Source organism: Pelodiscus sinensis, chromosome 1, assembly GCF_049634645.1.
Source record: "Pelodiscus sinensis isolate JC-2024 chromosome 1, ASM4963464v1, whole genome shotgun sequence".
NCBI lineage: Eukaryota > Metazoa > Chordata > Testudines > Trionychidae > Pelodiscus > Pelodiscus sinensis.
This window is the reverse complement of record NC_134711.1, coordinates 290,810,827-290,936,124: the sequence shown is the minus strand read 5'-3', so window position 1 is coordinate 290,936,124 and position 125,298 is coordinate 290,810,827. Positions and strand designations below refer to the sequence as shown.

Here is a 125,298-nt window from a genome sequence, read left to right as displayed (position 1 = left end):
CCTCTAGCAGCTTGTACATACAGTGAAAACATTGCTATTACTCTATGGGAGTTTATTCCATTAGCTCAAATAATAGAGACTATGGATCATGGGCTCTAGCCCCACTTCATAACAACATGGTAAATTCATCACAAAGTGGCAGTCTCCAATTCAAGAGGGGCTTAGATGTTTTTTGATGTAACGTAAGAGGAAACGGGGACAGAAAGGTGAAATGATTCACCTACGGTCACACAGTGAATGAGTGAGTGGGACAGCTGGGTCTTCGAGCAGCGTGTGCCTTCAGTGTCAGAAGTGAGTAACAGTTAAGTTCTATGTACTATGGCCCATCTGAAAGGAGTTGGCAGTCTCATTCCAGGTCCCAATAGCACTACCAGAGCATCCAAACATTTGATCGGCACAAACTGAACTACCTTTTCACGCTTAGAGCAGAGGTCCCCCAAAGGGCCTGGACCAATCTCCACAAGGAGTGGGGAGGTAGCACCACCCAATCCTCCCCCAACTCTGATCCAGCAGTGGTCCTGGACCCAGCCCCAACCCCAACCCCATCACCAACCTTGGCCCCTCCACTGCGCCTCAGGCATGGCTTCTACTCCCAGCTTCAGCCCCTGACCCCAGCTCACTTCTTGGTTCTGCTCACAGCCCCTAGCCTGTCCCTAGCAGTGGCCCCAGCTTCAACCCCTTACTTCTGTCCATACTCCTTACACCCTTAGCTGTGGCCCCAATGCCAGCCCAGCTCTGGGGGGGGGGGGGGATATGTGGATAGGGTAAGGGGAGGCTTGACTGTGAAAAATATGGGAAACCACTGCCCTATAGGAGGGAGTTGATTGTTTATACTTAACATCCTAAGGAATGATGTCAAATGATCAGAAGTTGTCTTGCAAAATATTGCTTCTGCCACATGTAAAAAGCTGAGACTAAAGCTGCACTGTAAAGAATCCCTTTTCTTATCAAATCCTCTAAGCCAATGAGCATACTAAACCCACTGAATTCAGTCATCAAAGCCCTTTTGTGAGTAGTCAAGGACCTTTCAAATCCCATTTCTAAGCAGTCATCCTTAGGCTTCCCCTTATCTGGGGGTCACGAGGGATGAGCTCCCTCCTCCCAAGTCAGTTAAGACCTCTCACATTTTTAATCAGAGGGAAATGACACAAATTAAATAAATTTCTCTTCATGGGAAATGAATGATCTTCCTCTAGGCTTGGGAATGAACATGTTTCTAAATATTTTATCAGAGAGGTGTCTCAAATGTAATTCAGGAGGAAGAGTGAAGATGAACATCACATATCTAAACAACTGGCACTTGAAGAGCCAATGCAACAACAACTTTTCTACCTATATTCACAGAGTACTTCATTCTTTCATTTATATGGGGTAGTCCACATACCAAGCCATATAATACATAGGCGGGAATGTGAACACATCTGGGTTTTCGTTTAATAGTCTCGTGGCACAGACTTGCTTTTAGTTTGCTGCTTTTGAAGATATATTTCATGTTGTGCTCAGCAGTTATCCTTTTACACTTTATGTAGACACATCAACAACCACACAGTAAACAGGGTTCTAAAGCTTGATACTATATTGTGTGTAACAAAGCCAGTTTTTTACATATGTTATATATTCACCTTTCCTCTGACATCTGCATTGCACTTGGGAAAACACTCACACGCAAAGGGATGAGCTCCAGGGAATGTAGAAACATTATCTAGCACGGGAATACTCAATTTTCGCTTGTATAATACATAACATACACTTAACATAATACACTTCTGGTCTCTTGCCAGAGATTCTAAATGATTAGACTGTATCAATTTACTCTTCAAACACTGATTAAAATCTCAAATCTTTCATAGCAAATGATGCATGAACCAGAGTCAGAAACGTGATGACTGAAATATTGCAATGTCACAGATTCATCACACAGCTTTTCCAAATGCACACACATTGTATTTCAGCTGGCTCCTTAAACGCTCTACTCACACATCCTGCTGATCTGCTCCCCCCTCTTGTGCTTGGAAAGATAATAGCCCAGCCTTAATTGAAGCAAACAGGTCATTAAAACGGCAATTTTTTGTAGACATTCACATGACTGACATTCACTGACTGTCAAAGACAGGCACAGAATGAAGGGGGTGGATATTCAAGCACATTTAGCATTAGCGTCTACATAAAACCAAATCTAAGGTAAACATTCAAGCAGCGAGGGGGTCTTAGTATCTCCCTTCATGTTCCAAATAATCCTCATTTGGTGCAGACTAAACAACTACCCAACTTTTGCCATCTGGATGAAGCTCGATCATAGATGAAGTCTTTGACCTACCTTCCTTCTGAGAGTAAAAGGACTCTCTTCTTCTTACTATATCTAACATCCATACAGCATGTAGAACTTATCCAGCCTTACTTCAGGAGAGCTCTCATCCCAGCTCCCAAAGGTGTGTTAAGTTCCCACTGGAATCCAGAAATTCTAGGTCTTCATCCCTGTCAAGCAAAGCACATTGTCCAAAGCAGCTGTGCAAGTAAGTTACCATCTTACCAGAGATGGATATGTGACGAGCAAAGCATTACTGTAAATACAGAATTTTGTCTTCCTCCACCCCCTTTACAGAAATGGACACCATAACCAAGATAATATGGATGCATACATTTATTCACTTCATTATAAACTGTCTGATTTTCAAGACCTGCTGAGCAGCCTCAAATCTCACCACCATCAATGGGAGCAAATATCCAGCATCTCTGAAATCAGGCTAATTTTATTGAAGTTATTATTGGTATGACAGTAAGAGTGTGAAGAACATATGGTCTAAATAAACAAGATTGAGAAAGGTGGGAGAATGAAATCATTATTATTTCTAGGTGAGGAGTTGAGGCTGATAGGTGTTTGGTGGCTTGCCCACATGAACACAGGGGCTGCGTCTAGACTGGCATGATTTTCCGCAAATGCTTTTAACGGAAAAGTTTTTCCGTTAAAAGCATTTGCGGAAAAGAGCGTCTAGATTGGCACAGACACTTTTTGCGGAAAAGCGTCCGTGCCAATCTAGACATGGTTTTGCACAAGAAAGCCCCGATCGCCATTTTCGCCATTGGGGCTTTTTTGCGCAAAACAGTTTTTAGCTATCTACACTGGCCCTCTTGCGCAAATACATTTGCGCAAGAGGGCTTTTTCCCCGAATGGGAGCAGCATAGTATTTGCGCAAGAACACTGAGAATCTTACATTAGATCGTCTGTGTTCTTGCGCAAATTCAAGCAGCCAGTGTAGACAGCTGGCAAGCGGCTGCTTTTGCGGAAAAACTTGCCAGTCTAGATGCAGCCAGAATGTGTGTAGAGGTTAGCCATTGAACTCAGACTACCTGAATGTCAGGCAAGGCTGCAATTACAAGACCAACATTCTTTGCATCTATGGATTTAGAAGCTGAACTTTTGGTAGCTAGTTTTGAAAAACACTGGCTTCTTCTTCAACACAAATTTCCTCAATATCTTCCACTCTGAATATAGGTTTCTAAATGCTCTGGTCTCCCCAAGGTATGGCCCACAGTGTGTGGCCTTAAGCACAAAGTTGGCTTAACACTTTCAGGAATATCACAACAGTTTTCTCTACTGTCACTACTTTTATGTTATCCTTTCTGAATGTTCAAAAGCCTGATGTTGAGCTCTCCTGGCCCTTTCCACAGAGTTATAAATATCGTCTAACACATCATTGTTCAGGTACGACTTCTGTATTACTTTCAAGCTGCCTCCTTCGCTTCAGCTTAAGCTACATGTAGGCAAAAAACAAAAATAAAAAAAACCAAACAATCCCTCCTCCCCACCCCCAAACCAGCTGAATGATCTCATTTTTTCCCTCTCATTTCAGACATTCAGCCTGTTAGGCAGAGTTACTGGAATAAAGCAGGGAAGCTCTTTTTCCACAGCAAGCCATCTGGCTGACATAGACTCATACTGATGCTAATCTGTTGGTTTCTTTCTTTTTATTATTTTTTTTCCTGAGGAACACTTCATCTGCAGCTGTAAATTCAGACCTGCTCCCTCTGTGCACAGAGCATTCATTTTGCACACATATTTATTACCACATTATGCCCCATTGTAGGTGTCAGGAAATCATTGTTATCTTTGGTGCGTCTACGTTGTTCTAATGTCAGGGATGTACTTTCAAATGGAAATTAAGCAATTATGTTTCACATGGGGAAACCTGACAGATGCATAGATTTTTACACCACTGGCAATGTCGCTGTCACAAAAGCAGTCATTGCTCCCGGCGGACTGTCAAAGAAATATAATGTACTTCAAGAATAGGGCAAAAATACAGGAATAATTAAGTGTGCGATGAGAGTTCATAGATCATGTAGCTGTTTAACTTCAAAATGTGCTAATGACATGACGAGATCGCTTAACGCATCCATGTAAAGGAGGCTTAAAGGAAATTATTAAAATGCAGACAATTGCTTTCCACCTCATCTTCACCCAACTCCCATTTAAGTGAACATGATCAACTATGTTAAATATTTTTTCTCCTGTTAGGAATTTCTTTAAATAGGCTACAGTGAAAATACAGACGTTGTAAGCAATGCTGCACATCAGACTTATTAAATAACTCCTTTTCCTTTGGCTTTGTAAATTGTTTATAAAGGGCCATGCTTACTCTCAGTATATGTTGGCTGAAATTCATTTCTAATCTTTATGCTGTACAGTCTTCCTCCTTGGTTATTTTTTTGTTTGTTACAGGACTTTATTCAGCAATCTTTTGTGAAGCTCTTGGTCAGTAGCCTCCTTGCTGCTCCCAGTTTGTAACAGACCAACAGCAGAATGATTCTGGCAGTCAGTGAATGCAGGCAGGCAGGCAGGCAGGCAATTATTTTCACTCCCCTCTTGAAATCAATAGGAATTTTGGGCCCAAGAAATAGAATAAGTTAAAAAAGATCTGCTTCTAAAAAAATATTTAAACCAACACAGACCAGTCAATGTGTGTGTATTAAACCAGGTTTCTGTGTATAATGATCAGTTTAAATGGAAAATTATAAGCATTCTATAAAATGGATCTATTTACTAGATTTAGAGACACTCACATCCTACAGTACTATCCATGAGAGATGCACTCACTTAATGGGCATTTTATACAGTCAATCCTGCAGTCTTAACTCAGGCAAAAAAATCTAATTATTTGTATTATAGTTGAACAGAGAGATACAAGAACACATACGTTCCTGCTCCCAAAGCTTTTAGAATGTATAAGATAAGGCAGGCAAAGAGTGGAAGAAAGGAAAGATTACAATTGCTGTTTTACAGTTGCAGCATAGAGTAAGTGACATGCCCAAGGTCTCACTGAGTCTCTGTAGCAGAGCCAGGAATTGAACCCAGATCTCCCCAAGCCAGATCCAGTGGCCTAGCCAGCCTCACCCTCTCTGAGTTTTGCTGGTACAAGGACTGAGTAAGAACTACAGACTCTGAAAGTAAATAGGATCAGCCCCCAGTGTAGTTTGGATACTCAGTACCAGGTACTTAAGAATTGGCTTTTGTAGATAGAATTTTGCTATTATGAATTGTTTAATAGTAAAAGAAACACTTTATGAAGTTCTAATTTATTCTAAAACATTTCAGCAGCATAATGAACTTTATTATATTCAGGGCCTGTGGCAATCCGTAGTTCTATGGCTGTATAATCATTTCTGGTTTCACTGTATTTAGGATGCCCATGTTTCTGACTGTGTTACCTTTTTACCCTTAAGGGTAAAAAACAAGGGTCTGTCCTTGGACCAATCCTATTCAACTTATTTATAAATGATCTAGAGAAAGGGATAAACAGTAAAATTTGCAGATGATACCAAACTGCTCAAGATAGTTAAGACCAAAGCAGACTGTGAAGAACTTCAAAAAGATCTCACCAAACTGAGTGGGCAACAAAATGGTAAATGAAATTTAATGTTGATAAATGTAAAGTAATGTACACTGGAAAAAATCCCAACTACAGTAATTCCTCATTTAACACGTGCCCGCTTAAAATGTTTTTGTGATAGTATGATTTTTTTTAGGGAACATTTTTTGAATTACACGACCGTCGCTGGAATAGCACGATTTCCCCAGCCGGCCCATTGCCAGCGGCAGCCCGGGGCTTCCCCCACCTCTCTGCAAAGCGGTGGAGGGTTTGCCGCTCGCTGCTCCGTTCCCTGCTGACTCCCCCTCACCGGACGCCTTGTCCCCTCTCTTCGGCCCCCACTTGCAGGCTGGTGGCTGGGTTTCCCCAGCCAGCCTGTCACCGGCGGCTGCGTGGGGCTTCCCCCATCTCACTGCAAAGCGGCGAAGGGTTTGCTGTTCGCCGCACCGTTCCCCGGCAACCCCCACCGTTCACCGGACGCAGTGCGGGTCCTGGCAGACCTGTCACACGGGCACACTCCAAATCCAATCCCCCTCTCCTCTCCTCCCCTTCCCTTCCCTTCCCAAGAGCCAAACACCTCCCCTCCCTGCTGTAACCCAGTCCCCTTTCTCCCCCAACCTTATGTCCCGGTCCCAACAGACACCACCACTTGAAATGCAACCCCCACCGTTTCCATTATTTTCAGTGGGAAAACTGACCCCACACAACATGTTTTCACTTAACACAATCATTTTCTGAAACATATCTATAGTGTTAAATGAGGAATTACTGTATATGTACAATATGATGGGGAATAATTTAGCTACAACTACTCAAGAGAGATCTTGGAGTCATTGTGGAGAGTTCTCTGAAAACATGCCCTCAATGTGCAACGGCAGTCAAAAAAGCAAACAGAATGTTAGGAATTATTAAAGAAAGGAATAGAGAATAAGACAGAAAATATTTTATTACCTCTATATAAAACTATGGTACGACCACATCTTGAATATTACGTATAGATGTGGTCGCCTCATCTCAAAAAAGATATATTGGCATTGGAAAAGGTTCAGAAAAGGGCAACAGAAACTATTAGAGGTTTGGAACGGATCCCATCTGAAGAGAGATTAAAAGACTTAGACTTCTTAACTTAGAAAAGAGGAGACTAAGAGGGGATATGATAGAGGTATATAAAATCATGACTGGTGTGGAAAAAGTGAATAATGAAAAGCAATTTACTTACTCCCACAATATAAGAACTTGGGGTCCCCAAATGAAATGAATAGGCAGCAGGTTCAAAACAAAAGGAAGTTTTTCTTCACTCAGCACACAGTCAACCTGTGGAACTCCTTGCCAGAGGACGTGGTGAAGACTAGGACTTTAACAGGGTTCAAAAAAGAGGTAGATAGATTCATGGAGGTTAGGTCCATCAATGGCTATATTAGCTAGGATGGATAGGAATAGTGCCCCTAACCTCTATTTATCTCTAAATGGGTGACAGGAAAGGGATCAATGAGGATTACCTATTGTGTTCCCTCCCTCTGGGGTATCTGGTATTGGCCACTGTCTGCAGACAGAGATTGATGGATGTGAGGGGGTCCACTCACCACCGTAGCGGGGGTCTGCCGTCTGCCTCCGGAATCAGCTCCTTTTGCTGGCAGAGTACCTTCCCTCTGGTGGGGCTTCCCCTCTTTCCTCCAGGCCGCGTCGTCCTCTTCACCACACTGCCCTCTGGCAGTGCCCAAGTCCGTCTCTGAGCCCCTCTTTCAGGGGTTGTTGTTTCTCCACCGGGCTGTTATGCAGGCCCTGCAGTCTGGGGGTTTGTTTGGCTAGAGCTCCCCTAGCCCTGCCTTGCCTCCCCAGCCCTGCTCTAGCTCCAGGGAGCCTCCTGCTTCCCCAGCAGCCAGGCCCTCACTGACCTTCCTCCTGGGAGCCGCCACAGCCCAGGTTCTTATATAGCCCCTAGCTGGGCCCTCATCCCCTGATGCAGCCCCAGCTGGGGCTAAACTCCCCAGCCCTGCTTCAGGCTGGGGTTTGCCCTTAAAGGGCCAGTGCAGGACGAACGCCCTGTCACACACCCTCCCCCTTAAGTATTTCTCACGGGGGGGGGGGGTGCCTTTAGCCACCGGTTGCACCTGCACTGTCAGTCTTTATAGGAGTTCTCCGAGGCGGAGGGGGACCTGGACCCACCCTCTCTCCAGGTCCCAGCCCAGGACCCTAAGGGTAGGCGTCTGCGATGCGCTGCCCGACCGGGGGGGCCATAGCCGCAACTCACCGGTCCCCGGGTCTCCCTGACCCTGTCCTGGGCTCCTTCCTCCGCCTTGGTCCATCTATGTCCGCCGCTTCCCTGCCAGGGGGGCTCACCTCCTCCCGCCGCTCTGGTCTGCCGCGGGTGCCTGCGTGGCTCTACCGGCGTGGGTCCGAGTCCGGGTTCGGTGCCCTGCTGGTTCCGTCCACTGGGGTGGGATGGGGCCCTCCCTCCTCTTTCCAGGCAGGGAGTCCTCTTTTAAAGCCGGCGCCCTTTCGAGGGACGCTGGCGCCTGCACCTTGGGCCACTCGCGGCCCCGCCCTCGGGCGGCTGACTCCGGAGCCGGCAGCGCCTGCGCGGGTGGTCGCCGCCGAACAGGCACGGCAGAGCTGTCCCGATCCTCCGGCGGCTACGCCCCCCGGCGCTTGAGTGCGGGGCGCGGGGTTAGTGTCCGCTGCCCCAGCCACCCCGTCACAATGGACCTTTGGTCTGACCCACTGTGGCTGTTCTTATGTTCTTAAGTACTCCCTCCCTCCTCCTCACCTTCCCATTTTATTCCTTCTCCTACTTTCACCTTCATGTCTTCTTCCTTGCTATCCCATATACCTGGAAGACCCATATTCACAAAGCCAACATTCTCTTCCTTCTTATGTTTTCTCTTAGCATTTCACAGTAAACATGGGTTTATGGAAAATTATGTCAAATTAATCTGATTTTTAAAATAGTGATTACGAATTTGGTTAATAAAAGTAACAGTACTGATGAAACAGACGTCTGTATTAAGACCACTGGTTTGGTACTGCACAACCAGGTACAGATTAGCTATTCTGAAGGCCAGGAGTGAACAGATTTTGTGGGGGCCTCTTAGGTTCCAAGATGGGGCCAAAATGAGTGGTTCAGTGATGGGGCAAAAAAGAGGAGGTTACTGGGGTGTTGGATGGGGTGCAGAGTCTGGGTGGAAAGTAGAGTGGAGAAGTGGGCTGGGATGGAGGTAGAGTGGTGCAGGAGGAGGCTGGGGATTCGGGTGCTTACCTGGCACAGTTCCCGGGGGAGTAACATGTGGCTCCACAGGGAGTAATAAACAATGAAGATGACAGGTCACTGATACAGAACGATCTAGATTGCTCGGTAAACTGGGTGCAACTATAAAGTTATACAAATAGTAGCAAAGAAAGAAAACCATGTCACACTGTAATCACACCTTATACACTACTGTAATAATTTTAGCACAAAAGATGCCTTGCGAGGTATAATTTGAAAATAAATAACTCACTGATCATTAATATTCTTGTGTGATATATGTATGTAAGGTTATGAATATATGGTGGAATTATAACTAAAGTATGTTTAAACCAGCTATGTCAGGAGAATTGTGAAACAAGTCTACCTAAACAAAGGAATGTGTTTATCTCTATTTACATATAAACAGTGAACAGACATGAAGCTAACAGGAGGAGGGAGGCAAATTTAAAACTAACAAATGAGGGAGAAGACAGCATAGGATCTAAACCCAGCAAGAGAAAGAAGCTTAGTCTGGGTTTTACTTTACAGAAGAACCCATTTCAACGGTTTACTGGTATATAAAGATAGGGGGCTGAAGCTCAAATGATAAGCTACTGAATAAACTAATGTATAATACAGTAATATTGTATACTAAGTAAATAGATGAGGTCTTTTCTGAAAGCTAATGACACATAGGTGATTAATATTGTTTAGAAACATATGTATTACCCCTAAAGGAGGATTGTGATCGATTTTGTAACCAAGGCGGGTGGAAGTCAGAATGCGATCAGCATATTGCTGACAGGCTGTTGGGGTCAGAGCTGCTGGACCAGGGCTGCAGCTTTACACAGACACTCAAGGTGTGACCTGCATGCTGGCAGGCTGGTTGTGAGCAGCCCAGGCTGGAGCTCCAACAGCAAAGCATTGTGAAGCACCCAGAGTTACAGGACAGACAGCAGCACAACCCCTCACCAATCTGGATGATCTACCCTTCCCCACAAACCCTGACCAGACCATGACACCAGAGGCAAGAAACTCTGAAAAGGACTGGGGGTGGGGAGGAAGTCAGGGTGAATAATCAACATAATATGAGCACCCACTGTGATACTGTGGCCCAAAGGGAAGATGTGACCATTGGAGGTATAATAAGCAGAGGTGAAAGCAAGCGGGCGCGCCCTGGTGCGCAGCTCTGGCAAGAGTTGGCTGAGCTGCGGCAAAAGCCAAAAGAGAGCTCAAGAGCGGGCAGGGACCCAGGTTGCAATAGGACAGTACCTGTAAGAAATTTTAAGTTACTTTCATTGCTGATAATAAGGAACATAAGAACGGCCATACTGGGTCAGACAGACCAAAGGTCTATCTAGCTCAGTATCATGTCTTTCAACAGTGGCCAGCACCAGATGCCCCAGAGAGAATGAACAGAACAGGTAATCATCAAGTGATGCCTCCCTTGCCACCCATTTCCAACTTCTGACAAACAGATGCTAGGGACACCATTCCTACCCATCCTGGCTAATAGCCACTGATGGACCTAACCTCCATGAATCTATCTAGTTCTCTTTTGAGCTCTGTTAAAGTACCGGTCTTCATACGATCACAAGCAAGGAGGTTATTTGATCTGTTTGGGGTTTTTTGACACTGATGCAAACACTGCTCGAATATTGTGTCCTGTTCTGGGACCCACAATCCAAGGATGTTGGCAAACAAGAGAGGATTCACAGAAGAGCCACCAGAATAAATAAAACATTGGGAAAACCTTCCTTCCAGCCAAAGGTTCAATCTGCTTAAGCTAACAAAGAGGCAGTTAAGGGGTGACTTGATTACAATCTATAACACTCTGCCTGAGGAAAAGAAATTTTATAATAGACGACTCTTCAATCTAGCAAAGACATAACAAGGTCCAATAGCAGGAAGTTGAAGTGAAACAAACACAGACTAAAAATAAGGTATGAATTTTTAACAGAGAGAAATTAGCCCTTGGAACATTTATGAAGAATTGTGGTGATTTCCCATTACTGGAAATATTTAATGCCTGTGACAGCTATGTGGTCAATTCAGCCTTGAAAATTTCAATCAATACCCACACACATTTAGCAGAATGCGTGCACCAGCTTATCCCAGATTGCCCATATTTTAATCCACACTTTTGCATCCCTTTTTGTTTTGTTTGTTTGCTATCCTTGTGCATTATACTATGTCTAAAATTAGACTGCAAGTTCTCTGGGTTGAGGATCATACCTTCTAACTGTTCTTTAAATGGCCAAGCATGACAGGCAACTGTAAAAATAAACAGTGCCATAGAGTCAGTCAAAAAGCTACATAAAAAGGGCCAAGAAAGACCTTACTAGTATAGTGGCCCCAATTATAGTAAAGAATCACTGGCAAACTCGTTTATTTTGATTGGCTTATTGATTTAAACTAGAGCCCAACCATCTGTTCTAAGAACATATTAAGTTAAAGCACAGGATAGTACAACTATTGTAATGAGTTATAGCTTTTTAAAAAATAGTTCTTACCTACTACCAAATGCTTTTCACATATTCTAGACACGAGATTGGAGGAATTGCCTGTTGTGGTTAGATTGTTTCCTGATATAGTAAAATACATGGAAAAATTGAGGGATGGAAGCATGTTGGACCACGAAGAATTCTATGGGGAGAATTGGATCTTGGATCACATTCTACGCAACCATCCCCAACCCTGCCTAGGATACCTCTCATCTTCTCACTCCTTCTACTTAATTTCTCCTCTCATTTTTCTACTTTCCTTGCTGCATAAATGCTCCTGTCCCTGGATCACAGCTTTTGGCAAGTGCTTCTGGTCACTGAATAGTGGCACCGAAAGAGAAACTTAAGATTTAGTCTTAAAAAACAAGCACCTTTGAAATAAAAATCACATTAGACAATTATCCTACAGTTTGCCTCTTGGTCTAAGCTGCACTTTCCAACCACTTGGCTAGTAAAAAAGACGGATGTTAACAGGCTATGTCAGCAGTTCTTTATTGTAACAAATCCATTACAGACTTCTCTACTGCACTCTCTTTCTTCCCCAATTCCTTACAACTCAGTCATTGCCACCTAGTGACTTAGTATGGAAATGTAGGTTGGGATTTATTGATGCCTATGTTGGAACAGATAAGATAAGGGTATGTTTACACTACATCTTATGCTGGCATAATTTGTCACTCGGGAGGGTGAATAAATCGTGCCAGAGTGACAAATTACTAGGACCCAAGTGCTAGTGTGGACAGTGCTATGTTGGCAGAAGAACTTCTCCCATTGACATAACTACTTCAGCACCCGTGAGTGGCAGAAGCTAACCTGCTCCCAATGGCTTAGAGCAGCTACTTTCGAGAGCTTACAACGGCACAGCTGAGCCTCTGTAAATTTTCTAGTGTAGTCGTGCTGTAAGATTTTGCCTGGTGTTATGCAGATGTGTTAAATGGGTGAGGGGACTGCAGTCACAGAGAACTACTATATCTACTGGAATTCTTGCAAGATTCCAGAGGCTGTGATAGCACCTACCAAACTCTGATCCTAGGATGTCTGGCTAGCACGGCAGTGCAGCCAGGCCCTTTGCCCCTTATGGGTACCATACACTGCAACTGGCAGAACACATTATGACATGAGAGATAACAGCAACTATACCTAGTGTTTGCTAAAATCAAAATTATACAGTAGTATCTTCAATTGTAAAGAACTGTGGCAACTTTTGGTTGTGGAAACAAACTGGGCTATTAATCTTGCAATAATTGTATTCTAGATACAAGCCCAACCTGCAAACTTTGACTCTGGCTCTAGTCCTAACCTTTCCAACACTAAGGGTGCATCTACACTGCACCGTTATTTTGAGATAACTAGAATTATTTCAAAATAACAATGTGAACGTCTACACAGCAATTCTATTATTTTGAAATAAATTCGAAATAACGGATGATTTTTTCCAATTTCTGACAAAACCTCATTCCATGAGGAATAACACCTATTTCAAAATAGCTATTTTGAAATAAGGCATGTGTAGACATTCCGCTGCTGCTATTTCAAAATAGCTCCTAAGCAGGCTGATTCTAAATTATTCCTCCACTGTGCCTCCTGGGTTCTAAATCGAGATAGCATGTTTATATTAGGAAAGTCTGCCTCGGACCAATTTTGAGGCTTCCCTGCAGTTTAGAAGTGCTATTTCGAAATAAGCTATTTTGGAGTAACTATTCCGGAATCACTTATTTCGAAATAGCTGTGCAGTGTAGACATACTCAAGATTTATTCATATCTGGGATATTGGGTAAGCCTCATTCTACTGCGTGCAAGATTCTATCCCTCCCCATCCTACCCATGATTTATAATAGCAGAAAGGAGACTTTATATTTCCTCATCTTTTTAAAAAGAACAAGATGTGGTCTCCCATCATCTCCAGTGGGGTTTGCATGTTCTGCAGTCGACATTTGTTAAAGTTCAGGCTGAATTAATTCATTTTTAAGAACTATTTTTAATTTCATTGGTAACACTGAATTAGTGCTACGCAGACCAATCACACAGCAATGTAATGCTTGTCTTATTGCTTAGTAATAAATCAAACTGGGGTAATTTTGGGCTTAGTATAGAGACCTATATATTGTCTTTTATAAATAAATCAGACCTAATACAATTTCTGTAATGAACACTCTCTTCATCATTGTCTACACCTCCAATGATGTTTCAGTTACCAAAACTCTGAAATAATTATCAGTAGCGACCAGCTGTTTTGACAATAAAATGAAAAATATTTAAAGCTAAAACATTGGCTATTTTTGAGATCATTCAAATATTGCTAAATCAGGTTGGAAATGTATTTAAAGTCTCATACTGGACCCTCACACACCAAAAATGCCATCATTTTTTATCAAATGGGTTGTTTCCAGTACTAAGCACCAAAATCCTAACTATAACTAATACATTTATGGTGAGAAGAATGTTTGAGAGTTCCATTCCTGATCCTAAGTCACCGTGGAGTCAGGGGAAGATTGGGCCAAATTTGTACAAATCAGCCTTTGATTTTGAATATTGTAACTCACTATTTGGGTGACTAACCTGAGATATCTTGCTCACAATGGTCATAAGTGTTGAGGATCTGCAACTCAAGTTGCAGTCCCTGGGAGCTGGGCATGATCGACACCTTTGCAAAGAGGATTACAAGCTACATAATAAGCACCTGAAAACCAAGTAATCCAAAATTAGAGGGCAATTTTGAAAATGTGACCGTTCCCTTTTCTATCCATTTACCACATGTATAAAATAGAAGTAGTAGTTGCTTACCTTCATAGGTGTATTATTTTAACTAGAATACAATCTCTATTTTCCAAACGTGTTAGAGGACACTAAGTAAATTCAGGTAACTGAGGTTGTAGATAATTAAGGCAATTTTCAATATAACGGGTGTTAGGAGACATGACCCCATTTAGAATAAAAGTGTTTCAGAAAATTGAGCTTTGGATAAATGAAATTGTATTATAGGCCTTCATTACAGTTCTTTGAACATGTAGAACAATGTAAGCAATTTTTTTTTTGGGGGGGGGGGGGGAGGAGAAGATCCTGCTGGGCTAAGCACAATGTGAGTGTTGATTTCCTTTAAGTTTAGTGATAACATTGATTTCCTGCTTCATCCTTCATGAGAAGGAAAGCACATATTTTAAGAAAAACATACACAGCTGAAAGATACGTAGGTATAGCGATCAGAACCTTGTTTACTTTCTTCTTTGGTTCTTGTTAACACTAATACATAGATTTGACCACCAATAAACAATGACACCTTTGCTTTGCACCTTGTTCTCTGGTGTCTACGAATGAAAATGGAGTAAATTAAGTCTCCTGACAATTCCAATAACTTCTTGTCAGTATTTAGTGCATATTCAGAGAGACACCAAAATAAATAGTTTGGCAAACATACTGCTCATCCCCTATGTCTGATTAACAGTTCTTTGTTAAAGTCAGAGAAAAGTAACTGGGTACTACTTCAGTATAGTTCTATATGTTCATATACATACATTTTACTATGTAAGTGGTGGTGATAAATTATGTGAATATAACATGATCTCTTCCCATCCAACCAACTCAGAGGCACTCATTCTGCATTCCAAATCCTTGAGTAAATTCATACACATACAGACATACACAATATGCAGACATCAGTACAGAAAAGTATTTAAGCATGGGCCTAAGTGTATTACTGAATTGTTACCCACTTACATAATGATTTTTCCCTTTATACGTTAGTCAGCTATTTTTACCCCACTCAGTTTAAGAATTGAACATTTGATAACCTAGCACAGACTAATACATTAGTTGATAGGGTTACCAGGAGTCCGGTATTTTCTGATTTTTTTCCCTGCCAGGAGGCGAAAATACCAGACACCTGGCAACCCTACGACACACTCAGCAACCGGGCCCAGCCCATGGACACCTCGCCAGGCGCCCCTGGATGCCCCCCCACATCCTTGCTTACCTGGTTCCGTAGGGTCTTGTGTTGTCGCTGGAAGAAGAAAAACAAAATGGCCACTGGAAAAAAAGCTCTTCTTAAAGGGGCCATACTGAGTTTAAAATTTTTTTGTTTTGCTCAACAACTTTGGTCCTCCTCCCTCCCCCAACAGAATTTTTTTTTGGAGGGGTTGGGTGGGATGTGTTTGGTATTTTTGGTTAAACCATCTGACAACCCTATTAGTTGACAGTAGTTTATTTTCCATGTGAAACTACTGTAAAGGCTATTCCATAAATGTCCATGGGTAAGGGATATTTCTTTATCCTTCTTAAATTTAAAATACAATGCAATACACAAACTCAACCATACTTTTTAATAAATTATACTATATTATTTATATATCTCATATTTTGAATATGCATTAGCAAAAATAGAAAATGCAGTGTAGATTAATAGAATTGACACAACAATCAATACCTTTTGAAATCTTTATTAAAATACACATTAACTAGCTATGAAAAGTAATCAGTGCTAACTAGTCCAGTGCAAAGCCAGTGAGAGAGACAATCTTAGTGTAGATTTCTAAAATGAGTGTTTATAAAATAACTAATTTCATAACTGCAGAACTGTGCCAAAATATTTCTTCTTTCAACCTGAAATGTTATACATATATTTATTTGAAGTGTTGCAGCTCTGTTGGTCCCAGTAAATTAGATGAACAAAGTGGGTAACTTTCCAGTAATTTTTACTGGATCAACTTCTGTTAGTGACAGACAGGCTTTCAAGCTTACAAAGGGCTCTTCTTCAGGTCTGGGAAAGGTACACAATGTGTCACAGCTATATACAACATTCCACGATCAAAAGTATGTCTTTTTCATCAACACAAGTTTGTCCAATAAAAGATATTACCTCACCACCTTGCAACTCCCATACATATTTAGGCTTTATGTACACATACAGGCCACCTGCAAAATGCTTTGGTCAATTGGATTCATAGGTAAGATTCATAGAAATATATCGACTGTCATTTAAAATCACTGTTAATTACTAGAGTTTACAACATTTTACAAAATTATATGTTAACAGCAGTTAGATAAAGGCAATCATTTTTGAAGACACATACCATATGCTTGATAGAACACAGTGCATGTTACTAAGCAGTGTTTTTTGCACCACTTAGGGAATTTATGTCCTTTCATATAATCCCATTGCCATTCTTGCTCATAGAAATAACTCCTCTAAAATTTATCATGCATGCACCGAAACTAAGGCCTTGTCTATATCTACACGGAGATTGATTTTCTGGAGTTTGATTTAGTGGGTCTAGAAAGCTACTCCATGAGGTCACGAGGAGTATGGGAAGTTGACAGAATATCTCCTGTCAACCTCCCGCAGTGGTACAACCTCAGAAATTTGGTTTAAGGTATGTCGACTCCAGCTACACAATTTTCATAGCTGGAGCTGTGTATCATAAACTGAATTTCTCGCCCAGTGCAGACCTGGCCTAAGATTCTCTCATTATTTTTTGGCTTCTAACTGCTGATATAATCCAACAAATGGATTAATTTGTATAAATATAAAACCATCTCTTCAGTTCTAATATAAAATGCACATTTTCAGTACCATTATCCATTAAAAAATACTAGCTCTCAGCCTTGTTATGATCATACTTTTGTACTCCTGCATTTGTAATGAAAACAATGATTCAAGACTAAACATTAGAGAGTTATGCAAATCAAACTTCTATAATTTCAGGGAGTACAGGTGAGGCACACTCACATAATAGATTTTTAATTTATTCCCAAATTCAGAATTTAGCAGCAGGGGTATTTTCTGCCCAATTTTTAATGCTTTCCTATCTATAATGAATAGTCTGCTTCCCAGCAGAGTTTGGAGCCCTCAGCGTGAGAGAGGCTCCTCAACAGTGTGTGTAGATATGTAACCAAATCTTCTTAAAATTATCACCACTTAATCAGAAACTTTATAAAACCAATGAAAATCATTTAAAATCCTAGGGCCACATGACATCTTTTAGGAGTTGATTTTCAAACCTCTGGCTTTGATCCACGAAAGTATATAAGCATATGCTTAATTTTACCCGTGAGGTGGATTTTATGGATATCACAAATGGAAGGTTAAATGGGACTGCTCATGTATTTCAAGTTAAGCATGTGGGTGTGCGCTTTACTGGATCAGTATCAAAGTACTGAGCACCTTACAGGCTTGGGCCTTTAGACCCTCCCACAGCAAAGTAGTTAACCATGTGAGCAAACACATTGGACTACTCCATTACATTTACACATGTGCTTAAAGTACCTTCTTGAAAAGGTCTTGTAGAGCAATGTTATATTAGCTATAAAATTTGAAGCCACATAAGATTAACAAACAGCTTGTTCAACAGTGTTATTTGTTGACATTAGCTGTTTCTTAAAGCTTAGGGATGCCTTGTTCTAAGAATTCACTTTTAGAGAGCACATAAGAAAAAGTCTTTAAAAGCTGAATATGAAAGGTGATATAACCAAGCCACATTATGTTCCTCATTTCTTCCTCTGACATCTTTTTACTGACATCTAGAAAGAACAGAAAAAACAGATAAACAAGCATCAATCTATTCAAATAAGAATCAATGCATTTTATTTTCTCTTTAAAATCATTCTATCCTGAACAACAGCAATAAAAACATGGGAAAACATCAGATACTTGAATCCAAGTTTAGCAAAGGCAGGTTAATCCAGCAGGAGGGGAAAAAAAGTAAAACCACATTTCTGTAACAGTGGTGCCATATTGTTCAGCTAACAAAGCAAGAAATGTCACAGCAACACTTCATAATGACCATTCTGCTACTGCTGGCCTTTCACTGTTACTATATTTAAAGCCTCATTTTGGTAAGGAACATTATTTTATATATCTGGCACAATATGCTTTTTATAATTTCCTACAGATTCATGTTAAGGAAGTTTCAAATATGCTAAATGTATTTTATTGTTTCCTAAAGGGAAAGGATATTTTTAAAAATTGTGGGTTTTTTTAAACTTGAAAGCTCTAATGCTTTTGGAAACAGCTTGGGCTTTTGTAACATATGAATTTCTGCTGGACCAAAGACAATCACTAATAAAATCACTATTGTTATAAGTTACTGCATGGCTGACAGCTGACATTGAGATGTGACACAGTAATGCAGAATGCATCTGTGCTCACAGGAAAAACTCCAGACTTGCCCTGGCAAGCAGGGATGAATGTAGAATTCATGTACAGAAAATTGGTGCACTAGATAAGAAGTCAAGATAGATACTTTCCATCTGTACCAGATGTTCTGTCTGTGACCTATCCCCCACCTATTCAGGAGTTAAATTGACCAGCCTTTTTAAGAGCAAAGTTCACAACTCATTTAACTCACGTAAGGCTTTGCTTTTAAAACTGTATTTCATTGGCATTCTGACTTTTAAAACTTCGTACTGTGAAACCCAGAGTCAGTGCTTGCTTTAGAAATCCATTCTCATGCTTCTGCCCTTTCCTGCATCTCTATCCTCAGATTCTTCAATAACCCTTCCAATCTTGGTGCTCTATTCAAGCTTTCCTCCTGACTATTTCTTTTCATTCACTCGCAACTCTGGGTTTTCTTCCTCACAGCCTTTTCAATGCTTGATGCAGACCTTCAAGTAACATAAATTAAACTCTGTCATTGTCTTCTAAAACATTTCTAAACCACCACAGACTGTGTGAAGCCTTTCAGTTATAACAGTCATAAAAGTTTGTTCCCTTCCCATAATACATTGTGCCAATTGGAACTCAAGGGTGGGATTTTCCTCAGGTACTCATAAGAACGGTCATACTGGGTCAGACCAAAGGTCCATATAGCCCAGTGTCTTCCACCAGGCTCTTATTACGTATAAAATGCAGCATCCCAGACCAGCGCTAGCAAGGACCCAGCAGCCAGGACCTGGCTTCTGCTGAGTCTAGCAGCCCCTGTTTGCTAAACACATGGCCCTGTCTGCCACGAACAGAAGCTGCTCTGGCATAAGCCTGGACCGCCGCAAACAGGGTCTGCTTGGCAGCTGTAGCCTCCCGTACCCCGCTGTTGCCTCTGATAGAGGCAGTAGGGGGAACCAACTTTTAAACTGGCTCTCCACAGCACTGGCTCCTGTTTCCCCCCATTGCTGAAGCAGCAAGAGGAGGGGAGGGGGGAAGCGAGAGCAAGAAGTCAATATTCCACTCAACTACCCAATAAGCTTATGCTTATCAGATAGTCGACTAGTCATCTATGCACTAACATCCCTAATTAGGATAATGCAAAGTGGTTTTGAAAACATCATTCTTAAGACCATAGGACACAATTATTTATGTTTAAAACTCTTAACAATTCACAAGAACATTTCCTACCAGCTGCTCTTCAGTATTCCATATAGTGCTACAATGCTAGAAATCACTTACATTCCCAGGACAGAAAATCAGTACAACAAAAAGTGACAAGAGAAGTCTCAAAAGAAGCTTATATAGGAAGAACACAGATATGATGATATCTAGTCTTAATGGGTAAGAGCTGTTTAGCTGATAGATATTCACTTCTGAATGGTACATGAACTTCAGCCCTTTTTCACCGAACCCATCAGTAGAAGACAAGTTATAGACTGATAGCTACCCTTACTAAGTGATCAGAATTTCATGGCTCTGCATGATTTACTTTCTTTCAAACCAACCACGTTCTGATATTCATCTTTCCCTTGTTTCCTGCAGCTTATTTTTACAGTAGTAACAAATATGAATTATGACAGATAAAGGTGGATTCATATTGTAACTTGTCTGTGAATTATTTCTTTATTTTATTGCCAAAATGACAGCTCTTCCATCCCAGCTCCCTTACACAACAAAAGTTTAGACACCCAAGAGTGGAATTTTGATTCTATGTGACTGATGAGCACAATTTCAATTAAAATTGGAGTAGGACTGGGGGATGCTTATTTATCAAAAACATTCAGCTATGGGTCTACTAAAATGATTCACGAATTTGTGTTAACTTTACACTTTTGACTGAACTGAAAAAAATCAAAACATTTTGATAACAAACTAACATGTTTCATTTCTACTAGACTTGCATTTCAGAAAAGATCTAGATTCACAACATGGCTGGAGTGGGTGAGGGGAAAAGATGGTGCTGCCATACTTAGAAGATTTAGCCAAATGGCTCACATGGGATGAGACACATTGGTTCAATTTTCCTTTGTGCCTAATTCTGTGACTTTGAGTCACCTCCATCCAGGAAAGAACTCTAGCCAGCAGTCTACAAGATATTCTGGTGTGCAGCTTTCTCAATCTCTCCTGTTGAAGCTATTCTACTGTTTATAAAATACTTGAGTGCAGAGAGAGACACACACACTATTGGCTGCAGTTAGGAAACCCGCCTTTTTCTCTTTTGCTTATTTGGATTTATTGAGATTAGGTCATTAGGAGTTTTTGAAAAATCACAGTCTTGTTCCTTAAATAAATATTTGGTTATTTATTTTGATAAGAAGCTAGGATTCTTGGAATCAAACACAGTGAAAGATACACAGATTTTTAGTAGATGTATCAATTGCAGTGATGTTATAATTTTTCAAGATGTAGAAATGTATACACAGGGAAGAACTATGAAGATACATCCACAGAGGGGAAAAAGTCCCCAGACCAGGTGCAGCTGGCCTGTGTCAGCTGACTCAGGTGCACAGACTAAATATCACTGTGTTAGCTATCCAAGCGTAGGCTGGAGCCTGAGTTCTGGGATTCTCCAAGGGAAAAAGTTCCAAGAGGCCAGGCTCCAGTCTGAGCCCAAATGTCTTCACAGCAATATTTTAGCTTTGGTGCTTAAGTCTGAACCAGCTGACTTGACCAGCCACAGGTTTTTTATTCCTGTACCCTAACTGCCACAGCTTACCTAAAACACAGCATACTTCTATGTATACAGAAAACACAACAAACAGTTGTTTCATATATCAATTTATGATCTATTAATTTGGTTATTTATTGCAATTTCTCTTGCGCATTATAACATCATCAACTAGGAATTCTGGTTGCAAAGATAATCTCCCTAAGCAGCTCTCACATCACGTGATTTGACCTGAGCTAATAAGGAAACCTTAAGAAGTTGCTCTAGTCTGATTTTATGCAACATGTAAATCTCAGAAATGTAAAACACTTGCTGGACCCAGAAATCATGATTCAATATTCTCTTTAACTGATGGACTAAATAAACGTCAAACAAAAACCTGTAGGGGAAAAGGGATAGTTTTAGAACAATAATAACTACAAAAATAACTACTATACCAAACTATGTTAGTTTTAGTTTCAAATTTTTATTTTTTTGCTTTAGGCTTTGCACTAAAGAATGCAGACATGGTTTTCATTCCAGTCTTGTCAACTTTGGCTAGAGCTTTCTGAGCGGAAGACATCTTGCTTGTTGTCTGTTGATGAAATGCATTAAAAAAAGGAAAAAAATATTAGTGAGCAAATCTAGAGGAGGAAATGCTAATCTACAAACTCATACATACTGAAATCAAGTAAAGGTTTCCTCAATTTCTCGGTATACAGCAGGGAAAGAAGATGTTGGAGAAAACAATGAAAAAACTTTACAACATGAATTTCAGATTTTTCAATAAAAAATAATTGTCATGAATTGTTTGACCTCAGAGACAGAATCTGTTAAAAGGTCAAGGAAACAATATCTCTCTTCCTCTTGTAGAATGAGGTATCCGAACTAAAATGCTTACTTTGGAATAATACTAGAGAGTGCATTAACAGGAATAATGCATGCAATATAACAGATGCATACTGCAACCTGTGATTTAATCTTATGATTATGTTGTCAATAGGCTGAATTACAACCACGCATTATAAATGATGAATAATTCACACTGATTTACTATCAAAGTCTTTCAGAGAGTGAAATAAAGGGAAAAAAGAGGAAAGGACACCAACAGTGAAAGAGGTAACCAAGATTTGAAGCTTGTTGATTCCACTAGAAAAGCTTCCTAGAGACTGTTACACCAAAATCACATTCTGTGTGTCACATATTATAGAGCTGATCTTTTTCCTGTCTTACATTTTAAAATGTTGTGCTTCACATCTCTAGCCATTTCCCCTATTTGCACTGACCTTTCTTTATGATCATCCTTCTACCGTAGGACTTCACAATTTCCCTAAATTTGGGCTCAGTTATGATGTTATAAACAGGATAACGATATGCAACCAACAGTAAGATTATCTGTATTACTTGTAGTGCAAACAAAAACACTGCCAAAGGATTTTAAAAGTGCAATACACTGAACAGAACCCATGAGCCAAATTCATCTTTCCCAGATGGTCTTAACTACATATTTTGTTATTTCAGAAATAAATCAAATGCAATATTAAAGCTTTCTTCAGTCTTTTTTGTATATTTGTTCCAAGATTCAAAAACATTGTATGGGAGTGAGAAAAATGGAGCTTCAGAGTCATTTATCATGTGAATTTAGGGGTTCTCCTGTACCTTCCTTTATGGCTGTGAAATGCCCCAGGGAATGACAAAATGGCAGACTTCATTGGACTTCCCAGAAAACTGATACTGAAGCTGGTAAATTAGGCGGCTTGGTATTGATTTATTTTATTAACCCATACAAACAAGTTCATCATGCTATACTTGTGGGCAAATTAAGACCTGTTTGAAAATGTCTGGTAATTTAAGCCAATGTTGCCTCCCATGCCCCCATTTTAAAATAATATCATAGCAAACTAATTGTGCTACCATTTTCCCTAATAGCAATAATCTTCTTCCTCCTCCTTTACATTGCTATAGTAGCTTTCATCCAAGGGTCTCACTAAGTCGCAAAACGTTAATAAAGTTGCTGTCTAATCCCACCACTAAAACAGTCACCTTTGCAGTTATTTAGCATTGCACTGGAATACTACACAATAGGATGGGAAATTAAGACTATCATGTTAAATGGGAACTGTAGGTAGAGTTTAAAGAGGCAGAATGCAATTTCTTTCACTAAAATTTTTCCAGGACTCTATCAATCCTTCTATGAAAAATGCCATGAAAAATGGTGATAATAAATGGTCACAACCTTCACTTTAAGACTGTTAATTAATTCAAACAATTTTTATCAATCTTATTCACAAACAATTATGTGTATCAAAAGAATATTGACTGCTTTAGAAGACTTGGCACCATGAATATAGCAAGGGGATAGAATACCAGGAAGAGTAAAAGGAGAGCATTAACATGAGAGCAAATGAATATAAACTGACCAAGTATAAATTAGCAGGTGGTTTCTAACCATCAGAGAAGTAAGGTTGAGAACAGCCTTCCAATAGGAGTTTGGAAACAAGGAACCTATCTAGTTTCAAGATAGAGGAAAGTTTATGAACAGGACAGAGTTGTCTAAGGGTACATCTACAGCGCATAGCTATTTTGGGATATCAGAGGTATCCCTAAATAGCTACTCCATGTCTACACAAACTGCCTGTTATTTCAAAATATTTTTTGAAATAACAGGCGTGCCATTTCCCCATCCCGGGAAACCTCGTTGCACAAGGGATGGCTTGAAATAGTGCGTTATTTCAAAATCTGGCACTGTGTAGACACACTTCAAAATAAGCTATTTTGAAATAGTATTGAAATAAGATACGCAAATTGCATATCTTATTTTGAGTTTAGGGTGCTGTGTAGAGGCATCCTTAGATAGTAGGAAACTAGACTTAATGACCCAGGAAGTCATTTTCAGTCTTGGTTCCTATCAAGGTAAATCTACCTACAATACAGTGAACTAATTTTTATTTAAAACATGTTGAATGTACTTGCCAAAAACATCCATTTTATATTTGCTTTTCTGATTAAGAGGAACACTGCAAAAGGGGGCATCCTGTATATCTGTTTGAGCAGTATTAAAACCTGCTTTAACAAAATGTGTACATGCATACATATCAAGCACATAATGTACCTTTTTGTTCTTGAGATCACCACTGTTAAACTTAGTATAGTCTTCTTCCGCTTCTACAGGTGCATCTGAGAATTTCCTTTTCTGAAATGTTAGAGCGATGAAGTTGCTCTGTCAACCACTACTGTGATGTACACACATTGAATGTTAAAGCTCAAAAGGCCCTTGGGCCGTCTGGTGAAAGCTCAGCACAGAAATGGCACAGGTAACCAAACAAAGAATATGCAGTAGTACTGGTATGTCTCTTTTTATAAACACTGTCCTCAAGAAACAGGAGGATAAATAAGATCTCTTCAATATACAGAAGTTTGGTTAGTTTTGTATGAAACATGTTTTCTTCTCTTTTTGCCCACAGAGGACTGATTTATAGAATCACTTATATATACATTTCAATTTCTATCATTTGCATTTAGTTTTTAATTCAGAGATTGTTTGATGCATCTTTATGGATTCATGCTGGAAAGCATTATCTACTGGCTAATGGACAGGACAAAATTCAGGTCCTCAGTTTCTTGGGGCAGAAAAGCACCAAACAATCCGCTGCTAGAAACATTTGTTTGTTGCATAGAACCTCTCTTGGGATCACTACTTTCCACAATCTGGTAACATTTATATGTTGACTTGTTTGATATACATTGACTTGGTTTTGCTCAATGCTCTCTAATTTTAGTTCAATGACAATCTAAGAGACTAGCTGTGCAAGTTACTGCCCTGGAGGAATTACTTATAATGCAGCAATTGCAGAATTCCCCCTGGATTAAAGTTGCTAGCTATCCTTAACTACTCCTGAAGTCATTGGCACTCCAAGGAGATCAGCACTTCGCATGATCAGACCTCAGGAGTGCATGTTTCATTCCTTAAACATGATATTTCACAAAATGCAGAGAGCTTTTTTTTTTAATTTTAAGAGACAACTACCATTGTCTTAATATCTTATGAAATCTGAGCTGTGGCCTTTCTAGTTTCTGTTCCAGAGCGAGTGACATTACAAGTAACTTGAATGGGAATCATTCCATTTTAAAGCCCTATTTTTCAGTGTATTTTTGGCACTTGTGATGCTCTCAATCTGGCACAAAAACCAGGTTTGCATTGTAGATTTCTTGGGCCCTTTGAACCAGTCTTTTTTAGTTCAATCCAAGTTGGAGCAGGCCCTTTGGGAGGTAGTATGCTTAAATATTGCACTATAAGAACATTTTAAAATGACAGCCTAACAAAAAATGATGATGTCCCTCTTCTGGAATCACCATGTTTTTGACTTTCAGTCAAATATTTGCAGTTCAGCTTTAGTATTTCGTGTGGTTTTGTATTATGAACTGTCAGCAGCACCAACTTCCTATCCTGAGGGGATATAGTAATTAAAATTCAAAACTGGTGGTTACAATTAGCGGGAGGGTTGGATATGTCACACTTCTCACTAAAACATGAAGAGTTCAGACTTCCCCAATAAGTCTTGTAATAGAAAAATAAGCTTTGTAATATCCCTCAGATAGTAGACATTTGCAGCTAATCTCTAAGGCTATGTCTAGACTGCAGGCTTCTTTCGAAAGAGCCTCTTTCGAAAGATCGCGTCTAGACTGCAGGCGGATCTTTCGAAAGAGAAATCCGCTTTTTCGAAAGAGAGCACCCAGCGAGTCTGGATGCTCTCTTTCGAAGACGGCCTCTTTACATTGAAGAACGCCTTCTTTCGAAAGAGGAACTTTCGAAAGAAGGCGTTCTTCCTCGTAAATTGAGGTTTACCGCAATCGAAAGAAAAGCCGCGTTCTTTCGAAATAATTTCGAAAGAACGCGGCTTGAGTCTGGACGCAGGGGAAGTTTTTTCGGGAAAAGGCTACTTTTCCCGAAAAAACCCCTGAGTCTGGACACAGCCTTAGGCTCCTGTTTCCCTCTCCATTCAGAAATTTATTTTAGATTATTTAAACAGCAATTACTTTGAACTAAGAAGAGATATACATCAGACCTGTCTTGATTTGTAGGAACCACACATTTTGTCCTTAAAACACCTTGCTTTCACATAACAGAAAATTTAAAATAAGCTAAAACAAAACATTTAAAGCATGTCAGATTTTATCTAATTTATGCTTTGGTCCTCTGAAGCAGTGAGATAATACATATCTTTTTAGGGTCTGAACCCTATATTTTAGGGCATTTTAGATCTGAACTTACAAAGATTCTTCACATAGGTGTTCAACACATTGTGAGCAGCCATATGGTGGAAATCAATGGGACTGTAGATATTTCATAATCATACTATTGAAAAAAATTCTAAAAATGGCTTGAAATTCACATTGCTAATAACTTTTAGAAGTCACCTTTTAAAAAAACAGAGTCTCAGAACTATCCAAACTGCATAATAGACATTTATACACGCTGTACAATCCACATCACAAGAGTGATCAATACAGTTGGTGTAACACCTAATGAATACTGTATCATTTGGCTCAAGACAGAATCAAAGGAACAAATTGTGGCCACAATTACTTCCACATAGTTACAGAGGTATAACTAAAAATAGAAAAATATTTGGCAACATTTTTGTGATCTGCCTTCCATTTCTGAACAGTGCTACTAAAATGGAGGTTTGCACCTTGCTATTTTTAATGCTTTGTCCAGTCTAATTTTAACTGCCTTAAACATTTGAAAGAGACTAATGTACAACATACCAGATGTCTATCAAGAAGTTTTATTGGTACTCTATCTTAAAATGTTTCCTACGTTAATATTTTCCTACCTTTAGAGGGGGGTCTGCTTCTGGACTTGTAACTTCTGGAAGCCTTCAAAATAAAAGTTGTTAAGTTACAGTTTTTACATAGAAACAAATTAATATATTGGATTAAAACTTTTGACTATGTTAACTTCAAACTATGTTCTTCTCCCACAAAGGCGGCACCAATGCTAATCACATCAGTCATTCTCAAAATATTTTCCACTTAATTTGATATTACTTTTATGACACACTAGTGATGTGGGCCAAGTTTTTGAAAGAAGTAGCTAGTGGGGTGCCTGTTAGGTTTAATCATCTTAGGTGACAAAATAGTGCTTGAGTTTCTGAAAGTGCTGAGCAAACACACTGAAAATCGGGTCCCTGTCAAGTGTGTCTCAAGTTGGACACCCAAAACGAAGGAAAATCCAAATCAATAGTTACTTCTGAAAAGCTTTGCACTGATCTATGAAAGGATATTTTATGGACAATTTACATTTCTGAAGGGTAAATTCCTACACAGGACCATCCTTAGGTTTTATGAGGCTCTAAGAAGAATTATTAAACTGGTACCCCTATGCATGGTGTCAGGCTGGGGGAAAAGGGAAAGATGAGTTTTTAGAGACGTGATTTTATAAACTTCAGCAACACACTAATGAAATATTTTAAAAGAAATTGTAAAGTAAGTTCCTGTTGACTAACACAGTAAATTCAGAAAATGCTTGTTAAATGCCTTCATTACCACTTGAATGGCTCTTTCACAGGTTCATTGTTCTCTTAACAGGTCTGGCAGGCTTTTTTTCTTTTAACTAGGTCCTCTCTGGAGGAAGCAGAGCCACAGAACAGGCATAGAAGGAGGTGGGTAGATGGACATAAATACCCCAAATTTTGGGGTGCCATACGTAGCTGCATATTCTGGAGATGGGTAAGGACAGTCCTTTTCCTACAGGATGAACATCCCTGGTCTGGCACCCTCGGGACTAGGGAATTTGTCAGACCAGGGGAAGTCAATGATGGTCCCTCTACTGCTGCTGTCTGTGGGCCTCTGCTCTGACAGCAGAAGAGGGGCCGGCATTGATGCAGCAGGAGCAGGGAGGTGGGGTGCGTTCAGAGGATGAGGCAGGGCAGCCGTGAAGTCCTGTGGGTGGGTCCAGGAGAGCAGCCCCGCAGCTGGTGGTGGAGCTACCTGGCCATCAGGCTGTGCTCCTGCCCCTGCAGCACTGTGCTCCTGGCCAGGGAGCTATACAGCTACCCTGCACCTTTTCCCTTGAGTGTCCCCCTCCCCCAATCCTTGCTCCTCTCCCTCCATGAGTTTGAACACTGCAAATCAGAATCTTTGGGAGGGTGGGTAGAACTACTCAGGCGGGGGAGGGCTTCTTCCTGTGAGTGCTCCAGACCTGGAGCACCCATAGATGCTGGCCCATCGTTGTTGCCAGATGAGGGAAGTTCCAGATTATAGAAGTCCAACCTGTGGTATATTTGTAGGCCCTGATCCCACAAAATACTGCCTGTAAACTGCAGATACACAAACACAGTGAAGCACCAGGGTATACTACAGTCTTCTTGCAAACAATGAAGCCCAAGATCAAGGTCCTAATCCAGGATTAATTTTTTAATTCATATGACACAATATAGGTTAGATTTTAAATTAACCTCCAGGAAGACTGGTGAGAAATCTGATGAGGTTCAACAAGGACGAGTGCAGAGTCCTGCACATGGGATGGAAGAATTCCAAACATTGTTACACGCTGGGGACCGACTGGCTAAGTAGCAGTTCAGCAGAAAAGGACTTGGGGATTACAGTGGATGAGAATCTGGATATGAGTCAGTGTGCACTGGTAGCCAAGAAGATGAAGGGAATATTAGGAGGAGCATTGCCAGCAGATCTAAAGGGAAGTGATTATTCCCCTTTATTCGGCACTGATGAGGCTACATCTGGAGTATTGCATTCAGTTCTGGACACCCCCCGCCCCTCCACTATAGAAAGGATGCATTGGAGAGGGTCCAGCGGAGGGCAACCAAAATGATTAGGGGGCTGGAGCACATGATCTACGAGGAGAGGCTGAGGGATTTGGGCTTATTTAGCCTGCGGAAGAGAGGAGTGAGGGGGGATTTGATAGCAGTCTTCAACTTCCTGAAGGGAGGTTCCAACCAAAAGGATGGAGAGAGGCTGTTCTCAGTAGTGACGGATGGCAGTACAAGGAGCAATGGTCTCAAGTTACAGTGGGAGAGGTCTAGGTTGGATATTAGGAAAAACTATTTCACTAAAAGGGTGGTAAAGCACTGGAATGGGTTACCTAGGGAGGTGTTGGAATCTTCATCCCTAGAGGTTTTTAAATCACGACTTGACAAAGCACTGGCTGGGATGATTTAGTTAGGGCTGGTCCCTCTTGGGTAAGGAGCTGGACTCAATGACCTCCTGAGGTATCCAGCCCTATGATGCTATGACTCTATGATTAATAGAGCACTGCAGTGGAACCCAGGAGTTCTGGGTCCTATTCCTGGCATTGCAACTAGCTTGCTGGATGACTTAATCTCTCTGTGTCTTCTCTATAAAATGAGGATAATGACATCAACCTTTGTAAAGGATTTTGAGATGTCTGGATGAAAAGTGCTAAAAAAGAGACAGGTATTATTTATACTCGCAAAACATGCTGTTTACATTAACAATTACAATCTAGGCTTAATAAAGTGAGCTCCACTCCTCCTCCTAAGAATGGCCACACTACACTAATGGTCAGACCAATGGTCCATCTAGCACAGAATTCTGTTTTTCAACAGTGGCCAGTGACAGAATAGGGCAATTATTGAGTGATCCATCTCCTGTCATCCAGTACTTACATCTGTTAGAGGTTATGGGGCACCCAGAGCATAGGGAGGTATCCTTGACCATCTTGATGAATAACTATTGATGAATCTATCCCCCATGAACTTACCTAATTCTTTTATGAACTTGGTTGTAAGCTTCTGCATTCACAAAATCACATGGCAAACAATCCTGAAGACTGGCCTTGCATTGTGTGAAGAAGTATTTCCTTTTGTTTGTTTTATACCTGCAGCCTATTCGTTTAATTGGATGATCCTGGGTTCTTATATAATGTGAAGGGGCAAATAACACTTCTTCACTCTCTTCACACCGTTCATGATTAAACAGATTTTTATCATATCTCCCTTGGTCCGCTTATCTTCTCTTCTAAGCTGAACAGCCCCAGCCTTTTTTAAAATCTCTTCTATATGCCTCATCAGTTTTATTACCCTTCCCTGTACTTTTTTTTTCCAATTCTGATACTTTACCTGAGATAGAACGACCAGAACTGAATACAGTATAAATCCATGGTACACCCATACCTTGAATATAGTGGCATTATATTTTCTGTCTGATTTTCTGTCCCTTTCATAACACTGTTAGCTTTCTGAACTATCCATGATGACTCCCAAAATCTCTTTCTTGAGTAGTGACAGCTAATTTAGAGCCTATAATTTTGTATCTATAGTTGGGATTGTTTTCCAACATGTATTATTTTGCACTTATCACTGAATTTCATTTGCTATTTTGTTGCCCAAGCATCCAGTTTTGTGGGATCCCTTTGTAACTTTTCTCAGACAGCTTTGAACTTAATATCTTGCAGACAATACAAAATTACTTAAATTTTGCCATATACTGTTTACCATTTTCCTGATCACTTATGAATATGCTGAACTGCTCTGATGCAAGCACAGATTCATCTCACCATTGACCTACTCTTTGTTTCTTATCTTTTCACCATTACTGATCAATGGAAGAACTTTCCTCTTATCACATGACTGAAAAACCTTTGGTGAGGGATCTTGTCATAGGCTTTCTGAAAGCCCAAGTACATTATATTCAACTGTGTCCACATCTGTTGATATCTTCAAAGAATTCTAATAAACATGACTTCTCTTTGCAAAAGTTGTTTTGATTCTTTCCTAATATATTATGTTCTTCACTATAGTTGGCACTGAAGTTGGCAATTACAGGCAAATAAGCCTAATATAGCTTCTGGGGCTTTAAAACAAAATCAGTATTACATTAGCTGTCCTCCAGGCTTCTGGTACAGGGCCTGAGTTAAGTGATAGGTTATATACCATCTTTGGTTCATTCAGAGCTCTTGCATGAATACCATTTGGTCTTGTGACTTATTACTGTTTAATTTATCAATTTGTTCCAGAACTTCCTCTACTGACACCTCAATGTGGAACAATTCCTAGGATCTGTCACCTGAAAAGAATGGCTTAGGTGAGCACATCTACAGCAATAAAGACTGATGCTTCTTTGTTATCACTTCTCTGCTCTGTTATCACCATGATAATTCAATGGCTCCCCAGTTGTTTGGAAAGCTTCCTGCTTCAGATGTATTTTAAAAAAATGTTGCTGTTAGTTTTTGTGTCTTTTGTGAATTGCTTTTCAAAATAGTTATTGGCTTCTATGCTTTTACATTTGATTTGCCAGAGTTCATGTTCCTTTCTATTTTCTTGGTAGGATTTGACTTCCTCCTCCAATCCAATAAGAGACAAATAAAATATATCATTTACTGTAACTTGATGGTCAAAGTTACAGTATTCAATAGACAAGGTTGTTTGCAGAAAAATGTGTCTCCTATAAAGCTAAGAAATAATTAAAACAATACTTACTGTAAGTACTTGGATAATGCTGCACTCAGACCTTCAGGAATATATTCTGATATTAAGCCATGGGCATATCGTACATAGTCCTCTGAAAGTTTAAAAAAAGTGATTTGGTGGGATAAGAAAGAGTGCATGCATCCATGTTATTCAGTCACAGGACTGCTTTCCAATCCATGCCCTTGTATGTCAGAATCATTCACGATGATGAGCTAATGCTAGAAACTACTAACAGACATGTCATGAAGTTTCTCTTTGTTGAGCAGCTTATGTTATATGACACTTATAAGTTTAATTAAAAAGCAAGGATTTTCTATGCTTACTTTGTCAGCAGAGACGTTATTAATCTCTGTGGCATGTACTTTACAAAACCTGTTTGCTTTCTGAGAGCACTAAATATAATGTATTTTTTCTGAACAATTAATTTAAAAAAACGCTGCAGAAGTAAAAAGCTGACTCAACAAAATGTATAATCATTAATTTTAAAGCATCTGGATCCTACAAGTATTTGGCAAGAGTTTCAGTACTAAAATATATTTTTGGCCTCAACTGAAAACAATTACATGAGACAATGAGTCTATTTCAAAGCCTTGTACTTTACGTCAGTATTTTATGAAAAATGGCAAGGCATATCTAAACATCACTGGCAAGACAGGATAATTATCTGTGGAAATATGAACTACTAGAAGCTGGTTTTGGGACAGGGAACTCTTGCTGTAAAAGTTTTTTTGGAAATCAAACCTTTGGCAGCATGAAGTCCTAAAACAAATCTTTTTCCTTTCCCTTCCCCACAAATGCCTGGAAAACAAGACTTAGATATTGCAAACTCTATGTGAATAATTTGGTGTTAATGAGGCTATTAGAGAGTAACTTTACTCATAAGCATAAATGTTTGAACAAGCAGATCCTAAGCAAATACCTTGCCACTTAATTAGCTTAAAAACACTTCTCACCCCACCACATGCTATATGGAAAAATACGGTAAAACAGCCCCCAGAATAGCAAAGATGTATTTCTCCTGTGTCGGAGATAGTTTGCCAAATATGAAGTTTTGTAAAAGCCCAAAGCAAACTAGCACTAAAACAGGTAAAATTAATAAACTGGCTGCAGCATGCACATTTTAGCTGAACAGGCACAAATTTCCTGTGTCCTTTACAACAACAACAAAAAATGAATTTATTTCTCAAGCATTTCTTCCTCCTTTAGCCCCATTTGCAATCGAACACCATAAAGTAGTAGTCGAGATCCAATATGATGATTCTGAACTTCACCCTTAAAACCAATCTATATCTAAATAAAAGTGTTTTTGTCATTTTGCTGTTCTTTCATGGCACTGAATTATAATGTCAAGTCAGTTACTACAGCAATACTCTTTTGTCAGACTCGGATATGAGCCTGCTTAACCCCTGCTCTCCAGAAATCTTTATTGAATACCTTATCTATTTAAAAATCCAGTACATTGTTTTTCAAGAAGTGCCTGCTGCCTTTCTAACCCATAGTCTGACACAGGGGTGGTCAATAATTTTTGCAGGGGGGCCACTTCACAAATTTTGGCAGTGGTCGCAGGCCGCCTCTGAAGGGGCAGGGCCTTGGGCGGAGAGAGGCGGAGCCTCAGGCAGAAAGGGGTGGGGCAGAAAGGGGCCTCAGGCAGAAAGGGGCTGTTCCCACTAGGCACAGCCAGTCCCGGATGGGGGGGAAATCAGGGCCTAGAGATGGGGAAGCATACAAAGTCTCTCGCCTCCCTCCCCTGCCTTGCCGGGGTGTGCGGCACCTAGAGGGAACCACCAGCCATTTTAAACAGCTGGCGGTTCCCTCAGGGGCCATGTAATCCTGGCGAAGGGGGAGGAGAGTGGAAACCTCGCACTCTCCCCTTGCCCCGTTCCCAGATCTCAATTGGCCTGGGGCGAGGGCAGCGGCTAGTCCAGCTATGATAAAATATTTAGATCCTAAACACGAATCCTTCCTTGTTTCCTGTGTACACATTTTCCCATTGTATGCCCTACAACATTTGTGTCTTTCCACACCTACAGATGCCACTTGGGCTACGTCTAGACTACAAGCCTCTTTCGAAAGAGAGTGTCTAGACAGCAACCAGTATTTTCGAAAAAGAGAGCTGCTTTTTTGAAAGAGAGCACCCAGGCACTCTGGATGCTCTCTTTCGAAAAAGTGCTGTTTGCGTCCAATAACACCTTTTTTCGAAAGAGCCATGCAAATGGTCTCACCCAGTGGCCTCTATCAGGCATCTCTTTTAGTGTGCTTCTCCTCCCCCCCTCCCGCCCCCAGTCATCAGCCTCTGCAACCCATTTTATCCTGCTGCAAGAGTTATTGCTGTGGGCAGTGGAGTAGAGGGATTCGGGCCTGCCCACTTCCCCGAGTCCCAGCCTAGGGCCCTACGGCAGGGAGATCTCTCCCTGACAGCGGATGGGGGAGTAACCCCAAAACTCACCCGCTCTCAGGTTCCACAGCCCAGCCCTGACCCACTTCCTACCCTGGTCCACCATTTCTCTACTCCCTAAGGTGCCACGCGCCCCAGCTCTGGCACACCCTCCAGCACTCCCCAGTCCCAGGCGCTTACCAGTCCGCCCGTTTCCCCCCTCTCCCAGCCGCCACGGAGGCTTGTCTCTGACCCTCCTGTGGTCCTGTCAGCTTTTTAGACGTCCTGCCGCTTTGGCAGGTGACGTCACCAGCCGGCACCTCCTCCTCAATGCGCCCGGCGCTTACGGAGCTGGCGCCGGTGTCTATCGCGGCCCTGACTGCCCCTCTGTGTGGGTTTGGCGCATCTTCCCCTGGCGCTTCTTGGCTAGGGGACCCTCCAGCCCAGGGTCTCTCTCGCCTCCCTCCAGTGTGGGGTTGCCCCACACCGGCGCAGAGCACTTTTGAAAAAAGACGTTATTCCTCGTAAAATGTGGTTTTCTGTGGTTGAAAAAACTGTTGCGTTCTTTCTATTTAATGTCGAAAGAACGCGGCAGCAGTCTAGACGCAGGTGAAGTTTTTTCAAAAAAAGGCCACCCACTAGTCTGGACATACCCTTGGAGTTTTACTATAATCTACACATCTGCATTTAGAGGCAGACTGTGAAGATGACTGCCATACACTTGAACCAGCAACTGTATGAAAAAATTAATTTCACTACCTTATCACTGAATGAATAAAACAAGATCAGGATGATTAAAAACAACTATAGTAAAGATAGACTTGATCTGACAGTGGCAATTTCCTTTTATTTATTTAATGTTTTTGGAAGTAATAAAGTTAAAGGCACTTGATTCTCTCAGCACCACCTCTTTTTGAAACGATATATTATAATGCACCTCTATAAAACTGTCTTAGCTGTCTCTTAAATATCAATTTATGTTTTTTCTTTTGATGTCATTACTTGGTAAATCATTTCCCACATACTAATTACTCAGAGTTCAAGATGCCTGCTACAATTACCTGCTCATTGTTTTCTTATTTTTAGATTGCATGCAGGCTTCTGAACCTATTATTAAAGTGAATCATTAACTTTGTTTAATGTACTCTAATTACTTCCTGAATTTGAATATCTTGTCTTAAAATTTTTATCTTTTTTTTGTCATATTGCATATTTTGAAGAGTGCATGTAGGATATTTCATAATCCAAACTCTCTGTTATATTGTCCTCAGGAAAAATGATATTCAAAATATGGTGAAACTTTACAAGAGATTTATTTAATGACTAGCTGGAGTTACCTGGCGTTGCTCGGTCCCGCTCCCTACCAGCCGATTTGCTCCACCCCTCGCCCCAGCCCTGCTTCCTGCCTGCTGGTTCTCCTCCTCCCGATCTCCCCCGGCCAGCCCTGCTGCCCCCGACCAGCTCTGCTTCCCGCCAGCTGTCCCTCCCCGGATCTTCCCCAGCCAGCCCCGCTATCTCCGACCCTCCCTCCACCAGCTCTGCTTCCCGCCAGCCGCGCACCCTCCCCAATATCCCCCGGCCAGCCCCGCTGCCCCGACCAGCTCTGCTTCCCACCAGCTGCCTCTCTCCCGATCTCCCCTGGCCAGCCCCGCTGTCCCTGATTCTCCCACTTCCCCCGACCAGCTCTGCTTCCTGGCCCCCCCCCCCCCTTCCTCCAAGCGAGTCCTGCTCCCCTCCCTACCGGTTTCTCCCTGCCCCATCAAGTGTGGCCATTTTTTTTTTTTAGACTACGTGGTAACCGTAGTCATGGGGGGCAGGGCGGATGCCCAAGCAGTTGTGTGCGTGGGTGTGGGGTAAGTCCTGGATGGCACTTTGGGGCTGCAGGTGGTGGGCACCGTGACCTAGGATGGGTGGGGCTGCCCCTGCAGCGCAGCGTGGCGGGTTATTTTTGATTTTTACAGGTTGAGATCGGGCCCGATCAGGACCAAAAGTATCTTAAAACCTTCTCCTGGAGGCAAGGTTATCTCATGGAAAGTTTGGTTGCTGTAGGTCTTATAGTGTCCAAGTTATTAGAGCACAAACATACAAACATTCTCCTTTACATATTAGATCAGCGTTTCCCAAACTATGGGCTGCGGCCCGGTACCAGGCCACAGGAAAAAAATACCGGGCCTCAGCATGGTTGCCGGGGTGTTCCGGGCTCCCGGAGTGCCTGTGCGGCACTGGGTCCCCCAAGCCCTCGGCCCGCCTGGGCCGAGTCTGCAGACGGATGTTCCAGCTCCCAGCAGAGGCGTAGCTAGGGGAGGTGAGGATGGGGGGGGTGGGGGGAGGGAAAAGGAGGAGGGGAGAGCCAGCTACCAAAAGCAGCACTAGACGGTGGAATCGGGGCAGGCCGGGGAGATTCGGGGGGGGGGAGGGGGGGAGGGACAGCCAGCAGAAGCAGAGCTGGCTGGGGGCAGGGGGCTGGCCAGAGGAGAGTGGGAGGCAGGCAGAAGCAGGGCTGCCGGGCACAAGGTTGAAAGGCAGGGAGCTGGCTAGGGAAGATGTGTGTGTGTGGGGGGGAGGGCTGGACGCGGGCAGTGGGGATGGCCAAGGTAGACTGGGAGAAGAAGCGGGGGAGAACTGGCTGTTCGGCAGGGCGTTGGGGGAAGTGGGGCTGGCTGGAGGCACAGCAGGAGGAGTGAATTGGCCGGCGGGGAGCAGGACTGACCCGGCCATATGCAGATCTCGGGGCGCTGCCCCCCCAAAAGCACAAGTGAGTCCAGCCTGGGGATTCTATTGTGCCCCGCCTCCACCCCCTCGAGTAGTTGCGAACTGTCTGGCTGGTAGACAAACTCATGCAGCCTGAGCACATTTACTAGCCAGGCAGTTCGAAACTACAAACTGATACATCTAGTAATAATAAAACTTACCTAATGAGAAAATACCAGACATGTTATATATGTCTGGTATTTTCTCAGTTTGTTTTTTATGTGTTTATATTTTTGGGCTGCGAAAAACAGTACTGAAAAAAAAAGGGTTCCAACTAAAGTAAAAAGTTTGGGAAACCCTGGTCTAACGAGCTTTGTCTGTCTGTCTTACACTCCATTTATCCAATCCATATTCCTTAACTTGCTGGCAAGAATATTGTGGGTGACCATATCAAAAGTTTTGCTAAAGCTAGCACTGGGGGCTTTGGGAGGACCAGAAACAACTTATTTGAATATTCATCATTTGATTAATGAATATGCAAATATACAAATGAATGTTACCAGTCCTCCAAATGATTGTGAATGGATTTACTGGTCCCCGTGTCAAAAAGTTTGGGAACCCCTGTATTAGATTATAGCAATAATACTAACACTTTGGGTGAGATTTTCAAAATCACCTACGTGATTTAGGAACACAAGTCATAGTGACTTTCAGTAGGATTGTGCCCACAAAGACACTTCTGAGATTCCCCCTTTACATTGTGTTTATTCAATATATTATATTAAGTCCATAATTTATATTATGTGAGTATCTATAACTATGCCTATACCTACTCACAATATACTAAGATAACATTAGATACACTTTATCTCTCTTTCTCTGTGCATAATCATTGCCCAGGAATAGAATCCCAATTTAAGTATTTGTTCTCTAAGTACACCAATAGGGATAGGGATAGTCTGCTGAATTGACACCTCAATTAGCTTTCACTAGAAGCTATTCAGAACTCTTCTCTCTGTACAATTACCATGTTTTAGGCATCAGAGAACTCAAAATAGTCATGGCACCATTATAGTAACTATACCAAAACATTTTGGGTAAGAAATAATTCAAAGTGTTTACAAACCATTTAAACTGTTAGATTGTAACTGAACATCTAAACTGCAAGTATCTTATTTCAAAAAGATGTATTTCATTACAATTATACTTGGTTTTCTTACCTTCTTCAACATCAGTTATTTGTTTGCGGCTGATAAATGTGGCTGATTGCACCTTTCCACCTACACATACATTGCTGCTTTTAAGTACTTTCACTGTCTGGTTGACCTATAAGGGAGCCACAGATTGAAATGTCTAAATTAATGCTGTTATACACACGTGTGTTAATACAGTGACAAAGCTCTTGTAATTTGGTTTAAAGCACATAAAATGCTGAAGTTATGAACTGTGATGAAACTTAATATACATCTATAATGACTAGCACATGATCTCAAAAAATTAAGGATCCAGGGTGTTCGGCCTACTGTCTTTGAAAAATGGCAGCTAGATTTGCAACTCCACTGAGACAGGCTGGAATTTACAGCTGAAGCAGTCTTGGATTTTACAGATGATTCATATACCTGCACAGAAAAGCAAGGGTTTTTCCAATTCTATTGAAATGGGAACAGAGTCCTGAATAGAAATGAAATATAATTACCAGGATTCTGTAGGGCATTGTCAAATTCAATATAAGAGAAAAATAGTTAGAGAAGGCTTTGATTTTGTCTTGAAGGTCACAGAATCCATGACCTTAACTCACTTCTGTGACTTCTTTGGTTTCAACCCTTGGGCCTGGACAAGCTATCAGCCTGTGCCCAGGATCTGGAGTAGTGGCTGGTGATCAGCCTCCCACTGAAGCAGCATCAGCTGGGCTTGGTCTGCTCCCAGGGCTAGAGAAACTATCATTCCCTGCTCAGGAGCAGAAGCTTGGTTGGAACGGCAGCCCTCGGCAGGATTCTAACTATTAGACTCCCTCCTCCAGGGTATTTTTTTAACAAGTCACAAACAGGTCATATGATTCCATGATTTTTTATTTTTTGTCCATGACTTTTGCTAAAAATATCCTGACATCGTAACCTTATCAATAGATCAATAATATCATAACAATATAACAGCACCCAGGAAAACATATTTGGCCATTAATGTTAAAATAACAGAGATGTGAATCTGTATAGGCTGTTGCAGTGATATTTTTCCTTTTTAACAGCCCTAGAAAAATTCTACTCATCCCAGACCAGTGCTTTCTCTAACAGAAAAGAATGCTATTGTATGGCAACACTATGATCATGGCAAAAAGTGGGAAGTAGTTTTTGTACTTAGGCTGGTAAATGTTACCGTATATTCCGGCGTACAAGACGACCTCTGATGTTAAAAAACATCCCCCAAAAATCGGGGGTCGTCTTGTACGCCGGATGCCCCGCCGCCGGAGCCCCTCCGCGGCTTTGAAAGCCTCGGGGGAAGCCGGCGGCGGGGCATCCCAGGCGCGCATGGGCTGACCCCCCGCCGGAGCCCCTCCGCGGCTTTGAAAGCCGCCGCGGAGGGGCTCCGGCGGGGGGGCAGCCCATGCGCGCCTGGGATGCCCCGCCGCCAGCTTCCCCCGAGGCTTTCAAAGCCGCGGAGGGGCTCCGGCGGGGGGGGGGAGTGGGGGCAGCCCAGGCGCTTCTGGCGGCTTTGCTCCCGGTGCCTCTGGTCTGCTGGGGACCATCTCCAGCAGACCAGGGACACCGGGAGCAAAGGAGGCGGAGGGGCGCTGGGGTATAAGATGAAACCCTATCTTTTAATTAAAAAGATAGGGGGTCGTCTTATACGCCCAGTCGCCCTATACGCCGGAAAATACGGTAATGATAATTTTCAAGGCTCCCTTATATCTTATGACTGACAAATCATTTTGTCTGATGATTGCTGGCACAGTAGATCTATTCTAATGAAGAAAATCTTCTTTGTGTACAGCAGCTTGCACAAGTACATCTTACCTGATGAGTACAATTTATTTTAGGCATAGAGAGTATGGGCACCCATATTTGCATGACCCTAGAAGTATTAGGGGAGCCAATGTAAAAAGCTAATGAGGAACACAGTTGTAGCATCAAATCACAATAATATATAAGATGTTCTTCCCTCTATGTTTAGCCAGCACTGCTGGTTTGGACTAGGGAGGGAGAAACGGTCATAGCCTCGTCTCCTTTCCATGCTTTAATGCAAAGAGCAGCCCCTGAGTTGAGAGCTAGCATGGAAATAGCAATTGCAGGCTATCATGAACCTTTTTGTGCCAGTGCAAGGAGCAGACAGAGTCTGGTTCAGTGTAAGAGGAAATCTGCTAGAAATCTTCTATTTCCTTAACACTTTATATTTGTCATACTCTAAAACATGACAGCTTTACTGATGAGTTTGCTCTTGTTCAATTGGATACGGACTTTGAATTTACTAACATTTTGTAAAGAAACACTGTACTATTTTAAATTTTGAACATAAACATTTTTTAAAGCAAAAGAGAAACACAATACCTTCTTTTTTAACCACATCAATGTCTTCTCTTGGCTGTATTTATAAAATTTCTTATTGCCAATTTCTGGAATAAAACAACACAGGAACAGAGTCATAAATCATTTTCAATACATAAAAACTCAAAAGATGTAGATAAAGTATGGATCTTTTTTCATAGTTTGGACATGTCATCAGGGTAATAATCTGAAAAATATTGGAAATAAAAAAACAAACAGAAACACCACACCCCACAGCAAAAGGAAGTTACCCTGTGCAGTAACGACTATTATCCGAGGTGTGTCCCCCCACATAAGGTGATGGGCCATCCCCGGAGCCACATAATCGGAGCTTTTCATAGCAGTTAGCAGTCGGGCCATGCATTCACAGCATGTGCCTTGTGTTGCTGGCGGTTGGACGCTTTGCACGCGACCTTACTCTCCCACTGCAGAGCAATCGGACTCCAAGTAGCAGGAAAGAAGGGAGGATTGTAGAGCACCCATGGAGGAAAACATCTTGACGAACAGTGGTGACTGCACAGGATGAGTAATTTCTTTTTCTTCTTCGAGTGATGTCCCCATGGGTACTCCATGCAAGGTGACTACAAAGCAGTACTTGCTATGGCTGGTGAGAATCAGAGTCACTGCTTAAGAATGGAAGATAGAACTGCTGTAGCCACTGCTATGTCTGCTGTCAGCTGAGGCATGATGGCATAATGCTTAGAGAAAGTGTGGTCAGATGACTAGGTAGCTGTCCAGGCACACTACTGAGAAATGCTGTGGATGTTTCTGTAGCACAGGTGGACTGTGATCTTGGTGGCATCATCAGCAGTTTGTTGTGAAGGGCTTGACACTAGAATATGCAGTACCACTGACAGGGATGGTACTTGGTCCTGCCATGAAAACAGGGGACTAGACTCAATGACCTCTCAAGGCCCCTTCCAGCTCTATGAGAGGTATATCTCCATATTAAAATACTCAGTGCTAATACAGACCAATTAACATGCAACACTGTAGTGAGATTTGTACACAACACACTGCATGGATAAGTTTAATATAAAGTCAGAATGACACTAGAATACGCAAACTGATATCAGTTTGGAAATGCATTGCGTGGATACTGGGCTGCTCCTGGAATAGTTTGCAACAGAGACGAACAGACGTGGGGACTTGAGTAATGCCTGAGTTTTGTCAATATAAAAAGCCAAAGCCTTTCTGACGTCCAGGGTATGGAGCATAGTCTGCCTGGGAGATACGTGTGGCTTTGGAAAAAACGTAGGTAAGACTATGGGCTCATTGATGTGAAAACAGTTGCTGGCTTTAGGCAGAAAAGCAGGATGTGGTCTCAGCGTCACTTTGTCTTTTGCAAATATGGTGTATGGTGGGCCCACCATTAGGGCTCCTATCTCACTGACCCTCCTTGCGGAAGTGATGGCCACCAGAAAATATACCTTCATCGTGAGGAGGAGGAGAGGACATGTGGCCATAGATTTGAAGGGAAGTCTCATAAGGGACTCAAGAACCAGGTTTAGGTCCCATGAGAGTGGTGGGGCCCTGAGAGGAGGGTAGAGGTTTTGGAGTCCTTTGAGAAACCTAGTCACCGGATGCAGACAAACTGATGACCCTTCAATGTGGTCATGGAAGGCTACAATGGCTGCCATGTGTACTTTAATGGAAGAAACTGATAGGCCGCCACTCTTCAAGCCATGAAGATAGTCGAAGACCATATAGAGTGGGGCTTTGTCAGGATCAATGTGAGTCTTATGACACCAAGATGAGAAGTGCTTCCATTTTTGCATTTAAGTTGTTCTAGTAGATTGCCTCCTGCTACGAAAGATGGTTCTTACTTGCTCCGAGCAACCCAATTCAGCACTATGGAACCCATCAGGAACCAGGCATGGAGATGAAAGGTTCAAGGATAGGGGTGAAGTAGTTTGCCCGCATTTTGGGAGAGGATATGGTGACTCGATGGATGTGTGCTGGAGGTACGGGAACCAGATCTGTTTGGTCCAGGATGGGGCCACTAAGAGGATTCGAGCTCAGTCTGAGCGAATCTTACACAGGATTCTGGGGATCAATGGTACTTCAGGGAAGGCGTAGTGAATTGGTCCATCCCATGGAATTAGGAACGCATCGCCCCATGATAACTGCCCAGTCCCGCTCGGGAACAAAAATGAGGGCATTTGGTGTTGCTCATGTCTGCGAAGAGATTGGTCACTGGATAGCCCCAGAAAATGGAATCTGTCATCTCTGGCTGGAGTTACCACTCGTGATCTGGCAAAACTGCAGCTGAGAGCATCCGCCATGATGTTGTTGACCCCTGGCAAGTATGCTACTTTTAAAAGGACTCTGTGCTGGATGCACCAGTTCCAGAGCCGGACAGCCTCTGCAGAAAGGGATCGGGAGTGAGCTCCATCCTGTGTGTTTATGTAAAACATGGTGGTAGTATTGTCCATAAGTATGCACATGGTACAATTGGTGATGGCTAAGACAAAGTGTCCGCATGCATTCCTGACAGCTCTGAGCTTGGATAGATTGATGTGCAGTTTGGCCTTGTGGGGCAACCACTTGTCCTCTATCGTCTGGTGGTGCCGGTGTGTGCCCCACACTATTAGTGAGGCATCTGTTGTGATCTGTAGTTACAATTCCAGCTGGAGAAAGGGAACCCCGGAAAGTAGAATGCTGGGGAATGACCACCATTTGAGGGAGTCCAGCACTTGCTCAGACACAAGAAAAGGCTTGTGCAATGGATCCTGCGATGGTGTACAGACTGATGCCAGCCAATGCTGGAACCTGGAAGGCACAGAAATGTAGGCGTGCATACTAGACCACATAAGTGGAGGCCACAATGTGGCCCATTAGCTGGAGGCAGGTATGGACAGTCATAGAGCGGCTCACGAGTAAAGTGGCAACTAGGTTGCATAGCATATCAAATCTTTATTGAGGTAGATATCCTCTGGCTGATATGGAGTCGAGGGGCGCCCCTATGAACTCCAAGTCTTGTATGGGATTGAGAATCAACTTCTGCTCGTTTATATGGAGCCCTAAAAAGCTGAAAAGTTGCTTGGTCTTTGATACCATTTCTGCAGACTCCGTTCTTGTGCGACCCTTTATTAGGCAATTGTCTAGGTATGGGAAGATCACGACCCTTTGACACTGAAGGTACGCTGCGACGACTGCTAGAACCTTTGAGAAGGCCTGCAGAGCAGAGGATAGGCTGAAGGGAAGGACCTTGTATTGGAAATGATTGCCCCCTCCCATGAATCTTAGATATCATCTTTGGGCAGGATGTACCTGATGTGGAAACATGCGTCCTGCAGGTTGAGGGCTGCAATCCAGTCCCATTTGTCCAGTGCCAAAATGATTGAAGCTAGTGTGACTATCTTGAAGTGCTGTTTTTGCAGGAACTTCTTTTGTTTGCAGAGGTCTAGAATCGCTCTCCAGCCTCCTGTGTGCTTCTGGGTTAGGAAGTAAGTTAAATAAAACCCTCTTCTCTGGTACTGCTCGGGGATCTCCTCTATAGCTCCTAGCTGGAGAAGCCGATCGATCTTTTGCTTGAGAGGTATCTGATGAGAGGGGTCTCTGGAGAGGGACTAGAAAGTGAACGGGATTGTGTATCCTATATGGATGATTTGCATAACCCACTGGTTGGATATAATTGAATCCCAATGATGGAGGCATGGATGTAGCCTGTGGTCAAATAAATATGTCTGGTTTTGTTGCACAGGATAATTGGAGAGGTCAGGGAGACCCTCAACCAACATTTCAAATGTGTTGTTTAGGGGCCTGGACACCAGGGGGAGTGTGGGTGTTGTGGGCACTTCCTCTGGTTGTGTTGTCTGGAATGATTGTATTTGTATGGCTTGTTTTGAGGACTGTTGTAATATGTGTCCTTGTTCCTATTATAGTGGGAGTAGCGCTTCTGTCTGTAAGCTGGTGTGTACATGCCTAAGGTGCACAGATTGGTACATGAGTTCTTGCTGCCATGTAGGATCTCATAGGTGTTGGGTGCATAGAGCTCATGCTTGTTGAATGGGAGATCCTCCACCTTGTTTTGGAGTTCTTTAGGGGCCCCTGAGACATGCAGGCATGATGTCCTCCTGCATGTTGGAGTTTGGCCAAGGTTGGGAAAAGTCCAATTCTTTGCGGGGGCGGGGAAGAGAGGGAGGAAACAAAATACTTCTGGTCCGCCTTTTTACTGATTGGTTGGGTTGATGCAAGTGTCCGCCAGATGTCATCGAACACCTCCATGATAGCTTCATCTATGAGCAGTGCAATCCTGCCTTGGGAGGAAGGTGCTTTGGGAGACACTGTTGTTTCTCCTTCACCTCTTCAAGCTTCAATTCCTGGGTAGTAGCTACCCTTTTTAAAAGATTTTGAAATTGCGTCTAGTTGTCGGTGGTATGTGCGTCCTCGGGTACTATAGCCTCCTCAGGGGAGGCAGCTGAGTGTCACCCTGATCATCTGAGACCTGGCCTTCCTCCTCATAGAATCATAGAGCTGGAAGAGACCTCAGGAAATCATCAAGTACAGCCCCCTGCCAAGGCAGCACCAATCCCAACTAAATCAACCCACCAGGGCTCTGTCAAGTCGTGACTTAAAAACCTCTAGGGATGGAGATTCCAACACCTCCCTAGGTAACCCATTCCAGTGCTTCACCACCCTGCTAGTGAAATAGTTTTTCCTAATATCCAACCTAGACCTCTCCCACTGCAACTTGAGACCACTGTTCCTTGTACTGCCATCCGTAACTACTGTGAACAACCTCTCTCCATACTCTTTGGAACCTCCCTTCAGGAAGTTGAAGGCTGCTATAAAATCCCCCCTCAGCCCCCTTATAATTTTGGTTGCCCTCTGCTGGACCCTCTCCAATGCATCCACATATCTACAGTGGGGGGCCCAGAACTGGACACAATACTCCAGATGTGCCTCACCAGAGCTGAATAAAGGGGAATGATGACATCTCTGGATCTGCTGGCAATGCTCCTCCTAATGCACCCTAATATGCCATTAGCCTTCTTGGCTACAAGGGCACACTGTTGACTCATATCCAGCTTCTCATCCACTGTAATCCCCAAGTCCTTTTCTGCAGAACTGCTACTTAGCCATTTGGTCCCCAGCCCGTAACAATGCTTGGGATTCTTCCATCCCAAGTGCAGGACTCTATATTTGTCCTTGTTGAACCTCATCAGATTTCTTTTGGCGCAATCATCCAATCTGTATAGGTCACTCTGGACCTTATCCCTGCTCTCCAGTGTATCTACCTCTCCCCCTAGCTTAGTGTCATCTGCAAACTTGCTGAGGGTGCAATCCATCCCCTCGTCCAGGTCATTAATAAAGCTGTTGAACAAAACCGGTCCTAGAACCGATCCTTGGGGCATGCCGCAAGAAACCGATCGCCATCCTGACATCGAGCCGTTGATCACTGCCCAACAGTCTAGCCAGCTTTCTATCCATCTTACAGTCCATTTATCCAATCCATATTCCCTTAACTTACTGGCAAGAATATTGTGGGAGACCATATCGAAAGCTTTGGTAAAGTCAAGGTATATCACATCCACTGACTTTCCCATATTCGCAGAGCGAGTTACTTCATCACAGAAGCTAATCAGATTGGTCAGGCATGACTTGCCCTTTGTGAATCCATGTTGACTATTCCTGATCACTTTCCCCTCTTCCAAGTGCTTCAAAATGGATTCCTTGAGGATCCCCTACACAATTTTTCCGGGGACTGAGGTAAGGCTGACTGGTCTGTAGTTCTCTGGATTGTCCTTCTTTCCTTTTTTAAAGATGGCCACTACATTTGCCTTTTTCCAATCATCCGGGATCTCCCCCAATCTCCACAAGTTTTTGAAGATAAAGGCAAAAGGCTCTGCAATGACATTTGCCAACTCCCTCAGTACCCTCGAATGCATTAAATCCGGGCCCATGGATTTGTGTATGTTTAACTTTTCTAAATAGTTCCTAACTTATTCTTTCTCCACCAAGGGCTGTCCACCTCCTTCCCATACTGCGTTGTCTAGTGCACTTGTCTAGGAGCTGATCTTGTCTGTGATGACAGAAACAAAGAAAGCATTTAGTACTTCAGCCTTTCCCACATCATCTGTCACTAGGTTACCTCTCTCATCCAATAAGGGCCCCACACCCTCTCTGATCACCCTCTTATTACTAACATGCCTGTAGAAACCTTTCTTGTTAGCCTTCACATCCCTTGCTAGCTGCAATTCCAATTGCGCTTTCACCTTCCTGATTACTCTCTTGCATTCTCAAGCAATATATTTATACTCCTCCCTAGTCATCTGTCCAAGTTTTCACTTCTTGTAAGTTTCCTTTTTGTGTTTAAGCTCACCAAGGATGACCCCGGTAAGCCAATCTAGTCGCCTACCATATTTTCTTTCTTGCTGTGCATCGGGATGCTTTCTTCGTGTGCCTTTAATAAGGCTTCTTTAAAATACTGCCAGCTCTCCTGGACTCCTTTCCCCTTCATGTAAGCATCCCACGGAAACCTGCCCATCAGTTTTCTGAGGGAGTCAAAGTCTGCTTTTCTGAAGTCTAGGGTGTATATTTTGCTACTCTCCTTTCTTCCTTTGGTCAAGATCTTGAAATCTACCATTTCATGATCACTGCTTCCCAGGTTGTCACCCACCTCTACTTCCCCTACTAGTTCCTCCCTGTCTGTGAGCAGCAGGTCAAGCTGCACATGGCCCCTGGTCGGTTCCTTCAGCACTGGTACCAAGAAGTTATCCCCAACATTCTTCAAAAACTTCCGGGATTCTTTGTGTACTGCTGTATTGGTCTCCTCTTCTGTTTCTGGCATGGTCAACGGAGTGTGAGATGGTGAGGCTGGTGGAAGCCTTTTTGGTAAAGGCGAAGGACCAGCAGACTGATGTCTAGGTGGTCCCCATTAGTCGCAGAGTGCCCAGAGGGGTGAGTAGTGTGGAGGAGCGTAGCGCCAGTCAGGGTGCCACTGAGATTGGTACAGGCGTTCCCTGTAAAGATGGTATTGTTGGGACATGGTGGGAGATGAGCGCTGTGAGGAGAACATGCTCCTCCGATCATACTTGGTCACCCTGGGTGCCCATGCAAGCACGGAGATATCCTATATCTGGAGATGGGCACAATGAAAAGAGGATAGTTCCCTTGCTGGGAGTAGAGAGGAGTGCCTCTCTTCACTTCCAGTACCAAGTAAATCTTTCTTATTCCTAATTGATTCACTGTGGTCAGCCTCAGCTAGCTGTATGGTGACAGTAGCCTCCACAGGGGGAGGCATCAAGGAAGCTGGCATGCTGGGAGACAGTGCTGGGGATTTGCAGGGCCGCTTGAAGCTGCCTCCTTTGCCGGTGCAGCACACTGAAGCACTTATTTCGGCACCAGGGCTTGCTGATGCGCTCTCCCTGATGTGGAGGAGGAGTGCACAGATGTCGTGTTGTGGTTAGGTGCTGCTGTAGCATTGCTTGGTGTAGTTCTCAGCACCATGGTGCCGGAGGTGCCTGGAGGGTCTCCCTGCTCACTCTGAGGAAAGGATTGGGTGGCAGCGATCTGGCTGGTGAGACCCTCCTTTTGTGATGCTTCTGCGTGTTGCAGAGGCAGATCTGTGCTTTGGAGGGTCTTCTCTCTGGTCCACTGAAGGTCCCCCTGTCGGTTGCATAGCCTTTTCAAGCAGGCTCATACGGAGCCTAAGCTTCTGATCCTTGCTTCCTCTGGCAGTTAAACTTCCAGGTTGCATTTCTGTGATGTATGGAACTCCCCCAAACACCTTATGCAGCTGCTATGTTCATCAGAGTCATTAGGTCACTGCAGCTGCGGCACTTTTTAAAGACCTGAGTGCCCGCCATCTCGGGGACCGTTATCGTTTGAGGCTAAGGGATGAGGCTTGTTTGAGCTGTCAGCCAGCTTGGTATAAAGTTTGCTGTTTTCTATCTTCTCAAGTTAGTTAATTTGTTTCCTCTTTTTTTTTTTTTTTTTTAAATAATGAGGAGTGTGGCTAGCTGGAGGAAAGTGGAGCCCCATCGCTCAAGTGTTCTGGGCCAAGGGTCAGCTCATTCTGTTTTGGTTGTTTGTTTGTTTTGTAGCAGAGTGGCAAGAATGTAACAGACACAAATTGTAATTTAGGGAGGTTAAGAAGTCAGTAGGAGAAAGCAAAAGTTCCTGTGAAGAGAGGAACACGTGGAGTGGCAGGAGAGCTCCAGCTACGAGCGAGGGCAGTAGACGAGGAACTGAAGGGGGGAGTCGGGCTGCGAGCCACCTGCTATGCATTGGCAGTCCAACTGCTAACTGCTATGAAAAGCTCCATTTCTGCGGCTTCAGGGATGACCTGTCACCTTACATGGAGCACCCACAGGGACATCATCTGAAGAAGAAGCTGATGTTCACAAGTCCATGCAACTTAATAAATCTCTAATTCATCCTTGATCCAGCAAAGCATATTTAAGTAAATGAAGTGTCAGTCCCATTGTTTTCAAAGGGACAATTTACATGATCAAAATTGACCACATGCTTAAGTGCTTTGCTGAATCCCTTTTGACACATACCAATACATTATTGCATTTATAAGTAATACGGTTATAGCTGGTTCTTGGCCTCAGGTTCAGTACCTAGTCAATTTGTTGTTCAATATCATGTCTTAAACCTGGACTTTGTAAACAGATGCATCTGGCAGCAAAGGCAGAAAAAAGGTTGGTTTATAAAAATATATCACTGCCCTTCTAAGCATTCTGCCCCAAAGACTCAAAGGATGTTGGAGACCAACAGTTTCTTTTTCATCTCCTCCTCCTGCTTCAAAGTACTTTAACATAAATGTCAAAGCAAACCAGTTGTAGTTCTTAAATAAAAGTGAAACATGCAAATTCTTTGGGGAAGGTAATATGTCTTATCTATGATTTGCTAATTAATGATGATACATGAATTAAAACTATTTTCCATATCTATAACTATGAGAGCACAAACATTCATTGCTCATGAATGCTTAGTTTTCTGGGTGTCGTGGGGCAAATTGAAAAGGAAATTACAAAGGTTTCAAGAAAATTTCAGTAGAGAACTGCACACTAACTTAATTGTGCATAAAGTCAGGAAACTGAATAAACTGTTTAATAACATAACATACAACATTTCTATCTTGCTCTTTAACAGGTATTTTAATAGCATTTAATCAACTTTATAACATTACCATAAACACCTACATTTGTTTTATGTAACTTAAAAGGTTTGACACCATACTCCAGCATGAGGTTCATGAAGACTCCCTCCCTACAAACAATTAACGATGCTTTATTTATGGTTCCCTAAACATTTCCTTCTTTGAGGTTTATCTTGGCTCTTTCAAATTGCATAAATATATCTAATTGTTGTGCGCTTTTTGTATGTGCATAGCAGGGGACTGCGAGGGGCTGGGGGAATATTACATTCAAGATATAGTTTAATTTCATCTCAACCACTGTAGAAGAATAAAAAAACCTATATTTTACATAGAAAAAAGAAAGAAAAGAAAAAAGAAAATTCCAAGTACTGTATTATGCTTTATTTTATAATTCATCTATTGCAGCTAAAGTAGTTATGATATTATTGTTGGCTATTAGGACTCAAAAAGAGTTTTTAATGGTTCTCAAAAGAAAAAAAAAACTTTTGATAGAAGAAAAAAGGATACAAGAACCTGTTGCTCAAAGAAACGAATGTGTTTTGAATCCACGAATATAATGTACAGTTTCTAGATTCCCCTTATCTGAGAAAGTTTGAGGAGAGGATATCCTCTTGCCCTGCTCCCCCAATCCATGTTGAAAAATAGTTCAAGCACAGATTTCCAGGCAGAATCCCTAAACAGTATGAATCAGACTGACTCAGTTATGGAAATGTAGAATTGTGAAGCCATTTTCATTAAAACATGAACAATAATTACATTGAACCCTTCAGGGATCACTTTGTTTGAAAGTATTTTATGCACTTGACAGTTTGTACTATTAAACACTAGGAACTGATAATATTTGAGACCTCTGAAGAATTGAAGTGAGCTGTGAAAGTCACAAACTGCTGACAAAAGGATTCAATACTGGAACATGGATGTTACATGTAATGCACATTTGATATTGGTGAGAGTTAGCAACAATGTTTGATAATATGAGAATATATGGAAAGACTTTTGTTCCCTAATGTGTCTGGTGCCTATAAAACGGGTCTGAGACATCTGGAAAGATTGGGTTTGAGAAATACAGATGGAATATAAGTGGTTCTACAATTAAATAATATGTTCAGCAATTGGGTAATCACTATGTAGACTTGGAAGTTTCCCTGAAGTATTGTTGAGCAAACTGCCTAAAGCACATTTTAACATCTATTTTCTTAGTGTTTTCCATAACTCAGAAACGCATAAGGCCCCTTTTTTCCTACCTTCTGGGAATACAAGTTTGGCAATATTACTTAGCTATTCTAATCAGGTAAGTTTTCTTGGCTCTTCATATTAATCACATCAGACAAGATCATAGTGCAGTTTTTGCCTTGCAAAACAAATCAAAGTATAACACTCGCGAACTGAAGTTCATAACCCTTTTATTAATCCTTTTCTATCGTAGTCTTTCTCTCATACATGAACTTATTTGGAAACAATTCTCCTCACTCAGATTTAGTGAACAGAAACAAGTAATCTCTACCAACAAAGCAGGTGAATGCAAGTTCAGTCTGATTTTTACACAGAAACAGAACTGTGACTGTTTCAGTGCCCAAGCCACTGGGTGCAAGGGAAGGAGACTTCTTAATGTTAGCACAGCAAGTGTAAACTATAAATTCTCTAGGTCGGTGTGGGCAATAATTTTTATGGGGGGCCACTCCAAGACTTTGGTATGTGGTCAAGGACATCACTTTTCTATGGAGGGAGTATGTGGTCTGGAAAGGAGGTCGGGTGCAGAAGGGAGTTTGAGGTAGGGGACTGGGGTGCAGGTGATGGTTTGGTATCTGAGAGTGAATTTGGGAGGAGGAGGTTGTGACCTGGGGTAGCGGATTGGGGTGCAGGGTCCAGGAGAGGATATGGTTGCAGGATAGCATTCTGGCCAGGGGAGGGCTGAAGGACAGGGTACAGGATCTGGGAGAAAGTTGGGGAACAGGAAGGAGGTGCCTGAGACAGGCTCTGGCCCAGAGGTGCTTACGTAAACGGCTCCCAGCTAGCAGCCTGGTAGGACTCGCATGCAGGCTTCCCTGCCTACTAGCAGCCCCAGACTCTTCAAAGCGGCTGGCTGTTTCATGTGGCGCTCTGCTCTGTCCTTGGCCCCCAAAACAATCTCTCAGCTCCCACTGGCCAGTTTCCAGCCAATAGGAACTGAGAGATTGTGCTGGGGCAGGAGTAGTGCACAAAGCCTTCTCCCCATTCACCCGGTGCAGAGAGCCACAGAGAGCAGTCAGGCACTTACTACTCCTTGTAACACTTCCTAAATCTTTCCTCCCCAAGATGTCAGTGACAACTGCAGCCTGCCATGGCTAGCAGGAATTGGTTCAAACAAGCCTTCTTGTTCCTATATATTAGTGCCTTGTAAGTGCTCTACACAGCACAGAAACAGAAAAACTGGTTGATTTTTTTCTTAATGGAAAAAGGTGGTCAACGTTGAAGATTTTGTTTTCTTTAACTTCTGTATCCTTCTTGACTGGTTAGTTCTCCATTCAGTCAAGAAGTCAGCCCAAGACTCCAACTATCTGAAATATGGAATGCATGATTTTTACAAGTTTAGCCCCTGGAAGCTAACCTAACTGCAGCTCTGCACTTTAAATGTAGTAGGAGTCTGGCGGTAGTGAGCCCCCCCCACTGACTAATTGAGTAGTCGATGGAAATTCTATTGACTACCTGATTAGCTAATTAACCCATAACTTAATATCTCTAATGTGTACACCCTTGACTGATAGAGATGACTCAAGTTTTCTTTAATACCGTTTATCACCTAATTCTACCACACAACCCTCTCTGAACAAAGTTCTCTATGGTAGACAACTGCTCACTTTCTAAAAATAATTTTTTCTTTTTACTTAATTTTAACGTCACACCATAAGTTTGTAAAAACTGTAGGAACTTGTGTTGTCTCTTCTCTTTTCCTGAAATGCCTCTCACAGCTAGCCTGGGTTTTTAGGGATGTAAAGTCCTGTTTAATAAGTTAACTGGTTAAATGTTACATTTAAATGGGATCCCGCAGGCGGAGGTGAGGGGCCACTCCAGCCCAGCTTGGCCCACCATACCATGAGCTGCTCTGGCTAGGCTGTGCCCACTTGGGTTGGAGCTGCTCTGGCCAGACTGGAGTGTTCCCTGCCCGTGGCCCAGCGGGCCCAGCTGGAGCACCGTGCCATGGGCTGCTCAGACAGGGCCAGGCTGGAGTACCCTCAGCCTGGTGCGGTGGGCCACGCAGGCTGGAGCAGCTCCCCCACCCAATGTAAGTGAGGGGCCGTCAGTTAACCAGTAACCAATAAGCATCAACCAATGAGATCCCTAGTCTACTTATTCTCTATATACTGCACTTGTAATTCACAGGGGACATTGGTACCTCTGTTCCCTAATGGACCATCCAACTGGCAAAAGAGTCACTGAAAGACTCGTGATGCTCAACAACAGAAAAAGCGATATTACTCATAGGATAAGAGAACCACTCTGACTCCTTTTACAACTTAAAAAAATATACATAAGCATATGGTTCTATGTTACAAAAATTAAGATACAAATTTATAAACAATGAGAAAGATTTAATTTGCCAAATACAGCAGTTACTCTATTGGGGGGTAGGGCAATAATTTTCAAATGTAGGCAAATGCTCAGTCACCTGAATAGATTCCAATAATAAAATGTAGCAGGACATGTGACAGATTATATTGGCATGCCAAAGATGGTTGGGGTAACAAGACATAAAAAGCCAGCACCTAATCCCACTGTGCAGAAGTCAGCTGAAACAAATAAATATATCTTTAAGAAACAAACATTTGCTGAAGAATTAGTCTGTTAGCTAAATTAACATCCCAAATCTTGTACCTTTTTCTTCTACTACATGATGTAGTGAGTCCATAACTCTTGCACACTGTAGCAACAGCATACAGCTAGAAAATTCTGAATCTACCACAATTTGATCCAGTGGTTGGAACTTTCCTTGCTGGAAAAAAAAATCAAAGGGTTTACAGAAACATTACTATAAACAACAGCAAAAATATAATAAGCCGTTAAATTTTTTTTATGGATGGATTTTTAAACCAAGGATTACAAAGAAGGCTGGACTGAAAGTAGTTTATGAATATGTCGTGGCACTGTTTATAGAGCAACAAACTATAAACAGAGATTTCAAAACCATAAATACTTATAAAATATTGAACTTTTCAATTAGTGTACTTAAAAAGGTCCAGTTTTAAAACATCATGTAGACAAATTCAAGGTATAGGGATTTATTTTGGAATATGACACCCTAAGTTACAGTAGTTTAATGTGTGCCAACAGCTTTTCTAGACATAACCTGCTAGATTAAATTCAGCATCATAATTTTCATTCACGTTTTGCTTTTTCCTCCCTTCTAAAAAGAGGAATCTCAGAGGACCAGTACTTAAGGACATAGTACTAACTTTTCACCTCTGGAAAGTGAGTTCCAGTTTGGCCTGAAGTCCTACACAATTGGCACAATTTAAAAAAACAATGTACATGAAAGAACCATCAAACAAATTTTGCCTTTGCCGGACTTTACAATGTATAATTATTCAGCACAGTTTGGCACAACTGGCAACTTTCCCTTTGGAAATCTCCTTAAGCACATTAGTACAAAGGCTCAATTAGCTCTCCATCCTTAGAGTGAATGGTCTCTGGGGCCAAAGCTGAAATCATGATGCTGGTAAGGGTGACCAAAAAAAACCCCAAAGCCGGGTAAACTGTATTCATTATTAGAGAATAATATCATTGGAACAATCAAAGGATTCATAAAATAACCAACTGAAATTCACAAGGTACAAAACAAAGGATTCCATTTTTCATTTGTTTCTAGAGAAGAAATAAGAAGAGGTAATAATCTAAAGAAAAGGAAAGATTGCAAGAGTAAAAAATAAACGTATATTAAAATTGGACCGTGAATAAAATTTTCAAAGTGCTATCACATCTAAATGAAGTGTGGTAGATGAAAATCCAGTGAAGGTATTCTTCTGTAACTATTTATAAGAATGTGGACTGCTAGAAGATTGATAGACTACAATTCTATAAAATATATTTGTTTAGATTATCCTTTGTCATAAAATGAGGAAACATTTCCAACACGATATAGGTGAAATTGATGGTTTGAAATATGAAACAGGTGTTTACTGCTAGAAGAACATGAATAAAAGTAAGATTTTGTATCATCCACAACCTAAAAGAACAAAGAAAATAATTCTGTCCCATTCATATAATTTTTCTTCATTGAAACAGTGGCAGGGAATCTTTGAGGGAGAAACAAGAAATAGGTCCTGAAGAAAAGAGAAACCTTTCAGATAAGTAAACTGAATTAAAAGTGGCATTTAAATTCTTCCGGTTAGATCAGCGGTGGGCAACCTGAGGCCCATGGCCCATATGCATTCTTTGGGGTTTTATGTGTGGCCTGTAAGACATTTTGTTTACTGTTTCCCACACAGTTGCCAGATTTTGCTGGTTTCAATTTGCGTAGTTCTTTTCCTAACGGTATTAGTAAAGTGACATGCATGTAAAGCAAGGGCACTTGAAATGAGGTACATGCTGATTACACGCAACACTGACTGTGAGAGCCATACTCTACCTATGCATCCAATTAAAGTGCTGCTACAGTTCAACTGGCACATCCCACAAATTTTAGGTATGCAGGTACCATCTACATGTTTTGTTAGTCTAAAAAGTGCTACCAGACCATTTGTTGTTTTTTAAGTTTTTCCTTTAAGATCAACCTTCCATAGAAATGTTTGGTTATATTATTAGACAACCAAGAGTATATAATAATTGTATTTGTCTATGTTGACCTGTATCTTGTTAGAAATTTAACAATATGATTTAATTAGCTTGTGGTAGCTAAAATTCTGTCTCTTTCTTTAATGATTCATTAATGTAGTATAATGATTCAGAGATCAAAAAGGGATATTATCATTTAGATGGGATTTGCAGTGTAGTAATATTATTGACTTAATTTTTCTTTAAAACTTGCAAATTCCACATAAGTAAACTAACTGTGACATGTCTGAATGGTTAATTGCCTTATGTTAATGAATACAACTAATTACCAGGAAACAGAGATTAGTTTCAAAGCAATAATATACAGGCACTTCCCGAGTTACAAACACCCAAGTTATGCACATGCACATGCACATGCACACAACTCTCAGGGGAGCAGGCAAGAGGTGCAGGCAAGGAACTGCAGGTTCCCACATCCCACAGACATTGTAGTGGCTCCAGCAGCCCCTAGCCCAGAGGAGCACAAGATATGGCCCACGGTCCTTTTAATTTGACCCATGCTGCTCAAAGTGGCTAGCTGTCCTCTATGGTTCTCTGCACTGCATGCATGGGGGAAGGCTTCATGTGCTGCCCCCAGCACAATCTGTCAGTTCCTATTGGCTGGAAACCGGGCAATGAGAGCTGAGAGATTGTGCAGGCGGCGGGCCAGGGGGGTGTAGCACAATACGCCAGCGCAGAGCCACATGAAACAGCCCGCCACTTTGAGTGACCTGCTGGGCTGCTGGCCAGAAACTGCTTAGTTAAGTGCCTCCGGGCCTGAGCCTGCCTCTGGCACCCCCCATCCTGTTCCCTAACTCCCTCCCAGATTCTGTACTCTGTCTTACACCCCTTCCTCAGGCCAGAATGCTATCCGGCACCCATATCCCCTCCCAGATCCTATAGCCCAATCCCCTAGATCACAACCTCCTCCTTCACCCAAATTCTCTCTCAGACCCCAAACCCTCTCCTGCACCCCGGTCCTCTATCCCAAGCTCCCTTCTGCACTCAACCTTCATTCCAGACCCCGCACCTCCTCTACAGAAGAGTGTGTTCTTAACCACTTACCAAAATCTTGGAGTGGCTCCCCATCAAAAATTATGCCCACCTAGCTCCATTCCCCAGCTGTCCCCTCCATGGGCTCTGCACTGGTTCTGGCAGTCCCCATCCCTTGGCCACTCCCCTCTCCCTAAGCAAAAGAGGAGAGCTGCTGCAAAAAGATCGCTGAGCCACTAAAAGTGCAGATCTTTTTGCAGGGCCCCAGGCTGCAGCCACTAACGTCCCTGAGTTCCAGCCCTGCAGGACAGGGAGGGGACACAGCTTTGCCATGTCCTCTCCCCACAACCATCAGCACTGTAGCTGCAAGAATGAAACACTTCTGATGAAAAGTAAAATTTTTCAGAAAATTATGAGCAGAAAGAGAAATATAAGGCTTATGACCAAACGCAAAATGTAACCGTAATTATAACATCCTTTACTGACAACACACTAAATCTTTAATCACTAAGCACTAGCGGCAAAGATGACAACAACTTGTCTGGGATATGTGTTTATGCTTCAGTGAAATATAAATTAACATTCATTTAGTGTGGGAATCCCACTTTAAAGAATTAAAATAACTTTTAAAGAAAATAAAGTAATAAATAGCTCTCTCTCAAAGTTTCTAATATTAGAATCAAGGACACTTACCTCTTTCTCTGCCTTTATGAGGTAAAAAAGCACCAGAAATAAAGGATCCATTGGTGTTGCAAACAACAGACGTCCATCTATGGATGGAAAGGTGAAAGAACATTTAATTCCCAGAACCATTGCATAGCAGCTTGATTATTTCCTTTTAATTTTACTGATAGGGATTAGAGAGTTTCCATGGAGCATGCAAGTAAATTCTGAAATTTTGTTTTATAAATGCTTTAATTTAAGAGGGCTCAATTCTCAATCATGCCTATGCCATGTTCAAATACATTGGGACAGGGGTATTGATAGAAAGTTAACTGTAGCTCAATGATTTTGCTCTCCCCTAGTCTTGGCATAACTTAAACCTGTCACAAGTTAGCTTTAACACAAGCTGTAGGTGAAATCCCATCATCAGCATAGAATAATGCATAAATGAGGCCCTGCTCTTTTGTGGCCCCTTCACCACTTACACGAGGCAGCAAGCTCTGCTGTAGGAGGCAGAACTGTAGCTAAATTCAGCAAGCTTTACAAAAGCCAGATTCCCTCTGCATGGGGTAGTTCTCTGGTGATTTCTTATGTGACACAAAGAGAACTTAGCAGACCAGAGAATATGGCCCAGTGTATATATTTCATAATATACAGGCAGTCCCCGGGTTACATACAAGATAGGGACTGTAGGTTTGTACTTAAGTTGAATTTGTACTTAAGTCGGACCTGGCGTCTAGATTCAGCAGCTGCTGAAACTGACCAGCGACTGACTACAGGAAGCCCGAGGCAGAGTTTCTCTGCTCTGGGCTTCCTGGAATCAGCCGCTGATCAGTTTCAACAGCAGCTGAATCTGGACGCCTGGGACAGAGCCCGGGTCCTCCGCGGCTTTGCTCCGCGTCTGTCTGGTCTGCTGGCCCCCCCACAGTAGACCAGGGAGACGCGGAGCAGCTTTTCTCACCCTGGAGGACACGGGCGGTGGGACCACGGCGCATCTGGGCAGTCCCACCGCCCGCATACTCCGGGGCGAGAAAAGCCCCGTTTGTAAGTACGGATCTGACATAAGTCGGATCCGCGTAACTCGGGGACTGCCTGTATACTGATTGCTGGATAGGGCTTTCATTTAATGGAGTATTCATTATGGATAACTGGAAATTCATTAGATAAGATCTAGTAACTGATAATCATTTTACATTAGAAAACCAAAAATGAGCGTAGATATGTGGACCTGACAGCTAGAGAGAGGTTTATGTTTTAATTCAATAATAGCAAATTAAATTTCAACATACTTTTCCCATTTTGAATTTCCAAAATCTTGCCAAATCAAGATTAGGTTATTTGGCTTACTACTACTAATTCATATTTCAAAAAGGGTTGATTTTTCCAATGAAACACCTAATAGAACCAAGAGGCTCAATGGTAAATTATAATTTGTAATGTCTTTAATTAATTTCCAAATCAGCTCAATTTTAGAGTAAGATTGCCAATAAGTATGAACCTCATTCCTCAAATTCTGTATTCTTGTCATCTAATCCTCGTTACAGGTACCTTCTAATCTGATAGCTGAAAAGTACCATCATACTACTGAAACAGCAATTTTTGTAAAAAGAAGTTTTTCTGTATTTTGGGGACACAGAATACTCAATGTATTTCTATTTCTCAACACACATTTGTTCTCATAAAACCATTTCCCGTAGCAATAAGTCTAATACAGGCAGTCTCCGAGTTACGCGGATCCGACTTACATCGGATCCGCAGTTACGAACGGGGCCCGTCTCCCTGGTCTACAGCAGAGCAGGGAGAGGAAGCAAAGCGGCGGAACACGCGGGCAGCGGACGCGTCTGGGCTGTCCGCTGCCCGCGTGTTCCGCCGCTTTGCTCCCCGTCCCCCTGGTCTGCAGACCAGGGAGACAGGGAGCAAAGCAGAGCAAAGCCGCGGAGTCCGAGGGCAGCAGGACAGCCATGGTGCGTCTGGGCTGTCCCGCTGCCCCCGTGCTCCGCGGCTTTGCTCCGGACGCCTGTGGTACAGCAACTGGGGCGCTGCCGGTTGGTCCCGTAGCGCCGCTCTGGGCGTGTTCCACCGCTTTGCTTCCCGTCCCCCTGGTCTGCAGACCAGGGAGACGGGAAGCAAAGCAGAGCAAAGCCACGGAGCACGCGGGCAGCGGACAGCTCAGACGCGTCTGGGCTGTCCGCTCCCCGTGTGTTCCGCCACTTTGCTCCCCATCCCCCGGTCTGCAGACCAGGGAGACGGGGAGCAAAGCAGAGCAAAGCCGCGGAGCCCGAGGGCAGGACATGGCGCTTCTGGGCTGTCCCGCTGCCCCCGTGCTCCGCGGCTTTGCTCTGGACGCCTGTGGTACAGCAGCTGGGGCGCTGCCGGTTGGTCCCGTAGCGCCGCTCTGGGAGCTACTGGACCAACCTGGCAGCACCCCAGCTACTCTGCCCCAGGCGTCCTGATTCAGCCACTGCTGGTCAGTTTCAGCAGCGGCTGAATAGGATGCCTGGGGCAGAGCAGCTTGGGTGCTGCTGGGTTGGTCCAGTAGCGCCGAGGAGCGGCGGCACTACTGGACCAACCCAACAGCACCCCAGCTGCTCTGCCCCAGGCCTCCCCAAGTCAGCCGCTGCTGAAACTGACCAGTGGCTGACTACAGGAAGCTCCTGCCCCGGGCTTCCTGGAATCAGCCGCTGATCAGTTTCAGCAGCAGCTGACTTGGGGATGCCTGGGGTTCTTAAGTTGAATCTGTAAGTCAGTCAGAACTGGCGTCCAGATTCAGCCGCTGTTGAAACTGATCAGTTTCAGCAGCGGCTGAATCTGGACGCCAGTTCCGACTTACATACAGATTCAACTTAAGAACAAACCTACAGTCCCTATCTTGTACGTAACCCAGGGACTGCCTGTAACACATTACTGTCACTTAGAAAATATGAGAAAAATCCAAACATTGAGATATTATTACACATTTTAAAATAAATTATAAAAAGTAAGAAAGACTGGTCTTTAGAATGCAACAGGGGACACAGGATATGTCTACCTTACAAGCACTACAATGGCCTGGCCCTGCGCCCCCTTGCTGCTGTCTGTGAGGCAGCAGTGGAAGTAGGGGGTGGGGGACAGGCGAAGCTGCCGCAGAGCAGCCTTTGTTCTTGGAAGGCCCAGCCTAGTTGCGGGCACAGGCTGTGCCCGTGGGATGCTGGCGGAATCTCTGTCCGTGGGGAGCTTGATCCTCCCTGAAGGCAGGGGCTACTGCTGCCCTGCACTGCTGCCTCTGATAGAGAGGCAGCAGCGTAGGGTAGCAGGGGGCTCCCCAGGAGTGTCTTGGCTGCCAACCCTGCTCCCAGGGACTATGGAATAGTCATGTAAGTGCTAACTTTTAATACTGTATTCAATCCACCCCCTTGAAAGCCAGTTCAACAGAATTCGTCGACGTATCAGTGTACACATTGGGGCTTTGATCAGCTTAATTTTTCACCCTCTTGAGCAACATACCTAAGTCACCCTATATTTCACAGGGATATCAAGTCTAAGTTTCTGGAATGGCTGAAGATGGAGCATGCTGTGAAGGTGACATGCTGCCTATCAAACAGAGGTAATGTTACACTTTTCACACAGTTGCTTCTACAGTCTGATTCTAGATCATTCAGAACAACAACAGATATGCTACTGCTTGAGATGCAGGTCAACCCATCTTCCAGGAGTACATTTGCATTAGCAGTGAGATATAAAGAAAAAAAAGGCCTACAAGAGAAGATAACATGAATTACAGGGAATTGGAGTGTCTCTTTCAGGGGATGCAGGAAATCAAAAATCAGGAATTCCCTGGCACAGGTACCTATATGTTAGACAAATGGAAAAGTGCTTCTCAAAGTTTCCACAGATTCATATGCTCTAAAATAGGTTGAACATGGAGACATTTACAGAAAGAGAAAAAATTAATGAATTTCAGACTTATACATAGAAAACTCAAAGAAAAAACCAATAAGCTGAAATATCTTTAGAAGTATAACTTTTTCAGAGGTACAGGAGTTAATTGTATACATGCCCCTGAAACTCTCAAAGCAATTAGGAATACCTTTCCAGGCTTCTAAACAAAATATAGGTGATGGTTCCCTACTAGAGCTATTTCTCAGGGGCCAAGGCATAAAGTGGGAGAAGGAGCATGAAGCATGCACACTCGCTTGACTCAACATCAATCCATAGCAACTCAAAGTTTAGAGCAGCTTTACTTGAAGTGTGACTATTTTTATAGGCACCTGTGCAAAGGAAATTTAGAATTAAATACACACCTAGGGATAATACAATTAAAGAAGATATACTGTTTTTAGAAAACTGTTTATTCCTCTGTCATTAAATGATGCTTTTTCTTGAAAAAAAAATCTAATAAAATAGGATGCAATAATTGACTGGGCAAGAAACTCTTCTCTAGTGACATCCTCACTGATTGAAAAAAATTGTTAGATCTTCCTGGTGAGAAGATATCTCCCTTCTATTTAAAAAGATAGACTAAGATGAGGAGAGGGTTGTGAACAAATAGGGGAACTTGCTCCAGGACATGAAATTGCTAAACACCAGCCACAGAAAAGAACCATCAGCTTGAGATCCCAAAGCTTTTCTGGGATCTAGAGTCGTAGGTAAAAGGAAGAGGGATCAAAAGTTTCAATGCCTGAAACTATATTTCATTGCTAAAATAAGCGGGACCACTTATACTTTTTTCCCCTAAAAATAAAATATGCATACATGTCCCGAGAACTCATCAGGTTGACTGACGAGAAAAGCTAAATATTTTGTGTCACTTGAGTTTACAACAATTTTTTTTCCAAGACACACGAACATCTGTCTGATTGCAACTGCCAAAGGCAGTCTTCTAAGAGACCACAAAGCCCCGCCCCTGGCTAAATCCAGATGGCACGTGAATGCCTCAGAATGTGGAGATAACTGTGTTACTGGTCTCCACAATTAGGAGATGCACTAGTAAATTTATGGGGGGAAATGTATGAGTTACACGTAGGGATAAGGAAGTAGAAACACTATCTTACTTACCACGTTGAACAGCCTGACCTATAAACCAAGAACGATATTCTTCATGAAAAGCTTTCACTTCAAACAGCTGCTGTACACTGCTATTGAATAAGTAGAGGGCAGCTTCCCCTGTTAAAAAAAAATCTGGTTTGTATTTGTAAGCTTTCATGAAAATCAAAAGACCATCCAATACATCTGAAGAATGTGCCTAATATATACATAAACATACATACATTCTACATAAACTTTAACTACAAAGTAAGCTTAGACAAAGAAAACTATTATATACAGATGTTCATTTACCAGCTCTATAATCCCTACTGAATTTTCAATCAATAAATAAGAAGTGTGAATAGTTCATCTTACAATATAAAGCATTTGATTCAAACCCAAATCAGATCACACAAGTAATTAGCTTTTCTCTGTCTGAAAGGGGGTGGTGGTAGCCAGAATTTCCCTCTTCTTTCTTTGTGTCTGCCTCTGGGTTATCTGACTCAGGGATAGAAAATGAGAAACCTGAGTCTGAGTGCCATTTTGTTGTTTGTCATTTACTTGTGTGTGTTGGCATGGATTTAGGGAGATTATGGGTTAAATGCATTAGGTGAACAAGGGATCTGAATTAGGAGGTTTCATTAGAAATTTCAAATCTTGTAGATGACTGGAATTGCTTTATTTTAGGTCCCTTCACAAAATCCCCCTGCTTCTCTCATTGCTTCATGTGGACAAAGTGGGATGGATCATTCTTAAACCTCCTATATGATTTTTCCATTACAAAATGTCAAATATATTGTGACAATCTCCATTAATATAATGGAAAATCACTAAGACTTTGTTTGGGAAGCTGTATGATTTTGCAGAGTTGGTTAGTCCTAGCTGAACACTCAAGAACACACCAGTATTACATGGACATTCATACAGTATTTGGAGACAATTTATTTATTAAGACACAAGTATAATAAAATTATACCAAAAGGGTATTTCTTCTCTTTCTATTTCAAACCTTGCACTCATACATTAGGTTACATAACCAAAAGTTTGCACATTACAGGTCTTAAAATAAGCTTCTGATAATTCTAAAGGAAGATACCCAGCTTTGGTGTAAACTATACTTACAATTTTTTTTTCTAAAAGCCTTATCCACACACTTTTCATTCTACAAGTTCAAGAGATTACCAACAAGTTCACCAGCCTTCCCTGGTGAAATATAAATTCTTATCCACCTTTTTTTCAATTCTGGAGACAAACTGTAAAGCCATTTCAGTACTGTTGATTGAAGATGTGTACTGCTTTATATTCTGAAGCTAAATTCTGAGTATTTTTAACAGAAATAGTACACTGTCTTACCATTCTGTATCTCTTGTCTTTCATTAGTCTCTTCCTTTATGCAAAGCAGAAACTAACAGAATATTTGTACTTGTAATTAAGTTCCCAAGTTTGTTTTAGTATCATAAACATAAGTGGTGACATTTTTAAAAAAACCCAGTAATCCTACAGATAGCAAATTCATTTATGAATGATGTGAAGAAACAACCTGAAACAGATTTTTCAAACTATTTTAAAAGTGAAGATTTTCTGTTTAAGTAAACTAAATAGGGTTTAATGTTGTATACTTTAATGAAAAGAAAGTCTTAGACAAAGGCAAATTTAAGTTACTCTAGCTAAACAACCAAAATAGAAAATGATTGTTTTGGAGGTTGGAAGAAGGTTCATTAAACTTTCTACAATATTTGTTTTCCCAGTATGTTTCCAATTAAAGGTAAATCATCATCTACTGACAAGAAAAGAGATACCACATTTTGGACTGAGTAAAAAGAAAACTGTAGTTAAAAACAAAAAGGCTCAAAAGTTTGGCAAGTGTACTAGAAGCCTTTACTAACTGAAAGTTTATTTTATAGCATAAGGTGATTTGCTGAAGAATCATAAATTTGGATTGAAAAGAAAGGCCTGTGGTTACCCAAAAACTAATGCATTTGAAATACACCATTTTTTGTGTGCCCAATATTTCTGATGAACAGTTTCACCAATTAAAATTATAAAATAAATCTAAAATATTTAAACTGATTTAGCTAAACAGAATCTGCAGCTAAATCTCTGGCACATGAGATTCACACATCATTTCAGCTTGCAAAATATTAATCCACTGATTAAGAGATGAGAGGAATTAAGCATAATATTAACAGAGTCTTTAACTGTTGCAAACTTGCCTGTACTTGGATTACGTAGTCTTGTAAATAAAGGTCCACCATCAGGTTTCACAGGAAGATCAGTAACAGACTCTGAAAACATTTATAAAATTATAAATTAGATCTTTCCACTCCATCATACTTCACCAACATACTTGTCTGTATTAATTCAATTTACCTTTGAATTCCTAATTTTCCCCCTGAAGCCACACACAGTGGCTGTGTCTACAACTGGCACGATCTGACGCAAAAGCGGCCACTCTTGCACAATCTCCTGGCACTCAAGTTAGGCCTATAAGTGCCAGGATTACCTCTGGAGTTTGTTATAATTGCTGTTCCATTAGCCACCTCCAGTTATCTGCTACAGAGATTGATTTAAGTGACAGGTATCTGTATCTTATCTCAGTTAGTAGTTTTGCGATTTTCATATCTTAGTTGCTTTATAATTCTTGAGTGAACACCATCCAGTCTTAGTGGTATATTACTATTTAATTTATCTATTAGTTCCAAAACCTCCTCTGCTGAATTTTCAACCTGGGAAAGGTTCCTCAGATTTGTCACCCCCAAAACGGTTCAGATGCAGGGATGCCTCTCTCATCCAGTACAGTGTAGACCAATACAAAGAATTCATTTAGCTACTCTGTAACAGCGTTTTCTTCCTACAGTGCTCCATTAGCACCTCAGTTGTCCAGTGGCTCCACTGACTGTTTTGTAGACTTCCTTCTTCTGACTAACTTAAAAAAATACTGCTAGTTTTTGTGTCTTTTTCTAGTTGCACTTCAAAGTAGTTCTTTGCCTGTCTCAGTTTACGCTTGACTTGCCAGAATTTATGCACCGTTCAATTTTCCTCACTAAGACATGACTTCTAGTTTTTAAAAGATACCTTTTTGCCTTTACCACTTCTTTTACTATACTGTTAAACTACAGTGGCTTTTTTTGGTCTTCTTATGGTCTTTTCCACCTACAAAGATATTAAATTGAACTATATTATGGTTGCTGATTTAAGAGAGGCTATAAAAGATTTGAAAATGTGTAGCACAACAGGTATACTAAAGGGTAATCCCAACACACTTATTCCCTCACTCACTTTAACAGAAACCAAGTCTAAAACAATACCAGAACACAAACAATTAAAGCAAATGTCTAGACTTCTTGCACATTTTACAAAACATTCAGGTCATCTGATAATGACGTGGTTGGTGTCTGCTATAGACCACCAGATCAGGTGGATGAGGTAGACAAAGCTTTCTTCAGACAACTAAGAGAAGCTTCTAGATCACAGGCCCTGGTTCTCATGGGGGACTTCAATCGACTTCAATCACCCTGACATCTGTTGGGAGACCAATAAAGCAGTACACAGATAATACAGGCAGTCCCCGGGTTACGTACAAGTTAGGGACTGTAGGTTTGTTCTTAAGTTGAATCTATATGTAAGTCGGAACTGGCGTCCAGATTCAGACACTGCTGAAACTGACCGCCAGTTCTGACTTACATACAGAATCAACTTAAGAACCCCAGGCGTCCCCAAGTCAGCTGCTGCTGAAACTGATCAGCAGCTGATTCCAGGAAGCCCGGGGCAGAGCAACTCTGCCTGGGGCTTCCTGTAGTCACCGCTGGTCAGTTTCAGCAGAAGCTGACTTGGGGACGCCTGGGGCAGAGCAGCTGGGGTGCTGCTGGGTTGCTCCAGTAGCGCCGCTCCTGGGTGCTACTGGACCAACCTAGCAGCACCCCATCTGCTCTGCCCCAGGCGTCCTGATTCAGCTGCTGCTGAAACTGACCAGCAGCGGCTGAATCAGGACCTGGGGCAGAGCAGCTGGGGTGCTGCCGGGTTGGTCCAGTAGTGCCCAGAGCGGCGCTGCAGGACCAATCGGCAGCGCCCCAGCTGCTCTGCCCCAGAGTCCAAAACAAAAGCCTGGTCACTAGCTGCCCCCCCCCCTCCCCAGCAGACCAGGGACACGGGGAGCAGAGCCTCTGACAAAGCCTCAGAGGCACGGGGAACCGCCGCTGCTGCCGCTTCAATCTGGGTGCCTGTGGTCTGCTGGGGACCGTCCCCAGCAGACCACAGGCTCCCGGACTGAAGCCGCAGCTGCGGGGGGGTCCCGCGCCTCTGAGGCTTTGCCAGAGCAAAGCCTCAGAGGCGCGGGACCCCCCCCGCTGCTGCCGCTTCAATCTGGGTGCCTGTGGTCTGCTGGGGACCGTCCCCAGCAGACCACAGGCTCCCAGATTGAAGCGGCAGCAGCGGCGGTTCCCCGCGCCTCTGAGGCTTTGCTCTGGCAAAGCCTCAGAAGCGCGGGAACCCGCCCGGTGCCCCTGGTCTGCTGGAGATGGTCTCCAGCAGACCAGGGGCACCGGAGCAGCTTACCAACGGGGCTTTCTCGCCCCGACTTCCGGGGCAAGAAAGCCCCGTTCGTAAGTGCGGATCCGACATAAGTCGGATCCGCGTAAGTCGGGGACTGCCTGTACAGGAGGGTTTTGGAGAATACTGGGGATAACTTCTTGGTACACGTGCTAAAGGAACCGACCAGGGGACACGCGCGGCTTGACCTGCTGCTGACAAACAGGGGGGAACTAGTAAGGGAAGTAGGGTGCCAATCGATAGAACAGAGCGCTTTTTGCAGTGTAGGTATACCTCGTTCTATGAGGAATAACTCCTTTTTTTGCAAGAGTTCTTGCAGAAAAAGATATGTATGGATGCTCAACAGGTTTCTTGCGCAAGAAGAGCCTATCACAAAAAGCACAAGTGCTCTGATGGCCATTCTGTGAATAGCCATGAGAGCTTTCTTGTGCAAGAGTGCCCATGCAGTGTGGACGCTCTCTTACGCAAAAGCGCATCGCTTTTGTGATCTGCTTTTGAGGTGTGGACGAGCTTTTGTGCAAGAAGTTTTTACGGAAGATCTATTCCACAAAAAGTTTCTTGCGCAAAAACCCTACAGTGGAGACAAAGCCCTATGATGGAATGTTAGATATGGAAGTGCCCCCCAAGCCACCAGGAATGTTTTTCCTATCCTCATCCCCTGCTGCCCCTGCATGATTAATAATTGATTAATACTGATTAATACTTCCTTTCTTACCAGTTATCTATGCCCCAGCTTGGGGGCCTGGGGGAAGAAAAAATTCCCCTGCTGATTGGAGGACTGGGGCGGGGGGAGAGGACAGAAAACACCCATGCTGGATGTACCCTCCTCACACCCCAACCCTCACACTTGTATACACCCCCAGGCTCCCACACTCTCCACCTCCCCACACATCCTCGAGTCCCTGGTCTGAGTCCTGCACGCCCCCCTGCCCCAAGTCAGCCCCCTGCCTTGAAGGACCCAGGCAACACTGGGTAAGTCTGCTAGTCACATTATATAAGAATGTCAACTTTCTTTTTTTCTTCCTTAAAAAGTAAGTTTTCAGTCCTCATATTGCAGAAAATAAGCTTGAAAATACAATTCTGAAAGCTCAAATAAAGACCTCTCAATTTATTACCTTTAAAATTAGTATTTTAAAAATCTCATTTGTGTAATTTTAAAACACTCAAAGTTGTCAATACTGCCAGATTGACAGTAAATTCTGATATGAAACTTCATTTAAATTAATGCTGACACGCGTTCCCCTAGACTGGGGTGGAAAATATATGGTCCACAGGCCATATGCAGCCCCACACCTTTCCTTGATCCAGCATGTAATGTTTGGGCTTACTCCTACCCACAGTGGCATGAGCTCGTGCTGGCATGCCAGCCATGTGAGAGGCGCAATGGCTGGTGTTCCAGCACTGGCTGATGCTGATGTGGGGCCAATCAAAGCAAACCACAGGCTCAATTGGACCTGCCTGGCAGGGGGGGGGACGAAGCAGCTGCATGCAGCTCTGCGTGCTGCATGGAAGTGCTCCCTGCAGTGTGCAGAGCTGCGCAGACCCATCTGCATCCTACCCCCTCCTCCCCCCAGGAGCTATGCCAGTTAAGCACCCCCATCTCCTGCCCAGACCACTCCTGTACCCTCTCTCCCATTCAGATGCTGCACTCTCACCCCCTCAATTTTTGCCCCATCCTAGATGGGCCCCACAAAATCCACTAGCCCTGGGCCCCAGAAGAGTTAATGTATCCCTGGGGAAGGAAGGGTGGGGCGAGAGCCCTGAGCCTTGGTACCCCTCTCCCTTCCTGTGAAGCTTGGGGAGAGTGAGAGGAATATCTCCCCCCCCCCCTTTTCCTCACTTGGGGGTTGAGGTTTTTGTTGTTTTTGCTTCACTTGTGTGTGGCCCCTGACTGTTTTTTCTGTGGGTCAGTGACCCTGACCCAATAAAGGTTCCCCATCCTTCCCTCCCATTGGCTGGAAATAACGATGTATGGTCAATGGGAGCTGCAAGCGGACATACCTGCGGACATGCAGGTAAATAATATGCTAGCAGTCTACTAGCGACTAACCCTGGAAAACCACCTTCGGCTTCTTGCCCACCCCTGGAAGCTTTTGTAGATAACTCTTGCAGACGATCTTGCATCTTAGAAGGATAGGGGTTGGCTGGATATACAAAGAGGCCTTAGGTAGAGTGCAAAACAGACAAGGAAATTAAGTATTTGATAAGGGACGATCTCTCCTCTACATCACCAGTGGCCTTTGAGATTAATCTAGGTCACTTATGAGGGAGAAGGCGCAGCAGATATAGACTACAGCAGTGGTCTCCAACCTTTTTATACCCAAGATCACTTTTTAAATGACAGACCAAGCCAAGATCTACCGCCCGCCCCTTCCTTGAAGCCCCACCCCTTCCTTGAAGCCCCACCCTCTCAATTCTCCTCCTCTCCATCACTTGCTATCCCCAATCCTTATACTGCTGCTTAAAAAAAAAAATCTTCTGTAGGAAGAGGTTTTTCCAACATTCGGCCTGTCTAGACTAGACCAAATGTCAGAAAAAAACCCTTCTTTTGGAAGCCCCCTTATTCCTTGTGGAAAGAGGAGTATAGGGGTGACCGAATGTAGCCAGACACGAACCCCATCTTGGTTTCCGCCTCCCCTCCCCCACCAGAGAGCAAGAGAAAGGCAGTCAGCCTTTGATGCCCTGGGAACGCAGGTGTGCTGCCTGTCCCTGACTCTACCATAAACAGAAACCAGACAGTAAATGGGCTAGCTGACGACCTGGGGCCTCCAGTTGCCCTGATGGCTAGTACCAGTAATTGACACACCTGCACTGTCCCAGAAGAGGAATCTTCACCCATCATATACCAGAGGAGCATTTTCCCAGGTGTGAATTATGCTTTGCACCCTTTGTGGGAAACTTGGTGTTCAAAGCCATTTTTCCTAATTGGCCACTTGAGACCAGGAAGAAGCCTACGTGACCCAAGGGGTATAAAGAGGGTTTAGTAGCCCACTCCATTTGAGCTCCAATCATCTATACCTGCTGGCAGGTATTGATTGTCTCCCAAGGTCTGTGGGACGCCCAACCTCGTCCTACTTCTTCCCGAGGGATTGAGAGAAAGACGCTGGCCACGCCAAGTCTGGAACGCAGGGGTGAGAATATATACCTGCTAGATGTCTATTTTGCATGCATTTAATAAGAGCTCAGAGAACCAAAGGGGTTTCATAGTACCTATAAGTGACTTATTAGTGTAATTTCTGTCCTGTCCTTTGTAGTGGCTGTGTTATCTGTAACACAGCAGTAGCATTTAACAACTAAGTTTACCCTGTAACAATAAAATAGTAACTGTTTAAGCTTTAACTGACTCCTTCAGTTGCTGTTACAGAACCAGGCACAATTTAAAAGAACTTCAGCCGGTCTTAAGGGACAGATATAGGGAGAGCTTGGGCATTTGGATTTGTGTCACTCCCAGGTGGCAGATCCGTTGGGGCACTTCTCAGCCTCCCCCAGGCTGCCCGCTGCAAAGGAATCACGGATTCTAGCAGCTAAAATCTGAAGTGTAATAAGCTCTCCCTGTAAACTTATTGGGGCGCCCGTCAATCTCTTTCAGGTTGCCCACTGCAAGGGACCCCGGTCTCAGCAGTTGAAGTCTCGGGTGTATAGCACGCGCGCGCACACACACGCACACACCCACCACTCACTGCCCTGACCGTCGGCTGACACCGAAAGAGCCTGTTTGCTCTTCCACTAAAAAAGTGGAAGAACAAACACAACTCTGGATGCAGAAGAGTTTTGCTGGGATATCTCCAGAATCCTGAAAAACTCCTGCAGTCTAGCCGGACCCTCACTGGGTTGAGACAGGATGTGTAGTCTCTGGGGTGGGCATGAGGGATTTGGGTATGGGAAGGGGTGAGCAGTGCAAACTCTGAGAGGAAATCTGGATGCAGGAGGAGGTGGAGAAGGGAACACTGGCTCGGGAAACAGGCTCCAGGCTGGGCAGTGTTGGGGTATTAAGGAAGCCACAGGCCTGTGGATGTGAGAGTGCAGGAATTTGGGTTGGCGTATGTGAGGGGCTGAGGGCAGGAGGTTCCAGGGTTTGATGGGCTCAGATCAAGGGTCTGGGGAAGGGGGAATGCAGGAGTGGTTGTGGCCAGATGGGGGCTTGGCCCCAACTGGAAGTTTGTTGGTTAGGCTTCATTTTAAAATAAAATACTATGTTAAACACAAAGGCTGTGTCTAGACTGGCCACTTTTTCCGAAAAAGCAGCCGCTTTTCCAGAAAAACTTGCCAGCTGTCTACACTGGCCACTTGAATTTCTGCAAAAGCACTGACGATCTCATGTAAGATTGTCAGTGTTTTTGCGGAAATACTATGCTGCTCCCGTTCGGGCAAAAGTCTTTTTCTGAAAAACTTTTGTGCAAAAGGGCCAGTGTAGACAGCAGAAATTTGTTTTCCGCAAAAAAGCCCTGATCGCGAAAATGGCGATCGGGGCTTTTTTGCGGAAAAGCGTGTCTAGATTGGCCACGGACGCTTTTCCGCAAAAAGTGCTTTTGCGGAAAAGCGTCCTGCCAATCTAGACGCACATTTTTGAAAATGATTTTAACGGAAAACTTTTCCGTTAAAAGCATTTCCGGAAAATCATGCCAGTCTAGACGTAGCCAAAAAGTTTCTGCATTGTCTTTATTTATGAGAATGGCAGGGAACCTATCTTGAGTCAGGGTCACTGACCCATAGAAAAGTCATTCAGGAGTAGGGGACACAGTACTGGGGAGGGATGCTAGTGGGTTCTGGGGCAGGGAACAGGGTGCCAGTGGGGGCAGAGGAGAGGGGGCCAGAAGGACAGATTTCTGTAGCAGGGGTCTGGGTGCTGGGGGGGACAGGTTTCTGCAGGGGGGAGCAGGAGGACAGGTTTCTGTAGTGAGGAAGGCAGGGGAACTGGTTTCTGCAGTAGGGACAGGGTGCCAGAGGGAACTGGTTTCTGCAGGGGAGGCAGGGTGCCGGGGGGCAGGTTTCTGCAGCAGGGTGGGGGGCAAGGAAGAGGGAACAGGGGGGCAGGAGGGCAGGGGACAGGTTTGGGGCAGGGGAGAGGGAACAAGGTTGGGGGCAGGGAGTTCCCTACACCAGCCACGGAGGGAAGCCTCCGACCCGCGCTCCCTCCGGGCTGAGCGGCTGCCCGGCCAGCTGGCCATGGCATTCAGCCAAGGTGCACCATGCTCCAAGTGGGCTGGTGCAGAGGGGAAGCTGCCTGGCCAGCTGGCTGTGGCATTCAGCCCGGAGGAGACTGAACCGCGCTCCAGCTGATCGGGCGGCTGAGCACCATGGCCAGCTGGCCGGGCAGCTGCTTCTCTTCGCTCCAGCCCGGCTGCCCTGTGCTCAGCCGAAGGAGGCTGCGCCTAGCTCCAGCTGTGCTGGAGCAAGCTTCCCGGGCTGAGCGCAAGGCAGCCGGACTAGAGTGAAGAGAAGCAGCTCCCGACCTCCCAGCTCTCACCAATCCGTGCACTGTGTTGTTGCTAGGTGAGTAGCTGCTCCTCAAATGAGGAAATCAAATTTAAATGTACTGCGCAGGCGCGCAGTTCAGAGAGGGCTCAAGAGCGACTCTTAGAACCTCTGAGATCGACCGGTAGATCGTGATCTACTGGTTGGTGACCATGGGATTACAGGCTCTCAAACTATGGGTTGGGATCCCAAAGTAGGTTTCAAATCCATTTGAATTAGGCGGTGAAGGCTGATGTTGGCCCTAGGCCGTAGCAAGGCCAAGCCCCACTGCCCGAGGCCAAGGTTACATGCCCCCCGGGGCTTCAGCTTTGCCCCATTCCCACCAACCTGGCTTGACATAGGTGGGGCTCAGGCAGACTCAGGCTATGTCTACACTATGAAGTTTTTCTAGGATAGCAGACGCGCTCTTTCAGAAAACCTGCATTCCTCATTTTATGAGGAATAAGGGCTCTTCCAAAGGAGGAGGTTTTTCTAACATTTGGACCCGTGTAGACGGGCCAAATGTCAGAAAAGCCTCTTCCAAAAAGAGAATCAGAAAAAGGTACACAATTTTCATTTTGCAATTTGCATACCTTTTCCCAAAAAAGCCCAGCAGTATAGACAAAGCCTCAGTCCTGCATCCTGGGGTTGTGTAGTAATTTGGTATCAACAAGGGGGGAAGGGATGTTAATTGTGTTTAAACAACTACTCACCTAGTCGATAGAATTTTCATTGACTAGTTGATTAGTTAAGAACGGCAACACTGGGTCAGACCAAAGGTCCATCTAGCCCAGTATCCTGTCTGCCAACAGTGGCCAATGCCAGATGCCCCAGAGGGAGGGAACACAACAGCTACGTCTACACTGGCATGATTTTCCGGAAATGCTTTTAATGGAAAAGTTTTCCGTTAAAAGCATTTTCGGAAAAGCGGGTCTAGATTGGCAGGACGCTTTTACGCAAAAGCACTTTTTGCGGAAAAGCGTCTGTGGCCAATCTAGACGCGCTTTTCCACAAAAAAGCCCCGATCGCCATTTTTGCAATCGGGGCTTTTTTGCAGAAAACAAATCTCTGCTGTCTACACTGGCCCTTTTGCACAAAAGTCTTTGAGAAAAAGACTTTTGCCCGAACGGGAGCAGCACAGTATTTCCGCAAAAACACTGACAATCTTACATGAGATCATCGGTGCTTTTGCGGAAATTCAAGCGGCCAGTGTAGACAGCTGGCAAGTTTTGCCGCAAAAGCAGATGATTTTGCGGAAAAACTTGCCAGTCTAGACACAGCCAACAGGTAATCCGCATAGGATCTCTCCCCTGTCACCCATTGCCAAATTAGTTGATAAGCAGGTGAAACTGCAGAGCTGCAGTGAGGTTAACTCCTGGCCGCAGGAGCTAACCCTGCTGCAGCTCTGCCTTGTAAATGTATTAGGAGCAGGCAGGCTCTTAATACATTTGGGGAACCAGGCATGAGCTGGGAATCAGCTGTCCTGGCTCATGCCTGGCCCCCCACTAAGACTCTGCCCCCCCCCCCCACATTAATGGGGCGAACTGACTTTTAAGCCCGCTTCCCCAGCACTGGCTCCAGCCCCCCCCCCCCCCCCCCGGCTGCGAGTCACTGCTTGTGCTTTATCAGACAGGAAGTGTCACAGTGCAACAGAGTTTCAGAGCCACTGACACACACACCATCCAAACCTGCCTTAAGCAGGCGGCTGCAGGGCTCTCTCGGGATGCAGAGCAGCTACACAGCACGTGACCTACACACCGTGTGTCGCGCCCCCCCCCCCCCCACTCCCGGGGGCTGGACGGGGCGCGGGTGGGAGTGGGGGGGGGGGGGCAGGCGGCCCCGCCAGGGGACGTTCAGCTTGTCACACTGAGCCAGCCCCACTGCTCTGAGCACTGCCCGCCCCTCCTTGCCGGGGGGGGGGGGGTTACCTGGTGCAACCAGCACCCACTGGTCGGGCTGCGAGTCCGCCGGACGCCGCCGCCCCCTGGCTTGCATGGTCCGGGACCCCCGCGCGGCTCAGCCTCCGCCTCCGAATAACGGCGGGGACGGGGCACGCGCGCGTGGGACGGGGAGGGGGGGGGGACGCGCGCGCAAAGCGCCCTCCCGCAGGCGCTGCCCCAGGCCCAGCGGGGCCCGAGAGCCCGGCGGGAAGGCGGCGCCGCTCAAGGGGCGCGCGGGGGTCACGAGGGAGTCCGGCCGCGCGCCCGGCAGCCCGCGACCCCCTGCCTGGGGCCTGGCGCGCACCCCCGCCGCTTGGTACCAGCCCGTTGCGGGAGGCGGGGCCAGCGGCCCGAGCCTGCGCGCCGGGGCCAATCCCCCCCCCCCCCCCCCCCCCGGGCTCTTTAGCCGGCGCGAGGCGCTGCTGTGCTCCGCCTTCAGCTGAGGGGCAGAGCGACAAACCTCCTCCTCCTCCCCCCCCCCATCCCCAGACCGGGGCGGGGTACCAGCAAGAAGCTCCCCCTAAGGCCCAACAGCGTTACATTCACACCCTCCAGAGCTGGCCGGCACCTCTGCTATTCAGCTGTGCCCAAGACTTCTGCCTGGTATTGCTGGGGTCTTGGGGCAGAGCTGCCTTGTGCTGCCCATTCAGCACAGACAGTCCTGGTCCCAAAGAGTGTATCCATCCTGCTATTAATGCCATCACGTGTCGTTTGCCTTCGTAAGACATCAAAAATCCCACACAACCAACCACATTCCAAATAGCTACATTCACGTTATGCAAAAATAACTCCCTGATGTTTGGCTATATACATTTATACCCTTAGGCTAAGTCTACACTGCAGGCTTCTTGTGCAAGAACTGCTTTGCACAAGACTTCTTGCGCAAAAATTCTTGTGCAAGAGTGTGTCCACAGTGCCATATCCTTTTGTGCAAGAGATGTGCTTTTGCGCAAGAGCGTCCATGGCAGTGTGGATGCCCTTTTGTGCAAGAAAGGTCTGATGGCCATTTTAGCCATAGGGGGTTTCTTGCGCAAGAACCCCTGTTGCCCGTCCACACTGCTCTCTTGCTCAAGAGCTCTTGCACAAGAGGGCTTATTCCTCGTGGGGAGAGAAATAACTCTTGCGCAAGACGTCCTCTCTTCTGATGCTTTACTGTAAATTTACTTGCGCAAGAACTTGCGTGCACTATAGATGCTCCTCAAGTTTTTGCGCAAGAACAATTGTTCTTGCACAAGAAGCCTGCAGTGTACACATAGCCAAAGGCTACACTGCAAGGTTTTTTGCACAAAAACCTGTGGAGCATTTACATCTCAAATGCGCTTTTGCGCAAGGAAATCAAGCGTAAAATGGCAGAACAGAGGGCTTTTTCAGCAGTAGGTATACCTCCTTTTACAAGGCATAACTCCCTTTTGTAAAAGAGTTCTTGTGCAAAAAGGCAAGCATAGAAACTCCAGGGCTAGGTCTACACTGGCTGGTTGTTGTGCCAGAAATACGCAAATGAAGCTAAGCGTGAAATATCACCGAGTCTCATTTGCATACCTAATGAGCCGCCATTTTTGCAGAAGAGGCTCTTGCACCAGAAGGAGCTATCTACACCGCCCCTTCTTGTGCAAGAAAACCCCTCTTGTGCAATGCCACTACACTGATTATTTTCAGGAATAACGGCATTGCGCAAGAGGGCTTTTCTTGCACAAGAAGGGGCAGTGTAGAGTCTCTTCTGTAAAAATGGCGGCTCATTAGGTATGCAAATGAGGCTCGGCGATATTCTGCGCTTAGCCTCATTTACATATTTCTGGCGCAACAACCCGCCAGTATAGACATAGCCCCTAGGTGTTTCTTGCACAAGAAACCCCTATGGGAAAAAGCACAAGTGCTCTGATGGCCATTCTGGCTACGTCTACACTGGCATTTTCGGAAAAGCGCGTCTAGATTGGCAGGATGCTTTTCCGCAAAAGCACTTTTTGCGGAAAAGTGTCCGTGGTCAATCTAGACGCGCTTTTCCGCAAAAAAGCCCCGATCGCCATTTTCGCGATCGGGGCTTTTTTGCGGAAAACAAATCTCTGCTGTCTACACTGGCCTTTTTGCACAAAAGTCTTCCAGAAAAAGACTTTTGCCCGAATGGGAGCAGCATAGTATTTCCGCAAACGCACTGACAATCTTACATGAGATCATCAGTGCTTTTGCGGAAATTCAAGCGGCCAGTGTAGACAGCTGGCAAGTTTTTCCGCAAAAGCAGATGATTTTGCGGAAAAACTTGCCAGTCTAGACACAGCCTCTGTGAATGGCCATCAGAGCGTTCTTGCACAAGAGAGTACATACAGTGTGGATGCCTTGCAATGTGTTTTGAGGTGTGAACGTGCTCTTGTGCAAGAAGTTTTTGTACAAAAACTCTTGCACAAAAGGTTTCTTGTTCAAGAAGCACGTAGTGTAGACGTGGCCTTAAAATTATGTTAACCTGAAGTCATTTTAATTTTCCTTGACTTTTTTTTTAACCTAATTAGGGATAGAGACATAGAAAAAGCCCAGGACCACATTATGGCATCTGTAGTAAAGGAGATATCACCAGAAAGTTCTGCTGATAAAGCAATGGCCTGGTATGAGTCCACAGGTATTTTTTTAAGACCTTACAAACTACCCATGCTACTGGAATTGCAAAATTCACTAGCAGAGTTTATAAACCCTACTGGTTGTTCAAAAGCTTCGGAGGGGTAGCCGAGTTGGTAACAGAAAAAACTTAAAAAACAACAAATAGTCTAGTAGCACCTTAAAGACTGACAAAACATGTAGATGGTATCATGAGCGTTCGTGGGCACATCCCACTTCTTCAGATGATTGGAGCTAACACTCAAGAACATGTGCTCAAGAACATCTAAAAAAAGCAGTCTGGATTTTTGTTATGTGATGCTCTAGGGTCCTAAGACCTTCTTTTGGGGCACTTGAAGGGTGTATCTACACAGCACCCGAAACTCAAAATAAGATACACAATTTGCACTACGCAAATTGCATAGCTTATTTCGAGTCTATTTCGAGCACCAAATTTCAAAATAAAGCACTCTTTCGAGCCATCCCTTACTCCTCGTAGAATGAGGTTTACAGGGATGGTGAAATAGCGCATATGCTATATTTTGAAATGGCAGACACGTTCAAAAGATGTGGGGTAGCTATTTCGGGATACCTCTGGGCCTAGGGTATAACCCAGAAATAACCCTAGGCCACCTTATCATAGCTTGGCTTTATATCTTATTATCTAAAGGACAGCATCTCAAGTAGTTGTGTTCCTCTAACATAACACTTGAGCACTGACTCAGTTCTAACTCAGAAGGAAACGTTCTTTATTGAATTACCAACACCATTTCTTTAGCAACTAGGTGTTGTTTGGGGTTCTCCCATCTGTGATGAATTGGGAACATGCCTGTACAATTTATGAATGCTGTGTGAGATTCTGAACCCTACATTTCTGTGTCTGGCTGTATACTTCATTAGGAACGTGCAGCCTTTTGTTTTCTCTATGCTCTATATGCTTCTATGTTTGGATGAAAATTCCAAAGTCTGGTGGCAAAAGAACATTAGAGGGTAGTTGACTTTTAAGTACCCACTTGTGGGAAACCTCTTCACTCTACACGAGAGACTGGTCCCTGCCCAGAACACTTGATTTAGTTGGGGTAAGTCACTTTGTGTGTCACAACAAGGATGTGAGGATAGTATGATTTATAGTCAGAGCAGGAATCAGGCTGGGTTGGATACCAGGGGATTATCACCTGAGACAGTGCTGAGGGAAGAGTGGCAAGGGGCAGGTCACCAAAAAATCAGAGTCCAATTCAGGCCAGAGGACAGACCAAGACTCAGGTGGTAGGCTGGGCCAGGATATCAAAAGGTCAGAGTCGAGGAGCAGTAAGTGCAAGGGATGCAGTCCTAAGCAGGGCAAAACCCATTTGCACCGACAACTTCCTGTGCCTCTGCTTGGTTCACAGAGAAATGGGGACTGTAACAGGATCCCCAGAGCTCTACCAGTCACATCCCTGGATTGGCATCCTTGGTCCGATTGGAGCTTCTAGTTTTGATGACTCTTAAGTCACAGGGTGGTAAGTCAGAACTTACTAGCTCTTAAGAGCCCTGTGGACTGGGGTTTGCAGGGGTTTGCAGTAAGAGGGGAAGCTGATAAGCATGTCAGCTGCCATGGGGCTGGAGATGCTAGATACTGGTCTGTTCACAGGCCATGTATGTGGTAGAGACCACTTGGCAGCCAAAATGTTGCATTTCTGGACCCAGATAGTTCCCTCAGAACTCACAAGGGGAGGGTGAGTTAGAGAGTAAGAGACTGCATGGATTCTGCACTGCACCCAGAGGGGCTAGGTGGCTAGACAGCAGGTTCTTCCACTGAAAGGGGGTACTCCGAGATAGAAGGTCTCCACCTGTGGTGTGTACCTGAGATAGGGGCATTGGTTGGACTTTTCAGGCTTCATGAGTTTGAAACACCCCAAAGATCCAAAACCAAGAGACATGAATGCTGCTCACGGTAGTCTTTGGGTGTGGCCGCCTGGGTGGCTCAGTAGGATCCAAGACACCATACAAGTATGGAGATAGCCAGATCCTGCTTCGCTTAGGTGACCTGACAGACTCAGTGCCCCAAATGACATGGATGTAGGTCCATCTACATTCCCATTTGCTTCACGGATTAGTGTGAAGAGGTGAATTAAAACCTTCAGTATCAGCCTTGCTTATGCAGCAAAAATGTCAGAGAAACTGAACAAAGAATCATAGAATCATAGGACAGGAAGGGACCTCGAGAGGTCATCGAGTCCAGCCCCCCGCCCTCAAGGCAGGACCAAGCTCCGTCTACACCATCCCTGACAGATGTCTATCTAACCTGTTCTTAAATATCTCCAGAGAGGGAGATTCCACCACCTCCCTTGGCAATTTATTCCAATATTTGACCACCCTGACAGTTAGGAATTTTTTCCTAATGTCCAATCTAAACCTCCCCTGCTGCACTTTAAGCCCATTACTCCTTGTCCTGTCCTCAGTAACCAAGAGGAACAAATTTTCTCCTTCCTCCTTGTGACACCCTTTTAGATATTTGAAGGCAGGAGTGCTCTGTGAAGTAAGTCTTTACAGTAGGATACAAAAACAATCACTATGAAAAAGCTACTGAAGATGAAGGATGCTTGTCTCATTTGGAAAACATCTAAGGTAAAGACTTCTGTCCCCCGAAACTAGAGTCAGTCATTAAAAGGGAGTTTTAATGTCTCTCTGGATGGACAGATTCAACTCACTAAGAACTGGGAGAAAAATCTAAAGGTGATGGACATGTTATTAAATTTTAACTTTTTTTAGAAGGGAAAAACAAAAGAATGGGAAAATAAATGATGCAAAGGAAAACGGGTAAAAGCAGAAGAGGAATAAAAAGGGACAACAAAGAAAGGAAACTATGGCTAGTGTAAGAGAAGGAAGAAGAAATTACAGAAGATACTAAAAGATTTTTATTTTGTAGACTAGTAGTTATCAGACTGTGGGTTGGGACACACCACAGTTATCAGACTGTGGGTTGCCTATTACACCCACTGATGTGTAGCGCAGTAATGAAGGTTCTCCATTTTTGTCTGTCTTTGGCCATTAGGAAGGCCATCGCATAAAGTTGTAGGAGAATTCTTTGTTGCTGTTTCCGTAACAATTTTTTCTAGGTCAGGATTGTTAGCCCTGAGCTGAACCCCCAATCTGGAGGATCAGTGAATCACACTTAGTCTGGTCTCTTCTCTTCGACCTGTCCGGCATGGATGATCCTACCAGGAGCACTAGGCTCCCACCGACATAGCTCTAGGGGTCACTGAGACACAGAAGCCCCCCAACTGCGACAAGGTAGTGATCCATTGGGGGGACAGTGCGGGTAGTAACCCCATTTTAACAGGGTCACCAGGACTGATGTTAGATTCACTGGGGTTCCAGGTGTTGCGGTGGAGGGCGGGGCAGGGAGGGGGGGGAGCTCAAGAGCTTTGGATCTTCATACAAGGTTCATGTAGTAATGTTTGTTGACAGAAACGGGTCATGGTGCAATGAAGTGGAGAATCCCTGTTGTAGACCATTCCAATTGGTCAGTAGCATAAAAACTTATCCTTTGTGAGACCTAGAATTTGGCTGTGACCTTGGAGATTTTTCATGCCACAGACTGGAGGTAGTTTCCAAAGACTGCAAAACAAGGGGAAAGGACGATGGTTATCTCTTTCAAACATATCTAACTCATTGCCTAGTTTATCAGCATTCGTCTGGAAGAAAGCTTGTTGCTTGAAGGAAAGTGCCATTATGAAAACCTTTAAAGGGGCCCTTTGCAGTAACTAAACCTAGTTTAACAATGGCTGGTTCTTTCAGCAGTGCCATAGCTTGGTTATAAGGTGGTTTAAACAATCAGTGTGGACAGGGTTACAGGACTGATTAAAAACAGACTTTTAAAAAAGTTCTTTAGGTTCCTACCTAGAGAAGGACAATTTTTTTAAACTTGGTAATAAACACTTTGGCTGTGTCTAGACTGGCCAGTTTTTCCAGAAAATCAGCCGCTTTTCCGGAAAAACTTGCCAGGTGAATACACCGGCCACTTGAATTTCCGCAAAAGCACTGACTTCCTACTGTAAGAAATCAGTGCTTCTTGTGGAAATACTATTCCGCTCCCGTTCAGGCAAAAGTCCCTTTTGCGCAAAGCTTTTGTGCAAAAGGGCCAGTGTAGACAGCTGAGATTTGTTTTGCGCAAAAAAGCCCCGATCGCGAAAATGGCGATCGGGGCTATTTTTTTGGGGGGGCAGAAAAGCGCGTCTAGATTGGCACGGATGCTTTTCCGCAAAAAATGCGGAAGAGGTGTAAATGGAAAATGGTAGGATAAATGACAACCCCTGAATACTATGAGTGAATAGCCATAGACTGTCTTCTCTGGGAGACAGATACTTAGCAATTCAAAGATTGATATACATATTAATTAAGAGCAAAGAAGAGCTCATGTTCACTCATTCATGCTTTGATAATTGTAAACTATGTTTGTACGTTTCCTGAGCAATGGGACTTGGCTGTACTCTAACAGAAATCCTGACTATCTCTACCAATATAATTTTAATATCAATGCCAGTTGATATATCAATGCTCCCTTTTGCTATGATTTTGTCTGCCTTCCAGCTGATTTAAAGAGATGTGTAATGCCACATTCTGCTTGTAAATATGTCTGTTTATATTGTGTGGGGAAAAAAAGAGGCTAAATTTATTTGGTACTCACAAGTTTGGTTTCCCAATTATGAAACAGGAATCCTGCCTACTTGATGTAAGTCTGACTTGCATACTGATTTGTGTGTGCATAACTGGCCTACACTGTATGATCTGATTGCTATTCTAATGGGGGCGGGGAGAAGCAGAAGCATAAGAGGGCTACATTTATGTTTCATGTCTGAAAAGTGTTTTTAAAATTAATCAGGCCCTTTTGGGCCTGATATAATTTGTGTAAGAATCCCGTTGTGATTAAAATAGCTATTTAAGATTTTTGCTAAGTGTTTTTTACATGGACTCAGTAGAAAGATTCCAATAGCAGTATGTTAGCTTTCCCCTGTCAAATTCAGGTTACAGACCCTTCGCAGATGTTGTAAATAGACATCAATACTAAAAGCGAACATTATATAAATGAAAATCATAAGTGTACTCAAATTGCCAACACAAAAATTTTGCTAAAAACATCTGTCACATAAAAGCAAACATTTAAAGCCATTATATTTATAGCAATTGTTTTTATTTGATATGTGCAACATTTGTCCTCTCTCCTATTACTTTGATTTTTTGTTATATGTGTAATTTACTTTACCAATGATATTTATGCCAGTGTTTATATAAATAATGTCATATAATGCAAAGAAATAAAAAAAAAATCACAACCATAGTTACAGTTCTAATACGTAGTTGTGGAATAAGCCTGTAAAGTTAACTGGCCTTTTTACACTGAGATCTCAATTTTTTTTTATTTGGTATCATAAAGGTATGTATTAAAATGTATTTCCATTTGAAGAATTAATTTCAAGTTTTATTAATGTGATACTAGGGGGCTGCGCCTCTTGCTCACTATGCTCACCAACCCCCCCTCCCTTTGGGGGTAGGCAGCTCCGGCTCTTCCCCTGGTTGCCGAGGAGGGCTGGGCTGAGGATGCAGCGTGGTAGCTCTGGTCCTCCCCTGTCCACCTTGCTGGTCACTGGGCTGAGGCTGCAGCATGGCTGTCCTGGTTCTCCCTCTTCCCCCCTCCCTCCACTTCCTGATCTCAGGGCCTAGGCTTCGCCAGCCCAGGATTTCCCGCCATCCGGGCTGAGGCCACGGCAGTCCCAGTTCTCCCCCTGTCCTCCTAGCCACTGGGCCGAGGCTGCAGCAGCCCCGGCTCGCTCCCTCCAGACCATTGGGCGGGGGGAGGGAGAGGAGGCCACGCAGCTGAGGGTGACAGGATGATGTGACTCTATTGTCCCGCAGGAAATTTTTGTGTGTATATATATGTATGGCTACGTCTAGACTGGCATGATTTTCCGCAAATGCTTTTAACGGAAAAGTTTTTCCGTTAAAAGCATTTGTGGAAAAGAGCGTCTAGATTGGTACGGACGCGGTTTTGCGCAAGAAAGCCCTGATCGCCATTTTAGTGATCGGGGCTTTTTTGCACAAAACAATACCGCGTTGTCTACACTGGCCCTCTTGCGCAAAAGCATTTGCGCAAGAGGGCTTTTGCCCAAACGGGAGCAGCATAGCATTTCCACAAGAACACTGACAATCTTACATGAGATCATCAGTGTTCTTACGGTAATTCAAGTGGCCAGTGTAGACAGCTGGCAAGTTTTTCCGCAAAAGCAGCTGCTTTTGCAGAAAAACTTGCCAGTCTAGATGCAGCCTATATGTATATGTATATATAGAGAGATCTATCTAACTGTGGACATCCCTATTGTTAACGCAGATGTTCTAAACTTGCAAGGTTCTCAACCCCTTCCTCCTCCAACTCCACTAACATCAAAGGGAGTTGTGGCCAATCACTACCTTTCACGAGATGATTAGCACTTTTACAGGGTTAATACTCTGGTCTAGACTAAGGAAATGATACTTATTGAAGAAAGCAGTTTAAGCATGAATTAAAAAAGTTAAACACATGTTCAACTCCTGTTGAACGATGTGGAGCTTAAGCACATGCTTAAGATATTTCTTGAATTAAGGCCTCTGGGAGCAGATTGTAAATTGCTAGATTTTAAAAATGGCTGAAGCCTCTTGACTTATATTTTATTTAGCATCAGCTGTAAACTTGACAGTGTACATATGTATATTAATACACATTCCCCATTGTGAAGACTTTGCAGATCAATTCAGACCCAGACAATAGTGTCTAGACATAAATAATACACTGGCTTCTGGTGTGACTCAAAGCAGAACAGATCTCATGGAGAGATGAGTAATATGCTTAATAGTAGGTGATTATGCAATCAGACTCTTACAGTGCAAGCTCTTCAGGACTTTTTTTATTTGCTCTGTAAAGAGTCTTCTACAACAACTGGGCTGTAAGACATAGTATTAATGGTATAATTTGTTTTTCAAAAATCTTTTAAAACTTTGAGCATCCTCTCCACAACAGAATAATGTCTTAAACTACTAAATACACAAAACACAAGATTAAAGGAGCAATTATTCAGATCAGATAAAAGCATAAACAGAGTCAAGGTGCCATGTAAAAGGGCTGCTGAAGTGAAAGGTTTAAAACAAGCCACAGGAGATTAATTCCATGGCCCACCTAAGGTGAAAAGAGACTAGATTTCATATCCCTGGTGCTGAAGAGGAAACTGTAAGAATATGCTTTCTGGACTTGTGAACTGCAGGCTCTAAAAGTGCTTACTTCCCTTAAAGCTCAGAGAATGTGTATAAGAAACCAAATGGTCAGAAATATTTATGCACTGAAGGCTTGAGCCAGCTCCTCCTGAAAAATCAGCAGAAGTCTGTGTTAACTTCACTGGGCTCAAAGCCCTCAATGGGACTTCAATAAGAAATATATTAGGCTGTATATTACTCACTCTTTAAGGGTAATTCACTTCAGCTTCCTTGTTATCTGGGGCATGGGATTTTTTGCTCACTGGCTTGCTTTCACCAGGTTGGGGCAAGCAGCTGGGGGCAAGAAGTGGTGCAGAATTTTGGGATCCAGGAGTGGGCTTGGGATTGGGGCACAAGATTGCAGTGTGGGGGGTGTGAGAGCTCTGGCTGTGGGTGGAGGCAACAGGAGGGGGCTCTGTGCTGTGCTTACCTCAGGCAGCGCATGGAAGTGTCTGGCCTGTCCCTGTGGCCCCTAGGCAGCAGTGTAGCCAAGCAGCTCTGATCACTGCCTCTTTCTTCAGGCACTGCCTCCGCAGCTTCCATTGGTTTTGGTTTCCACTTTATTAAAATGTGTTTTTTATTGGAGATTATGGAGATAGGGCTAAGGTTAGGCAGGCTTGTCTGCAGTAAAACATAGAAAAAAAATGAAAACCAGGCTCGTCCTTCTAGAGAAGAATTTAAAAGAAACTGCAGGAGCTGTCTATCTCATGTGTATGGCCAACATTCACTGACATGGGGCACAGGTGCAAGGTCCAATTGAATTTATCAACTTCCCACACAGGAGTGGTTGCCCATGTTGCTTTTTGCTCTGTAGAACTGTCCAGGATATTATGATTATATTCTTAAAATAAATGGGTAGTCATCTGTGTCTTTGTTCGCTCCCAACGCAATAGTTTAAATGCTTAGTGACACAGCTGAAGTTCACCTGGGAGTTCTCACCAGGGGAGAATGCAGCTACCCATTTCCAGAACGACGTGGATTGGCATGAACCCATAACCTTTTAAAAGTCCTGTGTGGTCTTTCTTGAGACATGATTTTCCAGAGAGACCACCTCTCACTGCAGTCCTTCCCATGGCAATTAAGAGAAAGCATCTCTCTGTAGATCAAGGGTGGGCAATAATTTTTGGCTGGGGTCCTAGAAGGGGTGGGTCATAACCCAGAAGGGGTAGGGCCAGAATGCTTCTGGGCTTCCCAACCCCAAGACCGTAACTGAAGTGCTCCTTGCAGGGCAGCGGTGAGGAGAAAAGGGCGGAAGAAACTTTGCACACTCCTCCTGCCCCCAGGCCAATCACAACTTGGGGGTAGGGGAGCATGTGATGTCTCCTCCTGTCCTGCAAGCAGCGCATGGCGCTTCAAAGCACTGTGTGCTGCTCACAGGGAGAAAGCTTTGCACGCTCCCCTGCCCCCAGGCCCTAATTGATCTGGGTGCTGGGGAGCAACAGGGTCTCTGCCAGCCAGATCCACCTGCTTGGCTGGCCACATCCAGTTCGTGGAGGCCCTTTTGCCCACCCCTGCTGTAGATTATCAGCATGTCAAACACTTTCAGCCAGAGCCTCCAGTTTCCAGCCAGCTTCACTTTGCATTGCTTATGTGGTACAAAGTGAACTTGCCTGAGATTGCCACAGTCTCCCCTGGGGTGCCTGCCTCTTACACCAGCTGCCCCCAGCCTATTGAAAGTAGAAGGGGGCATTATCAATAGCCCCTCTCCCACTACATTAACTCCCAATAGGGCCAGGCAGGTGAGAATTAGGGAGGTACAACTGGCTCCATATGGTTACAACTCTTCCCTATGTCTCAGGGGATTCCATGCAGCATGAGGATCTCCATGTCTGACTGGAGGAGCTGTCCCATTTTTAAAGGGACAACTCCATTCTTAAGCCCTATTGCAGGTGTCCCTACTTTTTAAAAAAATGGGCAAATTGTCCTGTATTTTCTGTCTCTTCTCTTCCACCAGTACTGGTGGGTCCTACTGCTGTCTGTGTCCTTGCTTGCCAGTCGCCCACCACCCACCAGTAATGAGGGTGGGGAAGCAGTGGCTGATGGGTGTGTGTGTGCAAGGCTGGTGGTCAAGCAAAGCTGCAGCATGTGGAGTCTGCCTCTCCTGCTGCTGATTTATCAGTGCATTTCCTGCCCCATGCCAGCTCTTGGCCAGCAGGGTCCCCTCCCAGCACCCCATTTCCAGCTAGCACTGGCTGTTGTCTGTGGTGGCTGGTGACTGTGGGCAGGTGGTGGCCGGTTACATGTCACCTCTGCTGCTCACCCATTGGCTCTTTAATGCTCCCTCTCTTGCTGTCCTCTCCCTGGTGTGTCCATTCAATACCCCCTCCCCATCCTGCTGCTCCCCCATGTTCCCACTAGCAGAGTGCAGCCTACTCCTGGTGCTGTCTGGAGAACTGGCCCCTGGTTGGATCATTTAGCTCACTAACAGCCTGGCTAGCAGGCTCCTTCCTCCCCATACTGCCTCTGGCTGAGCTGGTACCCAGAGAAAGCTCAAGACCCTATGGCTCAGGAAGAGCCAAGCCCTGCATGTGCCAGCGCTCCACACAGCTCTGGCATGGGGAAGCTTCTCTGCCTCCGGTAAGCTACAGAGTGGTGGAAAGGAAGCTTTTTCCAGCCAGTTTGCAACCTCAACCTTGCTGGCCCCCAAACAGAGATAATTAGCACCCTCTTCCCACACTGCCCCCTTTCCTAGCTCCTGCCCCTCAGGACTGAGCATGCTCTATCCCATAGCACCCTTTCCTGCTGAGCAACCTGTCTGGCCAGGTTAGCTGAAGCCCTTGCACTCAGGTTTCCTGGGTCCTGGTGCACAATGCAGCCTTAGGGCTTAACTTCTTCCTGCCCAGGCTGTAACCAGGGGACAGAAGGTGGCTGGGTTATGTTGGTGGCCAGCAGCAGCTTGGTGGAATTAGCTGACTTTCTACAATGTGCAGGCAGGCAGGAGCAAGCTGCCTGCAACCACATGGGAGCAGAGGTGCAGGAGCAGAAGGGGAAAAGGAGGGAAGAGATGATCTCTGGACACAGGCCAGATCATCCCTACTCCCTTTTTATCCAGAAGCAGCTCCTAGGCCAAAAGGCTGCTGCTTGCCACGTTCTGCTGTGAATCCCAGCAGAAATCTGGAAAAGGGACCTGTGACCCTGCACACCCTCCACGTTACCTTGAGAAGACATAGCACCAGGTGCCAGGAAAGGCAAGTCCACCCTGGGGGCCTAGTCAGGCCTGGAGGTTGGAGAGCACAGAATAAGAAGGGTTGTGTCTATTAGTCACCCCCAAAGAAGGGATGGGTCAGTCAGTCACCCCCAATCCTGTGAGAGAGAGGTGAAGGAGAATGCACGTGTGGTAAATAAAAAGATTCCAGCTTCACAGTATTTCTTTTTAACAGGGGCTCAGTCAACTCAGTGTTAATGTAAACATTTGTACTGCACTGATGGCCATTGAACTTCCTTGAATACAAGTAATTTTACCAGGTGTCCTCTATTCAGTATGGGGAAATATGGTCACCCTAAACTGGAGGGCTTGCTTAACTCAGGAATTCACTTTAGAGACAATGCAAAACACATTGATTTTGTTTAGCACTTGATTAACTGTTGGTTTTTCAGTTCTTATTCTGTGTTTTAATCTCTGATTAAAGCACTGCTCAGTAACAGTGAGAGGCATGATAGAAATTAGCAAAATTATATACATGTGTGTGGACACATATAGCTATAATTTTCTACATCCTGTTTGAGTGTTACAAACAAAAATATACACACAGTCCAGGATGGCAATTTTGTTTTCTGTTCCTTTATTTCCTTCACAAATGTGTTCTGAAACCACTGAAGACTAATTTTAGTAAATTCTGTCAGGTTACACTTGGATTACTTCCTAAATATCCCATTGCTTGGTACAATAGGATAAGACTCCACAAAATGTACCATGGGAAAGAATGCTTCATTGGCAGGAAGATAAACTAAGTGTCTGAACAGGTCCTTTCCACCACTAATCTTTGTGATTCTGTAAATAAGCAGCATCATTCTCATTACAGCTCACAGAGAAACAAAATAAAAAGCTGAGTTTAATCCGTTCATTGGTTAACAGAACCACCAGGGAATGCACCAGGGAGTGTCACAAATCCCAGTGGAAGTCCCCGAATGCTGGGTTGTGTGCATGAACTTCAGATGTAGCTGAAAGATGTGTAAAAACTCCTTTAGCCACACAGCTCCCTATTGGCTACACATCTGTGAAGGCTCAAAAGCACTGTATAATTCCGCAAGGGTCTGGTATAAATTACGCTTCATAAATTGGGTCCTGATACGCTTGTTTCAGAGAGAAGAATATGAAGAACTCATGTGCTGTGGGAGCATGTGGCCAAACCTTGCTATTTTTGGCGCCATCACAAATGTAGATAATATGTGGATGCAGAAATATGCAGTTGTTGGAGGATGGTAACATACTAGCAGATCAGCACTGTAGCATGAAGTCTGCTCCCACGTTCTTAGAGATCTTTGATGGTTTTGAGGCCAGAGTTGGCCATGAATTATGTACCCAACAACCTACTCACATGCATAAACAAGATACTATGGTGGAACACTGGGGGATCATACTGAGGTCAGCATGCCAGGCATGTTGCCTATTTAAATAGTTATGAGATTATTTGTACCTTTACCCTCATATTCGCATCCAAAAATTCTGACATCTTTTGCAAAAGGAACGCTACTCCCTATGGTATACCAAATTTCTGACCTCATATTTTTGTAAAGAAAAAAACAAAAACAAACCATGAGGGTCAAATGTTGTACTGCGTACCTTTCATGTGAGGTAAATGGCTCTCTTGCTCCAGTTTTGCTCTGTAGCTCTTTATTAATAATCCCACATTTGGATGTGCAAGTCAGTAGTTAGTCACAGAACATGAGAACTTGCATGATGATTGGAGCTGCAAATGAAGAAGAGCTCAATGTCCTGCTAACAAAGTTCTCTCCTCGCCAATGGGGCAACTTGTGTCTGCATCTGAGGAATAGCTCCATCCAGTCTGATGCCTCATTCACCCTGCAACACTTCTTATGTTTACAGGAGTTAAAGGCCTTCCTCTTTAAGGCTTCACCCCTATATTTTTCCAATTCTGGGGTATCCAAGTGTTACTGGACTGGTTAGCCAGGTATCATTCCTGTTATTCTTCCACATCAAAATTATGTCATTGCCCCAGTTTTCAGCCCAGGGATCTTCAAATCAGCAGCCAACATTTTCCCCTTTCCAAATCTTGCTGTTATTTCACTGGGCTCTCTCCTACTCCACCTCTATCAGCCTTGTGGCTCTATCACCCTTCTAGGTAAACCCTTCCTTCCAGGTCAGGGCCTTAGGCTTTCTGCTCTCCTCATTGTTTTCTTTTCCTCATTGCCTTTTCTAAGTCCAGAGTGTAACTGCAAGCTTCCTCATTGCAAAGGGTTGCCAGGTGTCTGGTTTTGAACTGGACAGTCCAGTATTTGACCTTTCTGTTCGGGGAAACATATTGAGAAAATATAAATGTCCAGTATTTTCTAAATAAGATGTAATGTAGATTATTATATAATGTCAAGTGTGGCCAGTATTTTTGTTGAAACTATCTGGCAACCCTATCATTGCAGCCTCCTTAGGCCCTCACTTCCTAGCCTTATACCAGCCTTGCCTATACCTGCCCAGCTAAGCTCCTTCCTTAATCAGTGCCTGCTCATCAAGCCTGTCCCTCCGATGGGACTTATTTGATTACTTAACCTCTCCTGAGCCACCATAACTCTTTATGGGCTAGTGTGGGGGTGGACTCTTCACTTTAGCCCTTTTGTGGTATTTTAGATGCTACTTGTAATTATTAGAACTGGGAGCACTGGCTGTTGGGAATCTGGAAGCACAGGAAACAGGAAGGAGGGGGGAGGAGATGGGCCAGGCCTGAGTGAGAGCTATAGAGGGGAGCAGCAGCAGCTTTGTAAAGAGGTTTCACCTTTGATAAATAAAGGCCTGTTGAAGTTTGTTACTACCTTGCTTGCATGATACAACATTTTGGCAACAAGGATGGATCTTCTGCCTCTGAACCCACCTGCACCCTTTCTGCAAAGGCCAGGTGAGCCTCCGATTGCTTTTACTGCCTGGATCCATATGTTTGAGACTTATCTGCTTGCAATCAGTGCTACAGAGATTTCTGAAGTAAGAAAGCGTGCTCTGCTAATCCACTGCCTTGGAGCAGAAGGGCAGCGTGTATTTTACACTTTTCCCCTTGCAGATGATAAATATGAGACTGCACTCACTGCATTAAAGAACTTTTTTGTGCCAAAAGTGAATGTAGTAGCTAATTGCTACAGATTTCGCCAGCGTGAGCAGAAACCGGGGAGACTATAATGCAGTATGTTGCTTCTCTGAGGAGTCTGATTGTAACTTGTGACTTTGGGAATATGGCAGATGAGATGATTAGAGACCAGCTCATTGAGAAAACAACCACGCTTCGTGTAAGGGAACGTTTGTTTCTAGAACCACAACTTACACTGGAAAAAGCAATAACCATTGCTACCTAGATTAAGTCAGCTATAGAAGAAGTCAAAATAATGAGCATGGATACAGGAGGCCCAGTCCAGATTGTGACTCCTTTGCAGAAAAGTTCACTATCGCTGCAGACAAACAATCACAAGGGGAAAGCTAATGATAAGCCACAGAATCAGCAAAATCAAAGCACAGCAAAAGCATGCTTTCGCTGTGGATCCCCACAACACCTTGCAAGCTACACAAGATGTCCTGCAAAAGAAGCTCAGTACAATCACTGCAAAAAGATTGGACATTTTGCTAAGGTATGCCGCAGCAGCCAGTCCAATCAACAGGTGCATGCAGTTACAATACCAGATGTTACTGTGCTGAGTGTGGACAAAGTCACTACTGCACATATTCCAGAACAGATAAGGTGCACTGTAAATGTTTCTGCCCACCTTCAGGCAAATCACATCCTATTCAGCTAACATTGGACACTGGTTCAGCAGTATCTATACTACCTGATTCCATCTATTTGCATTACTTTAAAGATGTGCCTCTTACTGAACCCAAACTTCACTTGGTGTGCTATTTGAAAAACCAAATTCCAGTTCATGGCTGCCTGCCAGCAACAGTGACTTTTGGTGGTTGCTGTATAAATGCAGAGTTCTACATTGTCCGCAAAGGCACTCCTATCCGTGGCAGAGATTTATTGGCTGTTTTAAACCTCAGGGTAGTTAATGGATGAATTGATCTTCCTCAGCAAAGAGCTCTTGCAGTATACACACCAGTTTCAGCTGGAACCCAAGACGGTTGAGGAGAAACTTGGCTGTGCTTATGGGTTTCTGCATAAAGTTAAAATGAGACATAATATAATGCCTGTACGACAGAAGTTACGGCGCTTACCATTTTCAGTCAGGGAAGCTGTTTCAAAGGAACTTAAAACACTTGTTCAAAAAGACATTATTGAAGAGATTGACTCCTCGGAATGGGTTTTACCTATAATAGGGTGTTAGAGAAAAGAAACTGCTCTCCCAGTAAAAAGGTTTGGCCAGGCCGCTCTTGCTATAGTGGGCTGCAGTACTCCTTGAGAGAAACCGGCCGCACCCTTCCTGCATACCATTGCCTTTAGAAAAAGGGAAGGTGTGAAAAGGGGAAAATAGCCTCAGACTCTCCCACCCGTCACCTTGCGTGAGAACTGCGGGGCTTACCTGGTCGCATGAAACCTGCACAGTTTCAGCCCTACTCCTGGGACACAGACCTCCCCACTTGGTGACCATTGGGCCATATATGGTAATATGCAAGCGTGGGAAAGCGATGTGCAGATTTGGGGATAAATACCCATCGCACAGTTCGTTCTAGGAGGTCTTCGCAACACACGTACCACCATGCGTGTGCCTTCTCGTATACTTCAAAGCGCTGCCGGCCTGATCAACCGACCAGCCACCTCCCCCGACTCTCAGGCGTAACCAAGGCCTTCGCAACCGAACCAATATCTGTGAAATGTTCCATGGGCTGTGTAAGTTGGTATGTATGATTTGATTTTTTCTTGTTGTATAAGCTTAGTGTTGTAGTTGTTTTGGGTAGTACATAGAGTTTGTAGTTATCACTGTTATTTAATTAGTGTATATTAGCTGGATATTTTAAGATTAGAGACTATTCCCCTTGCCATTCCCATCCTTATATCTCCGACACGTTTTAACTAGAAATCACAGAATATAATAAATACTGTAAATTCATTATTAACACGGTCTATTAAAAATCTTAGAATAAATACTATAAATTCACCATTGTCATAAATAAATATTTGTTATTTGATAAAACTGTCCACCTGGTTCTGTCCTTCCCCCCTTGGGTATTTATCATCGGACCTGTGATTCTCGCGACATAGGGACACAGAAGAAGGATGGAGGCATTCGCCTTTGTATGGACTTAAGGGAGCCAAATAAAGCTATTGTGATTGACAGCCACCCTCTTCCTCACACTGAAGTAGTATTTGCAGAACTCCGTGGAGCAAAGATGTTTTCTACTCTTGCTTTGCAGAGCGCATACCACCAGGTTATGTTGCATGAAGATAGCAGAGACCTCACAGCATTTATTACACGAGGGACTATTTCATTTTAAATGGGTTCCATACGGTCTTGCATCTGCCCCAAGTGCCTTACAAAAAATGATGTCATTGATTCTGAAGAATCAACATGGAGTTCAGTGCTATCCGGATGATATTATCGTGTTCGGAAATACTTCTGAGAAGCATGACAATAATCTGCAATCTGTACTAAACTGCATCAGCACAGCAGGCCTCAAGCTCAATGTGTCTAAATGCAAATTTACACATACAGAACTCTCCTTTCTGGGGCATACAATTTCACCGTCTGGACTAAAACCTGATCCAGATCATATCCTAGCAGTTTCAAATGCTCCTCCTCCAACAGATTTGCAAACCTTCCATTCCTTCTTGGGTCTAACCTCCTGGTATGCAAAATTCATTCCCAATTATGCTTCTGTCATTGAACCGTTATGAGAATTACTACAGAGAAGTTCAACCTTGGTGTGGACAATGGATGCACAAGCTAGTTTGGAAACTGTGAAAGACTTAATTGTACATAGTCTAGTTACTTGCACTATTCAGTCCTGCATTGCCCACAATTGTGACGACTGATGCTTCAGAATATGGACTTGGAGCTGTCCTCACACAACTTCATGAGGACAACACAGAGAGGACTGTTGCATTTGCTTCAAGGACACTGAGTGATGCTGAGAGAAAATATTTTACAGTTGAAAAAGAAGCACTTGCTTGTGTCTGGGCTACTGAAAAATGGAGAACTTACCTGTGGGGCCGCACGTTCAAGTTGCGCACAGACCACAGCCTTTTGACATTTCCCAGCCCTTTTGTGGTTAGCAGAGCAGGGAATCGTATTACTAGATGGTCTGCAAGACTACTCTCTTTCACTTATGAACTGGAATATAAGCCTGGAAACCAAAATGTGATAGCTGATTGCCTTTCTTGCCTGCCTTTGTCTTCACCAGATGGTGCACCGGAGGATGAGGATGAAGTAGTTGCGCTCTTACTGCAGTTACAAGAGAACAATTCCAAGCTCCTCGTTGAGCATGTCCAATTCAACAAAAGCTACAGGAATTTCTGACAAAGACATGGCCCAGTAACCCTAAAATCCTTGACCCAGATTTGCTGCCTTATTTTAGAATTCGGGATGAACTTTCTTTGCTTGATGGCACACCGGCTACTTGTGCCAGAAGAATTATAGCCAAAACTCATACACCTGGCACACAATACTCATCAAGTATCAGAGGGGTAGCCGTGTTAGTCTGAATCTGCAAAAGTGATGAGGAGTCCTGTGGCACCTTATAGACTAACTGAAGTGTAGGAGCAAGCTTTCGTGGGCAAAGACCCACTTCATCAGATGCATGCATCTGACGAAGTGGGTCTTTGCCCACGAAAGCTTGCTCCTACACTTCAGTTAGTCTATAAGGTGCCACAGGATACTCATCAAGGTATTGTCAGAACCAAACAAAGACTATGAGATCTGTATTGGTGGCCAGGGATGGACTCCCAAACTGAAGCAATCATAAAATCCTGTGTCACTTGCCAAATGCATGATAAGACAGCAGTGATATGTACCCCACTGTGACGGGGCGGCCCCCACCCTGTTCTCAAGCCCAGGGAAGCCACCTGGTGCCGGGGGCAGAGACAGCCCCACCCACACAGCCCTACTGGGCATGCTCCCAGGGGAGCCAAGGCATAAAAGGCTGCTGGCCTGCTCAGGAGGGGCAGACTGCAGCCAGAGCTGGAGCTAGCGCCCAACCACCCGAGGTGCTGACTGGACCGCCAGAGAGGGAGTCGCCAGGCCTGCTGGACCTCCCGCCGCCGGGCTCGACCCCAATGACGGAGCCGCCGGCCGACCCCCTGTGACCCAGGAACCAGACCGGTCACCCCCAACCCCGACTGGGGAAGTGCTGCGACAGCCAGCCGACTCACGCCGACAGGTGGGACCGCTACGGGCCGGGGACAGGGTGTAGGAAGTGACCCAGGGGGCTCGGCTAAAGGACTAGGCCGCAGAGCCTGGACACTTTCAGACTAGGCCAGAGGGCCGTCATTCCCCTAATACAGGGGAAGTGGACCTTTGAAATTAGGCCGGGGAAGAGTGAACTATGTCCTGGAGGCGGGTGGCCCGCTCCGAGGGAGGGGGCGGCCCCCCAACACCCACCATTACAGCCTGTTCCTCTTCCTGATTCTGCATGAGAAAAAGTTGTGATTATCAAAGGGTCCTACAATGTCACTGCTCCAATTGACTGTCATTATGCCATCACTTTAATAGACTATTTCAGTAAATGACCTGAGGTAGCATTTACATCGCAAATTTCTTCTGCTACAGTAATTAAGTTCCTCTCTACAGTTTTTAGCAGGGAAGATAACCCCAAAGAAGTGGTTTCAGATAATGGTAGTCAATTTACTTCCATGGAATTTGAAACTTTTCTAGCAGAGAAACATTTTACATAGAAGATCATCCCTGTATTACCCTCAGGCTAATGGGGGAAATCAAAAGGTTTAACAGAAGTTTGAAAGAGAGTTTGCAAATGGATAAACTGGAAGGCCGCTCATGGATAACCTTCACTACTGATTTCTTACAAGCTTACAGGGCTACACAACATGCCACAACACAAAGATCACTCACAGAGTTACTGCATGGAAAACAGATGAATACTAAACTGAACATTGCTGGATTGTTAAAGGCAAGACCTGATGCACCAAATGGGGATGCTGTGAGAAAAACAGTTGAACAGAAGCAAGCAAAGTATAAGGCTTTCACAGACAAACGGCAGGGTGCTAAGCAACTGAAGTTTGAGTGTGGCTCCTTCGTTAGAGTAAGAAAACCTGGAATTTTACGCAAAGAGGACCATGAATTCACATCTCCTCTTAAAATCAGAGAAGAAAGGACCTTATACCTATCGACTTTCTGATGGGCGGGTATGGAATGCTTCTTATCTTGCACCTGCCTATGCACCAAGAGGAGATGATGCAAACACCCAGTGACTTCACCATAGCCCCAACAAAACAAGACATTGCACCGGAACTGGGGTTTGAGAGACGGTCTGTCAGACCTAGACGACCACCTGTCTGGACTAGAGACTATGTTATGTAGTATTTACAGTATTTTCAGTGTAATATTTCTGCCAACAATATAGTGTCTTCTTCCATATTTGTTGCTGGGGTTAGAACAACAATGTTTATTTTATAATTGGGAGAGCTTCTTAAGAGAGGAGGGAATGTGGTGTTTTAGATGCTGCTTGTAATTATTAGAACTGGGAGTACTGGCTGTTGGGAATCTGTAAGCACAGGAAACAGGAAGGAGGGGGGAGGAGATGGGCCAGGCCTGAGTGAGAGCTGCAGATGGGAGCAGCAGTAGCTTTATAAAGAGGTTTCACCTTTGGTAAATAAAGGCCTGTTGATGCTTGTTACTACCTTGCTTGCATGATACAACACCTTTCTAGGCATCACTGTTTGAAGACTGCATTCTGAAGGAAGCTGCAGAGAGTGAATACAGAATAATGAATTTTTGTCAAACTGTTTCCCAAGTCTGGCTTTGAGCTCTGCCTCTGTTTTCCCTCCTTTGCCAACTAAGATGAGATCACACTGCAGGTGGGTTTCTTGTTTTTCTTTTTTCTTTCCCTTTTGGGACTCTCGGTTTATTAACAAATTTCCACCCCACCTTCTTAACAGGCTTGCAATCCCTGTTACAGGGTCATGCACCTATCCCTGCTTAAACTTCCTCCAGCAGGCTTGTTTCTCAATTCAATTTCTGTTGCCTGCTCTAGTTTCCTGCAGGTTTGCAATCCTCAGGCCCTTGGCCGGAGAACATAAAAGAGTCTTTATGGTACAAGTTCATTCAACCTCCTGTACTGTTGAATACCCCTCTGAATTCACCTTGCTTCTAATGTCTCCCAGCAGGCCTGGTTCTAAAGCACATTCTCTCATCATTTGACCCTATCTTCCACCCCCAGACATATTAACCTCATCTGGTGAGATGACAAATGTGACACCCTTCCCCCAATCCTTTGAAAGAGCCATTTTACCTTTGACAAATCCACTCAAACTTTGAGATTGTGTCTACACTGGCGCGTTCTTGCATGAAAACGGCCGCTGTTGCGCAAAAACATGCTGCCTGTCTACACTCGCCGCGCGTTCTTGCGCAAGTAAACTGACATTGTACTGTAGAAAATCAGGGCTTCTTGCACGAGAATTCTGACGCTCCCTCTCAGTAAGAAGCCCTCTTGCGCAAGAGCTCTTCCAGAAGAGGCCAGTATAGACCGGCAACATGATTTTTTTGTGCACGAAGCCCCTATGGTTAAAATGGCCATCAGAGCTTTCTTGCAGAAGAGAGTGTCTACACTGCCATGGATGCTCCTGCGCAAAAGGACATGCCAGTGTAGATGCTCTCTTGTGGAAGAGTTTTTGCACGAGAACTCTTCCACCAAAGAGTTCTTGAGCAAGAAGCTGCCAGTGTAGACGTAGCTTTCATTGTCTGAAAATTCTAAAAAAGAAGCTAAGATCAGAGGCACTGGAATCTTTTTTATAAATTCACAAGTTTAAACATTTGCAAAGAAAAATGTACATATTTACAGCATAGAATACAAATATTATACATGAGATTAATGCATACAGCCACTCTAGATTCTATAGAGTCTAAACACCAAGTATGTTCTTATAGGACTAATATCTATTTTGCACAACACTAACTTATGTCAACTGGTCTGTTCTCCAGCCATGAGTTTTGTCAGTTCCTGGTTAATGCCTGCAACCCTGGCAAGAGCTGGCACCTAGCCTGCCAGCATTACATTAACTTTTATGATTTTTTTGAAAGGAATGAAGGTTTCTTCGTGAACTAGAAACATGTTAATGACAGATGTTTACGATACTACTCAATAGTTTAAAAATACAGCAAGAGAAAGTTAATTCAGGAAAATAAAACAGTCCTTCACCATTCCAGGAAAAATACCAGCCCTTAGCTAACGCCAACAACAACATATTTATGGAAGGAAGACAACACCCTAGGTATTCTCTAAAGAATAAAGATATGTTGATTTACAAGAACTCTTAATTGCTCTTATTATCATCAATACAATACAGATGTGGATATTAGAAAAAGCTATCTGAACAGTCAAAAAACCTGCATCTTATTTTGTCTTGTTTCTAGCAGTGACCCTACATTTGATTACATTTTCTCAGTCATAGAAATAAATTAGTCACCTGAATTCAACATTAACACATCACAGACTAACTAATCAGTGTGCTAGTCCTGTGATGCTTTTAAATGAGCTGGGATATTAAAACACAGCAACTATTATTCTCACTGGCATGCATGGTACATAGTGTGTGTTCTGATATTTTTATAAATATGACCTCCATGCTTCAAAATAATGATAAACAAATTCATTTATAACAAAGTAATAACTCAAGGACAAAATTTAATTGCTATTAGATAAAAATGGTGGTTTGTTCTAAGTGCCAGGTGCCACCTCTGAATGACATGCATTGAAGTAAGAGGATTTCCATCTCCATATCCTTCCTATAGGAACATAGCAATTTCCATACTGGATCAAAATATCTAGTCTGTGTCTGATGGTAACAAGGTTCAGATGCTTCAGAGGAAAGTGTAAGAAGCCCAATAAAGGGCAACTATGGAATAATGGGCTCCTAGGGTAAATGTCTTCCTAATCCGAGGCAGTTAGTAGTTGGCTTATGTCTTGAGGCCTGAGGGTTTATATCCCTTATTTTTTATCCCATCCCTTGTAACTGTTCATACTGCTCCTTAATAGCAACAACATTTTTTAAAATAATGTGATTTAAGAGAAAGCATTATAAGTTTGCCTGATTCCATTTATAGTTTCTTTTACAAATTAGATCAATATATTCTGGAAACACATGCAACATGCTTGCTTGACACCCACTCTTCCAAAGCAACTAATACCCTCCAATTATGGTCTCATATTGGTGTCATCCCAGAACTACTGTAATTGCAAAAATGTTTAACATCAGCGGTGTCTTTGCACATAATATTTCAAAGTAGGAGATGTGTTCAACGTTTCACATAACTGTCTGGAAGAGGTTTAAGTGTTGGCAAGCAAATAGAGGCTAGCAGCCAAATTAATTCCTGGTGTAATACCATTAATTTCAGTGCAGCTACACTAGGGATAAATTTGGCCATCGGTTCCATTACTGTCCTATTGTCAATGCAGGAGGAGTGCTTCAATAGCACATAATACTATTTGCAGCCTTCTTAGTTCTTTAAATTGTACTCAGATGTTTATCATGTTGTAATGGTTTTGTTCTTTATTGCTGGGGAATTAAAAAAGCGGATGTAAGCACTATTGTTACTAGCTACTAAGGACGATTTGGTTTTGGAGCCAAAAACTGTAAGTTCTATTCCTCGTGTCATGGTTGCAGTTCCAGTTATCTGACATCTGTGATGGCTGAGCATTTATGAAGCCATATATCACTATATACAACCTTCCAAATTCACATGAATCAGTAGGTCCAGTCTACCCATCCATTTTCAGCCATACTAGTATTGTGGTTGGAAATACCCATACCTTTGTCTAATTACCAAATTTAACCCTCTAAAGCCCCATCACATTTAGAGTGGTACCTTCAAAGCTGCTATTCATGTGTGACCACTAGCTGAGTTGAAAAAGTCTTCAGGTGCAGAACGTTCGATGGATTTAAGGTGTTGCTGCAGATTTTCATCCCTTTTAAAAGTCACAGTGTTTCACTTGATTTGTTTTATGTGAATACAATATAAATCACATGGATTTTGATTACTTTTACAGAACTTCAACTTTCATTTTAAAGGGGAGAAAAAGGAAGTTTCTACTGCTTTGTAGGTTGTAAAGATTGTCTACACAGTGTATATGAAAAAAACTGCATTTTTCAAAATGCTGGCAGATTAAAATAAAAATATTGATTCCTCTCTTTCTGCTGAATGTACTGGTAACACATTATGGCTATGTCTAGACTGGCATGATTTTCCAGAAATGCTTTTAACGGAAAAGTTTTCCGTTAAAAGCATTTTCGGAAAAGAGCGTCTAGATTGGCACAGACGCTTTTCCGCAAAAGCATTTTTTGTGGAAAAGCGTCTGTGGCCAATCTAGACACGCTTTTGCGCAAAAAAAGCCCCGATCGCCATTTTTGCGACCGGGGCTTTTTTGCGCAAAACAAATCTCAACTGTCTACACTGGCCCTTTTGCGCAAAAGTTTTGCGCAAAACGGACTTTTGCCCGAACGGGAGCAGCATAGTATTTCCACAAAAAGCACTGATTTCTTACAGTAGGAAGTCAGTGCTTTTGTGGAAATTCAAGCAGCCAGTGTAGACAGCTGGCAAGTTTTTCCAGAAAAGTGGCTGATTTTCCAGAAAAACTGGCCAGTCTAGACACAGCCTGTTTGTATAAATCCATTCACTTAATGGAATTATACTACAGATGAACTTCACCCCTCATGACTAAATGTGGCTATTAACAAGCCATCACCATTAACCATTTCACTACCGATTGTTTTATTTTTCAGATGAGAAACAGACCAGGTCTGATTTGCCAGTCTGTCCCAGCTGCACTACACAGATACAAAGCAGCCAGGTTAATCATGCTAATCTAGCTTTTTCTCTGCTTTACATGACAAAAGGCATGCAAAGCAGACTGTGAACCAATACATTTCACCCATAATATTTTTTAGAAGGGCACAATGACAGCCAGGGATCTGTCATCTACATCCTCTCACTACCACTAATTCATAGGTGCTGGAACTAGGTGTGCGGGGGGTGCTACTGCACTCCCTGACTTGAAGTGGTTTCCATTATATACCAGCTTTCCACTTTAGTTCAACTCAGCACCCCTACTATAGAAATTGTTCCAGCTCCCCTAATTTTACCACTTCTAAGGAGTTAAAAATGCTTCTTAGGTCAAACAAAAAGGGTATTTGGAGATATATATGCAGATATTGTAAATTGTATTTATTTTCCAATAATGGAACAGAAAATGCTTGCAACTAATACTCTCCTTCGCCATCCCAACCAGTGGACAAGATGAGAGGGAGTAAACCTGTGCTAATACCTCAAGTAGCATCATACAAAAGAGTGCTTCTCTACTGGAAATAGCCACCATTACATCCTTTTCAGGACACCCATGCAACAGGGCACGAGTGAAGCCGGAAGTGGCATACCCCTCGCTAGCACTGTGACAGCAGAAAAAATTATGGAGAGTTACAGTTGTCTAGGGCAATGCTAACTCCCTCTGCCGACTGGGCTGCTCATCTCCTGCAAAGATACAGGATGCAACAGGAGACGAGGGAGAACAACACTAATGGCACAATGGCTATGGGTCTTGTGGGGCTGGACAGAATGTCCTAGGGCCTGAGTCAAACCACACTGAGGTCAATGAAAAAACTTATGGACTGCAATGGGACTTAGATTAGGTCTCATGAGTAGAGCGGACTGGATTTTTTTTTTTTTTGGATGAATAGTTTATTTCTTAAGAAATGCAGCTTCAGGTCAACAGAATTATTTGTGAATTTGGGTTGAATTTGGCAAATAGTTCTGGTCAAAAAAAAGTCTGACAAAGCCTAAACATTTTGTTCTAACATTTTCTACATGAAACATTTTAACTTGGTCTGGAAACATCTTAAAATAAGCTTAAGATTTTATTTATTTAAAATAAAATGTTAAAAACCACCCCCAAACTCAACAACCCTCCCCCCAGATCATTTTGAGTTAAACCAAATGTTTTGTTCTGCTCAACTTTTTTTTTTAAATCAGTTATTCGCTCAGCTCTGATGCTGAGTGTGGCTGACCAGTATTGGTGGAGTTGGAATCTAGCATTACTTCATACTTCCATCCTATTACATTTTTTTGGCTTTTGTCCTTAGCCAATTCACAACCACTCTTGTCTCCTGGATGAGGGTGGGAGATGACTGCTTAGGAGTTGTGTTAATATCTATTTTTCCACATATAATTGCTAAGCATGTGGACCAGTGTCTACAGAAAGAGAAATATTGGTTTTATGCACACATACCACAGTCCTATTAAGATGATAGATCTGTTTGCCATGGTTTCAGTTTTGAGAGGGAGGGAGAACTGCTGTTATGAAGACAGATGTTATACCCCCCAATATCTTTAACAAACATTAATTTGAAATTTGGTCGCTTCCTGTTTTCCTTGAGACACAGTATCCTCAAGAAACCACAAAGTACACAAGTAAACAATGAACAGAGAGGGAGACTGATGTTGCAAATAAAAATTGGCTTCAATTTTTTTTCTTCTAGTAGTCTTTATATAAGAATTTGCTAAAAAAATACCAGAGAGCATTTTGTCATTTTCTCCCATTTCACACAAAACACATTTTTTAATTTACGTAATTCCTGCTAAAACCTCTACGGCTGTGTCTACATTGGCATGATTTTGTGCAAAAGCGGCCACTTTTGTGCAAAAACATGCTGCCTGTCTACACTGGCGGGGAGTACTTGCACAAGAACACGGACGTTCTAATGTATGAAATCAGTGCTTCTTGTGCAAGAACTATGATGCTCCACTCAGGGATAAGCCCTTTTGCGCAACTGTTCTTGCACAAGAGGCCAGTGTAAACAGGCAACGTTCATTTCTTGAGCAAGAAAGCCCGATGGCTAAAATGGCCATCGTAGCTTTCTTGCGCAAAAGAATGTCTACACTGGCACGGATGCTTTTGCGCAAAAGCACATCTCTTGCGCAAAGGCACATGCCAGTGTAGACGCTCTCTTGCGCAAATACTTTAACGCAAAAACTCTTGCATTAAAAGTATTTGCGCAAAATCTTGCCAATGTAGACATAGCCTATATGTCTATAAAAACCACTTTATTCATGCTTGAGAACTGTAGAAGTTCTGCTAGTCATTCTTGAACAACTTTTTCTGTAAGAGTCTATATATGTATAAATGTATAGCCCAGACCCAGCAATTGGAGCCCCTCTGCCTAGATGGGGCCCCACTGAATTCAGTGAAACTCTACATACATGTTGTACACCACCTGAATACTAAATCAATTGATAGATCAAGGCCTACATCTCAAAAGAGTGCCCCCTTAAAATAATCGAAGATGATAAATTTATTTATCATGATTATACAGCACCTTTCATCCAAGAATCTGAAAGTGAGGTGATATTAAGACTAATGCATTTTTCTGAAGTAAGTTTTATTATAGAGTGAAGATAGTTCCTCTATACTTAAGGGCATGTCAACAAGGAAATTATTTCAAAATAACAATTTTAAATAACTCCCAAAATAAAATCAAAATAGCATGTCCCCACTATGGGGAAGCCTCGAAATTAGTCCAAAGCAGGCTCCATTATTGTGTTTGCACTAACAGTGCCATAACTAGCTCATTTTGCGTGAGGCAAGAATAAAAAATTGCACTCCATCATGTGTATGTAGCCCTTCTGCCAGGCCAAGTTAATAGCAGCAAGGGCCGGGTTCAGTATCTAGGGGGTCTCCTCCCAAAAAGGTAATACAACACTAGCTCGAACCCCCACCTAGTGACCTAGGAAGTCTTACATACACCCCCGGGTGCCTCAAAGAGACAATTCTTCCCCTCTCGCAAGCACAGAGTCTCGGTATAGCAGCAAATCTTTAATAACATGAGATAACCAACCTCAACATTAAATTTGGAAAACACCACAACTTGGATTCATAGACCAAACATGACCAAAGACCCACCCCCCAGCCACGAATCACCCAAAGTCCCCAAAAGTCCAACACCCCAAAAGTCTCTGCCCCGGGTCAGTGCCATCCCAGGGTTCAAAAGTTTTACCATCCCAACCTGGAGGGGGCTGAGGGTGATACACCTTACGTGGTCCACCGATGGCTCCGCCTCTCCGTAGGGGTCTGCTGCCACCATCAACACGAGTCATTCTGCCATACTCCACCTGCTGTCCCGTGAGCCATCTCAGCCGCCCCACGCACTGCCCTGCTCTGCTCTGCCGGCCGTCTCAGCCCACGCCCCTGGCCGCCAGCTGGTTGCTCCTGCAGCTGCTCCACTGGCTGCCCGCCGGTCATCCCCGCCAGCCGCTCTGCTGGCCACCTGCGCTTGCCAGTTGTCCCCACAAACCACTCTGCTGGCCGCCTACGCTTGTCCCCGCAAGCTGCTCTGCTAGTAGCTCAGCAGTATAGCATCAGGCTCCCCACAGCACCAGTGATTTCAGCTCTTCAGCACATAATAGAGGAGCCTCAGGGCTAGCACCCCATTGGCCCACAGTGAAGTCAGCTCAGCAGCTCGCATACTAGACTCCTAATGGAATCCAAATTAGCTTTGATATTCCACAGTAGAGAGAGGAGGGGGTGCTATCAGTGTTTTTTAGGCCCTTAGACAGACCCCCACCATCAGGTACAAAGACCTGTCCCCAACCTCTCTCAACTTGACTGGATTTAGAACCCATGCCCCTTGTCTAGCGAGTGCTACTTAGTTTATTGTGAATCCCTCTGTCATTAACAGTTCCACTAGTCCATTATCCTTGATTCACATAATCAGGGTAACAACACTTTATCCCCCTCCCTCAATAACAGAGAGACTGGGGATCCCACAGTGGCCAAAGTGACCATTTGGGCTGCTGTGAGCACATACTAGGCAGGGTGGATGTGCCTATGCAAATGAGATCAGCCCCTGAAGTCTTTTTGCACCACTCGCCACAATTCACCAGCAGATGTCAGGGTAGAGCTTATCCTGACCCTGCTTATATGAATATATTCATAGTAGTTATTTTGTAGAAAAAGGGGAAATACATTAACAATAATAACGTTTATTATAGTTATGAGATCTACATAAATAATCAATACATATAATTATAAAATATCACTATGTCAGGTACTATTAAGTATTTGTGCACTTTTAATGAGGCAAACATCAATAATTGTGTTGAAATTAATATTATTTGCTACCTCATGTTCTATTGATAAGATGGACATATTTGATAATCTCTGCTGACCCATGGATGCTCGAAAGTAGTTCTTAATTTTCGTTTACTAAAACTTCTCTCTCAAGAAGCCACAGCCACCGATTTGTCCCCTTGGTGTGTGTAGCACATTCAAAGCACTTAGCACAGGCAGCTCAGCAGCATGGGATCCAGTTTTTGGTGGGGAAACCATGACTCCAACAGGCTAAGGGCCTGGACCCCAACCCCTAGAATCCAGGGATCATAGCTCCCAGACCCCCAGCTCTAATCACATACCCCTAAGACCTAGAGCCACTCCTCTGGCAGAGGTGAGACAAGACCCAGGAGTCCTAGCTCCCAGCCTGACACCCCCACCTCACCCGCTGCACCTCTGCCTGTGCAGGGCAATCTGAGCCTCTTCTCCCCCTGCCCCATGCCTGGGAACTGCGCTAGGCACCTTAAGGCAGCGTTTGGTGAGGCTGAACAGGTACCTGGCCACCCGCACAGCGCGGAAACAGATGATGTGCCGAGTGGCCGCCAGGGCTGGTGACTGTTGGATCGCAGAGCAGCAACGTGCAGCCTGACATGTAAACTGCGGGCCAGCCGATGCTAATGGGTGGGGGAGGGAAGCAGCACTGTCTTAAAATTAGTTTTCTGGGGTTTTTTTGCACCCCCTCAGCTATGCGCCCGAGGCAAGTACCTCACTCGCCTTGACCTTGTTACGGCCCTGTGCTCTACCTTGACTTAGACTCACTCCCCAGTGCTTCCTGGGGCTCTAATTGCTTTAATAGACTCTGGGGAGTAGTTATTTTGCAATAAGGAGGTTATTACAAAATAACTCCCTAGTATAGACCAAGGATAAGATTGTAGCAGAGTTTCTGTTATAAATAGAGTTGGTCAGGAAATGTTTTTCCCCTCCTTTGAGAATTTTTAAGAGTTTTGAAAAAATTTCCCATCCTGATTCAGGATGAAAACCTGACCTCTTGAATGGTTTTGTAAACCAAAAATATCTAAATAAAAAAAAAATCAGATTGGAGCTATTTAAATATTTCATTATGAAGATTTCAAGATTTCATTTGTTTAATTTTTGATTTATTTAGTATAAATTAATGTTCCTTTCAAAACAAATAGCCGTTTCAATCCCAAACATATTGGCTGTGTCTACACTGGGCCACTTATTCCGGAAAATCAGCCGCTTTTCCCGAATAAGCTGCGAGCTGTCTACACTGGCCCTTGAATTTCCGGAAAAGCAACGATGCTCTACTGTACAAAATCAGCTGCTATTCCGGAAAAATTATTCTGCTCCTGCTTGGGCATAAGTCCTTATTCCGGAACACTGTTCCGGAAAAGGGCCAGTGTAAACAGCCCAGTAGTCTTTTCCGGAAAAAAGCCCCGATCGCGAAAATGGCAATCGGGGCTCTTTTCCGGAAAAGCACATCTACATTGGCCACAGACGCTTTTCTGGAAAAAGGGCTTTTCCGGAAAAGCAGCCTGCCAATGTAGACACTCCTTTTCCGGAAAAACTGAAAATGGAATAGTATTCCGTTTTAAGCATTTCCGGAAATTCATGCCAGTGTAGACAGCCATTCATTCTAAAACTTCATTTTTCCATTTCAAACAAAATACTGGGAAGTTCATCCAAACTTAACCTTGCTCCAACCACCTTAGATTTAACTAATCCAACTTAGTACAGCCAGCCTGCAGCCCAAGCCCCGTCAGAAACCTCCCCAGCCCCTCTGTGAGGCATTAACTGATCTGTAGAACTGCAGGAGATAGGTACATAATGGGTGTCTGGACTCAGCTGACCAACATTGGATTAATACTGAAAACAAACAGAATGCTAGCTCAAACTCAGGCTTTCCCCTCCCACTGGGGCTGAGCAGCCCTGGCTCATTACTGGCCTAGCAAACTGCCTGTCTAGATCACAGAAGCCTCTCCACAGCGTTAGCAGGAGTTTAGTTCAGTCTGTCTCCAAGCACCCTGGGAAATGGTGTGGTGACAGAGGCTCTAGTTGCCACTGTTGTAGTTCATGGGATATGACCTTCCAGAGGTTCAGTCCAGAGTTCCAGCAGCTGGCAAAATCCAAGTCAGGGCTATAAATCTAACTACACAAAGGTTGGAAGGGGCCACCAAGAGGTGAAGTGACTTTGTTCAAGGTCCTGCATTATGACTGACAGAATAAGAACAAAAGCCAGATCTCCTGAGTCCCAGCCCGGTGCATCATCCCCTGGCCCACATTGCCTCAATGACATCTCTATTGATTAATCTTGAACCTCTCAAAGTTGAGCAGATTTCTCTGAAATAAATTCAGCAGTTTGAGAGAAATGCTGTATTAGTTCTAGCGCAATTTCAATTCATATAGATTCTTTTTTGGACTAGCTATTTCATGTTTAGATTGAAAAATTTGCCTTGCCTTTAAAAAAAAAAAGAGCAACTTTTCTCCTATCTAAAACCCACTTCCTGGGTTACAATTATGGGCCAGATTATGACGTTGAAGCAGATCCTGGAATAAGGGGCAGTGAAGAGCAGTAATTCCCCAGTGGAAGCACTGCAAGGCACTGAGCCAGCTGGCCTCAGTAGAGCATTAGAATGCAGAACTGGATTCCCGATCAAAGCAAACTTCTTTACATTTATAAAGAATGTGAAAATAAGAGAACATGAGCTAATGTTTAATTTGGGACCAAATGAGAAGTTTAGATGTACGTTTTTCAAGGAAAAAAACCCCCAGAATTCCAGTAGCAACTTTTGCTGAATGGTTAAGAGAGGAAAAAAATTTGACGGAGAAAGCACAAGGGTTGCACTCTGATAGTCGTTCAGGCCTTTCCCCTCAGATTACTTGTTTTATAACATTTTTCTAAAACACAGCACCCACAACTGTTTTCCCTCATCTATCAAAGCATAAAATTGCCAGTCCTTTGCCCTAACTTAAATCAAGGAAGTAGCAATGTTAGGTTTAATTAAAAACAGCAAATATTTGTACAGCTGTCCCTGGTTTCACAGCACAGAAATAGGTTTAGCATAAAATCTTACAGTTTTAAGTCTCCTGGGGACCATATATGAAGACATATAGGATCCTTCTGGCTCATTTTCCAAAGCCAGAAATGCCTTTTTTTTAAAGTTATTTCAGGTGGGGCTCTTTCACCCTTCCTATTTCCAACTATTTTCCTGCGTGAATAGGGATTTTAACTGGCTCTAAACAGAGCACTGGCAAGCTTACAGGTTTAAATTATTTGGTGCACCTTGAATTCATAATAAAGCACTAATAAAAGCAGAGAAATAAAAATTTTAACTTTACCAACAACAATTTCAGCTTTTATATATAAACAATTGATTATCCATCTCACAAGTGTCCATTTTCCTTGAGGCAAGCACTCCATTTTCTCAGGAAACCAGTGCCAATCCAGAAGTTGTTTACACTGTTTATTTGCTTCAGTTGTCTGTCAGAGGCAATGTGAATGAAAAAAACAATTAAACTACTGTAAGTCTGATGATACACAGAGTTCAGCCAGAGCTCTTAACATTCCCAGAGATTGGAGGTGTCTGGATGTAAAGTTTTGCTTCTGGCCCGACTCTAATTTTAAAATTACTCACTGAAACACATTGTAAAATCATTCATTGCCAATGAGAGAGAGAGAGAGAGAGAGAGAGCGCAAGACTTTCAAAACTGCTTACACATGAGAGCAAAACAAGTCTCCCTTCCTTCCCTCACCTTCCCGCCCAAATGAGGTTGAGTAGGTAATCTCATCCCAGCGGAGTCCATTTATACCAACTAGTGCCAATGCCTTACAAGAAACATGTTACATTAAGCAGTCACACAAAACACAGTGCATATGCAAGTAGCTATTCAGAAACCAAAGGAAACCTCGGTTTGAAAACATACACAAGAAGCTTAATGGAACTTGGGTCCAAGAAATACAGTGAAAGGCTGATCTTTAAACAAGTGTTAAAATGAACCAAAGCTATTAACCCCAGGTTGAAGGGGAGGGGCAGTCGGCCACCCACAGGGAGAAGAGATAAGAAACAAAAGGGTGGGCAGGAGGGAGAGGGAAAAGGCCAAACAAGGCTTAAAAAACACTCCACTCTGGTCTGTGGACAGAGAAGAAGCAAGAGAGCTGATGGCTAGATCAGTACCTTTAATTCTGTCTCTCAACCACCAGGTGATTGCTCTCCAAACCCTGCAGCTCTTGCACAAGCAAGATGAGGAGGCTAGAGTTTGCCATCCCCACTACAAATTGGATCAGGCCTCTCAACTGCCAAACATAAGTGTGTCTGCCCTGTCTCTGCATGGCATGGGACAGGGTCTGGAAGCTGCCAGGTCTAGCTGGATTCAGAAGGAGCAAGAGGAAGGCAAAAAACCATTAAACAAAAGCTCTGAGAAAGAAGAAGCATGTGGATCCCTGGCTCTTTCTAGCCCAGATGAGCCTGGACCAAAAGATTCAAAACAGCTGGTCCCAGCCAGGCCCCAAACACTTACACAGATTGCTGTGCACAGCATGCTGTCCCGAATGGTAGATTCAACATCCCAGCTTGTCAGTGTGGAACAGACTCTCCTGCTGCCTCTCTTTCAGGAACATCCTTTTCCTATTCACTTAAAAGTAAGTAGTGAGAGATCAAAGGATTTGCTTCCTTCTGCAAATGAGCAGTTAATTGTGCTGATTGGGGCATCTTTCTATATGCTGGGTCTTGTCAGACTGACTGGAGCAATTTTATTTACATTAAATTAATCCAAATCATGTTAAGGTTGCACAGAGTTTACAAACTATTCATAAAGTCAATGCCAATTCTTTGTGTTAGCACAATAGCGGTAGTGGATACAAACACTCTTTTGTTCTAGTTGGGGTTAGTTATGCTTTGAACTATAAATTAGGAAGCATAAGAGATTTTTTAAGGAGATATTTACATTTTCCATGTGAAGTCTCAAAAAACTTCCATGTGCTGTTATAATACCTGAAGAGCCCCAGTCAATAATGATGAAGAGTGACTTGTAAGTGGAATGTGGGTTTTCATTAAATAAAAGAACTAGAGCATATGGAGATTTTTTTTAAGAGCAGGTTAGACAAACACCTGTTAGGGATGGCCTGGATGATGCTTGGTACTGCCAGGAGTGCAGGGGAGTAGACTTGATGTCCTTTCAAGGTCCCTTCCAGTTCTCTGATTCCAGAATGAGAAAGTTATATCTATAGTTGAGATTTAGTGAACATGTGTAAGAAGAGGTCCTCATTTTGCTGCATATTCTCACAAGAAAAAAAATTGTGGTCCTTTGAAAGTCGAGAAAAGGCCATGCACAGGGAACTGGGTAATTCATGAAAGTGTGATACAGAATCCATCACCTGTTGGTCTCTAGGTTTACATTTGGTCCTTGTTGGTTGTGGCCAAAAGTCATTACCTTAGAATGATGTACAAAATGAATTGTAATCTCCATCCAATTTTTAATGGCAGATGTATACATCACAAAAAGCACATTTCACTCCAGTTTGCATTCTTGTTGAGCTTCCTAACAGAGAGGCCATAAACTGAACCAATGTATGGATGACTCTCCCCTTTCACCTTAGCAGGTAAAACCTCCAGGTGCAGATTGGCATTGGCAGGGCAATGCGAGGAGGAGGAAGGGGGAAGTTTGCTCTGCTACCAGCAGCTGGAGCCATATCTGTTCAGTGAAAAAAACAAGGTCAATGTTTTCAAAACTTGTTTCTGATTTTAGGTGCCTCAGTTTTGGGGTATCCAGTTAGTCTGAGACATGTCAGGGATCTGATTTGTCAGAAGTGCTAAGCTCCCATGCTTCCCCTGACTTCAACTAAAGTTGCAGCTGCTCAGCTCTTCTGAAAATGAAAACCATGGTCTCTCGAAAGTTGGGCACTCAGCTACTGAGGCACCCAAAAATTATAAGCTATTTTTGAAAATTTTCATCTAGATTATTTCAGGCTCCCACAATATTAATCCAAGACCTTTTGTAACTACCAGGGGGCAGATTTGATCCTGAGAGCTCTAGAGTTTGATGTAGGAGTCACTACAGCTTGAGGTATAAAGCCAGCTACCTCCTAGCTTGTGCTGTAGAACTCCCTTATTCTTATCTCCTGCTGTAAGTGGTCCAAGTGCCACTACATGGAACAGTGAACCACACTAGGGCTATTTCTACACTACAGGTTTTTTTCGGAAAAAGATAAGCAAATTGCGAACCACAATTTGCCTATCATTTTTCCCCGAAAGAGGCTTTTCCAAAACTTGGCCCATCTACACTGGGCCAAATGTCAGAAAAAAACCTCCTTTTTCAGAACATCCCTTATTCCCCATACAATGAGGAACATAGAGATGCCGAAAGAACGCGTCTGCTTTTTCAGAAACTGTTCTGAAAAAGCTCTGCAGTGTAGACATAGCCTACGTGTGTGGGTTACACTTTCACCAGAAATAAATTCACTTGTGAGGTGCAAGAGGGTGGAAAAGGAAAAACCCTTGTGTGAAGTGAAAAGGACAGCACTTAAAAAAATCAGCTCAAATGGGTAGACTTAGCATTCCTATGCTAGTGAAAAACGCATCTACAATTGTTTATTGGATTGCTGCAATATTAACTACAGGCAGTCCCCGTACAAGATAGGGACTGTAGGTTTGTTCTTAAGTTGAATTTGTATGTAAGTCGGAACTGGTACATATTGTAGGGGAAACTCTAGCCAAACATTTCTCCAGAACTCAGTTTTATTCTCCCACACCTCACTTCCCTCAGTCCTTTATTCTCAAGCTGAGGTGTCTGCTGAGAAAAGCCGCTCTGCATCTCCCTGGTCTGCTGGGGGGGGGGGGGGGGGGGGCGCTAGCTTCGTGTCTCCCTGGTCTGCTGGGGGGAAGCAGCTAGTGCAGGGTTGCCTCACCCCGTTTGTAAGTAGGGATCCGATGTAAGTCGGATCCATGTAACCCGGGGACTGCCTGTATAAACATGGCACTGTCATTGCTGATATGTAAAAATATTCTTAAATAGTACATACTAACAAAAGGTTTTATATTTTACTGTTCTTTCCCAGAAGAGCTTTAATATCTGCTTATGTGACTATGTTTTAGATGTCCTTGTGTTTTTAGATGAAAAGCTGACGTTGGATTTTCCTATTACTATTCTACTTGAAGTCAGGCTAGATTTTTTTTTCCCAGGGAATGCCCATTATCAGACCAATTGAACACTGGGGTTTTCTTGAATCAGTTTCTATGGTCAAAAAAATTCTGTGGTGTGTTTCCATAAAATTGGAGTCATTTAACTTGGTCTGTTAGCCGTGAGTAATTTCACTAGTGCAGAGTTTAGTTTTAAAACAGTTGGTTTCCAAGGATTCAGTTTACATGTTCACCCTGCTGGGAAATTTAGATGAAAAATCTTCTTACAACTGAACTTTTACCTACAGTTCTCAGATGAGAGGGCCATAACCTCTCAAACAGAATAAAAGGAGCAGCTGTTGATAGGATGTCCATTCAGTCACACCTTCTACAGCCAAAACACAATCCTCCCCAGAGTGCAAAAACACTCTTAAGTGCTAAATGGCCAACCTGGCCTCCATCATAATACAATATATTCATTACTTCCTACAGCTGACAGTCCAGAAATGAATCTGATGGTCTTATTTATAGTTTGTCAGGTTCAGTTGAAAAAACTCACTGACTGCTATAAAAGTGGTCCAAAAATATAGCAACGTGGCTTATGGGGGAAAAAAAAAAAGAGAGATCCAAGCAACTGGCATTATAAAATAGTAAAACCTGTCTACTCCAGAGACTACCACGGACCTGAAAGCAATGCTTTTACAACTTTCAGGCTATATCAGACAATATTGGTCTGGGAAGCCTGGCTCAGGGTTAATTTGAGATGGGAGGTGTGTGAGAATTCTGATGGACCTCCCTTTAAGTTTGAGAGGCCACTTACTGGTATCATCAGCAACAAACAATATACTTAGTGTCTTTGGATTTCAGATATCCACACTAAAATTGTGTGCGCATAAACTCTCCTATAATTATGCATTTCCAGGATGAACAGATCAGTCAGCACTAGAAGTAGGAGATTTTATATTTTAGGCAGCACTGTGTATGTAGTTGAAGAGAAAACATAACACGAAAAGTTTCCTGAAATGGGAGTGTGCGGCTTGCCCGTGATGTGGGAAAGTGTAGATTTCATTATCACTATTCTTTAATAACATCCTGCCTCCTTAGCTGGAGTAACTGAGGGGGTCACAAAAGTGCTACTAACTCAGAAATGTATAACGGATTAGATTGGACTAAATTGGATCTCAGCCAGCTGGAAATGGATTATAAATTACACTAGGAAGTTCAAATAACTCAGTGTCAAAACAGTTTTGGTATTTTTTTTAAATGTGTGTGTGAAAGGTGCTAGACTGACACTGGAAAGGGAAAACTCTCTGACAATGCAAGTTCCCTATGTCACTCCACTAGTGTTCTGTTGCTAGGCATGAGAGGGCAAGTCATTCTCCATGATTATAAGGAAATTGATCCATCTGGGTGCACCCTTATGCCTATGTTGCCTCACTGTGTAAAATCCTCAAGCGATATAAACTGACATAGATAGCTGCATGGAAATCAATAGAACTATGGTAATAAATACCAGGAAAAGGAATGGGATTCTGAGCAAACACAGGAGTGTGCCCATGTGGAACTCTTTGCAGAATCAGGGTCTGCATCCGTAGTCTCTCTGCTCAGACCTTCAACGTCAGTGCCACTGTTTGTTGGTTTTTTGTTTGTTTTTTCTGCTATTTTGAGAGCAGTATTCAGGGAAGGGAACTGAAACCATATGTTCACTCAGCAACCAACAGATGCAACATCAGACACTGTTGACCTAAACCAGATTCAAACTGGAGGATTAGAAGAGCTAGGCTCTGTACTGCAGCTAGTCTTCTTAGCTATGATAATCTTTGAAAAATACTGTAATGCGTATCACTCAGAAAACAGGTAGGTTACAGTGCTTAGTAACCCAAGCACAGTGCTCTTTTCTCACGTCATTTCCACCACTAATAATCATTGCAATAAAGTTTTTGTAATTACACTTCATAAAATCATATTTTCTGATGGCTGCTTTCTGACCCAGAGGAAAGGTTCATTTTTACCACAGAGCAACTGGCTCTACAGTAGACCAGATGCTGATTCACAAAGAGAGGATTAGTGGTGATGGTAACCAGAAAATCAACTTCCATCACAATTTTTTTAAAAACTGCCACCTTTAAAAAAAAGCCAATCTTTACCTGCCACCACAGATTAAACCAATTAACCCCATGAGCACACACTGTTTTTTGTAGTTTGAGATTGTAACATAATTCCTGTGTCTCCTAGCAAAGAATTTTCATTCTTGCAGTAATTAATATGAAAACTGACTATGGAAGAAGTTGAGGTCTATTGGCAGGGAAGCTTGCGATATACCTCTTCTGAAGACAGAGGACTTCAGTCTTCAGTGTTGTCACTCTGGCACTTTTCACAAATGTAAAAGAGAGGGAGGGGGATAGAAATGAGGGGGAACATGAGAAAACCAACAGATTTATAATTTTCTGAGGAAATAACATTTTGTACCTGTATAATGCTTGTATTTTCCAAATGCTTTTCAGATACTAGCTAATTCACTCAGCATCCCTGTGTAATAATGTCAAGTATCAGAGGGGTAGCCGTGTTAGTCTGAATCTGCAAAAGTGACGAGGAGTCCTGTGGCACCTTATAGACTAACTGAAGTGTAGGAGCATAAGCTTTCGTGGGCAAAGACCCACTTCGTCAGATGCATGTAGTGGAAATTTCCAGAGGCAGGAATAAATATGCAGGCCAGGATCAGGCTGGAGATGACCAGGTGGATCCAATCAAGGAGGATGAGGCCCACTTCTAGCAGCTGATCTGGAGGTGTGAATTCCAAGAGAGGAGAAGCTGCTTTTGTAGTTAGCAAGCCATTCACAGTCTTTGTTTAATCCAGAGTTGATTGTGTCAAACTTAAAGATGAACTGTAGCTCAGCAGTTTCTCTTTGAAGTCTGGTCCTGAAGTTTTTTTGCTGCAGGATGGCTACTTTTAGATCTGCAATTGTGTGTCCAGGAAGATTGAAGTGTTCCCCTACAGGTTTTTGTATGTTGCCATTCCTAATATCAGATTTGTGTCCATTGATTCTTTTACGTAGGGACTGTCCTGTTTGGCCGATGTATATAGCAGTGGGACATTGTTGGCACATGATGGCATATATTACGTTGGTGGATGTGCAGGAGAATGTACCAGTGACAGTATGGCTGATCTGGTTAGGTCCTGTGATGGTGTTGCTGGTGTATATATGTGGGCAGAGTTGGCACCGAGGTTTGTTGCAAGGATTGGTTCCTGAGTTCGAGTTATTATGGTGCGGTGTGTAGTTGCTGGTGAGAATATGCTTCAGGTTGGCGGGTTGTCTGTGGGCAAGGACCGGCCTACCTCCCAAGGCCTGTGAGAGCGAGGGATCATTGTCCAGGATGGGCTGAAGATCACTAATGATGCGTTGGAGAGGTCTTAGCTGGGGACTATAGGTGATGGCCAGTGGTGTTCTGTTGGTTTCTTTCTTGGGCTTGTCCCGTAGCAGGAGGCTTCTGGGTACACGTCTGGCTCTGTCAATCTGTCTCCTCACTTCCTCGTGTGGGTATCGCAGTTTACAGAATGCTTGTTGAAGGTCTTGTAGGTGTAGGTCTCTGTCTGAGGGGTTGGAGCATATGCGGTTGTACCTCAGTGCTTGGCTGTAAACAATGGATCGTGTGGTGTGTCCGGGATGGAAACTGGAGGCATGCAGGTAAGTATAGCGGTCGGTAGGTTTTCTGTATAGGGTGGTATTGATATGACCGTCACTTATTTGTATCGTGGTGTCCAGGAAATGGACCTCCCGTGTAGATTGGTCCATGCTGAGGTTGATGGTGGGGTGGAAGCTGTTGAAATCATGGTGAAATTCTTCCAGAGTCTCCAGCCTGATCCTGGCCTGCATATTTATTCCTGCCTCTGGAAATTTCCACTACATGCATCTGACGAAGTGGGTCTTTGCCCACGAAAGCTTATGCTCCTACACTTCAGTTAGTCTATAAGGTGCCACAGGACTCCTCGTCGCTTGTGTAATAATGCTTATTTATGTCTATTTTATAGATGAGCAAATTAAGGTAAGGAAATTAAAGCACTATCTTCCCAACATATTTTACCCAGACATTAACTAACATTGATTGCACTTGTGTAACCTTGAGTGGGCTAGACTTCACTGCCCTTCTCCAATGTCTAAAGAAACCCCCACTTTCACTGCAGTACTGGAGACCCAAAGTTTAGTCTGTAAGGAATTTCAGCAAGGATTGCACAGTCTCAGCCTCTCTACATGCAAGTTCCAAAATAATGAATTTAATTAAATAACTTCATAAAATTTTATGAAGAAACAAATAATCTAATTCCTACAACAGAACACAGCTATTTTATACCCCACAAATAATATCTATAATTACAATAAACATAAGTAAAGATAAAACTAAAAGTGAAATTTGAACAGTTCAGTCCGCACAAACACAGTAAGAAAAGTTCACCAAAGTCTCAGATTGTGCCTCTGATATCAAATCTGCACCATATGCTGCGACTGAAGTCTCTCTCCATTTGCTTGTAGGCACTACTAAGTTGGAGTCCAGGCAGACTCTTCCTCTGCTATGGTCACTGCTAGGCAGCCAGCTCACTGATTAACTAGTCAGTTAGCTCACAAGTGGACAGACTTAAAGAAACCCTATTACAAGAAAAAAAACCATTGAGAATAACAACATGGAAATGCGACGAGGAGTCCTGTGGCACCTTATAGACTAACTGAAGTGTAGGAGCATAAGCTTTCGTGGGCAAAGACCCACTTCGTCAGATGCATCTGACGAAGTGGGTCTTTGTCCACGCAAGCTTATGCTCCTACACTTCAGTTAGTCTATAAGGTGCCACAGGACTCTTCGTCGCTTTTGCAGATTCAGACTAACACGGCTACCTCTCTGATACTTGACAACATGGAAATGACTCTTTCCCCATTGCTACATTCACAGAGGAGCTGAAGAATATCACAGACTAAGAAAGTAAACTAGAACAGTTTGACTAAAATCAAAACAGCATCTAAAGCAGACAACACAGAAGTTATTTTCCCTCCCAGGTTCCCCTAGCTCTAAGCATTGTCCTGATCCCTGGTAGAGAGTAACAACATCACTACCTGCTGCAGAGTGAGGAACAGCAGCCAGTTCTCTGCTCCTGGCTTAGCTTCCTCCAGGCCACACAGGCCTTAGAAAAGCATCTGCCCTGCCTGCTTGCTCATGAAGTTTGACCCCAAATTACTGGACCCAACTCCAGAAACTTCTGGGTGGAGTGCTGAATCTGCCCAGTACCGGTAACACTCAACTCCCTCCTACCTCCCCCCACAGGGGTGTCTTAAAGAGATAGCTCCCTATTAAGTGCGTGGATTACACTTGCTCATCCTGATGGAACCAAACCATCCTGTAATTCCATTAAAAATTTTAGTTCTGCTTTTTTTTTTTTTTTCAAGATCGGGGCATTATGATTTGTTTTAATTTGTAATATGGTAGCACCTATAGGCCCCATTTCAGAGTGCTACAGATGCAATACAAATGTTTAGTTCTGCCTTGCCTTTATAATCCATTTTATTATATGGCTGGGGCCCTACCAGGTTTAGCATTGTGCTTAAACATGATAAAAATATTGGGTTATTTGGTATATAAACGAGGTGCCTGAAGCTATACACTGACCATGTCCACACTAGGGATGTTAAAGACTAGTTGACTATCCAATAAGCAAATGCTTAACAGATAGTTAATCCACTAGTCGACTAGTTGATTTCTCCCTGCCCCACCATGCCTTGCTGCCTCTATCAGATAGAGGCAGCAAAGGGGGTGGGGGGAGAGGGGAAGGGGCACTTGAAAGTAGCAGCGCTGCACAGCTGAGCCCAGACTCAGCTGTGTAATGCTCCAGGGTCAGCTGGGGAGTCCATTTCTGGGGAAATGGAACCCAGGGTCAGTTGAGGATTCCCCAGCTGATCCTGGGTTCTGTGGAAATGCCGTGCCGGAGCCCGGTGTCAACTGGGGAATACTCAGCTGACCATGGCTCTGTGTGGCATTTCAAAGCAGCAGCAGCTGACCCCGGGCTCCATGCTGTGCTGCTGCTTTGAAATGCATAATAGCTCCCGCTGGGGACTCTTGTGCATTCCAAAGCTGGCACCTGTGGGGCTCTTGTACATTTCAAAGGAAGAATACGGAAGTGCCTATCGACTAGTCAAGTAGTTGATGGAAATTCCATCGACTACTTGACTAGTCAATTAACCACTAGTTAACAGCCTTAGTCCACACTAGCATTTGGCCAAAAATGTCCACCATTGCTTCACTTCTACCAACAGTATCAGCAGTATTGAAGACAAGGCACTGGATGGCTGCAGGCATTTCTACCACTATATTGTCTAAAGTTGCAGCAGGTATACACAACATGGTGGCTAAAATGCTAATGAATGTCTGCAACACTGTCTGCACTCGCCTTTCATTGCTGCGACTTGTGGAGCTAAACTGGGAATAGACACCCCAGAATATTTTTGGTAAAAAAAGCCTACTTTATAAAACAGTCTACTGAGCAGGTCTGGAATTCAGAAACTTCTAGATTCCAACTTCATAGGAAATCCACTAGATCAATCTTCTTGACTACAAACCACAAAGATCTGCTTGTTATCTATTTAGCAGTTCAGAGTGAAAATAGATTGACATAAAGAGTCTTTATCTTCTTTAATGGAGTCTTGTTAAGGGTAGCATCATCATTAACTAGCAAGTGTAATTTAGTGTATATTCTAGTTAAAATAGCGTTAAAAATAATAGCCTACCTATTCAGCTCAGGGTTAAATGACAAATATCTAAAGCACTAAAGATTGGTTGACTATTTTAAGGCCTAATTTTAAGAGATTTAGAACTAATGGGCCATGCAATTCTTATGCTGGTGTAGCTCTGTCAGTGCCATGTGGTGTATTAACTCATCTGTCTAAACAGATGGGTCTTGACAAACAAAACTGCAAGGAGGATATGCTCCTGCACTGAAATTGAAAACATTTTCGATGAAATTGTTGAAAATATTGATTGTGTTAGTCTTTTAATAGAAACTAACAACCAGTGGAGCTGTCTCTATCACTTCAGATCACAACAGGCCACTGTTCTAAACTTAATACAAAAGAGCTTTTTTAGTAAAGCAAACTTTTTTATTTACTTCAGTTAGTTAATAGCCAGGTTTTTCTGAAGGAAAAAAAACACTTTAAAAAAATCATATCCTAAAGTTCCCATGTGCCGGACACCTGGAATAGTTAGCAGTGCTAGGTTGTTTACTTATTCAAATATATTAACAGATCAAAGAAATTGTACAAGGAATTTTATACCAAGAAGATTTCTGAATTCTACGTAAGGAAGCTTTGTAGAGCAGGATCCAAAAAGTGACCTTCAAGGAAACAGTCAAAACATTTTTTTAAAAAGGGAAAAAAATTGTTAGTCACCGAGGCCTGGTGTACAGTACACTAGGGGTATGTCTACACTACAACACTAATTCGAACTAATTTAATTCGAATTAGTTAATTCAAATGAAGCTAATTTGAACTAGTGCATCCAGACCTAAAAACTAGTTCGAATTAGCATTTTGCTAATTCGAACTAGCATGTCCACATTGAGTGGACCCTGAACCGAGGTTAAGGATGGCCGGAAGCAGTGCCGGCAGGGCATCAGATTAGGACTTAGAGCGTGGAGCTGCTGTCTCAGGCTAGCCGAGGGCTGTGCTTAAAGGGACTCGACCCCCACCCCAGACAGACAGTTCTCAGGGGTTCCCTGCTCACTTGTCTAACTCGATGAGGGACAGTCCTGGCTTGGAGTGCCCTGAATGCCCACACTCAGCACATCACAGCACTCGGCCATCAGCCCAGCTGCACTTGCCGCAGGCTGCCATCCGGGGGGGGAGGGTCAATCGGGGGGCTGCAGGACAGCTTCCTCCCCAAGGAGCCCGCAGAGCCACTCCAGTCCTCCCCATCGGGGGCTCATACCCCATTCCTCCCTCACCTCCTTCCACTTACCCCTCCCTAGCCCCCCTTCCTGATGTACAAAATAAAGGACACGTGTGTTCAAAAATAGAAACTCTCTTTATTTAACAAAACTGGGGGGGGGGGGGGGATTAACCTCTGGGGAGACTAGGAAAAGGAGGTGGGACAGGGGAAGAGAGAGGGTGGGAGAGTGGAAGGGAAAACCTGGGAGGAGGGAGCTGGAAGGGGGAAGCCAGGGGAAGAAGGAGGAGGGGAAGTATCAAACTACGGTACGCTATATCTTCAGTACTATGTACAGATGTGATCTCCTCACCCCAGAAAAGATGTTTTGGCCTTGGAAAAGGTTCAGAAAAGGGCAACTAAAATGATCAGGGGTTTGGAACAGGTCCCATATGAAGAGAGGCTAAAGAGACTGGGACTTTTCAGCTTAGAAAAGACGAGTTTGAGGGGGGATATGATAGAGGTCTATAAAATCATGAGTGGTGTGGAGAGGGTGCATAAAGAAAAGTTCTCCATTAGTTCCCATAATAGAAGGACTAGAGGACACCAAAGGAAAGGAATGGGTAGCAGGCTTCAAACTAGTAACAGAAAGTTATTCTTCACAAAGCAAATAGTCAACCTGTGGAACTCCTTGCCACAGGAGGCTGTGAAGGCTAGAACTATAACAGAGTTTAAAGAGAAGTTAGATAAAGTCATGGAGGTTGGGTCCATGGAGTGCTATTAGCCAGGGGGTAGAAATGGTGTCCTTGGCCTCTGTTTGTGGAAGGCTGGAGATGGCTGGCACGAGACAAATGGCTTGGTCATTGTCTTCGGTCCATCCCCTCCAGGGTACCTAGTGTGGACCGCTGTCGGCAGACAGGCTACTGGGCTAGATGGACCTTTGGTCTGACCCAGTACGGCCATTCTTATGTTTTTATGTTCTAAGCTCAGGGTCAGGGGTCTCACTGGACCACCTTGATATTCATGCAAACCTGCTCCTGGGTGGCCAGGCTGGCAGCTCTCCTGCCCTAGATGGCCGCTTTCCTGTGCCTAGCGCGGAGGTTGTGGATGAGGTCCACGATGTCCGCACTAGACCAGGCGGGCGCCCGCCTCTTGCGGCCCTGGGCAGGCTCTTGGGAGCCGCCAGCCTGGTCCCGGGAAGAAGCGGAGGGTTGGGTGGCAGGGGGTGGCTGGCTCGTGCTGTGCCAGGTGCAGGGTCTGCTGGCTGGGTGCTGGCAGGCTTGCACCTGGCACGGGCACCGTAGCCAGACCGTGCCCCTTTAAGGGCTCCCGGGGCCGGGAGGGGGGCAGACAAGTTTCCCTGGTGGTGCCCAGAGTGGCCACCAGGGCAAGCTGGGGAGGGCAAGCCTGCAACTAGTTCGAATTAAGTGGCTACACAGCCCTTAATTTGAACTACTTAATTCGAACTAGGCATTAGTCCGCGTAGAATGAGGTTTTCCTAGTTCGAATTAAGCGCTCCACTAGTTCGAATTAAGTTCGAACTAGCGGTTTGTATATGTAGCGCCTATTAAAGTTAATTCGAACTAACGTCTGTTAGTTCGAATTAACTTCGTAGTGTAGACATACCCTAGGAAGGTTAGCTTAAGGTACGGAACTGGCTTACTTTAAGATGAGCTTTGGCGGCATCTACACTGTGGAAGGTTGATGGGAACGTTTGCTTCCCTTACTCCTTGCAAAAGGAGGAATACCAGACTCCGGTGGGGGCTGCCCTCAGCGTTTGATTTATGGGTCTATGTTAGACCAGCTAAATCAAATGCCAGAAAATCAACCACTTGAGAATCAATCTTCTGGTAAGAATAGACATGCCCTTAGAGTCTTACCTCAGGACTCTCCAGTTTTCTTGTGTTGGGGGGTGTTTCACAATGATGGAATCTCTTCACTTGCAGCAGACTTCCAAATCATGCCAGAAGAGTTCTAGGGGGTCTATGACCAAATTGGTTAAATGGTTAGTTGAGTATTCTGTTTGTGCCGATCACCTATTCCTGCCTGCTATAGCGAGGCCATTCAGCATGTATTTCAGTGCTAACTCCTTTTTGATGTATTGCTTGCAGATCACCTTTAACATTCCCATAATGTAGCAGATACTGCCTGGCTTAAACACATTTGGCTACGTCTAGACTGGCATGATTTTCTGCAAATGCTTTTCCGCAAAAAGTGCTTTTGCAGAAAAGCATCCATGCCAATCTAGATGCTCTTTTCCGCAAATGCTTTTAACAGAAAAACTTTTCCGTTAAAAGTATTTGCGGAAAAGAGCATCTAGATTGGCACGGATGCTTTTCCGCAAAAGCACTTTTTGCGGAAAAGCGTCTGTGCCAATCTAGACGCTGTTTTGCGCAGGAAAGCCCCAATCGCCATTTTCGCGATCAGGGCTTTTTTGTGCAAAACAATACTTCATTGTCTACACTGGCCCTCTTGCGCAAAAGCATTTGCGCAAGAGGGCTTTTGCCCAAATGGGAGCAGCATAGTATTTCCGCAGGAACATCGACAATCTTACTTGAGATCGTCAGTGTTCTTGCGGAAATTCAAGCGGCCGGTGTAGACAGCTGGCAAGTTTCTGCAAAAGCAGGTGCTTTTGAAGAAAAACTTGCCAGTCTAGACGCAGCCATTTGTGTATAGTTTTAACAGGATTTTAATCTGAAATAACATCACCTTAGCCCATGAGGTGCTTGAACCTGCATTTGGAGAACTACTTCGGGCTGACAGCAGAGTCTGATCTGAAGTCTCAGAGAGCTAAAAGCATGAGCCTTTACCATTTCAGAGAAAGGACCAAGTATATTAACTAGAAGAAGCTCTTTTGTGGAACTGCTACTAGAGGGGGACAAAGACCAACATTCACCTAAGGCACGTCTGGAACATTCATTATGTAACAAAACAAATATGTCTAACCTACATAGTGTTAAACACTACTTTGCACCAGGTGCGAACACAAATAAGTTGTGCTTAAAAAGCATTAGTGAATATCCCCCTAAGGTTAACCACGTCCACCTAACTTTTAAAACATGGTTGGCATGATCTACACTAGATGCAAAGCTATTTAGTTAGAACATGTTAAGTAGCATGTTGTCCAACATCATTCCTTTCCCTAGTGGACACAAGATCCTGGCATGGATTATGCTAGCAAAGCAAGTTCAGGGAGGCCAGTGAGTCTTTCGGGTTTGCGGGGTATATAAAATCAGACCAGAGACAGTTATCACAAGCAAGTATTTTTGAGGTAAATGCCTATATGATTGATTCATTGAAAGGGAGGTTTTAATAACAAAAGCAGGTAAGTAAAACTAACTGACACAATATTTCACGCCAAGACAGTTTGCAGCAATGTGTAAAGCTAAGAGACAAAAGTTCAGATGAGAGGTTTCCACCTTGAAAAATGTGCTGTGTGTGGCTAAAGCATTACTTGTCACTCATTTCTTTCTGGTTTGACTTTTAGGATAGCATTGAGTTTAGAAACATCTGCTGTCATCTGGCTTTACAGCGGGAGGGGCAGCGATTTGACAGAGACTTACATGCAGCGCACCTATGTTTGAGGACCATCGTTGAGAAACTGATTCATTCACTTGCGGTTTTTGCCTCCGATTTGTATTCCATAGCTGAAGCTTCTCTGAGACAAATCCTACAAGACCTCCCAGAGATGTGAAACAGCCGCAAAGACAAGAACAACTAATATCTGTTAGATATGGGGATACAACCGCACCTCTGAATTGCCTCCAAAATTATGTGCAATTTGAAAGGTTGATTCTGCAGCCTCTGCTTGTACAAGTGATCCCATTGACTTCACATGAGTAAGGACATCATAATCAAGAGCCCAATCCTGTCAAGTGTTGTGCACCCTTTATCTCTCACCAATATGTGAGTCAAAATAGTATGGTTGGGAATTGAGGGCATCAGGAGTTGATCTGAACCTTGCAGAATTGGGTGCCAAATGAACAAGGACTATAGAGTTGGCGCCTAAAATCAGGACACTATGAATAAAAATAATGGTAGTGGAGAAGAGGACTGGACCTTTGGAATTCTATTAACCTGAATCACTGCCAGTGAAAACATGCTCAGATGATTCTTTGTTCTAATTTGACACTTCAGAGACAAATCACTGTACTTAAGAATGTAATTTTATTACAAGGACAAAACATAAAAGGCATGTTGTATGCATGGTATTTACTGATTTTTTTAAAGATGCTCTGTAGTGTCCTTTACTACAAAGAAACAACTAATCTGAAAGGTTGCCAATTAAGAAAAAAGGGGAAACATTTAGACCCAGTAGCATTACTGTTAAAAATAAATAAATAAAAGCCCTCAGTAGTCAACCATATGTATGATAATGGAAAACAGACAGAAGGGGCACAAAGTGTGGCTACAGCAATGTATTCAAAGATTTAAACATATATTTGTGGAAATTGTATTGCAAAACTCACCAAGCTCTTGTGATTGTGCAGCACTCACTCTGCTCACCTATTGCTAAAGCAGAAGTTTCCATAGTCTGAGCTAGTGCTTCTCAACCAGTGCTACAAGAGAAGTCTGAGGATATGTCAACACAACTGAAATTTGGAGAAAACTGAATTTGTTTTAAGTGTTACAGTGCTTTATTATTTTTGTACTTTTTACACCCAAAAATTTCATCGCCCACCCAGCTATGATCAAGTTGTTTAAACAAATGTGTTGCAATGGTAGAAAAAAAATTGTGTGTCTTAAAACTTATAGGTAGTGGGGGTACTTATAATTTTTTTAAATGGGGTACTTTATATAAAAAAAAGGTTGAGAAACACTGGTCTGAGCTGCTTTCTTCAGCTGCATGTGATAGAGGAAAATGTTTATCCTGGGTAAGGATGCAGGCATTCTGAGGAGAGCATGAGGTAGAAAAGTGTCTCTTTACACGGTGCCAAAATAATGAATTTTCACATGATTTCTCACTCATGTATGATCAACAGCTGAATACTTTCTGCATGTTACTCTATATACTTCTTGATCTGCCATATTTTCCATCACATCAGACCCCTTTAAAACTACACTGATGCTGGTCTCACAGCTATAATGATGACTCTCTCAACCCTTCCTTTATAAAAATTCTTGTTTGGTGGTGTTAGTTTGAATGCAGACCTTTGCTTTAGAATGAAGCTTTGTCTAATCCAGTAGGTGCAGTATCTACTATATATTTGAGAGAGTCTGTCTGTTCAAGAACGCCTCCTAAACAGTAAGAGCTAGGATCACCAAAATGTGGTATGTAGCTTCCTGTTACCACAACTTAAAGCAAGGGTAAAGGTTTGATTAGGCCAGGAAAATGGGATGTCCCTGGAATGGGACTGCTTCTCAGAAACCCATACAGAAAAGAGGCAGTTAATTGAGTTAAAGACCAGAGCAATGCCAGGTAAATCTTCTAGTTAGTTTATAAATTGGAAGAAAACTCGGGAAAATGTATTGCCAAAGCAGAAATATTTTTTAAAAAGCCTTGGCGTGTCTTGCTCATGAATGAGTTCCTTCCTCATGAATGAGTTCCTTTAAGAAAAATGGAGGGAGGGACATATTTGTGGCAGCGACCACCCCTTCAATGCGCCTTGTTGAATATTGGGATTGTCAGGTAGACGTAATGCTAAGTTTGAAGTAGGGATGTGAATGTGTGCGTGTATATACGGTTAACTGACAAGCTTGGGCTCATCAATTAACTCTCACAATTATGCACATCTCCCCTAGTCCCCATGCTGCTGCCTCTGCATCAGAGATAGCAGTATGGAGGAAGGCGGGAGCTGGTACACATGGGGAGCCAACTTTTAAGCTGGCTCCACGCATGTGCTGACTCCTGAGCTGCCTGCCCCCCCACACTGAGGCAGCAGTGTGGGGGGAGGGGTAGTCGGGAGCTGGTATATGAGGAGAGCCAGCTTAAAATCTGGCTCCCCATGAGCACCGGCGCCCACCTCCTCCCCTTGTGTGTAAGCATGTAACTACTGAAAATTTCAGCGGTTACACAGGTACAAAAATGCACGCACTTAACATTCCTAAGGTGACCTGCAAAGCAAACAATGTATTATAGTTCTGTGTGCCCTGTATTAATATCATGGTGTGTTAGATATCG

The 125,298-nt window shown here is 43.5% G+C and overlaps 2 protein-coding genes and 2 long non-coding RNA genes across 7 annotated transcripts; 1 reads left to right on the top strand and 3 right to left on the bottom strand.

The window, feature by feature from the left end:
• Positions 1–16,014: 16,014 nt before the first annotated feature.
• On the bottom strand, positions 16,015–74,238 carry RNASEH2B (ribonuclease H2 subunit B). Of its 3 annotated transcripts, XM_075919085.1 has the most exons (12): positions 73,927–74,238; positions 64,210–64,281; positions 62,027–62,134; positions 57,023–57,099; positions 53,402–53,519; positions 40,438–40,502; positions 38,116–38,221; positions 31,840–31,921; positions 27,217–27,259; positions 24,492–24,572; positions 21,838–21,974; positions 16,015–18,110 (listed from the first exon to the last, which is right to left on the bottom strand). In XM_075919085.1, exons 1-11 carry the CDS (start codon positions 73,991–73,993, stop codon positions 21,867–21,869), a joined length of 927 nt encoding a protein of 308 aa, XP_075775200.1. In that variant the 5' UTR covers positions 73,994–74,238; the 3' UTR covers positions 16,015–18,110; positions 21,838–21,866. The 3 variants fall into 3 exon arrangements, with proteins under 3 accessions (XP_075775200.1, XP_075775201.1, XP_075775199.1); XM_075919084.1 differs by lacking the exon at positions 16,015–18,110 and having other exon boundaries at positions 18,148–21,974; XM_075919086.1 differs by lacking the exons at positions 21,838–21,974; positions 24,492–24,572 and having other exon boundaries at positions 73,927–74,237.
• A 5,061-nt stretch (positions 74,239–79,299) lies between these two features.
• LOC142826506 (uncharacterized) lies at positions 79,300–91,301 on the bottom strand. The gene is made up of 4 exons (XR_012900684.1): positions 88,568–91,301; positions 86,940–87,087; positions 84,215–84,405; positions 79,300–80,121 (listed from the first exon to the last, which is right to left on the bottom strand). It is a non-coding gene; the product is annotated as an uncharacterized LOC142826506 (long non-coding RNA).
• A 10,733-nt stretch (positions 91,302–102,034) lies between these two features.
• LOC142826505 (uncharacterized) lies at positions 102,035–116,548 on the bottom strand. 2 transcript variants are annotated; one of them, XR_012900683.1, is made up of 5 exons: positions 116,382–116,548; positions 113,602–113,649; positions 109,273–109,385; positions 108,683–108,796; positions 102,035–107,645 (listed from the first exon to the last, which is right to left on the bottom strand). It is a non-coding gene; the product is annotated as an uncharacterized LOC142826505 (long non-coding RNA). The 2 variants fall into 2 exon arrangements; XR_012900682.1 differs by having other exon boundaries at positions 108,683–109,385.
• Positions 108,277–124,985, top strand: DLEU7 (deleted in lymphocytic leukemia 7). The gene is made up of 2 exons (XM_014572660.3): positions 108,277–108,803; positions 122,665–124,985. The coding sequence occupies exons 1-2, from the start codon at positions 108,324–108,326 to the stop codon at positions 122,869–122,871; spliced, it is 687 nt and encodes a 228-aa protein (XP_014428146.2). The 5' UTR covers positions 108,277–108,323; the 3' UTR covers positions 122,872–124,985.
• Positions 124,986–125,298: the final 313 nt, after the last annotated feature.

Bases quoted from the DNA above. Each gene is read 5' to 3' on its own strand.
- RNASEH2B (XM_075919085.1), bottom strand. From the start codon at position 73,993: ATGCAAGCCAGGGGGCGGCGGCGTCCGGCGGACTCGCAGCCCGACCAG. The intron at 64,282-73,926 runs GTAACCCCCCCC...AAATGTTTTCAG, and splicing joins GTGGGTGCTGGTTGCACCAG to AGTCTGTTACTGATCTTCCT. The intron at 40,503-53,401 runs GTACAAGATTTG...GTTTTATTCCAG, and splicing joins TCATGTAGTAGAAGAAAAAG to AAATTGGCAATAAGAAATTT.
- DLEU7 (XM_014572660.3), top strand. From the start codon at position 108,324: ATGGCTAGATCAGTACCTTTAATTCTGTCTCTCAACCACCAGGTGATT. The intron at 108,804-122,664 runs GTAAGTAGTGAG...TTTGACTTTTAG, and splicing joins CTTTTCCTATTCACTTAAAA to GATAGCATTGAGTTTAGAAA.